The 106,444-nt window shown below is 45.7% G+C and overlaps 4 protein-coding genes and 1 long non-coding RNA gene across 10 annotated transcripts; 3 read left to right on the top strand and 2 right to left on the bottom strand.

Annotated features, from left to right (window-relative positions):
- Nucleotides 1–2,938: 2,938 nt before the first annotated feature.
- On the top strand, nucleotides 2,939–8,964 carry ANAPC15 (anaphase promoting complex subunit 15). Of its 3 annotated transcripts, none has more exons than XM_063127904.1 (5): nucleotides 2,939–3,009; nucleotides 4,737–4,858; nucleotides 5,082–5,141; nucleotides 6,312–6,452; nucleotides 8,582–8,964. In XM_063127904.1, the coding sequence occupies exons 2-5, from the start codon at nucleotides 4,739–4,741 to the stop codon at nucleotides 8,627–8,629; spliced, it is 369 nt and encodes a 122-aa protein (XP_062983974.1). In that variant the 5' UTR covers nucleotides 2,939–3,009; nucleotides 4,737–4,738; the 3' UTR covers nucleotides 8,630–8,964. The 3 variants fall into 3 exon arrangements, with proteins under 3 accessions (XP_062983974.1, XP_062983975.1, XP_062983973.1); XM_063127905.1 differs by having other exon boundaries at nucleotides 4,733–4,858; nucleotides 6,315–6,452; XM_063127903.1 differs by having other exon boundaries at nucleotides 4,733–4,858.
- Nucleotides 8,965–14,642: 5,678 nt separating this feature from the next.
- LOC134399351 (transmembrane O-methyltransferase homolog) lies at nucleotides 14,643–18,688 on the bottom strand. Its single transcript, XM_063127373.1, has 3 exons — nucleotides 18,412–18,688; nucleotides 15,881–16,077; nucleotides 14,643–15,048 (listed from the first exon to the last, which is right to left on the bottom strand). Exons 1-3 carry the CDS (start codon nucleotides 18,671–18,673, stop codon nucleotides 14,728–14,730), a joined length of 780 nt encoding a protein of 259 aa, XP_062983443.1. The 5' UTR covers nucleotides 18,674–18,688; the 3' UTR covers nucleotides 14,643–14,727.
- A 3,721-nt stretch (nucleotides 18,689–22,409) lies between these two features.
- ERCC6 (ERCC excision repair 6, chromatin remodeling factor) lies at nucleotides 22,410–72,282 on the top strand. Of its 3 annotated transcripts, XM_063127358.1 has the most exons (22): nucleotides 22,415–22,470; nucleotides 23,763–23,862; nucleotides 26,057–26,490; nucleotides 29,036–29,156; nucleotides 31,017–31,122; nucleotides 33,385–34,096; nucleotides 35,433–35,561; nucleotides 38,317–38,475; nucleotides 40,194–40,329; nucleotides 43,609–43,779; nucleotides 45,383–45,559; nucleotides 46,768–46,884; nucleotides 49,612–49,707; nucleotides 50,955–51,173; nucleotides 52,471–52,581; nucleotides 57,365–57,484; nucleotides 58,873–58,967; nucleotides 60,615–60,760; nucleotides 60,844–61,509; nucleotides 65,675–65,876; nucleotides 67,390–67,468; nucleotides 69,536–72,282. In XM_063127358.1, exons 2-22 carry the CDS (start codon nucleotides 23,833–23,835, stop codon nucleotides 69,962–69,964), a joined length of 4,455 nt encoding a protein of 1,484 aa, XP_062983428.1. In that variant the 5' UTR covers nucleotides 22,415–22,470; nucleotides 23,763–23,832; the 3' UTR covers nucleotides 69,965–72,282. The 3 variants fall into 3 exon arrangements, with proteins under 3 accessions (XP_062983429.1, XP_062983428.1, XP_062983430.1); XM_063127359.1 differs by lacking the exon at nucleotides 23,763–23,862 and having other exon boundaries at nucleotides 22,410–22,470; nucleotides 26,054–26,490; XM_063127360.1 differs by lacking the exon at nucleotides 23,763–23,862 and having other exon boundaries at nucleotides 22,420–22,470.
- A 6,578-nt stretch (nucleotides 72,283–78,860) lies between these two features.
- Nucleotides 78,861–96,995, bottom strand: LOC134399798 (secreted frizzled-related protein 2-like). Of its 2 annotated transcripts, none has more exons than XM_063127901.1 (4): nucleotides 96,933–96,995; nucleotides 80,854–81,356; nucleotides 79,926–80,003; nucleotides 78,861–79,672 (listed from the first exon to the last, which is right to left on the bottom strand). In XM_063127901.1, exons 2-4 carry the CDS (start codon nucleotides 81,347–81,349, stop codon nucleotides 79,365–79,367), a joined length of 882 nt encoding a protein of 293 aa, XP_062983971.1. In that variant the 5' UTR covers nucleotides 81,350–81,356; nucleotides 96,933–96,995; the 3' UTR covers nucleotides 78,861–79,364. The 2 variants fall into 2 exon arrangements, with proteins under 2 accessions (XP_062983971.1, XP_062983970.1); XM_063127900.1 differs by lacking the exon at nucleotides 96,933–96,995 and adding an exon at nucleotides 86,019–86,116.
- Nucleotides 96,996–98,099: 1,104 nt separating this feature from the next.
- LOC134399799 (uncharacterized) lies at nucleotides 98,100–101,241 on the top strand. Its single transcript, XR_010025513.1, has 3 exons — nucleotides 98,100–98,486; nucleotides 100,195–100,297; nucleotides 100,858–101,241. It is a non-coding gene; the product is annotated as an uncharacterized LOC134399799 (long non-coding RNA).
- The last annotated feature ends 5,203 nt before the right edge of the window (nucleotides 101,242–106,444 follow it).

Genomic DNA, 106,444 nt, shown 5'->3' with positions numbered 1-106,444 from the left:
GAGCCCACAACCTCCCTAGGTAACTGATTCCATTGTCGTACTGCTCTAACAGTCAGGAAGTTTTTCCTGATGTCCAGCTGGAATCTGGCTTCCTTTAACTTGAGCCCGTTATTCCGTGTCCTGCACTCTGGGAGGATCGAGAAGAGATCCTGGCCCTCCTCTGTGTGACAACCTTCAAGTATTTGAAGAGTGCTATCAAGTCCCCCCTCAATCGTCTCTTCTCCAGGCTAAACATGCCCAGTTTTTTCAGTCTCTCTTCATAGGCCTTTGTTTCCAGACCCCTCATCATCCTGGTCGTCCTCCTCTGAGCACGCTCCAGCTTGTCTGCGTCCTTTCTTCACAGAGTTTAATGGGATTTACTCCCTAGGATGTATCCACAGTGGTGGCATCAAGGCAGGACTTTGGGGCAAAAGTCCAAGGCACCACTTAGGATAGTGAGCAAGATGGCTCCCAATTGCATCAGGGACCTCTTATCAATTTTAAAGTAAGTACACTTTATCATCTAACGAATCACATCCATAATAACATTGAGTCTAAAGTCTGGACTTAATAACACTGAGACTAAAGTTATCTAACTGTACCACTGGGATTGCAGCCTGAATAAGACAAGAGTCAAACTGTAGCACTGTAATTTCAAAAGGCTGGACACAGGACAGAGTCCAAACCCCGTATCCACGGTTGGCTCCAGAAAGACAAGTGACAATCTGCGAGACAAAAAAATACAGAAGCCATTTCAAAGGCTTATTACATACAAATAAATATATAAAATGTCGTTTACAAACTGAGAGGATACAAATGTTGATTGCACAATTGCCGGTGTGGATTCTGTGTTAGGAAAGATACCGCAGGGATCCCATTGTGTGCAGAATGTGGTCATTGGTGCTGAAGCTTTAGAACAGAGGTTCCCAGACTTTTTCAGGTAACTGCACCCTTTGCGATTGACGGGCTCCATTTTTACTATGTGTTTATTTGTTTTTAATTGATCTTTTAAGTATCTGTCTGACTATATAAATTCAAATGATAGCAAAAACCCACTTAAATGAAAGAGTGTCACAATGCTGTATCACCATAATGCTCTGATGGGAAATCAACATTACTGAAGTTCTTAATAGTTTAACAGGAAATATTTCCTAAACATTTCTTGTCATCAAAGACTTTCAAGTCTTTAAAAGTCTAAAACTTTCACCAGTGTTCATCTGTTGTGACTAAAGCATCTTAACAGGCTAAATCAGCCAGGCTTCCCTTCCCCACCTGAGGTCTCCAGAAGCTGACTACAACTCCCACCATCTCCAGCCAGCCTTGTAGAGACAAGTGGTCCAAGACACCCATCCGTAGGGCACCAGGTGCAGGGAGGCAGGCAGGAGCTCTGCCGGGTCAGCTAGGACTACAGCGCCCTCCAGGAATGCCTGCTTTTTCTTTTGTAAGCCGCCTTTCTGCCAAGAAACGGCCCCCAAGGTGGGTCAAAGCAGTCAGTCTGGCTGTGGATGATGGGGACTGCAGTCCAACCACCTGTTGGGTGCCAGGTAGGGGGAGGCTGGCTGGGCTAGGCTAACTGCATTCGCCCTTCATAGAATCATAGAATAGTAGAGTTGGAAGGAGCCTATAAGGTCATTGAGTCCAAACCCTGCTCAATGCAGGAATCCACCCTAAAGTATCCCTGACAGATGGTTGTCCAGCTGCCTCTTTAAGGCCTCTAGTGTGGGAGAGCCCACAACGTCCCTAGGTAACTTGTTCCATTGTCGTACTGCTCTAACAGTCAGGAAGTTTTTCCTGATGTCGAGCCGGAATCTGGCTTCCTTTAACTTGAGCGCATTATTCCATGTCCTGCACTCTGGGAGGATCGAGAAGAGAATGAGTTCTGTTCAGTGTGACAACCTTTTAAGTATTTGAAGAGTGCTATCATGTCTTCCCTCAATCTTCTCTTCTCCGGGCTAAACGTGCCCAGTTCTTTCAGTCTCTCTTCATAGGGCTTTGTTGCCAGACCCCTGATCATCCTGGTTGCCCTCCTCTGAACACGCTCCAGATTGTCTGCATCCTTCTTGAATTGTGGAGCCCAGAACTGGATGCAATACTCTAGATGAGGCCTAACCTGGGCCGAATAGAGAGGAACCAGGACCTCACGTGATTTGGAAGCTATACTTCTAATAATGCAGCCCAAAATAGCATTTGCCTTTCTTGCAGCCATATCGCACTGTTGGCTCCTATTCAACTTGTGATCTACAACATTTCCAAGGTTCTTCTCGTTTGTAGTATTGCTGAGCCAAATATCCCCCATCTTGCAACTGTGCCTTTGGTTTCTATTCCCTAAATGTAGAACTTGGCATTTCTCCCTATTAAATTTCATTCTGTTGTTTTCAGCCCAGCACTCCAGCCTATCAAGATCACTTTGAAGTTTGTTTCTGTCTTCCAGGGTATTCGCTATCCCACCCAATTTGGTGTCATCTGCAAATCTGATCAGCGTTCCCTGCACCTCCTCGTCCAAATCATTCATAAAAATGTTGCCACAAAGACTCTTACTGAAGACAAACATCAGCATTTCTGCTCCTTGCATGTTCTCCCTCCTCTTTCCCCTCGCCCGCACTGCGCAAGCGCAGCAGGTTCCACCCGCGAGGGCTCAGAAAGCGGGGAGGAAACGCCGCTGCCGAAGTTCCTCATCACGCATGCGCGCTGAGCACTTCGCGAGGCTAGAGATAGTAAAAGGATAGAATGACACAACTTCCGGTAGGCGCTGCAATCCATGATGGGCGTCCAGCCGCTCTAGAGTTATAGTCTCTGTGGTGTAATGGATTAATGGGAAACCTGATTAATGGGGAGCAAACAGAAGTGTCTCTTCTCCTCCCCCCCCCAGTATACTTGGGAGCCGAACTGAGCCTCCGAACCTAAGTCTAAGGGACGGGGGGGAGATAACTTCCGGAGCATCGGCACACGTGACGAGTAGCACTTCCGGGGCATCGAAAGATTCGAACCGGGCTCGGCTTTTCCCGCCCCTCCAGGCTTCGCCGGTGGCAGGTGGGGGCCGCGGGGGCCACGCCGGGGCTGGAGTGGCGGTGAGGGGGAGGGAGAGAAGGATTCGGCCGAGGCCGTGGTTCACTGCCCCGGAAGCTATTGGTCACGTGACTCGTCAGTTCAGCCCCCCTTTGTCCCTGAGCTTGGGGTCATGACCCTTGGCTGTTGAGAGAGGAGCCCCCCCCCCCTCTGCTGCTGCCAGTCAGGGCCTGCTCCAGGGTGACACCTTCTGCTCCACGGCAGCTGCCCAGATCCCTGGTCAGGTCACCTCCCCGCTCTGACTGGCAGCTGCTACTGCTGCTGCCAGTCAGTGCCGACAACCCTGAGCTGGATGGACCGAGGGTTGTCGGCACTGACTGGCAGCAGCAGCAGCATCTCCCCAGGGTGCCAGGCAAAGGTCTGCCCCGAGTCCCGCCTGTAGTTGTTGTCAGAGTTTGAACCCGGGACCTTCTGCCTGCAAAAGGCAGGATACAAATAAATATCACTGTCTATCTTCAATTCTAAGACACACTTTTTCCTCCATGTAAACATCTTTAAAAACGCGGTGCGTCTTAGAATCGCGGGTGTGTCTTAGGGTTGTTGTTTTTTCCCTGTTGGTAGTACTGAAATTAGTGTGCGTCTTACAATCGATGGCGTCTTGCAATCGAAGAAATACGGTACTTATTACTAATCTTTCTAAGCTGTTCCATGAGGATTGCGGAGGAGAAATCATTAAAGACATGCATACAATAAATGCACACACCAATAATTTTGTGAGGCCCAGTATTGGGCAAAAGGTGGGATACAAATGAATATAATAATAATAATAATGCAGGGGCTCCGCCACTATGCCAGGGCCCTTCACCCTGTGTGGCTTATGTACTGCTGCCTTCCTTATGCACCACCTCGGGGCTCATGAAAGCCTCCAAGAGTCACTCTCCTGGATTCACGTGAGCCCAAGGAGAGAGGAGCAAGAGATCATAGAATAGCAGAGCTGGAAGGGGCCTACAAGGCCATCGAGTCCAACCCCCTGCTCAATGCAGGAATCCACCCTAAAGCATCCCTGACAGAGGGTTGTCCAGGGCAGGATGGTCTCTTCTGGTTGGCAGCGGCTCATCGGATCTCAGGCAGCCTTTCTCTGGACCTGCTGCCCCATCCTTTCACCAGGAGGCGCGGGGGATCAAACCCAAGACCTCTTGCGGGCAGAGCAGGGGCGTCTACCGCTGAGCCACGGCCTCTCGGCTGCCTTCATCCTGCCAGCAACATCCCCGTAGGGATTTAGGCTGTTGCATTTTCTTTGCTCTCACGCGGATTCCGTTTGGACCCCTGGACTCAGTCCTCCAGAATGGGCGGATCATCACATCCCAAAGAATGCAAAAATTATTTATTCATTATAGCCGAAGCTCTCTGGGCAGTTAGTTCACAGAAACTCTTGTCAGTTCCCTGACTTGCCTGGAGACATTTTGTTCAGATCCCCCTTTTTTTCTAGAACCGAGGGTTTGATGGCTGCTTGTTCAAGACCATCTCTTGCATGTTATCTGTGGAAACCTTGGCACCAAATGCCGCTTCTTTCCTGCCTGTGTTGTGCAGGATTATGTACATTCATCAGGGCTGCGAGGCTGACGTGTGGAGCATCTTTCCTTGGAGACAGGGCTTGATGTCCCGTGATTAACTTCAACGCACTTCCACCCTTTCCCCCCGAAATACGGCTCTCACCTCCCACCAGCCCTTCCTCTCTCGTCCTCAGAAAGACATGTCCACGCTCTTTCCATCCCTCTTCCCACGAGTCACCGAGGCACTGTGGTTTAACCTGGACCGGCCCTGTGTGGATGAAAATGAACTGCAGCAGCAGGAACAGCAGCACCAAGCCTGGGTGAGGAGCGCAGAGAGCAGAGGCCGCTTTGGGACCGGAGGGGAGGGCTTCAGGGTGGCAGACCGATCGGGTGGAGAAAGAGCTTCCCCCGCAAGGGTGACCCTGTACGTTCCTGCTTCCGCAGCTAGCTTCACAAGAAACAGGTTCACCCTGGCCAAACTTGATCCTGTCCTTGATGACCTCTCTGTACTCATTTCTGTCTTCTCTTTCTCTCTCATCACAGCTGCAGAGCATAGCCGAAAAGGATAATAACTTGGTCCCAATTGGGAAGCCTGCTTCCGAGGTACTAACTACCTGGCCCCTTTGGCACACTTGGGGGGACGGGGTTGTATGTTGATGAGGAAGGGGAAGGGCAGTGGATGGGTGAGGAAAGGAAGAGCTAACTTGAGCCTCATTAGCTAAGCATCATCAAAGCTTACAGAACCTTCTCCTGCTCCCCCAAATCCCTGTCACAGGGCAGCATTTGAACTCCCTGGGCACTGTGAAGTTGGACTAAGAAGCTCAGGTGTCATGAGTTTCCAGGTTTATCACCCATTATAGCTGGAGAGAAGGGCTGTTTCATTCATTCATTCATTGCATTTTTATACCGCCCAATAGCCGAAGCCCTCGCTGGCCACTCGCTTTCAATGCACGCAGAGATTTGACTTTTCCCCTTCAGCCCTTTCCTATCTCTCTTTTAAAGGGTGCTGATTTCATAGAATCATAGAATAGCAGAGTTGGAAGGGGGCCATCGAGTCCAACCCGCAGCTCAATGCAGGAATCCACCCTAAAGCATCCCCGACAGATGCTAGTCCAGCTGCCTCTTCAATGCCTCTAGTGTGGGAGAGCCCACAACCTCCCTAGGTCACTGGTTCCATGGTCATACTGCTCTAACAGTCAGGAAGTTTTTCCTGAGTCCAGCTGGAATCTGGCTTCCTTTAATTTGGAGAGGAAGAGAAATTCTGGACTATGGAAAAGATCATAACATCTTTATAAGAGGGAAAAAGGAACAGAGAAGGATGTTTACACAATTTAACTTATGAGACTTTGGGCTAGATGCGTTTCCAATTAAAGCACATTTTTTAAAACCTGTATTCCTTCATGAATCCTTAGGATAGGATGAGATGTAAATAAAATGTAATATTGTACCCCTGTAAGTCCCTGGTACTGCCATGAAGGCTTCCAAGTATATTCAATAAGACAAAGGTGGAATGGGGGACACTGTGGGGGGGGGAGGGATGGGGACACTCAGTGACTGATGCTGGCAGGTAGGGAGGGGATCCACTGTTAAGGGTAGATCAGGTGAGGCAAGGCTTCTTGGCTGAAGGAGCGCCTGCTGATCTGGGAGGGACTGGAAGCAGAAAGGGAGGAGGAGAATCCCAAACCCTGGACAAGGACTCAGTGGGGTTCAGGAACGGGGGCAGACAAGCAGGAATGGCAAGGAAGTGACAGCTGCGCCTTTGCTTTGCCTTAGCAGACTTATGACGAGGAGGAAGAGGAAGATGACGAAGATGACGAGGACAGTGAGGAAGACTCCGAAGATGACGAGGACATGCAAGACATGGATGAGATGAACGACTACAATGAGTCCCCAGACGACGGGGAGATCAATGAGGTTTGTGGGGGAGGGCTCCTCGTTGGGCTCCTTTCCTTGCTGTCACCTTTATTTATTTATCTATTACATTTCTATACCGCCCAATAGCCGGAGCTCTCTGGGCGGTTTACAAAAATTAAAACCATAATAAAACAACCAACAGGTTAAAAACACAATTACAAAATACAGTATAAAAAGCACAACCAGGATAAAACCACGCAGAAAAATTGATAGAAGATTAAAATACAGAGTTAGAACAGTAAAATTTAAATTTAAGTTAAAATTAAGTGTTAGAATACTGAGAGGATAAAAAGATCTTCAGCTGGCGACGAAAAGAGTGTAGGCGCCAGGCGGACCTCTCTGGGGAGCTCATTCCACAGCCGGGGTGCCACAGCGGAGAAAGCCCTCCTCCTGATAGCCACCTGCCTCACTTCCTTTGGCAGGGGCTCACAGAGAAGGACCCCTGTAGATGAGATCCGAACAGAGCCCTGGGCTTCTCTGGGGGACGGGAGATGGGGGGATTCTCCTGTGCAATCAGCAACAAAGCGGAGGGAGGTGGCACAGGAACTTTGGGCTGCTTCACCAGGGCTCAGGTGGCCCACAAGAGAGCAGCACCTGTGGATCTTGGTAGCATTCTCCAGCTTGAAAGTCACCAGGTGCTACTAAAAGCAGCCCTTTGGTTTAGGACATCAGAAGAGCCCTGGGGCTGGATCAGACCAAAGGTGAATCTAGTCCAGCCCTCTGTTCACACAGTGGCCCACCAGCTGTCGACCAGGGACCAACAATGCAGGGCACAAATGCAACAGCACCCTCCCACCCATGCTCCCCAGCAAGTGGCGTTCATGGAGGCTTATTTCCTCTGATACTGGAGGCTCCACTTAGCCATGAGGAATAGTAGCCTTTGATAGCCTTCTTCTCCAGGAATTTATCCAACCCCCTTTTAAAGCCATCCAAATGGGTGGCCATCACCACATCTTGTGGTAGTGAGTTCCATAGTTAAACTCTGCGCTGTGTGAAGAAGTCCTTCCTTTTATCTGTCCTCAATCTCCCACCGATCAACTTCATGGGGTGACCCCACTGGGTTCTAGTATGATGAGAGAGGTTTCAGGTGTCAGCATCCCTCCTGGACAGCGGCAGCTGGGTTTTCCTAGTCTTGAGTGTTTCCTTTGAGAGGAAAGAATGGCTGATAAATTCACAGTCTGAGGGAGTCTAAAGCTGCAGCTCTGTGCACATTTACCTGGGAGTAGATCCCATTGTGTTCAGTGGAACTTGCATCTGAGTAACCACGCTTAGGATCACCGTACGTGTTCTGTTTCTGCCTTCACAAGCTGTAGAGGAAAACTCTGTATATTGCACGACCACAGGGCCTAACAAAACCAGTATTGTACCTCACTGTACCTTTCTGTTTTAACTCTTAAACTGGTTTCTAGTGCTTCAGGCCGAAGCATGCGACAACTTTCTTGTTCTTGCAACATGAAACTTCAGGAGGAATTGAGGGAGACTGAACAGGACTCCTCATTCTTTTCTCGATCCTCCCAGAGTGCAGGACACGGAATAACAGGCTCAAGTGACAGGAAGCCAAATTCCAGCTGGACATCAGGAAAAACTTCCTGACTGTTAGAGCAGTGCGACAATGGAATCAGTTGCCTGGGGAGGTTGTGGGCTCTCCCACCCTAGAGGCCTTCAAGAGGCAGCTGGACAACCATCTGTCAGGGATGCTTTAGGGTGGATTCCTGCATTGAGCAGAGGGTTGGACTCGATGGCCTTGTAGGCCCCTTCCAACTCGGCTATTCTATGATTCTATGATTCTATGATCAGGAAAAACTTCCTGACTGTTAGAGCAGTGCGACAGTGGAATCAGTTACCTAGGGAGATTGTGGCCTCTCCCACACTAGAGGCCTTCAAGAGGCAGCTGGACAACCATCTGTCAGGGATGCTTTAGGGTGGATTCCTGCATGGAGCAGGGGGTTGGACTCGATGGCCTTGTAGGCCCCTTCCAACTCAGCTATTCTATGATTTTCCCAGGGCAGAACTGGTAGTTTATTTAGTTAAATTTTAGCTCATATCCTCTCGAGAGTCCTTCTTTTCACAGAGGCGGTTCCGTTCAGCTTTGCGTCTGACCCCCCTTTTCTCCTCTCCCCCCATCCCAGGTGGATATGGAAGGAGCTGAGCAAGATCAAGACCAGTGGATGATCTAGACTTTGGAGTAAAAGGAACTAAAGACTTGCCCACAGAGCAAGGAAATGGGGAACGTCTCTCCAGGCCAGCAAGCCGATGTAGGTGTTCCAGATCTGGGCTGGCTCTGGGCTGGCAATCCGGTTGCATGCCTGACACCATCCCCACCGTGTAAGCACTGCCCCAGCGGGCTCTCTTGTTTTGCTGAACAGTTATGGACCACCTGAAAACTCAAGAGAGAGGAAAGGATTTTGGTTCAGCACCTGCTGTTTTGCAGCAAAGGCAGCTTGGGCGTGTGTGGTGCATGTGTGTTCTGTCAGTAGAAAGTGTTCTGTCAATAAACCTGTCTGGGATCTGACCTGTGTATTTATCTTACTCTCCTTCCGGTGTGGCCTGAGGTCCGATCACTGTGGCTATGGGGGTCTGCCACGCACCTTGTTGCTCCCTTCCCTGGCCAGGGGTTTGAGCTTGCTAACCTGGATCAATGGAGAAGAGAAGAGCTTCACAGGGGGCAGCTGACCCAATCGGAGGCCTTGCGGTAGGGTAGGAGTGGAATCGCAGTCCGAATGCCACGGGGCGCCATAGAATGCCCTATGAAGAGAGACTGAACGAACTGGGCCTGTTTAGCCTGGAGAAGAGAAGATTGAGGGGAGACATGATAGCACTCTCCAAATACTTCAAAGGTTGTCCCACAGAGGAGGGCCAGGATCTCTTCTCGATCCTCCCAGAGTGCAGGACACGGAACAACGGGCTCAAGTTACAGGAAGCCAGATTCCGGCTGGACATCAGGAAAAACTTCCTGACTGTTAGAGAAGTACGACAATGGAATCAGTTACCTAGGGAGGTTGTGGGCTCTCCCACACTGGAGGCCTTCAAGAGGCGGCTGGACAACCATCTGTCAGGAATGCTTTAGGGTGGATTCCTGCATTGAGCAGAGGGTTGGACTCGATGGCCTTGCAGGCCCCTTCCAACTCTGCTATTCTATGATAATGGTGGATGGAATCTCATTTCTCACAAGAGGGTTGGGATGAGACGCCGCTGCGCTTGGAGGGATCCAGAAGTGAAGGAAACAACCCACGAGTGGGCCTCTTAGGTTGGCTGCTGTTTTTAATTAGTTTTACTTTTGGGGAGGAAACTGTAATAGTTATGTTTTTATTGTATTTTAATGTATTGTTTTATTTTAATCTATTTTAATTGTGCCTGTAAGCCACCTTGAGTGCCGTTTTTTGGTAGAAAGGCGAGGTACAAATCAAATAAACAAATGAAGCCGTGTTCCACCATGTTTGGACATGTAAGATGCGTTTTCTTGCTTTGTGTGGCTTGTCCCACCCGTGTCTTAAGCGTTTAGAATTTTACCTGGGTCTGACTATGAGGCACAAAATGAAACCGGGCCTGTCTCCTTCCACCAGATCCGAGGGTGCAGACGTGTCACCAAAGCCACCTCTGTCTTCACACACCTCCCAGGCCAGACGTCTGTCTGTCACTCCTTTGAAAACGGGGGACGCACTTCAGTCGAACTCCTTCCGTGCTTCCTTTTATTCAATGGCTGGACTTCAACTATTTTCTTTCTTTATTTGTTGTACTTTTAAACCACCCAATAACTAACTTCTCTGGGCGGCGTACAATACATTAAAAACATAAAATACAAACATTAAACAATAGCCTAGGATAAAACTAAGCTACAACAAACAGCAAACAATAAAACCATCTCAGCACATAAAACCAAACTAAAACCAGCAGGAAAATAAATTATTAAAAGCGCTAAAAATAGTTCTTAAAATGCCTGGGAGCACTCCTGAAGGAAATCCCCGCAGGCAAGGAGCTCTCACACCCATAAATAATCGCTGGATAGGGGAAGTTTGCTACAGCAAGAGGAAGGATCTCTCCTCCTCCTCTGTGTGGCTCAACTTGTGCAGGGTTCTGGGCCACAGTTAGTTCTGCTAGTTGCCAGAATGTTCTTGCAAGCACAAGAGCTTGAATAATGCTTTGTAAAAATGCTCAGTATTATTATTATTATATTTATTTATTTATTTATTTATATAGCACCATCAATGTACATGGTGCTGTACAGATAATACACAGTAACTAGCAAGACCCTGCCGCATAGGCTTACAATCTAATAAAGTTGTAGTAAACAATAAGGAGGGAAAGAGAATGCAAACAGGCACAGGGAAGTGTAAACAGGCACTGGGTAGGGTGAAGCTAACAGTATAGAGTCAGAACAAACTCAATATTTAAAAGCTATAGGGAAAAGAAAAGTTTTTAGCTGAGCTTTAAAAGCTGTGATTGAGTTTGTAGTTCTCAAGTGTTCTGGAAGAGCATTCCAGGCGTAAGGGGCAGCAGAAGTAAATGGAGGAAGCCGAGTAAGGGAAGTGGAGGTCCTTGGGCAGGTGAGAAACATGGCATCAGAGGAGCAGAGAGCACGCACTGGTGGGAAACCAGGCATCCCCGAAGCTCAGAGGGTTGTGTCCAGTGGTGGCTTTGCCTTAGCGGAAAGAGCTTATCCTTGTGGAGGTCAGAAAGCACCATTTTTGCCAATTAAACTTCCCCTGCTGTACCCAAAAGCTGCTCCAGAGGTTTTGGGGATTGAGGACTGCAGCAGATCAGGGGATTAGCAAATGCCAGGGGACCCAACTTGCAAAAGTACTTTCCACTAAGGCAAAGTGGATATAACCGGAAGCGTTTTCAGGCTGGCAAACCAAATCTTGATTTCAGTTAATGAATTTCTTCAGCCTGCATTGCAGCGGTGTGTAAAAGGGAGAGAGTCCAAAGCCTGTAGGATTCCCATGTGAAACTCTTTCGAAACGTCATTCGTTCATCGTGTTTTTGCTGTCGCCTGTTTTGTACTTTAATTGTCTGCTCCTGAACTTGTAAGAAATAGTGTGAGTTGGGAGAGGAAAAGATTCTCCAATCCTGTACTAACAATCTTTAATCACGGATCCCAATATTGTTGTTTGTAGAAAGTACTTTTGCCAGAACCAGCGGGGAAGGAGGCAAGAGCTGTGAGCTCACGGTCCTAAGATTTTAAAAGAACTTCATAAATTACTGCTCTATGAACTATACGCCCTGGTTGCTGAGGAAGCAATAACTTGGTGGGGACAGAGGAGTACGGAGAAACACAAGGGTGACCTGACTGCACAATCCGTGCAAGTTATGCTGACGGTATTTTAGACACATTACTGAAATATCTCATTAGCTGAGAGTTGTTCTCCAGTCTGCATGGAGGCTAAGCAGAGAGCTACTAGAGAGAGGCCCCCTTTTTTTGGTGTGCATGTCCCTACATTTATTTTATTTATTTATTTATTTACATTTATATACCGCCCCATAGCTGAAGCTCTCTGGGCGGTTTACAGAAGTTAAAAACAGTGAACATTAAAAACAAGTATACAAAATTTAAAACCATCAAGAACATAAAAACAACAATATCCTTTTAAAACTATTCTGGGGTTAATTAAAAAAATAACTCAGCATATGTTGTTAACTGCCTGGGAGAAGAGAAAAAGTCTTGACCTGGCACCGAAAAGATAACAGTGTTGGTACCAGGAGATCCTTGTCGGGGAGATCATTCCATAATTGGGGGGCTGTCACTGAAAAGGCCCTCTCCCTTGTTGCCCTTGCGGGAACCCCTCCCTAAACATGTGCACTTAGTACCTTTATCTAGGGCAGCCTTCCTCAACCTGGGGCGCTCCAGATGTGTTGGACTACAACTCCCAGAATGCCCCAGCCAGCTGGCTGGGGCATTCTGGGAGTTGTAGTCCAACACATCTGGAGCGCCCCAGGTTGAGGAAGGCTGATCTAGGGTGACCCTATGAAAAGGAGGACAGTAATGTAGGAAAGGGAATTTCAGCAGGTGTCAATTGAAGTGGGTGAAATTCCCTCTTCATCACAGCAGTTAAAGCTACACTAGCTATAGTAGACTGGCCAGATACAAAAGAGGGCAGGGCTTCTGCAGCTTTAACTGTTGTGATGAAGAGGGAATTTCACCCACTTCAATTGACACCTGCTGAAATTCCCTTTTCTACATTACTGTTAAAGATACAGGAGCCCTGTCCTCCTTTTCATAGGGTCACCCTACCTTTATCCCCTTTTAGGCACAAGGTTAAATGTGTTCTGGTCTCCTGTGCCTTTCATGGATTGTAATCATTTTTGAGGCCGTTTTAAATCACCTTCAGTCATTTAATGGCCTAGTTCCCCTACTCCCGCTTCTGTTTAATATAGAGCGGGTGATTTTTTGTGTGTGCGTTTTTAAAAAATCCTGTTGTTTTAAAGCTGCTTTAGTACCATGAGTGACTGACTGCATAGTAGAAATTGAATTTAATTCACATTGCAAAGATTTTGGAGAGTTCATCTCTTGGCTCTTAGGGAGGTACAATGTTTTGGATCAGTCTCGGTGTGCCAAATTCTCTAATGCTCTGAGCAAAGCCCATCCAAAATTTCCAATCTCTGCCTTCTTCCCCTAACCACGAGGTCCCTTTTGCCCCCAGTATTTCGCCCGCAGTGAAAGAACCATGAGAAAATCAGGGCAGATACTTTTAATGACTGCTCTCATTTAGATCCTATTTCTAAATGCAGTTTCAAAGCAAAACCATTTAAGCTTTCCTCTTGCCTTATTTTGTTGTTATTATTATTATTATTATTATTATTATTATTATTATTATTATTATTATTATTTATTTATTTATATAGCACCATCAATGTACATGGTGCTGTACAGATAACACAGTACATAGCAAGACCCTGCCGCATAGGCTTACAATCTAATAAGTTGTAGTAAACAATAAAGAGGGAAGGAGAATGCAAACAGGCACAGGGAAGTGTAAACAGGCACCGGGTAGGGAGAAGCTAAACAGTATAGAGTCAGAACAAACTCAATATTTAAAAGCTATAGGGAAAAGAAAAGTTTTTAGCTGAGTTTTAAAAGCTGTGATTGAGTTTGTAGTTCTCAAGTGTTCTGGAAGAGCGTTCCAGGCATAAGGGGCAGCAGAAGAAAAAGGACGAAGCCGAGTAAGGGAAGTGGAGGTCCTTGGGCAGGCGAGAAACATGGCATCAGAGGAGTGGAGAGCACGAGCGGGGTAATAGTGTGAGATGAGAGAGGAGAGCTAGGCAGGAGCTAGGCAGTGAAGAGCTTTGAAGGTCAGTAGGAGAAGTTTATATTGGATTCTGAAGTGAATTGGAAGCCAATGAAGAGATTTCAGAAGTGGAGTGACATGGTCAGAGCGGCGAGCCAAGAAGATGATCTTAGCGGCAGAGTGGTGGACAGAGACCAGCGGACTGATGTGAGACGAAGGAAGGCCAGAGAGAAGAAGGTTGCAGTAGTCCAACCGAGAAATAACCAGTGCGTGAACGAGAGTCTTGGCAGAAGAGACAGACAAAAATGGTCGAATCCTGGCAATATTATACAGGAAGAAACGACAGGATTTCGCTACTGCCTCGATATGAGGAATAAAGGAGAGCGAGGAATCAAATATAAAGCCAAGACTACGAGCTTCCTTGACCGGAGTAAGCGTGACATCGTTGACAGTAAGAGAGAATGAGAGGTGAGGAGCAGGTTTAGGAGGAAATTTTGAAACTGAACTTGACCTTGACCTAAGGTCTTTATTTTATACTCACAATTTCTATTCTAGAAACCTTGGCCGAGAAGAAACCGCTAACTAATTGCTGTATTGCTCAGTCCTGAAGCCTGGCAAGACCAGCCTTCAGGGCCTTAGATCTGCATTATCCAGCCATTCCAGCTTAGTAAAGTTCTCAGAGCGAGAGCTAAGGAGATCAGCTTTAAAAATTTAGCACCATTTCTTTGATGAAAGGCAGGGTATCAATAAATTAGAGTCGGAAAGGGGAGGAGGCCGACCTGCGCTGTGCCTTTTCCCTGTGTTTCAGGAGAGCTACAAAAACTGGGAATCTGCCCTAACATGAAATCATCAGAGCTGCCAACTTGTTTTCCACCCTGTACAGTGAAATTGTACTTGTGCCCTTCTCTGGGTCGTTTACAGTTTTGGGCAAACCAGGCTGTGGTCTCTTCCCACCTCAGTCCTCCTCCTAGCAAGATGGGAAGCCTTTCCGCTTCGTGGCTGCGTCTCCGGCTCTCACAGAAGCAGGCCGCCCTCTCTAACGGGGCTTCTTGTCACTGCAGACCGGTGTAGGTGAGCTGGGCCATGCCGTCGGGAATGGCCCGGAAGTACTGCAGGCTGGTCCTGTGGATGCGCCACTTGTACTTGCCGCTGGCCTTGACGTACTGGAGGAACTGGGGTGCCCCGGGGAAGATGACGTTGTCAGCCAAGATGGTGGCCCCCTCGGGTAGGAGGTCGTGAGCCTCCAGCAGCTGCAGGTCCCGGAGGTAGCAGCGCTTCCAGTGGCCCATGAAGACCAGGTCCGCCTGGAACAGCCCAAACTTCTCTTTGAGCTGGGGGATGACTTCCTCCGAGCGCCCCACTATGAGCTCCACCTGCGTGGAGGAGAGGAGACAAGGTCAAGGGAGAGGCCCCCGGGCTGCCCAGAATCACCAGCCAGGCTGACTCCGTCGAAGGAGCCGTCTAGTGCGACGTGCTTTCCCTGTTAGAGCCGCCTGGAAGCTCCCAAGCCAGCCTCATTCCTACTGTTTGTCCGTCCCCTCCGGCCGATAACTATGGATTTGCTAATTCAGCCTTCCCCAACCTAGAGCCCTCCGCTCGCTCTCTGGGCAGTCCACGAAACAAAACTTAAAACCATAACGATAGCAAAACAAAATATGAGAACCTTTAAATATAAAAACCTTTAAACAATGAAACCAACATTAAAAAACCAAGGTAAAAACCTGCAGCGGTGCAAAGGAGGAAAAACACGTTAACACAATTTATAAAGCCGAAGGACTCAAAAGCCCAGGAGAATCAGAAGGTGCCCCAAAGACCAGCATGTCACAAGTGCCTCTTTGGGGAGGGCGTTCCACAACAGGGGTGCCAGCACTGAAAAGGCCCTCTCCTTACTAGCCCCCTGGCTCGCGTCATTTGGCAGGGGCACCCAGAGGACTAATTTCCTGTCCAGGCAGGGATATATATGGAAAGAGACCTGGCCACAAGGCATTCAGAGCTTCGTAGGTTAATACCACGCTGGGAATTGTAATCCAACACATCTAGGGGCTGTGTGTGAAACTAGGGCCGGGGGGGCCCACGCCCTGCTGCCTTCTCTTGTGAATGCAGAAGCTTTCACTGGATAGCTCTGCTTGAAATCGCTCTAGAACCTCCCAGGACCCAGGCAGCAGCCGTTGGGCATGGGGTGTGGCGGAATCTAAAGCCGCTCACCGTGTCGTCATCAAACCCAGCGAGCCGGATGATCTTCTCTGCCACGGATGCTTTGTGCGCGTCCATCTCCACGGTGTACAGCCGGGCGCCCAGTGGCAGCGACTGGGCGATGAGGATGGTGGCATAAGCACAGTACGTGCCCAGCTCTAAGACGGTGAGGGGGGCCTTCTCGTAGATCAGCCGCTCCAGGATCTTTGCTAGAAGCACCAGAGAAATATCACATGGGATGGGGGTGGGAGAGAGAAAGGAAGGGTCACATAGAATCATATAATAGCAGAGTTGGAAGGGGCCTCGAAGGCCATCCAGTCCAACCCCCTGCTCAATGCAGGAATCCACCCTTAAAGCATCCCTGACAGATGGTTGTCCAGCTGCCTCTTGAAGGCCTCTAGGGTGGGGGAGCCCACGGCTAGCCAGCGACTCCGGTCCCCTCCTCATTTCTTAGTTTAGAACCAAACTGAAATCACACGTATATTTTAATCTCAGTTGAACTTTAGAACAGTGGTTCCCAATTGGTGGTCCGTGGACCCCAGGGGGTCTGCGTAATACACCCAGGGGGTCCGTGGCACTATTCACATATTCACCATTCATTTCTGGAGTCCACTGATGATGAATTCCTACCAGAAGTAAAATATAACATCACTGAGCACCTGCGTGATTTAGCGACTAGCTTCAGATTACTTCCCTGCACCTAATCCTGAAAACTCACGGAGAAGGAATCCTTTTCAATGTTGTGATGTACAACTAACAACTCTCTCTGTGGAAGAGCGAGACGCACTTGTTGAAGTGACTTGTGATGGTTCATTGAAATCATTTTTCAAAGAATATAGACTGGACCAATTCTGGGTGAAGGTTTTTCCTGATGATAAGAAGTTAGGTGAAAAAGCTTTGAAACGTCGAGTTCCCTTTTGTTCCACATATCTTTGTGAACAAACATTTTTGACATTTTGTCGAAATTTTCGACATGTTCGGGACAAAAAGTGGCACGATTTCTCCCATCACATTTAGGTTTAGTAGCTGCTACACATGTCATAATTTGTTCAATTGTAAACTAAGCCCCTTCCAACTCTGCTATTCTATGATTCTATGATCCTCCCAGAGTGCAGGACACGGAATAAGGGGCTCAAGTTAAAGGAAGCCAGACTCCAGCTGGACATCAGGAAAAACTTCCTGACTTTTAGAGCAGTACGACAATGGAATCAGTTACCTAGGGAGGTGGTGGGCTCTCCCACACTAGAGGCCTTCAAGAGGAAGCTGAATAACCACCTGTCAGGGATGCTTTAGGGTGGATTCCTGCATTGAGCAGGGGGTTGGACTCAATGGCCTTGTAGGCCCCTTCCAACTCTGCTATTCTATGATTCTAAGTTGACAAGTCTCAAAGCAACTATCTTTATACAGAGGTCACTAGCAAAAACAGATTTCTTCTGTATTGTGAGGAATGACATGGGCGGCCTAGCTTCTCTTATATAAGGATACAGTGGTGTAAGGCTTATTACTCGACATCTGCCAGACCCATTTTGCTCAGTTTGGTTTTAAACAAAACCTTGAGCAGTGTAGACATGCAGAATTTTTTTAAAGTTTTTAAAAGTTCAAAGCTTGAGCTTTAATAGCCAAACGGTACATTTCCACGCTCTGGCTAGAAGCCCGAGATGGTTGGGGAACTACAACTCCCACGTAGCTCCACACAGCACAGGTGTGCAGGGAGAAAAGCACAAAGGTGGAGACAGATGGCTTAATGAGCGGCGTAATGTTCCGTAATGGAATGGCAGAGCCATCAATTAGACACAGTCTGAAGCAGTTTCATTAGACAGAAAGAATGGCGTCGTCCGGGAGGGGGATGTATCTGGAATGAGATGAAATCGGAGGCTGCAGAAATTGCTCTCTTGGAACCTGATACAGGATTAGTAGCTCTGCTGCTTGCTTTAGGAGCTTCATGGCTTCCACAATGCTCTGCTTGTAAACTAGGCTGACCATATGAAAAGGAGGACAGGGCTCCTGCATGTTTAACAGTTGTATAAAAAAGGGAATTTCAGCAGGTGTCATTTGTACGCATGTTGCACCTGGTGAAATTTCCTCTACAGCACAACAGTTAAAGGTGTAGGAGCTATACTAGAGTGACCAGATTTAAAAGAGGGCAGGGCACCTGCAGCTTTCACTGGTGTGATGAAGAGGAAATTTCACCAGGTTCCCCATATATACAAATGACACCTGCTGAAATTCCCTTTTCCATACAACTGTTAAAGATACAGGAGCCCTATCCTTCTTTTCATAGGGTCACCCTATGTAAACTTGGAAATAGATGCGGTTAATAAAAAGACACAGAGTGTCCAAGGCTCTCTCTATCTTTTCAAAGAAACAGACCCTGTAAAGAGGCATCTCTGGAACCTTTATAGGAAGAAAGAACCAAAGAGAGAGAGAGAGAGAGAGAGAGAGAGAGAGACCTGCAGGATTCTTTGCCTGGTGTCCATGTTTATTTATTTACCTATTTCCTTTCTATCCCGCCCAATAGCCGAAGCTCCGTTCCCAATCCACACCTTTTTGGGGTCCTAAATTGCTGAGGTACTCGCAGTGATGGCTCCACTGGTCAAAGGTCTCCAGGATGTGCAGTGGGTCGCCAGGGATGGAGTGGGTCAAGACGTACTGGAAGGCCCTGTCCTGCTTGGGGATGCCGGTCAAGCAGTCCCGCAGCCGTCGGGCCAGCACCGCTCGGTAAAAGAGCAGGAAGTAGTGGCGGTAGCGGATGAGCAGAGTGACCACGAAGGGGATGAAAGCCAGAGCGATGGCTGGGGAGACCATTGCCGACCACGAAGTAGCAGCGGGCTGCTCTTCTCAGACCTGGGGGAGACACAGGCCGGCCGGCCTCTGGGTTAGGCTGCAGTCCTATAGCTGCTTACCCAGGTGGAAGCCCCTTGGGACCCAATGGAACTTGTTTCTGTGTAGATTTATTTATTTATTTATTGCATTTTTATGCCGCCCAATAGCCGAAGCTCTCTGGGCGGTTTACAAAAAGTAAAACCATAGAAACCATTCAAAATATAAAACAAACAGTATAAAAACATAATATAAAATACAATATAAAAACCACAGCCAGGATAAAATCAAGCAGCAATGCAGAAATTAATACCTATTTTAAATACAAATTTAAAACAGCAAATTTAAAATTAATTTGATAGACTGTTAAAATGCTGAGAAAATAAAAAGGGTATAGTGTAGGTGCCAGGCGAACCTCCTTAGGGAGCTCATTCCACAGCCAGGGTGCCACAGCAGAGAAGGCCCTCCTGGTAGCCACCTGCCTCACTTCCTTTGGCAGGGGCTCACGGAGAAGGACCCCGAGGATGACCTTAGGGTCCGGGCAGGTACATATGGGAGGAGGTGTTCCTTCTGATAGCCTGGCCCCAAGCCATTTGTGATAGGTTTACAGTTAATCTACCCTACTTATTACATTATCATAGAATCATAGGCCTTAGCTAGACCTAAGGTTTATTCCGGGATCGTCCCTGCCTGCTCCCGGGATATCCTGTGTGTCATTTACATAGAATCATAGAATAGCAGAGTTGGAAGGGGCCTACAAGGCCATCGAGTCCAACCCCCTGCTCAATGCAGGAATCCACCCTAAAGCATCCCTGACAGATGGTTGTCCAGCTGCCTCTTGAAGGCCTCTAGTGTGGGAGAGCCCACAACCTCCCTAGGTAACTGACATGAACAGAGATGACCCCGGGACAATCCTGGGATAAACCTTAGGTCTAGCTAAGGCCATAGAATAGTAGAGTTGGAAGGGGCCTACAAGGCCATCCAGTCCAACCCCCTGCTCAGTGCAGGAATCCACCCTAAAGCATCCCTGACAGATGGTTGTCCAGCTGCCTCTTGTGGCTGTCCAAAATCTGATGAATATGAAGCAGTGCTGGCTCCAGGTTTTGCCCCTCATGCTCTTTCTTGGCATTGCAAGGCAGAGAGCCAGGGAGCAAGTGGGCCTTGGGACCTCCTTCTTACCACCACCACCACCACCACCACCAGGCAGGTAAAGAAGCAGCTTGCCATGGTGGAAAGGAGTAGCAATTCCAGTGGGTTCGTGTAAGTGTGCCTCTACTAGGGGCTCGGACCTTGGCAGGTGCTCAGCCATACCTGTCCTTGATGCTGGTACTGATGTCAACCACGTGGGAACACTGAAAACAGATCTATTCCAAGCATGTATCAGTGGATCTTGACAATAATATTTGGGTGGGTCACAATTATTATTTTTATTGCATTTATATTTCCCCTTTCTTCCAAGGAACCCGTGTGGTGAAAGGGTCTCTTGCCATTTTATCCTCACAACAACCCTGTGAGGTAGATTTAACTGAGAGTGCCTAAGAATACCCAGTGAGCTCCATGGCTGAATGGGCATCTGAATCTCTCTCCCTCAACCCTAGTTGAACATTCTGCCCACACTGGTGGGTCTGAGATTTTGGACCTGGGTTAAGGCTGCTGGCTGTACAATGTTTATTGCTTTCAATCAGCCTCCCATATATATATATATATATATATATATATATATATATATATATATATATGTCTTTAATTTGGTACCCACGAGCTGCCACCATGTGGATAATCATAAGATTTCGACTTTATCCAAACAGCTTGGGAGCAGGGAGAGGGTTTGCATTTGCGGAATGAGAAGGAAAAATGGGCTAGCCAAGAAAACCAAGGGGATACTTGAGGAAATTGGGAACTTCATGGCTTTGGGCATTACTTTCCCCCCCACCCCTCTGTGTCTCACCTGAATCAGTAAAGACAGCGCAGGCCCAAGGGGGCATGTGTCACTCTTGTCAGGATGCAAGGATAGGAAAGCAGCTCTTACCTGCCTGGAGCTGCCGCTCAGTTCCTCCCTGGAAGCTGAACTGCAGAGCCCCACTAGGCTTACCCAGGCATCAGGGCGAGAGGCCAACTCACCTGGCAGCCCATCCATATAAATGATTGATCATGTCACCAAAGCTGCCTCTTGGGTTACCTGCTTGCACCTGTCATCTTGGAGCCACTAACCAGGAAGAGTGAGCTCCCTTTCCAGAAGCATGGCAAAGTCCTCTCCAGCCTCAGGCGCTCTATAAAATTATTCTTAATCTACGTCCCTCTTGCTGCAAACTTCGGCAGGTTCATTGGAGCAAGAAATACAGGGACATATTCATCTCAGATAAAAAAAAACCCTTCACAGTTGCTGCTAACAAATTTTGTGTATTGGTTTTTAAATGTTCCATGTTTTTAATTTTTGTAAACCGCCCAGAGAGCTTTGGCTATGGGGCAGTATATAAATGTAATAAATAAATTAAATAACAAATACACTTCCCAAGGCTGAGACATCTTAGCACTTTCCTTTTCTGGGGTTTGATGAAGAAAAGAGACATATTAACCCAGCATTCTTTCCGCACTGTGGCCAACCACAGTTCCCCAACAGGAAGTCCACCAGAAGGACAGGAGTGCAACAGAAGTGTACTGGGGATAATACCGATCCATCTTGACCAGGGCCAGCCCAAAATGTTTTTCTGCCTGAGGCAAAGAACAAGATGGCACCCCCTCTGGTGTCATGTACAAAAGGCTTTCTTCAAGACTGAACATCTTTCTTCAACAGGACAGCATCCTCTGGCACACCTGAAGGCAGCCAGCTAGCTTAAGTGGCATAGGGGAGGCGACTTGGCACATCATTTTCTTCTCCATCACCTTGCTGCCACCTCCCACAAGTAGTTGCTGGCTGAGGCAACTGCCTCATTTTGCCTAATGGTAGGGCTGGACCTGGACTTGGCTGGTAGCCATTGATAGCTTTCTCCTCCTCCAGGAATTTGTTGTCCTCAGGGGCCCTTCTCCATGAGCCCCAAAGGAAGTGAGGCAGGTGGCTACCAGGAGCAGGGCCTTCTCTGCTGTGGCACCCCGGCTGTGGAATGAGCTCCCTAAGGAGGTTCGCTTGGCACCTACATTATATGCTTTTAGACGCCAGGTGAAGACCTTTTTATTCTCCCAGCATTTTAACAGTCTATAACTAAATTTTAACTTGGTGTTTTAAATTTGTAATTTTGCATTGCTGCTGTTTTTATCTGGTTGAGCTTTTATATTGTATTATATATTATGGTGTTGTTTTAAACTTGTTTTTTTAATTTTTGTGACCCGCCCAGAGAGCGGCCCGCCCTTGGGGCATGTGGACACGGGTCCGCTTAAACTGAACACGTGTCGCTGAATTTGGGCACAACCACCCTAATAAAGGTGGTTAACGAACAAAAGCACTGCGGTGAAAAGTTATTCCTCCTCCCGCCCGCTTGTGTTTTGTGGCGCCTTCCAGATGTCTTGGACTCCCATCCCATCATGGCTGGGGATGATGGGAGTAGTAGCCCACCCGGGGGAGGCTGACGTAGCCGCCCATTCTACTCCACCCCCACTTAGGGCTCAGCAGAGTCCCGGATGGAGGCCTGGCTTCGCGCAGGCGCCCTGAGCAGCCCCGCCGCCCGCGGCCCAAAATGGAGGCCTCTGGAGAAACCGGAAACTAGGAGCCGGCGCATGCGCGGAGGGAACGCGAGGAGAGAGGGTTTCCCACGTCGTTCAGCTGCTGGAGAAGGGGGGAAACGCGGGTGAGGAGGGGGCGGCCTTGAGTGGGGGGGGGAGAGAAGCCTCATTCGGGTTTTGTAGGAAGGGGGGCTTCGGGGGGGACCCCAAAGAGTGGGGGGGGAGTGAAGCCTCTTCCTTGGGGCGCTCTCCCTGCCTTGTCTTTATTCTGGCAGAAGCTCCGGTGGGGGGTGGGGGTGGGAGTGGGGCTGCTGCCCACGGGCGCCCCCGCCAGAGTTCCCCGTGGGGGGCTCTGAGGCGCCCCAGCTCCCCCCCCACCGGTGGGCTTCCTCGGGGTCATCCACAGCCCTGGAAGAAGGCGCTGGGCCCAGCCTCAGTCCCCTGAAGAGGGGGCGGGTGGTCGGGCAGGTGTGAAGCCCACGGAGTCAGCCTAGGAAGACACGCGTCACTGTCCTCCCTTGAAGGCAGAGAAGAAGGGAGTGAGGAGGGGGAGGGTTTTTCCCCCCTCAGGAGACCCCAAAGGGGACCACCACAACCCCACACACGAAACCGCTCCCCTCTCCTCCTCCTCCTCCTCATTATTATTATTATTATTATTATTATTATTATTATTATTATTATTATTATTATATTACCTGCCTGGTAAATATTATTATTATATTACCTGCCTGGTAAATTATATTATTATTTACCTGCCCGGTTTATTATTATTTACCTGCCTGGCCCCTAAGGTCATCCTCAGGGGCCCTTCTCCGCAAGCCCCTGCCAAAGGAAGTGAGGCAGGGGGCTACCAGGAGGAACAGGGCCTTCTCTGCTGTGGCACCCCGGTTGTGGAATGAGCTCCCTAAGGAGGTTCGCTTGGCACCTACACTATACTCTTTCAGATGCCAAATGAAGACCTTTTTATTCTCCCAGCATTTTAACAGTCTATAACTAAATTTTAACTTGGTGTTTTAAATTTGTAATTTTGCATTGCTGCTGTTTTTATCCGGTTGAGCTTTTATATTGTATTTTATAGTATGGTTTTATACTGTTGTTTTATACTTTGAATGTTTTTAATTTTTGTGAACCGCCCAGAGAGCTCCGGCTATTGGGCGGTATAGAAATGTAATAAATAAATAAATTAAATATTGCATTTTTATACCACCCAATAGCCGAAGCTCCCTGGGCAGTTCACAAAAACTAAAACAATTCAAAGTATAAAACAAACCGTATAAAAACATGATATAAAATACACATTAAAACTGATTAAAACATACCATATACATCCTTCTGCTGCCTTCTCCACCACCCCGATATGTGGGCGGGTGGGCGAGGGAGTTTCCTCAGCATGTGTGCTCATTGCCCATCATTTCAGGTTCGGCTTTGGATTCGACGTCTTCGATGCCAGGACTTTGGACCTGTGGCAGCAGCCATCTGTCGAAGTGATGTGCTTTGGGGACGACGACGACGACATGGTGGGCAACCATCCATTTCATCGGGGTCCCAGGCAGTTTGCATTTGAAGGAGTATTTGCTCACTGTGTTTCTAGATATTGGGGAGACAGATGATCTGGTAGGGAAGGAAAGACTCTTGTACAGATTATATTGGCTAGGGGAGTAGGATCTTCTGGTGGAATTCTGTGTTTTGATGAGGTTGATCTATTTGTGTTTGGGTAGGATCAATTGTATCTGAATCTTGTTCAGTGATGAATGGCATTCCTCAAGGGGAAGTGTGGTGAGTCCTCCTCCTTTTAATGTCATTATTAATGAATTGTCAACACTTATTCCATCAGATGCAGAAGATGAGTTTATATGCTGATGATTGTGCCATGCGGATGCATGGTGCAAGTATTAAGTTGGTGGGAAAGAAATTGAATGAAGCTTTTTGTGAAAGTTAGAAAAGCGGCTTAGAGTCTTTGCAGAGAAAGCTATTTGAATTTTTATGGAAGACAGATTCAATTTCTTTCAAAATTGATGCTCTGAGCTGTAGTCTTTGATAAGCTAACTTGTCAGCATATTTTATACGCTGACTCCATTATTTTATTCAAGCTCGGTAAATCATAGAATCATAGAATAGCAGAGTTGGAAGGGGCCTCTAAGGCCATTGAGTCCAACCCCCTGCTCAATGCAGGAATCCACCCTACAGCATCCCTGACAGATGGCTGTCCAGCTGCCTCTTGAATGACTCTAGTGTGGGAGAGCCCACCACCTCCCTAGGTAATTGGTTCCGTTGTCGTACTGCTCTAATAGTTAGGAAGTTTTTCCTGATGTCCAGCTGGAATCTGTCTTCCTTTAACTTCAGCCTGTTATTCCGTGTTGAATCATTTTGTTTACTGCTTTGGGGGCAGATAAAAGATTGTTATTAATGTTTTATTGGCACTATTGGATCTATTCTGGACTATGAGTGTCAAGCTTATGCTTCTGCCTTAGGGATGTTGTCACTGAAAGTGGATTCCATTCAGATTGTTTGTGGAGCTTTTATTATGGCTCCTTGCAATGTTTTTTTTTTCAAAATAGGGTTGCTTATAGATATTTTGCTTGTCCCTTCTCAACAGGGTTTGTACTACCCCAGCGATAGATCAGAGTTGTGGAACAAACAGGTCTATGAGTGTGGGAAACATAGAGATTAAAAACAGAGTTATTGAGCATCTTTTGTCTAATTGGAAGTTCTTATTGTAAGATGTGTACTGAGGGCTGTGAGACCATGCAAGTTGCTAAGGTAGCTATAGTGTTTTGTCTCTGGGCTTGGAGTACAGAAAAAGTTCAGGTTGTCTGACTGGATTTGATGGCAGAACTGATGGCTCTGGTGCTGGCATTGGAATGGGTTCAAGACGTTAGGCCAAAAAGTGTGGGGGTTCCATTTTAATGGATGAGGCAAGGTTGGCATCACATCTTTCTTGTCTTTCCCTGGAAATGGTGATTGCAGGCAGGCTCTGCTGACGGTTAGGCAAGGCCTGTAGCTCCGTGAAGAGGCGTGGGGAAGGTTCCAAATTAAATTCCTAGCAATTCCAGTTAAACTGGATCTCAGGACCATTGCATTGCACTTTAGAGAAGTTGCCACCAGCCAGAGTGGTGTTCAGCAAAGGTGTTCATGTGTTCAGTTAGGTCCAAGGGATTCAGTGGCATTTACACCCAAGGAAGCATGATTTAAGATTAAATTGATATGATTTTTATCCCTTTTTTCTATAGCTGCAGGGTTCAACCTGTAAGTTATATCTTGTTATTTAAAATTCTTTATATAAAACTCCCAAATAAACAAACACGTTCAATTCAGTTAATATCTAGTCTACTGTTTCAAGGCATCACATCGTTTGCCACCTTCTTAGCAATCCTGTGAGAGCAAGAGAGATCCCTGTACAGCTTTCTTTGACTCGGGGAATGAAGGCTGGGAAATTGTGTTTTCCCAAAACCACTCAGTGAGTCTGCTGTGATTGAACAGGGGCTTTTGAGTCTCAGATGCTCAAATAACAAAAAGTGGCTTTTAATGAGAATTAAAGGTTTTAAAGGTATGTAAACAGGTCCTCTTATCGTAGCCCCTTGAGCTGTATCTAATCCAGGGGAATGGGAATAATTAGAGATCCTGCATGATGATGAAATTGTACTGGTGTTTTTAGTGAAAGTCTGAAAAGTTAAAACCACTGATCTGTAACTCTTTCTTGTGTTTCAGCAGAGGATGTCTGCTGAGAAACCTCAGCCAGAAGGTAGCATTCAAGGACAGAATCATGGTACCAGTGGGAGTAATTCAGGTGATGCAGAAGTAACAGAAGCCAAGCACGGAGGCGAATCGCCCACCAGTGAGACTCACATGGGACACATTGAGGAAGCACTTGTCTTCGAGAACAAGTTATCCGCCTCAGCGGCAGATGCTTCTTCTGGAGCATTAAGAAAGGGGCCGCTGCTGCTCATTGACAGGCAGCAAATACAGTCCGTGGCGCCTGGGGCCCAGGCAGATGAGCTCAAAGGCCTGAATGTTGATGTGTATGACCAGGATGTATTGGAACAAGGAGTCCTTCAGCAAGTAGACAATGCGATACATGAAGCAAATAAGGCAGTGCAAATTGCTGATGCAAAAAAAGAACAGCAGTCTGTATTGGACGACCTGAGGTAAGCTAGTTGACATCTTCCTTTTGAATTAGACGTTAAGTGTATAAGCATTGTGGGAATTACGAAACAATATGTATCAGATTTGGAGGTGAGATAGGACACCTTTCAACTGCTGAATTAGAAGTCTTATGCTATCCTTCAGCGAAAGTTGATCTCATTCCATCAAATCATAGAATCATAGAATAGCAGAGTTGGAAGGGGCCTACAAGGCCATCGAGTCCAACCTCCCGCTCAATGCAGGAATCCACCCTAAAGCATCCCTGACAGAGGGTTGTCCAGCTGCCTCTTGTGTGGGAGAGCCCACAACCTCCCTAGGTCACTGGTTCCATTGTCGTACTGCTCTAACAGGAAGTTTTTCTTATAATGTCTTCCTTATTTAAGTTTCATGTACATCGCCCTGAAATCCTTTTTGAGATGAAGGGTGGTTTATACATTTTTCAAATATATAAGCAGATGCTCAGAACCCCGGTCAGTTGATCCAGCACTCAAAATATTAAGGTAAAATCCACTGATCGCTTACTCTGGGTAAGTCTCATTGAAGCCAGTGGGACTACACCCAGGTGATTCCGAAGTAGTTTGTGGATTGGTGCCTGCAGGAGGACACCTGGCTCCACTGATCAGAGCCCCATTGCTGGCATTATAAACCATTGCTGGACGTCACAGCTCCACATAAAGGAAGAGGTGTCTTGTCTTTGTCATAGTTGCCTTCATGGCCCCGCCAGTGGGGGGCCATGAAAGCGACTGTAATTTTTGGCTGCCATCCTGTTTCATTAATTTCAGTGGAAGTTTTCCCATGAATTTCTGCAAGAGTAGGCTTGTATTCATAATTACCTCCTTTTATATAAAAAGCCATGAGGCTTGGCATATGGGGGCCTGTCAGTAATCTGATGGAACACCTCTCCCGACATGAACCTACCCGTACACTGCGCTCAACATCTAAGGTTTTCCTAGCCTGGAGAAGAGAAGATGGAGGGGAGACATGATAGCACTCTTCAAATACTTGAAAGGTTGTCACACAGAGGAGGGCCAGGATCTCTTCTTGATCCTCCCAGAGTGCAGGACATGGAATAATGGGCTCAAGTTAAAGGAAGCCAGATTCCAGCTGGACATCAGGAAAAACTTCCTGACTGTTAGAGCAGTACGACAATGGAATCAGTTACCTAGGGAGGTTGTGGGCTCTCCCACACTCAAGGCCTTCAAGAGGCAGCTGGACAACCCTCTGCCAGGGATGCTTTAGGGTGGATTCCTGCATTGAGCAGGGGGTTGGACTCGATGGCCTTGTAGGCCCCTTCCAACTCTGCTATTCTATGATTCCAAGTGCCTAGCTCGGTGGATGGAAACACTAGCTCGGTGGATGGCAACAAGGGAGAGGGCCTTCTCAGTGGTGGCCCCCCAATTATGGAATAATCTCCCCAACTAGGCTCGCCTGACGCCAACTTTGTTATCTTTTCGGCACCAGGTGAAGACTTTTCTTTTCTCCCAGGCAGTTAACTGTGTATGTTGAGTCTTTTAACTGACCCCAGAATAACTGTTTTAAATGTATATTGCTGTTTTTATGCTTTTAAAATTTTGTATATTTGTTTTTAATGTTCATTGTTTTTAACTTTTGTAAACCGCCCAGAGAGCTTTGGCTTTGGGGAGGTATATAAATGTAATAAATAAATAAATAAATAAATAAATAAATCTGAATTACACTCTCTTCTCCCATCAGGGTAGTGGGGGATAGCCCAGTGAAGTGGGGTTTCATATAGCCTTTGATGACCTTAACATTGCACTAACCCTGTGGGTACACCTCTACTGTTGTGATGGCACAGATGTCCCCTGTTGCACCAAATTATTTATTTATTACATTTATATACCATCCTATAGCCGAGGCTCTCTGGGCGGTTTACAAATAATCATAGAATAGTAGAGTTGAAAGGGGCCTACAAGGCCATCGAGTCCAACGCCCCTGATAAAGACAGATAGTTACCAGGGAAATATCTGCAAACAAATTTTGTGGAGTGGGTGGGTTGCACATTTAAAGCGATTTTCGGATTACTTTGTGGATGTACACTGTCGCAGCAGATACCTGTGGGCTTTTTCAATCAAACATCTACTTGTGTTCAAAATAACCTACTTACTGGCCTTAGCACAGATAAGAAAAACGTTATTCACCGTAACAACTTACTTGATAATTTACCCTAAATAATTCCCAGAGTGACCACAGAGTATAAAATATTGAATATAAAGTAACATCTAAATAAATTCTAGTTGAGATTTAAGCAAGAATTCATTAACTAAGATTTTCTTTTCTTTCTTTCTTTTTCTTTTTTGCTTGCAGAATAGAAATGCTTTAGTTACAATTTTGTCATGTCTGCAAACTTGGAAGGTTTTATGAACTGCTGTTTTTCATGCATTTGAAAATCGACTATTACTTTAGAGAAACAATATTGGGTTTTCGGGTTTAGACATTGCCCTGTATTTAAGCTGAAGATGAATCTTGTTTGCCAGCATTTAAATCTTCTCGTTGAAGCTTAGTCAATGATTGAGTTTGTGTTTTTAGGTCATGTACAGCGTCCCTGAAACAAATCACTGCCATTATTGAACAATTTACTCCTCAAGCTGCCTCTAACAAAGATATCAAAAGAAAACTAGATTCCGTGAAGCGGCAAAAATACAACAAGGTAACGAGAAGTCACTAATTGTGCGTAGTGTGTGAGACTCCCTTTATGTCTTAAGTTTTGATGTTAGGATGAACTCTGTGCTATCTCCAGTATTCGAGGCAATAAGCCTGTGTGCACCAGTTGCTGGGGAACATGGGTGTTAGGGTGCTGTTGCACCATGTCCTGCTTGTTCATCCCTGGCCGATGGCTGGTGGCCCACTGTGTGAGCAGAGTGCTGGACTAGATGGACCCTTGGTCTGATCCAGCCTCAGGGCCCTTCTGACGTTCTGCATAACCCTCCTTAAGAACATAACACGAGCCCAGCTAGATCAGGCTATGTTAGATCCGTCTAGTCCGGCACTCTGTTCACACAGTGACCATCCAGCTGTCCCACCAGCAGGACACGGTACAACAGCACCTCCTCCCACCCCTGTTCCCAGCAATTGGTTTATGTAAGCTTACTGCCTCTGATACTGGTGGTAGCCCATAGCCATCAGGACTAGTAGCCCTTGAGAGCCTTCTCCTCCAAGAATTTATCCAACCCCCTTTTACATGTACTATTTGCAAGCCAGGTTTCCTCCGTCCTATATTTATGCATTTGATTTTTGTACCTAAATGCAAGGTTTTACATTCTCTGCTGATTTTCATCTTGTTAGCTTTGGGCCAAAACTATCAAGATCCTTTTGATCTTGATTCTGTCTTCCATGGTGTTGGCTGTCATCCTAGCTTTGTGTCCCTTGCAGATTTGATAAGTCACCCTTATCCAGCAGTATTTGGACACATATGAAATGCATTTTTATATTTGTTTTTACATTTATACACCTAGAAAAACAAATAGGTAATATTTATTTATTTATTTATTACATTTATTATTATTATTATTATTATTATTATTATTTATTTATATAGCACCATCAATGTACATGGTGCTGTACAGAGTAAAACAATAAATAGCAAGACCCTGCCGCATAGGCTTACATTCTAATAAAATCATAATAAAGCAATAAGGAGGGGAAGAGAATGCACCAAACAGGCAGTATAAAAGTCAGAACAAAATCAAGTTTTAAAAGCTTTAGGAAAAAGAAAAGTTTTTAGCTGAGCTTTAAAAGCTGCGATTGAACTTGTAGTTCTCAACTGCTCTGGAAGAGCGTTCCAGGTGTAAGGGGCAGCCGAAGAAAATGGACGAAGCCGAGCAAGGGAAGTGGAGACCCTTGAGCAAGTGAGAAACATGACATCTTGTGATTGCTTGATTGATTCATCATCATCATCATCATCATCTCTATATGGCCCAAAAGCCAAAGCTCTCTTCCCAAAACGCTTCACAAAATAAAATACAATATAGCTTATCAGAAGAATACAACAAATGCATTTTTAACAAACCACAGTGCCTAGTATAATCTAGCAAAAAGTAAGCCTAAAATACAACAAAGAGGTATATCTTTAAAACAAGCCACATAGGGTGTGAGGCATTTGCCCAATATGTCAGCGACATTGACATTCCCGAAATGATTGAAGAGGAGGAGGCGGGGTGCTTATCATGTCTGTTTTGATTTATGAAAGTAATAAAAGGAGGGCAAGGAGAATGTCAGGTAGAGATACAAGGCCAGCCTCATACCTAGTGGTCAGATTCACTAGGATCTCCCGACTCCCAGTCCAACACTCTCGCCACTACACTACACTGGTCTCTATTAATACTTAAATTCAACATAAAAGTTGTGGAGGTTTTTTTTGGACCCAATACAATTTAAAGTGACCTTCAGGACCTGTGCATAAAAAGCAGCTAGTTTTCTCATTGTGTCCTGCCTTATTTTTTGTGTGTGGTTTTTTTGTTTCAAAAATGCGCTGCTCCTTTTTTAATGCTCTATTCTCTCTTTATGTCAGGAGCAACAGTTGAAAAAAATTAAAGCAAAGCAAAAGCACCTTCAAGTAATTCTTGGTGAAGAGGTTCTTGATGGAATAAGTGATGCTGCATTTGAAGAAGATGGAGGTGAGGAATGAAATGGTGGGTTTGGGGTGTCATTTTCATGTTCCCGCACTTTTCAGCATTCATTGGAAAGGAACCTCTCGTGCAAGCACTGAGTCATTACTGACTCTTGGAGGGACGCCAGCTTTTGCTGACGTTTTCTTGGCAGGCCTTATAGCAGGGTGGTTTGCCTTTGCCTTCCCCGGCCATGATTACCTTTCCCCCAGCTAGCTGGGTACTCATTTTACCGACCTCGGGAGGATGGAAGGCTGAGTCGACCCAAGCCAACTGCCTGAAACCAGCTTCCGCTGGGATCGAGTTTCAGCTGCAGAATAATAAGCATGGATTAATGCATTTCACTGGTGTTTTTTAAGAGAGATTTAGCACTGTTTTGATTTTGACAATCACTGATTGAATTAAATCTTCACCTGCAATCCTATCAACATGCACAGTTGTTAACATCTTAAAAACTGATGGGTTTTCGTTACGTGTGAACATGTTGCTAGACAGTAAAGGGTATATGGCAGCCTTCCTGAACCTGGTGTCCTCCAGATGTGTTGGACTGCGAAGCCCATAATTCCCAGCCAGCATTGGCCATGATGACTCCCAAATCTGTCTGCTCCCACTTTTTCCTTCTGCATCTGGAGGAGCCATCCTTCTGTGCCTACATTCTCTCCATTCACTCGATCTCTGCTCCTTTCTCGGTTCTCTCTCTATTGGTTCTCTGCCATTTTTCCACTTTCACCCTGTGTTCCTTCTGAGTAGAGATGTAAAATTTCTGGAAATTTTGAAGCCATGGAAAAAACCCGTTTTGTTCCCGTTTTTTGGGGGGAGAAATGGAAATTTTCTGAAAAATTGAAATAATGCAATATTAGCACTTTTTATAGATTGAAAGTCACTTTGTTACTTTAGGAACATAAAATGTAATTATGTCCAAGTTGGTTTGGCATAAAATTATTACATTTGGTATATTAAAAGTAGCGTATTCAAACAATTATTATAAATTTAATTTACTTTTTAAACTTTTTTTTTGGTAGCAAATGGAGCTACAAGCTCCTGAACTGTTAGGGACACCTGAACTGTAAGGAACCTCTTTGGTTCTGCCAGTTTATGAGGAGCAGGCAAAAAACAATTTTAAAGAATAACTGAAGAAACCACCAACATTAGTAACAAAGAAAATTATTTATGTCTCCACTACTCCTCCAGTGTCAAGACATAAAGCCCCCATTCCCATAAAAAGAACTGAGAAAAATGGGGGGGACACACCAAGATTGAATGAATATGCATGACATTTAATCAGACACATTTCCTGAGCTATAGCTATCAGTATTAGTTTCAGTCTCTGCTTCAATAGCAGTGCTGCCCCCTAGAGGCAGAAATGTATCTTGCTCTTGCATTTGAGAGTTGTAGTCTCAGTTTGCAACCTAGGACTTGCTTGTCCTTGGTGCACAGACATTGTAATAATCTGATACTGTACAGTTTTTAGAAATCATTTGGAGAAGAAAATATCTGAACACCTTGTCTTAAACATTTTATTCATCATGCTAAAATAAAACATTCCGTAATGCATTTTTCCTTCTTATGAGTATAGCAGAAGGTTAAAACCACAAGGTTCATTCAAACTCCAGGGAACTCCCTGGAATAAACAATTTGTCCTGAGGATTGCTTTATGAAGAGCTCTATGAAGAGAGACTGAAAGAACTGGGCATGTTTAGCCTGGAGAAGAGAAGATTGAGGGGAGACATGATAGCACTCTTCAAATATTTTAAAAGTTGTCACACAGAGGAGGGCCAGGATCTCTTCTCGATCCTCCCAGAGTGCAGGACACAGAATAACTTAAGTTATTTTTTGTGAACCGCCCAGAGAGCTTTGGCTATTGGGCGGTATAAAAATGTAATAAATAAATAAATTAAAGGAAGCCAGATTCCAGCTGGACATCAGGAAAAACTTCCTGACTGTTAGAGCAGTATGACAATGGAATCAGTGACCTAGGGAGGTTGTGGGCTCTCCCACACTAGAGGCCTTCAAGAGGCAGCTGGACAACCCTCTGTCAGGGATGCTTTAGGGTGGATTCCTGCATTGAGCAGGGGGTTGGACTTGATGGCCTTGTGGACCCCTTCCAACTCTGATATGATTCTATGATTCCCATGCCACACTTCTACATGGATGAATGGGTGAACCAATTTTTACAGTGATTTGGAAGATAATTATATATAGATCCTTTAAGAAAAAGATTGATTTTTAAATTATTATTATTACTACTACTACTACTATTATTATTTGTAGACCCTGGTCCCTCATCCCTTGGCAGTATGCTTATGCCAGTTCAGGAAACTGAATGGGAGAACCTTATCCGAACTGGTCAGATGACTCCATTTGGAACAAAAATACCCCAGAATCAAGGGAGGAAACCTCGCCAGATAATGCTAAATGAGGCGTCCGGTTTTGAAAAATATTTGGCAGATCAAGCAAAGCTCTCATTTGAAAGGAAGAAGCCCTCTGTTCGAAAGGGGACCAAGCAGAAAGCATCTCCGGAGAAGAATCGGTCCAAAGCTCCAGTAATTCCCGCAAAAACCAAGTGCGACAAGAGGAAAGGCCTATTAAAAACAGACAGCCGCCTGAAGAAACGCATGAGGAAGCTTCAGAATCATGTTCTTCAGATCCGGGCAAAGGCCAGACTCCCCAAGGTCAGGGAAGTGGAGGGAGAGGAGCAACAGGAGGGCAGTGAAGAGTCTGAGTACGGGCCTGATGAAGCTCTCAGCAGTCTAGAGGAGGAAGAGGCTTTTTTCCAAGACAGTGATGGTGATGATTATAAAGTGAAACCTTTCCCAAAGAGGAAGAAATATTCATTAACCGAGGAATTCCAAGAAGAAGAAATGGGTGATTCTGACTTTTTCCCAAGCTCTGAGGAAGAAGAAGCAGAGGATATTGTTGGAAAACGGAGAATAAAGAAATCCAGAGATGATGGCAATGAAGATTTCTATAAGCAAAGGTTAAGGTTAGTATAAAGAAAATCTTTATATGTTGGGTGTTTCAGATTACGAACTGGATCCAGGCAAAGTTAGTTGCACTTGATTCCCATTGAAATCAATGGGGCAAAGTAGTTACATGCCATTAATTTCAGTGGGACCGAAGTTCAAATAACTTAGTCTGGATCCAACCCTGATAGCAATATATACAATCAATTTTGGGGCAGGTATGAATGGTGGGAGGAGCAAAAGGTGTCATCGTGAAGTGTTGGATTTCGTACATGACAGTCATTGGATAAACCGTTAATCAATGAGCCAGTTACCTAGAGCTGTGGATGCATTGGGAAGAGGGTGAGCTTCCATCATCAAGTTTCCTATTCAAGACAGCATTGATTTTGTAAAGTGACATTGACTTTGGTTCGGAGTATTTTTGTTCCAAATGGAGTCATCTGACCAGTTCGGATAAGGTTCCTGAATTGGTATAAGCATACTGCCAAGGGACGAGGGACCAGGGTCTACAAATAATAATAGTAGTAGTAGTAGTAATAATAATAATAATAATAATAACAACAACAACAACTCTGCTATTCTATGTGGCCACCGTGGTTAGGAATGGTTCGTTCACACGACATGCTAAGTCGTGGTTCACATGACACGCAAAGCCATAATGTTTAGCTCAAAATGCTTAACCACCATGGCTTAGCATGTTGACTGAACAGGGTCAGATTTGCAGCATTGTTCAGGAAATAAATGAAACTTACTTTAAAACAGCGATTACAACTTACCATTTTTCTTGCTGATGTAAATCATTGATTTAACTTGCCTTGATTTTGAATCAATTCACCATGCCAGAGAGTATATGTCTAAGTTAGAATTCAAGCCCAGATTTCTTATGTCAAAATTCAGCACATTGTCTGCTGGATCACAATGGCTCTTTTCAGATTAACTGTTTCTTTTCTAGACGCTGCCTAATAATAATAACAATAATAATAATAATAATAATAATTCTTACCTGCTTCTCCATTTTGATCGAGGCGGGGAACCAACAGTAAACAGTAAAATACATAAAACTAAATTAAAACATAATATATATTGTTAAAAACATCCTAAAAAACATTCTAAAAGCATCCTAAAATTCCACTGGATAGGCCTGCCGGAAGAGTTCAGTCTTTATAGCTTTCTTGAATGCTAGTAGACTGTCAAGTTGACGAACCTCCTCCGGCAGGCCATTCCACAGTCTGGGAGCAGCAGAAGAGAAGGTCCTCTGGGTAACAGTTGTTAATCTAGCTTTTGCTAGCTGCCTACACTGTACAGTGTGTCAAATCTGCTAATACTGCTAAATGGTGTTTCTTACTATAATTTCAGGAGGTGGCACAAACAACAACTAAAAGACAGAAAGGCGCGGCAGATAGCGGGAGAAGATTCTGATGAAAGTGATGCCGAATTTCTTGAGGGTTTTAGAGTTCCAGGTTTTCTCTTCAAGAAGCTTTTCAAGTATGTATGTTAACGTAGCTTCTTGTGGGGGGATTATCCTAAATGGTTTAATAACATACTGATAAGGACTGAAAATCTTAAAGTTAGACAAATGGTTAAAATTCTGTCATGACATTCTGCAGCTGACTAAAGAGCTTAGCTTCTCCATGTGTTTATAAGCTCTCTTTCTTTTGGTTTAGTTGCATAAGGGATTTGTTCGTCCTACACAAGTACGATCAGAGTGTTCAGCAGAGGGATCGTTTTGCCCCATTCACATGTCTTTCCATTCGAGCAGTTTTAGCAAGGGATTCAAACAGAGTAACTTGTAAGCTACCACATTACAACACTTGTTTGAGCATGGTGCTTTGGACAGTCTTTAATGCATTCCTAGAACTCCCAGCTTGGTTATCATGTCCCTCGTCAACTTGCTGTGTGGGTGTAATAGTATGTTATGCGGCTGAGACCATCGTTCTACCAATGTATCTATGATCAGGCATCTCCAAAGGGAATTCAACCAAGAAAGGCAACTGAAAATGAGTCTTAGCAAGATAAAGCCTCTCTAATGAACTGTGTCTTCATGGAAGCATGGGTCAGCTGGCAAAACAGCCTGGGTGGTTAAGAAAGATCAATTGAATGGAGCAACTTGTCTGACACTCTAAGTAAAAGCTGAGATTCCCCTGCTCAGCAGGAATGGCAGCTGGCAATCCTTAAGCATTAGAGCTTGTGTTGACCACACTGGAGCACAAAGATGCAATCAGAGGAATCAAATTAAGATGATCAGTTTCAAATGAGTTTGTTCCTATCTCTTAATTTTACTTAGCAGATCGTCTGAAATCTATTATTGTAATGCTGTTATATTTATTGAGGATGCATGAGAGCAAAAGTGGCCCATAGGTTATTCTAAAAATCCTGAAATGCTCAGCTTTCTTCTTTAAAGGGAAAAAAACCCTGTTTCTGTCTTCTGCAAATATAGTTTTGGAAAAATGCTGAAGGGCTGGAAATAGGGACAAGTAGGAAACAGGTCAGGCATTCCCCACCCCCACCCCCGAGCTTTCAGGAGTTATTTGTACATATCAAGAATAAATATAATGGGTTGGATCCAGATTTAGTCATATTTAGAGTAGACCCCTTGAAATGAGACTTAAGTCACTCATTCCTAAGTTAAGTCTCAGTGATTTCAATGGGTCTATTCGAAGTATGACTAAATTTAGGTCCAACACAATAGATGCACTAAATGTGATTTAATGTGTGCTGTTTCGCTGAGAATTATGTTAAGTTGCATGCAGCACATTGTCAAACATTGTAGAGAGGCACAAGACACCATGGGGAGGGACCAAGACATGGGATGCAACTCTGGTAGTTCCAGTTAGCCCATCCATTTTCAGAGAACGCAGCCCATTCACTTTTAGACTTTTCTCTGTATCCATTAGGATGAGAATTTTTCTCTTTTTGCTCCAGTGAAGACATTGGACCTTGTGGTTCACCTTCAGTTGCCAAATTCTGCATTCACGCAGGTTCTAAACCCCTTGGCTTCACACTAGGAATAGTAGAAGTTATATGTGGGCAGTGCAGAATGTTTGTTTACAGGTATGGCAAAAAATCAGTGAATGGTTGTGTACATGGCCATGGAAAAGAATGTAATTCTGATGTTTAACTTGCTTTGATTCATGATGAGTAACTTGAGAGCTACTTCAGATAATGACTTCTAAATTAATGAGATCTACACTGAGAAGTGCTGTTTCAGTGTCAGGTCTAGAATCCATGTGGGTCAAATGACATGTGATGCTAAATGAAACTTGTCACTGGAAACTGCTCAGGTCTCCTTTTAATACTGGGTGAGGAACACCCAATTTCCATTGAGGCCTCCATATGTGGAGAGGAAGTTTTGGCCTTCAACTCCGTTCAGCCCTAACTAGTAGAGCCTGTGGTGAAGGATGATGGAAGCTACAGGCTGAAACATCATTGAGGGGAAAAGAGAAAAGAAGACTGAGGGGAGGCATGATAGCATGCTTCAAATTCTTGAAAGAGGAGGGCCAGGATCTCTTCCTGATCTTCCCAGAGTGCAGGGCACGGTATCATGGGTTTGTTACAGGAAGCCAGATTCCGGCTGGACATCAGGAAAAACTTCCTGACTGTTAGAGTGGTACGACAATGGAACCCATGACCTAGGGAGGTGGTGGGCTCTCCCACCATAGAAACATTCAAGAGGCGGCTGGACAGCCATCTGTCAGGGATGCTTTAAGGTGGATTCCTGCATGGAGCAGGGGGTTGGACTCGAAGGCCTTAGAGGCCCCTTTCAACTCAACTATTCTATGAATCTATGATCTGGAGGGCCACAAGTTGCCTGCCTCTGTTCCAGTGGGTTAATGTTTTTTCTTAGGAAAATAAAGCTAAAAGTGATGTAATGCTCTTTCAGTAGTTGTTTTTTTTAGGCCTTCTCAGTTGTATTGGCAGAAAATTATGGCCTGTTCGGGTTTTTTAAAATTGGATTTTAAAACAAAACTAAAAACAAATCTTCAGAGTCCTCATTTCGAAGCTGATCTGTTAGTATCTTGGTAATGCCTTCATTTAATGATAAACTACTTTCATTGTTGCATGAACAATTGGTTTATCATAACTAATATCTAAGGAAATGAAAAAAAAAGCAGCATGGCACTGTAAACATGGCCCTCATGTAAAACACATGCAGCATGTTACCGTAACCAGCTTTAGAACCTTATGAATGACTCCTTCATGCATTCTTACTTGCCATCCTATTTTGCTTCCTTATTTGTAGGTATCAGCAGACAGGAGTTCGGTGGCTTTGGGAACTGCACTGCCAGCAGGTGGGAGGAATTCTGGGAGACGAGATGGGATTGGGCAAGACCATCCAGGTTATTGCTTTCTTGGCAGGTCTGAGCTACAGCAAAATCAGGACTTGTGGTTCAAATTACAGGCAAGCGCTCTTCCACCGACGGCCAGTCTATAAAGCTCAATTAATATTTCATTGGTTGCATTGCTGTAAAGGAGGGCCCTGTGAATTATTAATGGCACTTCAATTTCAATATTCCTTTAATTCTTTTAGTTGTGGGGACTTCAAAAGAATTTTATTTATGAGATCCTGGATCTGGAGGGCAGGAAGAATTAAACATATCTAACACTCTTAATGAATTCCAAGCATTGGGATAAAATCTCAACAGATATTTTTGGTCAGTACTCTGCCTAAGGTTAGGTGGATTGTGCAAATGGACCGTTTACAAACCCAAATAGGTTAATATTGGTAGTTTAGATAGTTTGGAATTTTCAAAGATGTAATACCTTTAGGTCATTTTATTATATTCTACATTTAAAAATGGTTCTGCCAAGATACCAGGCAACTCTTTTATAGGAAATCATAATCCTGTTGTGATAGAAGTGAGATTCAAGAATAATCAAGGAAACTTCTTTGCAAAATCCTTTCCCAGGTCAGCATTGACACCAGATGTTCAAGAATGAGGAATTAGCTTTTCTGCTATAATGTATTCCATATGTAGCTATTGAACATTCATAATAACCAGGAAAAATGTCTTGAAACTCCTGGAAGACCAAATGGGCAACCACAAATAGAGCTGTAAAATTTCTTGAAATTTTGTAGACATGAAAAAGCAAATTTGGGGCAACATCAAAATTTATTGATTTGTTATTTACTTTTAAACTGCCCAATAACTGAAGTTTTCTGACTGATGTACAATGCATACAACACAAACATTAAAACAAAAATGTATTTTACTGCTTAAACAACAAAAATGCATCATTTATAACTTTACACATAAAATTGTACTATGTTTACTCAGAAAACCCAATCTGTTCAGTGGAGTTTAATCTCAGGTAAGCACACACAAGGTGGTAGCTTCAAAGGTATAAATGCCTTAATTTGTACAAGCAGAATTCTGAATATATCTAATACTAAAGATAGATGCAAATTGCTGCACCCTATAGTACCTAAGTACATGTAACTTAGTTTTCCACCACATGACAAGTAGGAAAAAGTAAGTTTTGAAACCACAAATTTTGGAATGAACAAAAGTATATTATTTGGACGGAAAGTCTCATACAGTCACACTGTTATCAGCATATTTGGATATCGGATTAAACTATATAGCAACATTGAATATATATTAGCATTGTATATGTCTACTGTATACACAGGAATTACTATTTCCCCTCTTCAAAGTCCCTCCTTTTATTTATTTTATTTATTTATGAAATTGATCAAAAGTTTTTCATTATAAAATAATCCCAAAGCCCTGTACAACTAATAAAACAATAAAAGCATACAACATCGACCTCAAGGCATCTTCTATCTGTCTATCTAATAAGCAATAATAAAATAAATCCTTTGAACACCAAAGAAACTCAGCAGTTGAAATCCACGGCCCTCTCTAGCTAGCCCCCTTCAAAGGCCTTCTGGAATACAAAGGTCTTAAACAATCTCTTAAAAGGCCATGATTTTGTATGTGCCCCCCCCGTATTGAATGGAAATAATTCTGTAACAATACTCTTTTCTGACTTGAATAAAACGTTTTTCAAGGAGCTAGTAGTTTATTTCGGTGTATGATTGGCAAGTTATTCTGACTGCTCATAAAAAGTCTGCTATTGATCTCCCATGGTGTTGCTGTCATATAATTCCGATAGGTTCCAAGGACTTGGTCCAACCGTGATTGTGTGTCCAACCACAGTAATGCATCAGTGGGTGAAAGAATTCCATACTTGGTGGCCTCCATTTAGAGTTGCAGTTCTGCATGAGACAGGCTCTTATGCCAGCAAAAAGGTACGTGTTCATTCAAAACTCTTATCAAGTCAGACCTTTACGCTTTCTCTGAAGTTCACTAATTCTCAGTATACGGACAGTTTGTACGTTAACCAAAGGTTGTTAAAGCTGCAGCCCTTTAATCTGGAGATAGCACCTGCTTTATCTATGTTGCTTTTGTACCATAGATAAAGCATACATCTAAGGTCCTCCTCCGAGTGCCTACTCCGAGGGAAGCTTGGAGGATGGGAACAAGGGAGAGGGCCTTTTTGGCGGTGGCCCCCCCGACTGTGGAATGATCTCCCCTATGAGGCTCGCCTGGCACCAACACTGTTATCTTTTAGGCGCCAGGTCAAGACTTTCCTCTTCTCCCAGGCATTTAACACCATTTAACAACACTAAGTTTGTTTTTTAAGGACCCCCAGAACTGTTGTTTTTAAATGGATACTGTTGTTTTTATACTGTTGTTCTTATGTTTAAAATTGTGTATACTTTTAATGTTTACTGTTTTTAACTTTTGTAAACCTCCCAGAGAGCTTCGGCTATGGGGCGGTATATAAAAGTAACAAATAAATAAATAAATAAATATTTTCCACCCTTTTTATTTGAAGTTGCCTGAGATGATTTGTCCTAGGTTGCCGATACTGATATATCTATAGTGCTGTGCAGGAGACCATTGCTAGGAAGTAAAGATGCAATAAATGCACGTTGGGGAGAAAACAAATGCATTACTGCCCTGGAACTGTGGTTTCTTTTGTGCGGTCTGTGTAAGCTCAATGTCACATTTTGATATAGGGGGAAGAGAGCTCATTTATTTCTTGATCGTTGACACTGATGAGAAATTCTTTCACGCATTTTAGAAACTTCACCAAAGTTGAAATTAAGCCTCTTACCTCAAGGCAGTCTGCACTGTATGGATGGAGCACATGTCAGAATCGAAGGAAGCAGGAGGTGTTGAGATTTCATTTTATTGTTACCTGCGTCAAGGTAGCATACAGGGATATCTTCACAGCAAACCTGCAAAGTAGGCTGTGTTAAGAGAACGACTGCCCCCAAGGCCACCCAGGCAAATTCATGACTGATGGAAGATTTGAACTTGGTTCTTTCCAGTGCTTTTATATAACCCAGTTCACATGTAACGAACTGGTTGTATAAAAGGGCTACACCACAGAGAGCCAGTGTGGTGTAGTGACTAAAGTGTCGGACTGGGAGTCGGGAGATCCAGGTTCTAGTCCCCACTCGGCCATGGAAGCCCACTGGGTGACTTTGGGCCAGTCACAGACTCTCAGTCCAGCCTACCTCACAGAGTGGTCGTTTTTTTGAGGATAAAATGGAGAGGAGGAGGATTATGTATGACACCTTGGGTGCCTTAAGGAGGAAAAATGGCAGGATGTAAATGTAATTCATTAAATAAATAAAGGTGGTGGATCATGAGTTAATTAGCCTGCAATTTCCCAGGCTGCGTGCTGGCATGAGCTGCTTCCACTTTGTACAAGCAACCTTGATCAACATGTGAACCAGGACCCAGTGTTTTACCCAATAACAATAATAAACCATGGATTAACCACTGGGTTGTTTAGCTACTAAGCAGCCCAGCAGTCCAGGTTCACACGTTATAGTCACAACCTCTGATCGGAGTTTTTTTATGCAACGCGGGAGCTGCTCACGCTTTGCACGCAAGGACTTCCTGCCGTTCCGTTCAATTTGGCTCTGTCATTCTAACCGTTACGGCACAGTAGCTGAGATTCACATGTTGCAGATATGTGGGTGGTTTTGCATATTACTATGGGGGTAAAGTCTTACGCTGCAGTTTAGCTTATTAACAGGAAGCACAGAAAAGTGCTAGTTTTTAATAATCCCTGGGTTCCATGATCTGTTGATTCCTGAGGAGGAGGTGGTAAGAACAGAGCAGCCACCCAAGTAGCTAGAGCACTTGAGCTTCCAATTGGCTGCTACGCTGCTACAGTGAGCCCAAAGTGTGTTCTCAGCCTTTTGTGCCTCTCTGATACGTCTCTCTCACCCATATTTATTTATTTCATTTCATTTCATTTCATTTCATTTCTATACCGCCCAAGAGCCGAAGCTCTCTGGGTGGTTCACAAAATATGTCTGAGTTTGTACTGTGTCTTTACTGCTTTCGTGGTGCAGAAACTGAAGCAGGGGCCTTAACTCGAAATCTCCACGCTTATGGAGGGCGTGAGTGAATTTGTGAGCCCTGTAAGTCATAGCTTTAAACTGAAGGGGTTTTTTGTTCCTAAAGCTTCCTTTTCAAGTCTTGGCATTTTTCTTATGGTTTTGGAATTAAGGGAGCAATCCTATGTCCCCTAGACAGTGCCTGAGGGGGCCTAGGATATTTCCATTTATTTATTTATTTATTTATTTATTTATTACACTTATATACCGCCCCCATAGCCAGGGCTCTCTGGGCGGTTTACAGAAATTCTAAAATTAAGATAAAAACGGGTATACAAAATTTAAAATTCTAAAACACAGAACATACACACATAAAGCATTAAAAACCGTTTTTTAAAAAACTAAACATGTGGGTGATTAAGATGTGCCGCCATATGCCTGGGCAAAGAGGAAAGTCTTAACCTGGCGCCGGAAAGATAGCAGCGTTGGTGCCAGGCGAGCCTCGTCAGGGAGATCGTTCCACAGTCTGGGGGCCACCACCGAAAAGGCCCTGTCCCTTGTTGCCACACTCCGAGCCTCTCTCGGAGTAGGCACCTGTAGGAGGACTTTAGATGTTGAACGTAGTGACCGGGTATATTCACGTCGGGAGAGGCGTTCCATCAGGTATTGTGGTATTTCTTGGCTCTAAGCTCGTGGAGAGGGCCCTGGGCTGGGAGGCAGGAAACCTCACCCGCCCGCCCCCCAAATGTAGCCAGCAGAGAGAGAACTGCAGCAGCTACTGCTCCGTGCTCGCAGAATTGAGCACCGAATTGGGGAAAAGGAGGTGTTCCCGGGGGTGGGGTGGGGAGACTGGGGACGTGGGGCTATGAGCTACCCCCAGCCTCCTTCCCTTTCCCCCACCAGAGCCTCCACTAGATGGGCAAAATCGCGCAAGGCGCCTCCCACTCTGCACTGGGTACTCATAAACCTCCCGAGTTCGGAGGCTTATGAGTAGCCCAGGGAACTTCCCGTAGGATTGTGTCCTAAATGATTTTTTAAAAAAATGCATGTTTGCCTTCTTTAGCAAGCCCTGCTATGTCACTGCAGTGGTGACATTAGTTATGTAGAGTGTGTCCTTTATTGGACTTCTCACTGTCCTAATAATTGGCAACGTATCATTCTTTGCAGGTGAAACTGATTCGGGAAATTGCCGCATGTAATGGTATTTTGATAACCTCCTATTCATATATTCGCTTGCTGCAAGATAACATCCACGGCTACAATTGGCATTATGTGATTCTAGATGAGGGACATAAGATACGGAATCCAAACGCTGCAGTTACAGTTGCTTGCAAACAGGTATGATCCTAAAAATTAAGTTTGTAAATGAATGCTAAACTTGGTCTTGATTGGGCCATCATTTCATGCCCCCAAACACACTAAATTCTGTCCAGAGAAAACCCAAATACTACGGCATATTATGCAAGGTAATATTTGCCACGACACAGGCTCTGAACACCAGGCCTCCTGTCTGCCACCACTTCTTGTGGGGCGACACAGGCTCTGAACACCAGGCCCGGCCGAGGCTACTCCCTGCTCAAGCCAAGCACCACCGCTTGACATGCCTGAGGCAAGGGATAAGAACCACCTTCCTCCAAACTATGTGGAGAAAGGGGTTTAAATGGAGAAGGATTTTAATATATATATAATAATGCGCTGTGAGTTATATCTGCTTAGGTGAATGATTGTCAGAGTGGGTATTAAATGTGTAAACTTAAGATGATAAACGCCAAACAGACACGTGGGATTTTTGTGGTAGTTTTAAAACAAACAATCAAAATTTATTTTTAAAAGTTCATAAGCTTTGTTTCAAATAACAACATTTAAAAACCTTTTTGAAACCTTCCATACAATCCGGTCACTCTCACATTCGCGCTTTCCTTTTTCTCACACAATCACTCTTGAACTTTCTTTATTATCAGTATTGATTAATATACTTCCACTACGTGCACACCACACCCTGAAGACACCACTCACTACACTGACTCTCAAATTTCCCAGATCTTAAGTACCATAAATACAGAGAGCACTACAGACTCTAAGAGTACCTAACATCTGTCACCTAACCCTCTGTCAGGGATGCTTTAGGGTGGATTCCTGCATTGAGCAGGGGGTTGGACTAGATGGCCTTGTAGGCCCCTTCCAACTCTGCTATTCTATGATTCTATGAACAAGTCTCCCTGAAAAGTTTTCTCAATCCCCTCCGTCCTTCCCTTATATATATCACTCCTCCCCGCTCCCAAGACATTCTAACTCCGCCCACTCAGGGCCACATTCTAAAAAACACAGACTTACAAACTGCAGACATACATTTGGAATTGACTTGTGGGGTGTAACGCCACAACATTAACCTACAGATTTTCTTCCAATGTTTTTCTCTGCTCCGCTGAGATTTTTGGTGTAAACTTAATAATTGGGGTTTTTTTCCCCCTAATTGCATTTATTTTGAACATTGGTTGTCATTTTGCAAAGTGCTCAGCAAGTTATGAGAATATATAATTCTTAGGAATGTGTGTATTGTTTACCCACATGCCACTTGGACGTGGCACTTTATAAAGGAAGTCAAGGACGCATGCGAACGTCTTAGTTAATTTTTTGAACATACCCAGTGGGGGATTTCTTTACCTTTATTCTTTGCACCATGGCCCTTTCCCTCCTCTTCCTCTAGATCAGCCTTCCTCAACCTGGGGCGCGCCAGATGTGTTGGACTACACCTCCCAGAATGCCCCAGCCAGCTGGCTGGGGCATTCTGGGAGGTGTAGTCCAACACATCTGGAGTGCCCCAGGTTGAGGAAGGCTGATTTAGATGCTTCTGGAAGTCTTCTCAGTTTCCATTGGCAGAATTTACACTTTCTCTGTATCTCATCTTAACCTGAAAATTCTTGCTTGTTTCCTGTTGCAGTTCTGTACTCCTCATCGGATCATTTTGTCTGGATCGCCTATGCAAAATAACCTGAAGGAGCTGTGGTCCCTCTTTGATTTTGTATTTCCAGGAAAACTGGGGACGCTGCCTGTCTTCATGGAGCAATTTTCTGTTCCAATAACCATGGGTGGATATTCCAATGCCTCCCCAGTTCAGGTAAAGGAAAGAAGCGCACCGTGGCTGTGGTTTGAGCAAGTCCCATTGAAAGCTCAGTCGTAGATCGAATGTGCACACTTCAGCACAGTCACTAAACAAATCCTAGTTAGCATTTGTCCATTCACCAGGGGGAAAACCCATACTGGGGGAGAGTCTTAGAAGCCTTAGTTAGATTCCGGCTGGACATCAGGAAAAACTTCCTGACTGTTAGAGCAGTACGACAATGGAACCAATGTCCTAGGGAGGTGGTGGGCTCTCCCACACCAGAGGCCTTCAAGAGGCAGCTGGACAACCATCTGTCAGGGATGCTTTAGGGTGGATTTCTGCATTGAGCAGGGGGTTGGACTCGATGGCCTTGTAGGCCGCTTCCAACTCTGCTATTCTATGATTCTAAGAGGCAGCTGGACAGCACTCTGTCATGGATGCTTTAAGGTGGATTCCTGCATTGAGCAGGGGGTTGGACTCGATGGCCTTGTAGGCCCCTTCCAACTTTACTATTCTATGATGCTATGAATTACAAAATTAACTAATTACTGCATGAGACCTGGGGAAATGGAATAAAAATAACTAGATCTGGCCTATGCAGCCCTTGACCAAGGGAAATGGCCTGCCCTTTCTCTGAATCAAAGAAACTCCACCAAATAATTGCAAGGTGAATTGTGGTTCTGAGGGGTGCTGTTACTTTAAATGTAACTTGTGGTCAATGTGAGTTCCCTTAACTTTGAGTAAAATCCAATATAAGTCCTACTTGCAAGTATACCCATTGAAATGAATGGGTATCTTCTAATTAAGACTTAAGTTAGATTTTACTCAAAGTTAAGGGAACTCACATTGACCACAACTTACATTTAAAGTAACAGCACTTTGACTTTAAGTGTAAATAAAAACAAACATCCATAGAAAATATCAGCATTGTAAATTATTTGAGGTTTTCTCTATCTACTGAAGAAGCATCCCTCCCCAGGGTATGTATTAAAAGTCCAGTGTAGCATATTCATTTGAGTATTGGGGAAGCCAGGGTAAAAATCCCTGATCAGTCAGAAAGCGTTCTGGCCAACCAGTAAGTCACTCAGCCTAAGCTCCGTTACAAGGTTGGGGTTTTTTATGAGAAAAAAATACACATCACCCCAAGCTCTTTGTAGGAGCATGGGATAATAAGTGAAGAAATAATATCATAAGTCAACTAGCATTGTTTTCTTCTTCAAAAGGTGAAAACGGCGTACAAGTGTGCTTGTATTTTACGGGACACCATTAACCCCTATTTGCTGCGGAGAATGAAGGCAGATGTCAAAATGAGCCTCTCGCTACCGGATAAAAACGAGCAGGTACTGTTCAGTTGTGCCGTCTGTCTGTTTGGCATCTTGATACCGCTGGGAAAGGCTTTGCATTGGAGGAGGTGCTTTGGGCATCTCCCTCTGGGGCGAGAGGCCTTTAGTGCATTATCCCCCCACAGGCAGAGAAAGGAGGGGGCCCAACTCATTTGAACTTGCTGTAGCCTTGCTTTCTCATGACACGTGAGGCCAGACTTGATTTAATGAAAAGCTTTCATAGCAGTAGATAGTATGATTTTAAAACCTCAAAAAGGACAAAGGTTTTGAATGGTTTTCCTCAAAGCAACGTCATGGGGTGGCTGGGGATGAATTGAGGTCATTGCCTCCTTAGACAACCATCCTTAGACAACATCCTTAGACAACCCTCTGTCAGGGATGCTTTAGGGTGGATTCCTGCATTGAGCAGGGGGTTGGACTCAATGGCCTTGTAGGCCCCTTCCCACTCTGCTATTCTATGATTCTATGACAGAGAGCAAGAGGTCAAAAAGGCTGTGATACTGGAAATAATTTTCCAAAAGTTCTCATAGTCCAGTCAGATACATGAAGCCTTACGTGTTTCAGCAGGCACCTTTTTAGCTTTGAGATTCATAGCTGAGATGCAGGGAAGGAAATTTAGTTTGAGGGGACCACTTTTCTAGTCTTTGGCCACAGGTGCTGTCTTTCAAATGTTGCTATCTCTGTCTCTGTGAGCTTTTAAACAGCTTTAAATGGGCATTTCAATAAGTTACAAGATTTTGACGAGCAGTGCCTTCTCTTTTGGATCCGTCAGCCTTTCAGTGCAAAGTAACGTTGTAACCTCCTTTTAAGGCACAACAGATGGCATATAAGCATATCCACTCTTAATGTTTTTGCAGTCTTACCATTTTGTCACTTCTTTCAATTTTTGAAAACTATGTCGTGAAGCAGGAAACCTGCAGAAGACCCAGGTCTCACGTAATGTTGTCAAGCACGCTTCACGTGCTGCTGCCTGCCTTTCGTTTGCTCTTTCTGTTTTGCATCCAATTTCCAGAACAACCCAGAAATGGGTTAAAACTCGGTGTTGTTTTCCTCTCAACAACCCATAGTTCCGGGTTCACATGTCAGGGCGAGTGGAAACTGGATGTAAAATGGAAGTGGCTAAGGGGCTGGGAGGCATCGCGCTCACTCACGTGTGGCCCTGGCGAACTCTGATGTATGAGCTTGATCAAAGGTTAATATGGTACCTGCAGCCTCAAAGCAAATACAGCATTAGAGACGTGATTGATTAGTGCCAGGCAATTGCTTTCCTGAAGAACATTCCGGTGATCGGACTCAAAGAGTACTTATCAATGGAACCTTCTCAAACTGGGGAGAGGCAACGAGTGGGGTGCCGCAGGGCTCAGTCCTGGGCCCAGTGCTCTTCAACATTTTTATTAATGATTTGGACGAGGAGGTGCAGGGAACGCTGATCAAATTTGCAGATGACACCAAATTGGGTGGGATAGCTATTACCCTGGAAGACAGAAACAAACTTCAAAGTGATCTTGATAGGCTGGAGTGCTGGGCTGAAAACAACAGGATGAAATTTAATAGGGATAAATGCCAAGTTCTACATTTAGGAAATAGAAACCAAAGGCACAGTTACAAGATGGGGGATACTTGGCTCAGCAATACTACAAATGAGAAGGATCTTGGAATTGTTGTAGATCGCAAGCTGAATATGAGCCAACAGTGCGATATGGCTGCAAGAAAGGCAAATGCTATTTTGGGCTGCATTCATAGAAGTATAGCTTCCAAGTCACGTGAGGTACTGGTTCCTCTCTATTCGGCTCTGGTTAGGCCTCATCTAGAGTATTGCGTCCAGTTCTGGGCTCCACAATTCAAGAAGGACGCAGACAAGTTGGAGCGTGTTCAGAGGAGAGCAACCAGGATGATCAGGGGTCTGGAAACAAAGCTCTATGAAGAGAGACTGAAAGAACTGGGCATGTTTAGCCTGGAGAAGAGAAGATTGAGGGGAGACATGATAGCACTCTTCAAATACTTCAAAGGTTGTCACACAGAGGAGGGCCAGGATCTCTTCTTGATCCTCCCAGAGTGCAGGACATGGAATAATGGGCTCAAGTTAAAGGAAGCCAGATTCCAGCTGGACATCAGGAAAAACTTCCTGACTGTTAGAGCAGTACGACAATGGAATCAGTGACCTAGGGAGGTTGTGGGCTCTCCCACACTCAAGGCCTTCAAGAGGCAGCTGGACAACCCTCTGTCAGGGATTCTTTAGGGTGGATTCCTGCATTGAGCAGGGGGTTGGACTCGATGGCCTTGTAGGCCCCTTCCAACTCTGCTATTCTATGATTCTGTTGGTTGAAGATGGAGTCTTATATGGATCTATTTGTGCTGTGTTTGCACAATGCTATTTATTTATTTATTTATTTATTTATTACATTTTTATACCGCCCAATAGCCGAAGCTCTCTGGGCGGTTCACAAAAATCAAAACCACAGCAAAACACTATGCTAGCTCTGACTTCATTGATGTAACCATGAAATATCTGTTAGAGGACATGTCATCAGGTTTGGCAGATAGTAAGAGGCCAGGGGGCATGAGATGCTAATCCTTGTGTAATAAAAGCTACATCTATACCTACTCATACTTTGTAAGCTCTTTGAGGAAGGACCCATGCTTGCCATTGCTGTGTGTAGTTCCACGTTCACTCATGGTGTTTAACCGTGTGGTGTAACAGCTGCTGCGGTATCTCTCTTTTAGGTACTGTTTTGCCGTTTGACGGATGAGCAGCACCAAGTTTACAAAAATTTTATTGATTCCAAAGAAGTTTATCAGATTCTCAATGGAGACATGCAGGTCAGTGCAAATAAAGAAATTGATTGCCAGTTTACGTGAAAGACGTGAGAGTAGTTAAAGAACCCCAGGGATGCTCCATTCCTCGGTTGTTTAATGATGACCAAACGAGGAACTCTTGTCTTGTCTGTGTTGAAAGAAGCCAGAGTTCCAGGTTGGAAGGTCAGGCCCTGCATGAGCGAGGTTTTCCCCATTGACTTTGACTGTGGGTACTTCCTCATTATGTGAGTGAAATTTTGATGAGCAAGCCCGGAGCTTCATCTTGGAGTGAATAATCATCAACAAATTAGTAACGATTGCATTCAGCGACACCGTTTATAATTTGATTTACGTACTACCTACCTGTCACTTTTTTTTTTTTTGCATTATTTATGTATTCAATTTCTTTGAACCTCCCATTAGTAGTTCTAATAAATGCAGAAATAATTGTGGGATTACCCAACTACGTTTGAGCTTCTTACGTTCATTTCACGAAGGCTTCTGCAGAGGAACTCAGTGAATTGTGCCTGCCGTGCCTCAGACAGTACAAGACAAGGTCTTGGCTTTGACAGTTATGTCACCATTGTAATAGCGTTGCAGATGTCTGCTGCTGTTGAATACTGAGACACACACACAAACACATCCTGAAAAAATAGCTGCTTGCTTTCATTTTGGTCTGTTATGCTGATTCATTGATTGATTGATTGATTGATTGCATTTATATACCGTCCCATAGCCAGAGTTCACTGGGCGGTTTACAAAAGTTAAAAGCAGTAAGCATTAAAAACAAATACACAAAGTTTAAAAACATGAAAAGCATAAAAACAACAGTATCCTTATAAAAACAGCTCTTCTGGGGTCTGTTAAAACAAACAAACTCCGCATATGTTAAATGCTGTTAAATGCCTGGGAGAAGAGAAAGGTCTTGACCAGGCGCTGAAAAGATAACAATGTTGGTGCCAGGCGAGCCTCATTGGGGAGATCATTCCATAATTGGGTGGCCAGCACTGAAAAGGCCTTCTCCGTTGTTGCCATCCTCCGAGCTTCCCTCGGAGTAGGCACTCGGAGGAGGACCTTAGATGTAGAGCACAGTGACTGGGTAGGTTCACATCGGGAGAGGCGTTCCATCAGGTATTGTGGTCCCAAGCCGTGTAAGGCTTTATAGGTCAAAACCAGCACCTTGAATTGGGCTTGGAAATGTACAGGCAGCCAATGCAGGTGAAGGATGGGATCATTTTGAGGATGAGTGTTTGGCTCTGTCTTCTGTGTAGATTTTCTCTGGACTGATAGCCCTGAGGAAGATCTGCAACCATCCCGACATCTTTACTGGCGGCCCTAAGATTCTGAAGGGCGTACCTGACGAAGAATTAAACGAAGAGGATCATTTTGGATTCTGGAAACGTTCTGGGAAAATGATAGTTGTGGAGTCTCTGCTGAAAATATGGCACAAGCAGGGGCATAGAGTCCTTCTCTTTTCTCAGTCTAGGCAGGTAAGTGCAGGTAAGATACATGTTTGTTATCTGCTGTGACCTGTTTCTGTAAATGAGAAACTGGTTTGCAGAATGTCTCAAAGAATGCAGTGTTTAAAACCATCCAAGTGGGAAGGTTGCCCTTCCTTGCTATGTAGTTCTGATCAGCATGTCTGTGTGTGTTTGTGCTTGTATGCACACGCACACACGCACACTCTCTTAATCAAATTTTGCTACTCTAGTAGCAAAATTTGCAGTAATTACCCTGTTCAGTCAGATGACACGCTAAGCCACAGTGGTTAAGCATTTTGAGCTAAACATTATGGCTTAACATGTCGTGTGAACTATTCCTAACCATGGTGGCTACATAACCAAGGCTTAAACACACTCACTAACCATTTGCTGCAAAAAGGTTAACAGCCTAACCATGGCTTAGTGTGTTGTCTGAACAAGGTCAATACTATCTCCGGGGGACTTGGGTTGTGTACTTTTATTCTTCCACAGTAAAGCTAGTGGAACATTTCAGTTGCTGCAGATGTATGCTGAGCATCTCTCACATTACGCTTGGAAGGACTCTTTTTTTTCTTTCAATGCACTTGTTGTGCAAGGTGACGTTAAAGATGTAGGCTCAAAGTGTTTGGAGTTTTTGGGTGGGGGAAGATTCCCTTTTCAAGCAACATGTATTGATTGATTGATTGATTGATTGATTTAAAGCACTTGTTATTCATTCATCACCCAAAGTTTTTAGAGCATAGTATAACAATTCCAATTTTACAAATTGGTTGCACCAGTAGAGCAGACCAAAATACCAGCATTAAGCCACTTCTGTACACCAAAGCAGCTTTAAAAAGAAATAGAAAAACTATAGCCTGGACTGTAGCCCTTCAGACTATAGGTGGTGAGTGCACATGATTAAAGACACACTATAACATATATTCCCTGCACGTTGCTAACTGGCATGCCACATCTGCCAGGGATGCTTTAGGGTGGATTCCTGCATTGAGCAGGGGGTTGGACTCAGTGGCCTTGTAGGCCCCTTCCAACTCTGCTATTCAATGATTCTCTCCAAGACAAGTGTGTGTAAAATTTAAATCGAATCATAGAATAGTAGAGTTGGAAGGGCCCTACAAGGCCATCAAGTCCAACCCCCTGCTCAATGCAGGAAAAATGCAGCTCTATGTAGGCATAGAGCTGCATTTTTCTAGAGCAGCAGGCAAAGCAGCCCTTACAGCCTCTGCCAGGAGGTCTTGTGATATTAGATAGCTATTTTACTTTTGATGCCCTGTTCAGCAAAACCCCTTTTCTCTCAATGCTGCAGTTGCTGCACATCCTTGAAGCTTTCCTGGAGCAGAGAAGTTATTCCTACCTCAAAATGGACGGCAACACAACGGTTGCATCAAGGCAGCCACTAATTGCAAAATACAATGAGGTGAGAAACTCCTGGTCAGACAGTCAGTTCCTGGTCCTTATTCAAGAAGCATGAGTTTCAACGTTCGGTTTGGTAACGGTTAAAAGCAAGAGGACACTATCTGGATGTAAAAATTAGTAGCAAACTCCTGGAGATGTTATAAATATTTTTTAGGTGCAACATTCCAAATGTATTTCAAACGGGAGTTCTTAAGGGTGGGTGGGGGGATATACTCAAAATTAAAAAAATACTGGCCCAGTTCAGACGATACTCAAGCCAGATTCCAGATGGACATCAGGAAAAACTTCCGGACTGTTAGAGCAGTACGACAATGGAACCAGTGACCTAGGGAGGTTGTGGGCTCTCCCACCCTAGAGGCCTTCAAGAGTCAGCTGGACAACCCTCTGTCAGGGATGCTTTAGGGTGGATTCCTGCATTGAGCAGGGGGTTGGACTCGATGGCCTTGTAGGCCCCTTCCAACTCTGCTATTCTATGATTTTCTAAGTGCTGTACAGCGATTGAAAGATAAGGCAGTTCCTGCCCACGAGATCAAAATTTAATAGACATAATACAAAAAGGGAAAAGGAATGGAGAGAGCATAAGAGGAGCCCTGAGGCTGGATGAGACTGAGGGTCCATCTAGTCCAGGATTCTGTTCACATAGGAGCCAACCAGCTATCGACAGGGACCCACAAGCAGGACATGAGTGCAACAGCATCCTCCAGCCTATGTTCCCCAGCAACTGTTGTAGTTATAAGCTCTGGAGCAGAGTATTCTTTCTGGCAAGGAGGAAGGAAGGAAGGTCTGCGTCCAATGAATGGGGTCAGGCTGGCCGATCTCTTCTCTGCACCTGTGTTTGGGGGGGGGGGGGCGGGGAAGTGAACGTGCCCTTCCCTTCCCACCCATCTGATGCACCTGCCCTGCCTCTGAGACATCCACTCATAGATGGGGATTAGGACGTATGTGAATACACACTATTTTAATGTTACGGACAAACATGGATTCCAGTGGAACGATGCAATCCTGCTATCCGCCCCCCACTACACGTAGGAAGAAGACTGGGGCAGAGGGCAGGTGGGAATCATGGTGCTTCCAGCTGAGTCTTTTGTGCCTCATGCACAGAATTTTACAGGAGTCCAGACAAATCTTGTCTTCCGTGCATTCCCGCCCATGTTTTCCCACTGCTTCTCCCGTCTTTTCTCCTACGGTGGATAATCTGTTAAAAAAGAGGGAATACCTGTAAAAATGCCTTCTTGTAGGTAGCGCTGGGAACCTCCGAATGGAAGCACCGTTCGTTCTGTTCTGGAATTTCAGGCTGGTAGAATTTAAATCTGATTTCACATTTTATGTGGAACAGTGAATGACTGAATCTCCCCCATCTGCGTTGTGGTGGTCAGTTGTTTACTGAACAAAATTCTAGCCCTGAGCCATCAGGAAAAACCTCCTTTAGAGAACTGGCAACTGTCAGGCTATTTTGAAGTGTGATGTACTGGTTCCTCTCTATTCGGCCCTGGTTAGGCCTCATCTAGAGTATTGCGTCCAGTTCTGGGCTCTACAATTCAAGAAGGATACAGACAAGCTGGAGCGTGTTCAAAGGAGGGCAACCAGGATGATCAGGGGGTCTGGAAACAAAGCCCTATGAAGAGAGACTGAAAGAACTGGGCATGTTAGCCTGGAGAAGAGAAGATTGAGGGGAGACATGAGAGCACTCTTCAAATCCTTCAAAGGTTGTCACACAGAGGAGGGCCAGGATCTCTTCTCGATCCTCCCAGTGTGCAGGACACGGAATAACGGGCTCAAGTTAAAGGAAGCCAGATTCCAGCTGGACATCAGGAAAAACTTCCTAACTGTTAGAGCAGTATGACAATGGAATCAGTTCCCTAGGGAGGTTGTGGGCTCTCCCACACTAGAGGCCATCAAGAGGCAGCTGGACAACCATCTGTCAGGGATGCTTTATGGTGGATTCCTGCATTGAGCAGGGGGTTGGACTCGATGGCCTTGTAGGCCCCTTCCAACTCTGCTATTCTATGATTCTATGAACTGGCAACTGTCAGGCTATTTTGAAGCGTGATGTCATTTGATTGCCTTTTGAATGAAGTTAATGCTTTCTTTTGGCCTGGATGCACGGTCCAAAAAAGATTATCCCACTGCAGAGGCATGGGATATCTGATCAGGTTGTACATCGCCAGCAGAAGGCAGCCAGGCTGTTGAACAGCTCTACCCTTCGTCACTGGAGTTTGCTGTATCAGGAAATCTCCGTGTTCAGTTTCTGCCAATAGCTCCACAAATTTGTGAAGTTGAGTAGCAAAGTTTTCCTGAAAACTGGCTTCTCTTTGTTTGAATTGATGATGCAGGGAGAAAGTGTACTTTGGAAAACTAAACTGAATATTGAATATATTTTATTACAGTCATTGACCAATACCAACAGTACATTTAACAAACACTCTATACAAAATACGTTGACACATTAAATCTACCAACATCTAGAAAGTCAAGAGTTCATAACAGTTATATCAACAAATCCGTCTAAAATCACAGAGTACACTCAGGGGCTAAAAAGGTACGGCATGTTATTGCAATTGCACAAAATGTAGCTACTTCATTGGTAATATAAGGAATCTTATCCGAGAGTAATAAGGAAATATAAAATTTTGCAGTTCTACCCAGATATTTATATAAAAGAGTTAGAATAAGATCATTCCGAAGATCCCGATAAAAAGAACAGTATAAAAGCACATGACTCACCATTTCAACATCCCAGTTATAACAGGGGCATAGACGGTCTTGGAATGGTATTCCCTGGAATTGCCCCTCCAAAAACTTGGAGGGCAGAACATCGAATCTGGCCGAAGTAAAAACTTTTCTGTAATTAGGGAAAGCCAGATAAGCACTTGACTCAAAGGTCTTATTTCTTAAGGGACTGGCATAAGACAATGAGCTGACATGCTCTTGCAGAGCAATATCCCAGATTTATTTATTTATTTATTTATTTATTACATTTTTATACCGCCCAATAGCCGAAGCTCTCTGGGCGGTTCTCTGTTTGACAGCTCCCTTGGCATTTGAGTAGCCTGAAAACTAAATTGGATTTTTCTGCCTTGCCCCAACCTATGCAAGCAAAAAAATTCCAAATTGTGGGACTCATTACATTTTGTACGTGGCTTGATGGAGAGAGCATAGCAAGTGTATGCAAATATTTTTCTCTGCAACCCCTCCGTAAGTTTCACTCTTTTGTGCAGCAGTTTCCCTGTGATGGTTATAATATCTGATTCTGTTTCCATATTCAGTTATGCGTAATTATCTTCGTTTTTGTCTGCACACCAAAACATAATTTCCATGGTGCTCCAGTTCTTTTTATGAACTTACAATCATTTTAAACACTGGAATCTTGTAAATGTTTGGCCGTGTGCTTTCTAAATGTTACATTAGTGGATCTTTTGATTTATTCTCAAATCTTGATTAACTTTAGAATCAATTTTCCTAAACATGCTGACTCAGGAGTGAGGTCCCCAATGATTTCAATGGGACTTGCTCCCAAGTACAAATGCTTAGGACTGCACTGCCTTCGGGTGTTATATAGGCGCAGTTTGCGAGTGGATGAATACGTGGGTATCTGGTCTGCTTTTCTTGAAATCCATGTATAACTGCATGTTCAGTTCATTCATAGGGCATGTCTACACTAGTCAATATCCCGGGGATCGTCCCAGGATCATCCCTGTGCGTCCACATGATGCACAGGGGATCCCGGGAGCAGGAAGGAATGATCCCTCCGTTTCTCCGGGATATCAGCAGGCCCTTTCTTCCCAGCTTTTCTCGCGGTCACGGGACGATCCCAAGGACCACAGGTGGTGTGGCCGCCCGTGCTGGCTTCTTCCCTCTTCCTCTTATCCGAATAGTAAAAGCAGAGTGCGTAGCACGCAACGCAAGTTTGGCCTGCAAAGTCCTAGCACTTTTCCTTGAGAGGCTCGTTGAGGGGATAAATAATACTCACAGTCCTTATTCATCAGTAAAGTTCTTTTACTGAGGTTTTCTCATCAGGTTTAGTATAAACTTTCATTTACACGCATGGTCATCATAATCACGTTACCTCAGCACGGATCTCCCAATACCTAACAAGATGCCATTAAACACTGTGCATCTTAAAGACATATCACCACTAGTATTGCACCATACTAAACTGTCCAGTGAACCAATTCTCCTCTGTCCATGTCTGGCATGTAGCCCACGTCTTCCACGCTCCGGTTGCAATCTTGCCAAGTCCAGAAACATGATTACAAAGCTTTTAACCCCTTACAGCCATTTAACCCTCTGTGTGTAAAATTTCTACTCAACACATCAGAGGGAGAGATGGGATGGGAAGAGTTCAGGGCCATTGGGGGTGGGTGGGGAGTGGGGTCAGGGCTTTTTATTTTTTGAAAAACGTACTTTTTCACTGGAGCGCATGTATTATTATTATTATTTATTTATTTATTTATTTATATAGCACCATCAATGTACATGGTGCTGTACAGAGTAAACAGTAAGTAGCACGACCCTGCCGCATAGGCTTACATTCTAATAAAATCATAGTAAACAATAAGGAGGGGAAGAGAATGCAAACAGGCACAGGGTAGGGTAGACAGGCACTGGGTAGGGTAAACTAGACATTGCACACCGCGTGTGAACCCAGGGGGAGGATCTCGCCATCATGAGAGATCCTCCCCCTACCCTCCCCTGGTGTAAACATGCCCATAGTCTTATCAAGACCTAACACATGCAGTTTTAAAACTTTCCCTAAAAGTGCCTTGTGCTGTCTGTCTTTACAGGATACATCCATATTTGTATTCCTTCTTACTACTCGTGTTGGTGGGCTTGGTATTAACCTGACAGGTGCAGACAGAGTGATTATCTATGACCCTGACTGGAATCCCAGTACAGACACCCAGGTAGGTTTTGTGGAAGAAAACCCTAAATCTGTGATGGACTTAATAAGTAATGCAGTGCAGCCGTCTTCCTTCGAGCCATGAGATCTGAAGTATATGTGGTGGGTAAATGTCTAGCTTTCTTTGAAGAAGAGGAGAATGAAATGAAAACATTCAACAGCCTGCAGCATTCAGGAGGTTTAATTCCTATGGAAAGACTTCCCTGGCATATGAAGTTACTTGTTAAGGGTCAAACTTTTGTAAACTTTTGAAAATGAGGTCATCCGAGGGCCTGCTCCTGGTGGTTCCACCTAGATCCATCCTCCGATTGGAGTCCACCAGGGGAAGAGCCTTCAGCGTGGTGGCGCCCCTCCTGTGGAATTCCCTGCCTCTGGAGGTCAGGCAGGCACCAACCTTGTATTCCTTTTAGCGCCTCCTGAAAACATCTTTATTCCAAGAAGCCTTTCCTTAGTATGCAGCCTTAAATCTGGTTTTGCTTCTTTTAAATTTTGTTTTAACTGTTTTGTTCTGTTTTTATTTTCATTTTATCTTGTACACCGCTCCAAAAATTTTCAATGGGGAGCGGTATATAAGTATTCTAAATAAATAAATAAATAAATAAACCACCCAGAGAGCTTCAGCTACTGGGCAGTATAAAAATGCAATAAAAAAAACACTTCACATTATTTCAAAAGTGTTATAAACTCAAGTGCTATAGAAATTTTGTGCCCTAATTAATTCCCCATATTTTTATTAATCACTCTCCAGTATTTTGGGGTGTTTTTTTTGCCAAAGAACATCCCCTCCATAAATGATAGAAATCTCTTGTTGTTTCTGACACTTTTTAAACACTGGAAATCATCCCCTGAGGCTGCTGCAAAGATAAATAGCAGGCTTGAGAGATGATTTTCAGCAAGAAAACAGGATTGTGAGTGTACGTGAAAGGTTAACCCTATCTGGATTGAGAGGCCTATGTCTGGTTTTTCTAAAGAAAGAGTTGTGGCCGGTTCTATATATCATTACATAGATAAATAGAACCGCCCAGAGAGCTCCAGCTATTGGGCGGTATAGAAATGTAATAAATAAATAAATACATTTATATCCTGCCTTTTTTTCCTCCAAGGAACCCAAGGTGGCTTCCATGGTCATCTTCCTCTCCTGTGAAGTAGATTAGGGTGAGAGTCAGTGGCTGGGCCAAAATCACCCCAGGGAGCTTCTGGCTGAACGGGGATTAGAACCTGTACCTGCGGAGTCCTAGTCCAACACTCAAACCACTACATCACGCTGGCTCTCAGTGCTTTTAATGCAGCAATGTTTTAATGTAACACTTTAGTTCAGCCTTAAGACAGCCCCCCCCCCCCCCGCATTTTGTGTCTGAAAACGTCATTGCAAAACACAGCTTTGTGTTCTAGGCTCGAGAACGTGCGTGGCGAATAGGCCAAACGAAAGAGGTGACAGTGTACAGACTTCTTACTGCGGGTACTATTGAAGAAAAGATTTACCACAGGTCAGTGGGTCCATATTAGCACATTAACTTTTGTTATACCAGATGCAGCTCTAAGGAGCATCTGAACACCACCAGCTGAATATGAGCCAACAGTGTGATATGGCTGCAAGAAAGGCCAATGCTATTTGGGGCTGCATTAATAGAAGTATAGCTTCCAAATCACGTGAGGTCCTGGTTCCACTGTGTTCAGCCCTGGTTAGGCCTCATCTAGAGTATTGCGTCCAGTTCTGGGCTCCACAATTCAAGAAGGACGCAGACAAGCTGGAGCGTGTTCAGAGGAGGGCGACCAGGATGATCAGGGGTCTAGAAACAAAGCCCTATGAAGAGAGACTGAAAGAACTGGGCATGTTTAGCCTGGAGAAGAGAAGATTGAGGGGAGACATGAGAGCACTCTTCAAATACTTCAAAGGTTGTCACACAGAGGAGGGGCAGGATCTCTTCTCGATCCTCCCAGAGTGCAGGACATGGAATAACAGGCTCAAGTTAAAGGAAGCTAGTTTCCAGCTGGACATCAGGAAAGACTTCCTGACTGTTAGAGCAGTACGACAATGGAATCAGTGACCTAGGGAGGTAGTGGGCTCTCCCACACTAGAGGCCTTCAAGAGGCAGCTGGTCAACCATCTGTCAGGGATGCTTTATGGTGGATTTGTTTCCAGACCCCTGATCATCCTGGTTGCCCTCCTCTGAACACGCTCCAGCTTGTCTGCGTCCTTCTTGAATTGTGGAGCCCAGAACTGGACGCAATACTCTAGATGAGGCCTAACCAGGGCCGAATAGAGAGGAACCAGGACCTCACGTGATTTGGAAGCTATACAAATGTATATTCATTACATTTGTATTCTACCTTGTCTCTGTTATGGAAATTGGGATTCTTACCCAGGCACTGACTGGACTCAGACCTACATAGCCTCAGCCAGCTGGCCTTAGAATGTGCTTGCAGACTACGCCCTGAGCATGTTAAAGTTCCCTACATGGTCTTGAAAGGAAAGTTGGGCTGATGTCCTTTCATTTAGTTGCTTTGCACACTTTGGGGAGGGGAAAGCCCAAAACAAAAGGGGGCAATGGAGCGGGGGGCGGGGGAGAGAGAAGTATTCGTGCTGTTTCAAGCAGGGAGGGGGGAAACTGGCTGGAATTTAATGTTAAAATTAAATGGCTCACTTAGTTTCATGTTCTCATTCCCACCTCTTCCCCCTCCCCCTTTTAATCTTCTCGCCTTCAGCAACTGTATTCCGTCCATTGTGGCTTGTCGATTCGGAGTTCTCTGCCAACTTCTTGCTGCATTTTAGCATTTGTTTTTTTCTTCCTTTCCATCCCTCTTCTTTTACTGGGATTTTTCCTTTCTTTGTAAAACAAAATGTAGAGTTTTCAGTTGCTTGCATGTTCTCCTAGCGGTAAACCGAGTCTCATAGGATGTTTCTTTGGTATGCTGTGGGATTTTCAAATGCAGTAAATGCATGCATAGCAGTTGGTGAATTGCTTAAAACTTACAAAGTAAATCCGAGCATCTGCGTGAAACAATAGCTTTGTTGCACTGTGTAATTGTTCTCTCAGGTAAAATTCATACCGTTACTTTTCTCTTGTGCCTCATGTTCAGTGCTTTGAATGGAGAACTACAACTATCTTACTACAAAATATTATCTTTTCCAGACAAATCTTCAAACAGTTTCTAACAAACAGAGTGTTGAAAGATCCTAAGCAAAGGCGCTTTTTTAAATCCAACGATCTCTATGAACTCTTCACCCTGAGCAGCCCAGATGGGGCTCAGGGGACAGAAACCAGCGCTATCTTTGCAGGTACGTAAAGGGGAAGGAGTGGTAACATCTGCGCCACAAGACTGGAGCAAGCAGCTAATGACTTTCTGTTTAATGCCTTCCAGGCACCGGTTCTGATGTTCCAACGCCAAAGTCGCAATTAAAAGGTAAAGTGGCAAACCTCTCTGATGTTCCTACAAGGTGTAATCGTCTTGCAGAGCGTACTTCACCCACGTGCACCAAACTGTCAGATTCCTCCTCAGCAAGGCAACGTGTTAATTCACCGACTGCATCAATAGAGTCAGCTGGAAATATCCAGAGAAACGCGGAAAGGTCTCCATCTTGTCTTCCTAAATATGATGCTCAGCTGACCGCTGCTGAGATAGATGCGTTCACTGGCATGGAAGAGAAACATTTAGAATCAGCTGAGGGACCACTGCCCAGAGCAGAGCTGGAGAAGGAAGGGGCTTCTGAAGACATGGGATTGTTGGACTCCTTGCCAACAGGTGAATCCGGTGAGAAGCGGCGTCCTCTGGTAGAGGAGAAAAACAGTCCTCGCAGGGACCAGGGTGGGAACGTGCAGCCGCGTAAGACTCATAAGCACACTTCAAAAACAAAACACCATGAGGGCCAGCCAAAGAAGCCCAAACGGTCCCGAGGGGCCAGGTTCGAGGGTGAGCGGATTCCTCACCTGGTCAAGCAGAGAAAGTACCGGAAGGAGGACAATGAGGACGAGAAAGATCCGAAGAAAATCGATGACTATGTTTTGGAGAAACTTTTCAAAAAGTCAGGTAACCCTTCTCTTCTGCATCACCTGTGTTAAAGAGTATGAATATGTGACAATTTCCTTACTTTGCATATTTTGTTCAGGTGTTTTTTGAAAAATTGAAAAGCTCGTTGCCTGTTTCTGTTGCCTGTTTCTCTTAGGTCAGGCATGCTAAACAAACTGAACCTGCTTTTTTATCCACCCTCACTTAAAGCCTGTTTTTTATCACCCCAAGATGTAGTTGCCCCATTTAAAGGCATAAAATGCTTCCTAACTAAAACCTTTCTGTTAATGCATACAAGCTTACTGAGTTTAGTTACATAGATATTTATTTATGACTAGCTGTACCCTGCCACGCGTTGCTGTGGCTCAGTCTGGTTAAATTGAAAAGAAAGAAAAGACAAAGCGGATGTTTCTAATATGTTTAATTTCACAATGCTTGTGGATATACAATATTTTTAGTTGTTCCATTGTCTGTGTAGATATAGAGATTGTCTGGTTTGCCAACTCTAGAACACGCAACATATAATTGTCCATGTGAGAAGCAATCTGTGTCTAGATCTAAACCGCACAATTCTAAAGATTGGCCCTGAGCTTTGTTGATGGTGATTGCAAACGCCAATCGAATGGGGAATTGCAATCTCTTAAATTGAAATGGCATATCTGTTGGAATCATAGGAATGCGAGGAATGAGGACATCTTCACCTTTGAAAGGTCCTGTCAAGATTGTTCCTTCTATGACGTTGCTCAGTAATTTTTGCCGTTGCAAAGTTTTGGCTGGCTGATATTTCGCAACATGATAATTGGCAGGCCGATTTTCAATTGCAGTACGTGCGGTGGCATCCCTGGCAGATCGAGTGAATTCAAAAATTCTGTTGGATAATTAACCGCTTCATCTGCTTCCACAACAGTGTCGATGGACTTGTATGTGACTGCCTCGCTTTGAATGTTAGATTGAATAATATTGTTAAGTTCGTGATGATAGATAGGAAAGGCTTTGATTCTGCGGTATATCCGGCAAGCAAAGTTTGTAATAGCTCTGGTGGTTCTCCAAGTTGAGGCAGTTTAATTTTTCCAGCAGCGCAACACATTCCTTTTTTTTCTCCATTAAATTTAAGAGCCTTGCAATAAGGACACACTTCAGTCATAGTGCCGATGAGAACATGCCGCCTCAAACTATAATCATCAGCCGGGTTGTACCGGAATGCAAGGCGATTGTAATCGTGTGATTGTTTACCACGGAGTCATGTTTGACGCTGATGTGCTGTTTCTCGTTGACGTCTTTCAGCCACTCTCAGCCTGTTGCGTTCCTTCTTTTGAGAACAAAGCAGATCTGAAGCTGTAGAACGCGATTGCCGTGCTCCTCACCGTAAAAACATCCTTTTTTAAAAACCAAACAATCTGCTTTACTTCATCCAAATAATGCCTTGCAGAAGATCACACTTAGGTCGTCGTACTCGCAGAGCGGAAGCACTGCGACGAGAAATTGCAAATCAGACTCAGGAAGAACGGGCATCAGCAAACGAGAAAAAAAGAAAAAGAATGCCTCAAATACGTGCCAAGGAACCAGCCAAGCAACGTTCAGCCAGACTTGAGGATGCACGGTTGCGAGCACGGCAATCGCGTTCTACAGCTTCAGATCTGCTTTGTTCTCAACAGAATGAACGCGACAGGCTGAGAGTGGCTGAAAGACGTCAACGAGAAACAGCACATCAGCGTCAAACACGACTCCGTGGTAAACAATCACACGATTACAATCGCCTTGCATTCCGGTACAACCCGGCTGATGATTATAGTTTGAGGTGGCATGTTCTCATCGGCACTATGACTGAAGTGTGACGTATTGCAAGGCTCTTAAATTTAATGGAGAAACAAAAGGAATGTGTTGCGCTGCTGGAAAAATTAAACTGCCTCAACTTGGAGAACCACCAGAGCCATTACAAACTTTGCTTGCCGGATATACCGCAGAATCAAAGCATTTCCTATCTAACATCAGGAAATACAACTCATGCTTCCAAATGACGTCATTCAGCGCAGAAATCATCACAGCTCCATTTATGCCAACTTTCAAAGTCAAAGGACAAATTTATCATAAAGCCGGTTCCTTCCTTCCGTTTCAAGATAGTCAACATAAATTCCTACAAATGTATTTCATTGGTGATGGCAATGATGAATTGAATGCATGCTGCGGAATTTATACCGGCATAAATAGGTCCATCGTTTCAAAACTGCAACAGCTACTTCACGAAAAAAACAATTTAGTACATTTGTTCAAAACAGCAATTGACATGATGCCATCTGATACACACAAGATTGTTATTCATGCTGACAAAACGCCTGCTGGAGAACATGTGCGAAGATTCAATGCTCCAACTATAGACGAAGTGGCAATTGTTATAGTCGGAGATCAATTATGCGTGTCCAGCTGCAAAACGATCGATCAGCTGAGATATTCTCACGTCAATTGCTGGAAATTGGGAACGGAAAGGTGCCGGTTGATCTGACCTCAGGACGAATTTTATTACCTCATAACTTCTGTAATTTAGTGACGTCAAAAGAAGAATTGGTTGAAAAAGTATTTCCAAATATTCAAACCAATTATAAGAATCACGATTGGCTGAGTGAACGAGCTATTCTTGCGGCCAAGAACAAAAACGTCTACAAACTTAACAATATTATTCAATCTAACATTCAAAGCGAGGCAGTCACATACAAGTCCTTTCGGAGATATAACGTCTGTTTCGAACGGACATTTACATTTTTATTTATTTAGATTATTTGATTTATATACAATACTTATATACCGCTCCCCATTGAAAATTCCGGAGTGGGGTACAGGATAAACTAAACTAAAAACAGAATAAAACACTTTAAAAATATATTTTAAAAGATGCGACATGTACACATAAAACAGTAAATTTGGGGTTACTTTTGATATTTACTTCTTGATCACTTAGAACAGTAGACATGGGATTAAACTGTTGCAGGGTTCAGCAAATGAAAATTCTCTCATACAAAAACTCTTAGAGTATTGAAAAGCATCTAGCTTTCGTTATCCAGTGCACACAGTTCAACGTACTCTGAGCTTTATTCCCCTGAGGCTGAGGCAAGGAAGGAAGCGCCTGCTCAGCCGGGCTGGCCACCCCCTACCCCCAGACTAGGTCATCCCTCTCTCTGTATTTTCTCTCTGTAGTTGTGTTTCAAATCTTTGCACTGCTGCTAGGTTTTATTTTGGTTTTATCTTACAGTGTAGTCTTAAACTTTTATATTGTATTTTATCATGTTGTATTTTACGGTTTTAATTGTTGTGAACTGCCCAGAGAGCTTCAGCTATTGGGTGGTACAGAAATGTAATCAAGGCAATAAACCCCAGGCCTTGAGGGGGATGGGCCCTTGTCCTGACCCAAAGGGTAGAACCCTTTTACTACACTGTACTCCTTTCGGCACCTCCTGAAAACATCATTATTCCAGGAAGCCTTTCCTTAATGTCCAGCCGTGAGTCACTGTTTTTGCTTCTTTTTAAAATCTGTTTTAAGTGTTTTATTCTGTTTTTATTTTCATTTTATCATGTACACCACTCCGAAATTTTCAATGGGGAGCAGTATATAAATATTGTAGATAAATAAATAAATAAATCTTAGCCCAAAGGCCAAGAAGCGGTCTGGATGCCAGGGTGATCTGACTGTGACATTGTCGTGACATTGATCTCCAGGGTTGATTCAGGCAACCCCCTTTGTCTCTCCCCCAGGCTTCACAATACACTCCCCACTTCTGGAAGGGCTACCGTGCATCCAGATGTTCCTCAGACTCCTGGGGTGGCTGACAAACTCTCTGCTGGTTCTCCTCCTCCTCCTCCTCCTCTCACCTTTGCTCTCTCCGCAGATGCACAGATGGCAAAAGCTTCCCCCAGGCAGATGTTGACTTTCCCTCCAAACAGAGAGTGTAGCTTTCCATGGGTGTAACATTCCACATGTATTGTGGCTGTGCTGATCTCTGCAGTTTTGTTAAATGTAGGATTGTAGAATAGTACAAGAAGTCCTTAGAGTTTGGACTTATCCCCTGTCCTTTTTTAATGGGGAACTGTTGCAAGAGTTGTTGTAAACACTTAAGTTTCTTCATTAATACCAAGGCATGTAATTTTAGATGGTTTAAAAAGCAAGCTGTGTTCCTCCTCTTCCCCCTCCTGCCAGGAATTCATAGCGTCATGAAGCACGACACCATCATGGAAGCCTCCAGCCCAGACTACGTGCTGGTGGAAGCAGAAGCCAGCCGTGTTGCTCAGGATGCCCTCAGAGCCCTCAAGATCTCTCGGCAACGATGCCGGGCCGCTGCTTCTGGTGTTCCCACGTGGACCGGCACCAGCGGCCTGCCTGGCTTGCCAGCAAGAGTAAAGTAAGGCCTGTGACCTCTCTTCCAGATTCATTAGCTTGCAGTAGTTTACATAGCTGGGGTGTGGTTCTGGTATGCCTTTCCGCAAAGCAGGGTGAAGAGGGAGGTGAATGGCCAAGCAGGTTGCAACGTGCCACACGTCTTCCTGACCCCTGCCGCTTCATAGAACCATGGAATTGCAGAGTTGGAAGGGGCCTACAAGGCCATCGAGTCCAACCCCCTGCTCAGTGCAGGAATCCACCCTAAAGCATCCCTGACAGACGGTTGTCCAGCTGCCTCTTGAAGGCCTCGAGTGTGGGAGAGCCCACCACCTCCCTGGGCAACTGGTTCCATTGTCGTACTGCTCTAACAGTCAGGAAGTTTTTCCTGATGTCCAGCTGGAATCTGGCTTCCTTTAACTTGAGCCCGTTATTCCGTGTCCTGCACTCTGGGTGGATCGAGAAGAGATCCTGGCCCTCCTCTATGTGACAACCTTTCAAGTCCTTGAAGAGTGCTCTCATGTCTCCCCTCCATCCTCTCTTCTCCAGGCTAAACAGGCCCAGTTCTTTCAGTCTCTCTTCATAGGGCTTTGTTTCCAGACCCCTGATCATCCTGGCTGCCCTCCTCTGAACACTTCCCCACTTCTGCCCTTAACAGCCCCCCACAGAGCAGCACTTCACGGGCCCAGTGCCTAAATGGAGCATTCCCCAAGTATGCTGACGCTGTCTTGAACTGCTGAAGGAGACAAAGGACGCGTGCTTTGGTGCCCTTTGGCTGTTCGGTTTTTCTGATTTTTAGTCAATTCTGAAACTCAGGCCTGATAAGAAAACGTCATCTCATTTATCTCCACGCTTCCTAGTGAGATAGTTAACCATGGTTCCCATTTCCCAGATTGGAAAACCAAGCTTGACGCACTGATTTGTCCCAGTGTAATTGCTGCCCTGGCCTAAGTCCGATGGCGTATACGTCTGCTGTTCAGGAATGGCCCTAGGGCTGGGCTCCCTCCATCCTTCCTCTGCGTCACTGACAAAATCTTCAGCCTTAATAATAATAACAATAATATACTTATTTATTACCCACCTCTCCCTCTGGATCGAGGCAGCGAACAACACTAAATACAATATAATACATAAAATTAGTTAAAAGAGCATATAAAACCAATAAAGTATTAAGATAACAATCACGGCTTCTTAAAATTCTTAGGTTAATATTTCCAGTGAGGTCTTGGCAGCTTGACGGAAGCCGTTAAATGCAGGGTCAGGGAACCTCTGACCCACCGCCTCCCCTCCTTGACCTCACCCCTCATGTGGCAATTGAGCAGAGAGAGAAAAGGTCCCATTAGCATGAACGGAGCTGCTTCTTTAAGACTGCAGTGTGGGCAGCAGTTGAATGAATTTGTAAATGGATGTCTGGCTTTAGCCCCGCCCACTGCTGGCATCCAGTGCTTGAACTGGAAAACCCTTGTGTGAATGTATCTGGCTAGTATTACGGTCCAAGTTTGAAAAGAATGGGTCTCTAATTCTCTGGTATGTTTCAGAAGCAGGTTTGGTCAGAAGAGGAACCCGAATTTGGCGATACCACCTTCTTCCGCTCCATCTCCGGGAAAGAAATGCAAGGTGAAACATGAGCACATTATAGCTACCATCAACGTGTGGCAATTGTAGAACTGAGAACTTCAAAGAGGAGGCATCACTGACTTGTTAATTGTTTAGTCATTCTAACTCAGTAAAATAGAACAGTAGCATTATCCCTTTATTGCAAATGGGGATTTGGGACTTGCCTAAAAGTCCAGTAAAAATGGGGTTTCACATCAAACGAAGTGCAAAAGAAACTAAAATAAACCTGTCTTAATTAATCCCCTCAAATCCTACTTCGAACATATAGAAATATATGTTTAAGGGGAATATTTCCAGAAGGCAATTTTAAAATGACTTGCAACTTTAATATGACATAATGTGTTATATTGGTCAAAGTTCTGTGCTATCACATGCACTAAGAAAACAAAGTTTGCTTTGATTTCCACTAATCTTAGATTTCTGCTGATACATAGAATATGTAACTTGGTTAATAACTTCCAGAAAGATGATAAGAAGTGCTTAAAATGCTAGAAATAGTTCTGTTTAGAAGAAAATTGTTATCTCTATCTCATTTATTATAAAACCTATAATAATGATATATGTAGAAATAGCAATGCTTTTGAATTCCCCCCCCCCCCAAAAAAACATCAGAATGGTTATCAAAAGTGGTATGACGTTCTTCATCTTTTGTGAGGAGACCAGGCAAGATATTGAACATCCCTTGTGCTTAAATTAAAATTGATGCTACCGTCTCTCTCTCTCAATAAATCAGCCTGAGAAAGGGCTGCTGAATTGGAACAGCTCACCCACTTGCTCAGTATTGTATTTAGTACATGTGTCAATGGTGGTACTTGGGCAGCAGCTGCAGTTAGTGGACGTGTGTGAAACGCTACCCCCAAATTTTCTCACGAAAGCGTCACTGGCGCTGTGGGTCCAGGCTCTCGCTGCGTTAATCAAGATCCAGGTTTGCTGTTGCCTTCTTGCTGCCCGCTCTGCCGTTTTGGAAATGTTCCCTTACATGCATTATTCTAGATATTTGATGTGTTAAATGCATAACTTGAATGGATAGAACAGAGCCCTTCTTTTCATCTAGAGCAGCCTTCCTCAACCTGGGGCGCTCCAGATGTGTTGGACTGCATCTCCCAGAATGCCCCAGCCAGCTGGGGCATTCTGGGAGTTGTAGTCCAACACATCTGGAGCGCCTCAGGTTGAGGAAGGCTGCTCTAAGAGTGTAAGAAAAGGAATTGAGAATAAAACAGCCAGTATCAGACTGCCTTTATACAAATCTATGGTGCGACCACATTTAGAAGACTCTGTCTAGTTCTGGTCACCACACCTAAAAGAGGATATCATAGAGTTGGGAAAAGTGCAGAAAAGGGCAACTGAAACGATTACGGGGCTGGGGCATCTCCCCTACCAGGGAAGGTTACAACAGCTGGGATTGTTTAGCTCAGAAAAAAGGAGGCTGAGGGGAGACGTGATAGAGGTGTACAAAATCATGCATGGTGTGGAGAATGTGGACAGGGAGACATTTTTCTTCCTCTCTCAAAACACTAGAACCCAACGGGGTCATCCCATGGAGCTGATGGGTGGGAGATGCAGGACAAATAAAAGGAAGTTCTTCTTCACACAGCGCATAGTTAAATTATGGAACTCACTACCACAGGATGTAGTGACGGCCACCCATTTGGATGGCTTCAAAAGGGGGTTGGATAAATTCCTGGAGGCGAAGGCTATCAGTGGCTACTAGCCCTGATGGCTGTGTGCTACCTCCAGTATTCGAGGCAGTAAGCCTGTGTGCCCCAGTTGCTGGGGAACATGGGTGGAAGGGTGCTGTTGCACCATGTCCTGCTTGTGGGTCCCTGGCCAATGGCTGTTTGACCCCTGTGTGAACAGAGTGCTGGACTGGATGGAGCCCCGGTCTGATCCAGCATCAGGACTCTTCTTATGTTCTCAATATCACTTCGTGAGTTCATGGCTGAGGCAAGATTGCATTGGGGACTTTGGGCCGTAGCCCTCAGCAGCTCTCCTTTTTGTGGATGTTGTTGGTCAAACCATCCGTAAATGTGAGAGCTCCACCCAAGACTTTTCCATGTCTCTTTGCAGGACACAGAGAGCGGCAGAGAGGAGAATAAAAACAAAAACATTTCTCCTGTTCTCTTCGATGGAAGAGTGGAAGCCGGAGAGTCCTCTTCAGGTGCGCTGAATTCCTCATCGTTGCTGGCTAAAATGAGGGAAAGAAATCACCTGACCGTGCCCCAGCGAACAGAGAGCCAGGCTGAGGAGAGTCTCCAGCAGCCGGATGCCCCGGTCACCACAGAGCATGACGAATTGCTGGTGGATGTCCGGAACTTCTTGGCCTTCCAGGCCCACGTGCCAGGTCAAGCGAGCACGCGGGAAATCCTGCAGGAGTTTGAGTCGAAGCTGACCGTGGAGCAGTCCTGTGTCTTCCGAGAGCTGCTGAGGAATCTCTGCACTTTCCATCGGCAGTCAAGTGGGGAAGGACTCTGGCGGCTGAAGCCGGGGTTCTCCTGACAGCTGTTTCGGGGTGCAGAGTTCGCATCCCTCCCCCCCGGTTCACGTGGTTTTAATCCTCTTTTGGAATTATGCTTCACGAACTGGTGCACGTCACTACGCTTCTGTACGGTGTTTTACGGGAGCAATGCCTTCTACCTCATCATGCAGCAATAGAAACTGAGCGGACCTTTTCTTAAAAAAGGGGGGGGGGCAGAAGAACCTTGTGGTGGCTGGGACTCAAAATGGATTTCTCTTAAGCTTTCTGATGAATTAGGGCCATACATCCGGACTCCACGAGTGGCTGATTTAGGGGTGTGTTGCACATTAGGACACCTCAATCAAATGGTTGAACGCAGTACTTAACTCCGTCAGTGGAGAAGAATTGTTTCCAGTGCAGCGTGGGTTCTTTCAGTGCTGCTCATTCTTAGGATCTGTAGCCTGTAGGAGAGAAATTCTGGCACTAGGAAAACCTCTTCGGGTGTTGGAAATTGAGATGGAGCCGGTTTCTATTTCAGTACTTCGAGGCTCACCTGCTGGGAGTGGCTGAGTGAGAGCACAGGCCTGGTCTTGCCAGGTCCTCTCCTGCTGTGGGCAGGCTGGGGTGTTGTTTTCTCTGGTTACCACTCAACGTGATGCCGCCAAGCCTGTAGATTCCTGGCAGCAAAACCTTGCCAGGTCTCCTGCCCACTGATGCCTCTCTTGGACCCCTTTCATAGGCTTTGATCATCTGTGCTGCATAGCAGTGGAGGTGGTAGAGCGCAGGTGGGCAAACCCCCCCCTCCCAGACCCTACCTTCTCTTTCTCCCCGTGTCGGTAAGAGATGAGCTGATCAGCAGAGGAGGGATGGGAGCGTGGCCAGGACAAGCTGCCCGTGTTTCTCTTTCTCCATAGCTGGACTCCTGTGCTGCGCACCACACAGCACGGAAGCTCAACAAGGTGAGTGTAGGGTGGGTGACTGTCAGGCATGAGAGAAAAGGGTGGGGGGCTTTGGCAGATGAATGAGGGAGGTGGGGGAGGCTTATTTAGATATTCAGATAGAGCCTAGGCAATAGGGATGTGTAAGAAAAGAGAGATTCATTTCATTACTTCATTCATTTTCTTTCTTAAACCCATAACTTTTATTTTTGTTCAGTTTGTGTTACGTTCCCTTTGTGATCAATTTCACACATTTTGGCCATTCTCATTTTTTTTTTGAATGGGAGACTCTCTGGTGCTTTCCCAGCGCCCGTTAACTAGAGGCTTCCAGTTCAGCATGAAATTCTCAAGCATTCTGCCAAATTTCAGACAGGTGGGTAACTGGGCTCCTGTTTATAGGCAGTTAAAGAGACAGATACAAATCCTATGCATGCTTGTTTACGCAGAAGTAAATCCTACTGAGTTCAATGATGCATGGATATAGAATTGTAGCCCAAATGTGAACCGCCCAGAGAGCTTCGGCTTTGGGGCGGTATAAAAATGTACTAAATAAATAAATATTTAAAATTTCATCTATTTTTAGACCACATCCTGGTCAGTAAATGCAACAAAACTCCAAAACAGTTTTCTAAGTCTTAGGGCCTAGGGAGCTCAAACCCAGGGACGCTCCTGAGCCTTGCAGGGAAAGAAGGGGAGCAAATCCAGAGCTTGTTGAAGCAAGGTCTGAGAGAGCTGAAGCCAGCCTGAGTGAAGAAGTGAACTCTTCACCGCTTTAGGTGATGGTGAGACAGCGAAGCCCCAAACACTTCCCCCCCTGCATGCCTGGGCAAATGTTGCTCGTGACCTTAAGAAGTCTGGGAAATATATGAACAGGTGGTCTATCGGAATCCTAACTGCCTGCCAGCCAGCACTGCTCACGGTAGATGGGAACCTTTCAGGGTCACTCCAGACATGGCTTTTTCCGCTGGTGGCAATGCAAATGTTTCGTCTGGCCTGTGCGCTCAGCGATCCTATGAGAAGGGCAGGAGAAGAAGGAAACCCTGAAACATCTCTAGAGAGAACAGCCAAGAGTTCGTTTTGTTGGATGGAGCCTGTGATTTTTGTAACTTGCATTGAATGGGGTTGATCAGCAAAGCTCCTCAAATTAGGGTTGCTGCTTTCTCGGGACACGGGCTGGTGGTACTCCGTTCAATGGAATACTTCCTGTATTTATTCCCCAGCAAGAAATTGTCTAATGTGTCAAGAATTCACTAACATTAAAACAGTTTGTAATAATCATCACTTCTACAATCTAATCTGTGATCAATTACTAACTTTGCTCACTGTGAACGAGGTTTGTGTTACAGGTCATTCATCTAAAGCAACCTTCCCCAACCTGGTGCCCTCCAGATGTGTTGGGCTATCCACGGCGCCGTTATTTATTTATTATTTACGATATTTCCATACTGCTCCCCATTCAAAATTTCAGAGCGGTGAACAGATAAAATAGAATAAAACAGAATAAAAACACATTCAAAATAGATTTTTAAAAGGAATGGAAGTGCGAAATAAACTGTGGCTGGTCATTACGGGGAGGCTTCCTGGAACAATGACATTTTCTGGAGGTGCAGGTAGGAATACAAAATTGGCACCTGCCTGACCTCTGGAGACAGGGAATTCCGTTACTGATCTCGGGGCCTCTTAGCTTCCAATTTCCTGACTTTGTGGAACTTGAGCCAACATAACGAAGCCTTCACTCTGGTTCTAAATTTTTTGATCATAGGATTTCCTGCGTTTTTGAGAACTTCGTCTTCACATAGCCTCTCACCAATGTATTTGAACCTGCTTTCCTGCAAGCTGACCTATGCGATTATAAATACTTATAATACCAGGATCTCTTCTCGATCCTCCCAGAGTGCAGGACACGGAATAACAGGCTCAAGTTAAAGGAAACCAGGTTACGCCTGGACATCAGGAAAAACTTCCTGACTGTTAGAGTAGTACGACAATGGAATCCGTTCCCTAGGGAGGTTGTGGGCTCTCCCACACTAGAGGCCTTCAAGAGGCAGCTGGACAGCCACCTGTCAGGGATGCTTTAGGGTGGATTCCTGCACTGAGCAGGGGGTTGGACTCGATGGCCTTGTAGGCCCTTTCCAACTCTGCTATTCTATGATACCGGTAACTAAAGGTAGTCTATTTCATTTCGAGGTGCACACAACAAACGCAGATACCTTTGTTTCTAATTAGAAAAAAATCAAAATAATGACAGAAGGGTGTTTTAATTCGAAATAACCAAATGGGATAATCTAGGGAGCCATCTTCTGAGATATCCAGAAAGCTTCTTTATGTTAAAATATTGTTTTATGGCATGAGGGTGTGGAGCTGTTGATTGGAACCCACTTCGTGCAGTTAATGATGAAGGGTGTAGATTGCAAATGGAGGCTGGGGTTCTTCTTCTTCTTATTATTATTATTATTATTTATTTATTTATTTATTTATTTATTTATATAGCACCATCAATGTACATGGTGCTGTACAGAGTAAAACAGTAAATAGCAAGACCCTGCCGCATAGGCTTACATTCTAATAAAACCATGATAAAACAATAAGGAGGGGAAGAGAATGCACCAAACAGGCACTGGGTAGGGTAAAACTAACAGTATAAAGTCAGAGCAAAATCAAGTTTTAAAAGTTTTAGGAAAAAGAAAGGTTTTTAGCTGAGCTTTAAAAGCTGCGATTGAACTTGTAGTTCGCAAATGTGAGGTGAGAAACATGGCATCAGAGGAGCGAAGAGCACGAGCGGGGCAATAGCGTGAGATGAGAGAGGAAAGATAGGAAGGAGCTAGACAGTGAAAAGCTTTGTAGGTCAACAGGAGAAGTTTATATTGGATTCTGAAGTGAATTGGAAGCCAATGAAGAGATTTCAGAAGTGGAGTAACATGGTCAGAGCAGCGAGCTAAGAAGATGATCTTAGCAGCAGAGTGGTGAACAGAAACCAAGGGACTGATGTGAGAAGAAGGAAGGCCAGTGAGAAGAAGGTTGCAGTAGTCCAACCGAGAAATAACCAATGCATGAACATGAGTCTTGGCAGAAGAGACAGACAAAAATGATTGAATCCTGGCAATATTATACAGGAAAAAACGACAGGATTTAGCTACTGTCTCAATATGAGGAATAAAGGAGAGCGAGGAATCAAATATAAAGCCAAGACAATGAGCTTCCTTGACTGGAATAAGCGTAACATTTTTGACAGTAAGAGAGAATGAAAGATGGGGAGAAGGTTTAGGAGGGAAAACAAGCAATTCAGTCTTTGCCAAATTAAGTTTCAAACGACGATGAAGCAACCAAGCTGAGATATCTGAAAGACTCTGTCAGGGATGCTTTAGGGTGGATTCCTGCATTGAGCAGGGGGTTGGTCTTGTAGCCCCCTTCCAACTCTGCGATTCTATGATTCTATGACTTTTCACGTCTTAGCACCGCCACTGTACCCATACAACAGCCCTGCAGTGTTGCCAGTTTGCGGGATGATTCTGAAAGACTCGCAAGTCATTAGCTGGGTGCATGTGTGTAAATGGAAGGATCGATGTGTCTTTGATCAGAAGAGGGTTACTTCTGGGTAAATGAGACACAAGGGGACTCAACCACAAGAGGTCTGGGTAAGTTTTTCTTACTTCTGGGTAAGCCTGCACAGGATAGGAACCTAGGGAGCTGCCTTACCTTGAGTCCATTGGCTCATCTAACCCAGTATTGTCGACACTGACTGGCAGCAATGGTTCTCCAGGGTTTCAGGTGGGATTCCTTTGCTTGCCCTACCTGGGGGAGCCGGGCATCGAACCTGCGACCTTCTGCATGCAGAGCATTTGCTCTTATCTCACTGAGCTATGGAACCTCACGTCAGGATTCCAGCAGCATACCTTTTTCACTCCACTCTTCACCAATGCTGGATCTGCCAGACTTAAAATTATCTTACACGTCTCTCAGTTGAACATTTCCTACTACACCGAGAATGCTGACAGGAGAACTCACGGCATTAGGGATTCTTGATTTATGTGATGAGAAGATCCCATTGACTTGAATGGATTGGGCCACTTAACAGCTAATTAAAAAACCCACTGAGCTAATCTCTCTGAAATTTAGCCTATTTACAGGCTATTCATAAAATTCAAATTATCCAACCATTCTTAGCTCTCCCAACTGGACCTCAAAGGCTCAATATTTAGAATGGGAAAACTCCGGTGCCAGTATAATTATTATAATTGCTTGTTATAATTGCTCTAGATAATTATTATAATTATTATTATATAATTATTATAATTGCTCTAGATCCATTTCAATCGGGTTTCAGGCCTGGTTTTGGAACGGAAACTGCCTTGGTCGCCCTGTGGGATGACCTGTGTCGGGAGAGAGACAGGGGGAGTGCGACCCTGTTGGTTCTCCTGGACCTCTCAGCGGCCTTCGATACCATCGACCATGGTATCCTTCTGGATAGGTTGTCTGAGCTGGGAGTTGGAGGTACTGCGCTGCAGTGGTTCCGCTCCTACTTGGATGGCCGATTCCAGAAGGTGGTGCTGGGGGATTATTGCTCTGTGCCGTGGCTCCTAAGCCATGGGGTTCCGCAGGGCTCTATCTTATCCCCTATGCTGTTTAACATATACATGAAGCCGCTGGGGGAGGTTATCCGGAGAGGTGGACTGAGGTGTCATCAATATGCGGATGACACCCAGCTCTACCTTTCCTTTTCATCAAATCCAGGTGAGGCAGTGACTGTTCTGAACCAGTGCCTGGGCACGGTAATGGACTGGATGAGGGCTAACAAACTGAGACTCAATCCAGACAAGATGGAGGTACTGTTAGCGGGTGGTTCATCTGTCCGGCGAGGTGATGTTTGCCCTGTCCTGGACGGGGTTGCACTCTCCCTAAAGGATCGGGTCCGTAGTTTGGGGGTGCTCTTGGATCCAGAACTGTCACTTGAGGCACAGGTGAACTCAGTGGCAAAGAGCACCTTTTATCAGCTTAGGTTGATATACCAACTACGCCCTTATCTGGACAGAGATAGCCTAGCTACAGTTATCCATGCTCTGATAACCTCTCGCTTGGATTACTGCAATGCGTTATACATGGGGCTGCCTTTGAAAACGGTCCGGAAGTTTCAGCTGGTACAAAATAGGGCAGCAAGGTTACTAACAGGGACCGGACAATGAGGCCACATCACGCCAGTCCTTTTCCAGCTTCATTGGCTGCCAGTCCAGATTCAAAGTGCTGGTATTGACATTTAAAGCCTTAAACGGTTTGGGGCCAGGTTATCTGAAGGAACGCCTCCTCCCATATGTACCTACCCGGACCTTAAGATCATCTACAGGGGCCCTTCTCCGTGAGCCCCTGCCAAAGGAAGTGAGGCAGGTGGCTACTAGGAGGAGGGCTTTCTCCGCTGTGGCACCCCGGTTGTGGAACGAGCTCCCCAGAGAGGTCCGTCTGGCGCCTACACTGTACTCCTTTCGTCGCCAGCTGAAGACCTTTTTATTCACTCAGTATTTTAACACTTAATTTTAACTTAAATTTAAATTTTACTCTTCTAACTCTGTATTTTAATCTTATAATCAACTTTGCTGTGTGGTTTTATCCTGGTTGCGCTTTTTATACTGTATTTCGTAATTGTGTTTTTAACCTGTTGGATGTTTTTTGTGGTTTTAATTTTTGTGAACTGCCCAGAGAGCTTCGGCTAGTGGGCAGTATAAAAATGTAATAAATAAATAAATAATAAATAAATAAAATTGTTTTTAAATGTGAGTAGTAGGCAGCAAACTGAACCAAGCATTTGCTGCCTCTCTGTTTTGTACGATTGTTCAAAAGGCCAAAGAAGGAAGCTAGCAAGTCAACAGGCACAGGGAGCTGCCCGTATTGTTACATACAAAAGTTTTGAAGTTTTCTAGCTCCTTGCTGAAACACTTGAGGAATTGTGCTGGGCATACATATAGAATCATAGAATAGCAGAGGTGGAAGGGACCCACAAGGCCATTGAGTCCAACCCACTGTTCAGTGCAGGAATCCACCCTAAAGCACACCTGACAGGTGGTTGTCCAGCTGCCTCTTGAAGGCCTCTAGTGTGGGAGAGGCCACAACCTCCCTAGGTAACTGGTCCCATTGTCGTACTGCTCTAACAGGAAGTTTTTCCTGATGTCCAGCTGGAATCTGGCTTCCTTTAACTTGAGCCCGTTATTCCGTGTCCTGCACTCTGGGAGGATCGAGAAGAGATCCTGGCCCTCCTCTGTGTGACAACCTTTTAAGTATTTGAAGAGTGCTATCATGTCTCCCCTCCGTCTTCTCTTCTCCAGGCTAAACATGCCCAGTCCTTTCAGTCTCTCTTCATAGGGCTTTGTTTCCAGACCCCTGATCATCCTGGTTGCCCTCCTCTGAACACACTCCGGATTGTCTGCATCCTTCTTGAATTGTGGAGCCCAGAACTGGGTGCAATACTCTAACAAAGCAAGAGAATAATGAACAAATAACTATAAGGAGAGAATGGAAACAAATATGCCAGGTTCCACACAAAAAGTTCCTTTTAATTCTTTTATTATATTTTTATCCCACTGTTTCTCCTCTAAGAAACCCCTCAGGGCAGGTTACATAATTCTCATCCTCTTCCTGTTTATCTTCACAACAATCCAGTGGTGTAGAAGAGGCTAAGAGGAAAAGGGAGATTCACAGGACTAAAAAAGATGGTGCCCCAGGCATCCCGCTACACTTTACACCAATACATAAAAGAGGTGTTCATACATTACACTGATCTCCTGTTACATTCAGACTATGTACACACGTTCAGATATTGGTGGAATTTCTACACGCTTTCATATCTTATTTGCACACAGGTGCTAGAAACTTTCTTAATCCAGGGTACAAAATACACGTATAGCTATACCTGGGCTGAATGCAGACACCTATATTTATGGAAATTGATGAATAGATGTTAGTTTTATGTAACCATTTGAAGTGTAGCCCAGTGCATTGAATGTAATGTCTCAACATAGAATCATAGAATCGCGGAGTTGGAAGGGGCCTGTTTCAAAGATAGGTTTGTTGCAAATGAGGAATGCAGTATTATATAAAAATAAAACTTTTATTGCCTCAAACAAACATAGCTTCTAACTAACTTCTCTCCAGCCCTGACTGACTCCTGAGAGTGCCGAGTCACTGACTGCTGTGTCACCTCCTGATTGGGCGATTATTCCTTCAATCAAAGTCTGTGTCCCTGACTTCCTCTTCCATCTAACTTCCTGTGTGTCTCACTTAGTTATACCTATTGATACAGGGCCCACAAGGCCATCGAGTCCAACCCCCTGCTCAGTGCAGGAATCCACCCTAAAGCATCCCTGACAGATGGTTGTCCAGCTGCCTCTTGAAGGCCTCTAGTGTGGGAGAGCCCACAACCTCACCAGGCAACTGATTCCATTGTTGCACTGCTCTAACAGTCAGGAAGGTTTTTCTGATGTCCCTTAAAGTGACAATTCACAAGTGTATGCATGCTCACAATTCAACCCAAGTTCAACACTAACCATCTTCTGTACACCGTGTTCAGTCGGGTTCTAATTCCTGTTTACAAATCAGATATGAGTGCATGTAGACTGGTGTTTACAAATCTTAAACATGGAGTGGAGAAGGGGATGTACATTTCAATAATAGAATTTTCAGGCTTGTATTGACAGATGCTTTTCTTGTGACTTGCCGTCCCCCTTCAATTCTACACAAGATGAAGACCGTAGGAACTCAATATAGACTAGGGTGACCCTATGGAAAGGAGGACAGGGCTCCTGTATCTTTAACAGTTGCATAGAAAAGGGGATTTCAGCAGGTGTCGTTTGGATGCATGCAGCACCTGGTGAAATTCCTTCTTCATCACAAAGTGAAAGCTGCAGGAGACCTACCTTCTTTTGTACCTGGTCAAGAGGGCAGGGCTCCTGCAGCTTTCACTGTTGTGATGAAAAGGGAATTTCACCAGGTGCTGCATGCACACAAATGACACCTGCTGAAATTCCCTTTTCTATGCAACTGTTAAAGATACAGGAGCCCTGTCCTCCTTTCCATAAGGTCACCCTAATATAGACACTCAGCCAAGACCTAACTGGCAAATGCAGTTAGGGTGCCTACACGCACACAAGCAATGAAAATTAAGGAGCTAATGGAATTTAAGACAGAGAAACAGAAATACAACGGGAAGAACTAACGGGAAACTTGGACTGGAAACCAATTAAAGGAAAACAATTAAAAAAACCAACGTGCTATAATATAATGGCAACGAAAATACCTGGGTGGCTGCCAAGAGCCAGACAAAACTTACAGGCATTATTTGGTAGTCTGGCATCAAGGCTCGGCATAGGTGGGCCCCTGCTGAGGGCCCACCTCCCAACAGGGCCCCCCGGGCTCTTTGCCCATCAAGGGCCCGCAAAAACCTGGAGCAGTCTCTGGCTTGAGCCACGAAGATCCACGTGTGGGTGGTGGGCAGGAGGGGCCGCGTAGCCAGGCTTTGCCGCTAACACTGCAGCTTCCGCACAACCCTGGAGAACTTCTTCAGCTCCTTCTCCCCCCTCCGCCACCTCCTGACCCAAGAGATGACCAGCTGGCCAGCAACCCTGTGCCCCATGGCCAGGACCACGGATCCCGGAGCCCCCGCCAGCTCCTGGCAGGAGCAGGCCTCTCCGTTGGTCAGCCACAGGACCGGCTTTTTCAGCTCTTCTTCCGACCAGCCGTCCTGTTTGTACAGGGTGCGGCCGCGGAGCTCCGGAACCACTTTCAGGTCCCCTTCGACGCCGGACACAGATTTGATGCTCATTTTTATAGCTGTGGGAGAAGAAGGCAAGAAGAAAGAGACCGGCTGAATGTCAACGCTGGGGCTGCGATAGGCAGCTTGCTAGTTCTCGGCCATTTTGGCTCTCCCCGTCCCGTTGCCCCTGGAATTTCTCCCATCTCCCTCATAGCCTCTGGAGAGCACCCCAGTCCCAAGCGGCTTATGAAACGGTGGGCAGCTGGGACCGGCGCGCCTGCTGCCCCCATCATCCCCAGCAGCACGGAGGGGACAGGACAGTAGACTCACCAAAATCCCGGCTGCAGGCATTTTCCAGGAATTCCTTCTCGCTATGGCCAGTATCAAGACAGGCTGTGCACACCCCATCTGGAAGAGCAAAGGAAGACAGAGTGAGAGGAACAGTGGGAAAACGGAGGCTGGCGGCTGAGCTGGAGCTGCTGAGGGAGCCGAATCATAGAATCATAGAAGAGCAGAGTTGGAAGGGGCCTACAAGGCCATCGAGTCCAACCCCCTGCTCAATGCAGGAATCCACCCTCTAGATAGTTGGGGCTGCTGCTCCCTCTTGGGAGAGAAAACCACAGGGGCAGGATCTGTGCAGAACCACCGTTCCCAGGGTCCCTGGGGCAGATGTTGTGATGCAAACCAGTTTGGACTGGTGTCGTGATTGTTAGTACCTCGTAAAAGGGATCAGCAGCCTCCCTTCTGTGCGTTTGGACAAACATTTCACAACGCCTCCCATTCCAGCCCTGATCCCATCATCCCCCCTCCACAATCGAACCCTTTCTCTCCTTAATCTTTTTTTATTTTACATTAGCTCATCAGCCGGTGCTATCAACTCCGCCCTCTCTCTTTCTCCCCAGGCGTTGCTCCACACCTTTAATCCTCGTTATCCTAAGGCCGAGAAACGTCTTTGTTTATGGCAATGCAGTTTCTGAGGATGCTGGACTCTGGGGCTAATATTACGCTGCATGCATGCTCCCCGACCCCCCCCCCCCTCCAACGGAATTGATGCAGACGCACTGCTTTGGTGCTGATATGGGGGTGCACAGCTGGCTGTGCACGTAGGCACAGAGCTGAAGCAACGAAGGGAAAAGCCGGGCCAGAGCTTGGAGCCGGCCACGGTTCCCTCCCCCTGCTCCTGCCTCCGCTGGTGTGGTGCTCCCCTTCCCCCTCAGGGCTTCTGTGGGGGCTTTCCCAGACGTGCCCCCTCCCTCACCTTCTCGGAGGACTGGCAGCCGGTCCAGCCGGTCATCCTGGCCCAGGGGCGGGATGCAGAGCTCGTTGCCCTGAGGGAAGCGGCTGCAGTTGAGCATCTCCGGCCAGGGGAAGCCGAAGGCGGCCATGACGGGGGTGCAGCCGTCCCGGACGGCCTCGCAGAGGGAGCGGCAGGGGAAGATGGGCTCGTCCAGCTCGTTGATGCAGACGGGGGCGAAGAGGGAGCAGAGGAACTTCTTGGTGTCGCGGTGACACTGCTTGGTCAGCAGGGGCACCCAGGACGCGGTCTGCTGCAGCGCCTCCTTCATGGTGTCGTGGCCCAGCAGGTTGGGCAGCCGCATCTCGCTGTAGCCCACGCCATGGCACAGGCTCATGCTGCTGGGCACGGGCTTGCAGCTGCTGCGCCGCGAGCTCAGCTGGGCCAGGTGGTGGGGGAAGGCGGAGGCGGAGGAGCTCCAGGCGGCCAGCAGGAGAGCCAAAAGCCCCCGGATGTCCATGAGGAGCCTGCAGGATCATAGAATCATAGAATAGCAGAGTTGGAAGGGGCCTACAAGGCCATCCAGTCCAACCCCCTGCTCAGTGCAGGAATCCACCCTAAAGCATCACTGACAGAGGGTTGCCCAGCGGCCTCTTGAAGGCCTCGAGTGTGGGAGAGAAGGACACACATGGGGGTGGGTGAGGTGTGTTAAGTATATGAAAAGAAATACTTGCTTAGTCATTAAAATTGTGTGTGTATGGCTATCTCAGGGTTAAACAGAGAAATTCTATCTGTGGGCAATTACCTTGAGATAGAGGCTGTTCTGGGAACCTTGCCAAGATTCTAAGTTAGCCTCATCACAGCTGTATGTAATGTAGATAAGAATTGTGTAAGATGTGTATATAGTTTCTCACTTTGTAAAATGGAACTGATCACTGCTTACTGATCACTGCTCTATGATCACTGCTCTCTGTGTATGCCTCAGTGTGCTGATCTGAACTGATCTGAATTGAACTGCACAGAAGCCTGAAGGAAATAAACCAGCTCTGCTGTGTAAGACCTGCGTGATGTGTGTTTGTTTCTGAGCACAAACAGAGTTCCAGAGAGAGAAAAGTTCTGGCACAATAACCCAACAAAGGTTATGGGCCCAGTCCAGTCCAGGAAGCCTACGCCAGCTTAACCCAGGCAGAAGAACCAGAACTTGATGGGAACAGTGCAGTATCAGAACCAGGAGTCTGCTAAAACAGAAAACTGTTAATGAAGGAAGACATCAAGCTAAAGCCAGTGCTGCAAAGTGAGGAAAAATCTCAGTCGGCTGACTCTGAGGAGGACTCTGAGCAGGAGGACGGTGAGATACCAATTCCTAAAGCAGAGGAAATGGCAGGAGCTAATATGTCTGGTTTGCATCAATTGTTGGAAAAGCTGAATGACTCTAACTATGCATTATGGTCTTACAAAATGCAAATGTATCTGATTCAGGCTGAACTGTGGTATGTAGTCACAGAGGATCCACCAGATAGAGCAGATCCACAGAATGCTAAATGGTTTAAGGACGATGCAAAAGCAATGGCAGTTATTGCATTAGCTGTGGAAGACTCTCAAATTTCCTTCATTCAGTTTTTGAATACATCAAAAGAGTGCTGGAATGCGCTACAAGCTGTATATCAAAGAGAAACAGCGGGCAGTAAAATAATTCTAACCCGGAAGCTGTATGGAATGAAGCTGAAACTAGGGGAGTCTATGTCAAACCATTTGAAAAGCATGAGAGAAATCTTCAATCAACTCAGGGCACGAGGGATGGAGTTTACAACTATACACCAAGTCTATGTGATTTTGTCAAGTCTTGATTCATCGTACGACGCGGTTGTCACCATGATGGAAAGTCAAGAGGAGAAAAATTTAACTCTCGAGTATGTAGCTGGAAAACTACTGGAAACCTATGAAAGAAGACAAGCTTCAAAACAACAGAGCTTTAAACTTCCTGTGGCTGAATTTCAACAAAGCCATAAATCTTCTGACGTGGTGGCTGCATTAAAGGCAAGGAAATGCTTTAACTGTGGTTCCACAGGACACTTAAGGTGGGATTGCAACAACAAGAAGAAAAAGCAGTCAACAGCAAAGTGGAGAGAAGAAAACAACATGAATGAAGCTGAATCAACAAAGAAGTGTCTTCTAGCAAGAGTCAAAGAGACAATGAATCCTTGGTTTTTGGACTCTGGGGCTTCAATAAGTATGGCAAAAGACAAACTTTCATTTGTAACCTTGGAAACTTCTACTTCAGAGCAAAAGTGTGTTACCCTTGCAAATGGAACAAAAATCCAGATTTGTGGTGTGGGTAATGTATATTTTGATTGTCTGGGAGTTGAACTACAAAGTGTTTTATATGTACCAAAATTGGAAACAAACCTTCTAAGTGTGTTTCAGTTAACAGAAATGGGGTATGAGGTTTGTTTTACTGAAGAAAATTGTACTATAAAACAGGGAAACAAGGTGTGTGTGCAGGGAATAATGAAAGAATCTTTGTATGTGATTAATACTTGTACAAAAAATGAAGTTGTAGCCAGCAAAGTCACAACAAAAACAATAGCCAATTGCAAACCACACCAAGAGTGTATCCATTTAACTCATAAAAGGTTTGGTCATGCTAACTATAAAATAATTTCTAAGATTCCAGAATTGTGTGAAGGGGTGAAAATCAAACCATGTTCTAACTATGTAGAATGTAATGTATGCAGTGAAACCAAGTGTCATAAGTCAAACATTCCAAAACATAGTGAGAGAACAACAAAAAGAATTTTTGAATTAATACATGCAGATCTTGCAGGTCCTTTTGAGACAAGTCAAGGAGGAAACAGATTTTTCTTGTCTATTGTTGATGATTACAGTAGATTTGGATTTGTGTATGTGTTAAAACAGAAGAGTGAAACTTTTGGAAAGTTTAAAGCCTTTGTTAAGTGGAGTAAAAATAGATTTAAAGAACCTATAGCTAATCTAAGAACGGACCGGGGAGGTGAATTTCTTAGCAACCAATTTAAAAAATTCCTCAGTGATGAGGGTATACAACATAACCTTACTGCTCCATATTCACCATTTCAAAATGGAGTTGCAGAAAGGAAAAACAGAACCTTGCAGAACATGTTAAGAGCTCTATTGAAAGAGTCAGGATTGTCTAATCTGTTCTGGGCAGAAGCTTTGTCCACCTCAAATTATTTGTTAAACAGGCTTTACCACTCTGTACATGAAAAAACCCCATATGAAATGTTTTACAAAAGAAAACCTAGAGTGTCACATATAAGGGTTTTTGGAAGTAAATGTTTTGCTCATATTCAGAAAGAAAACAGACCAGGAAAGCTAGCTCAAAGAGGTTTGGAATGTAAACTGTTGGGATATGATACACAAACAAAAGGCTATCGTTTGTGGTCTCCATATCACAAAAGTGTAATTGTGAGCAGAGATGTAGTTTTTCATGAACAAATGCAGGAAACAAAACAGTATGTAAGTTTGCCTGTAGAACAGAAAGCTGTAGAAACAGAAGAAATTCCTGAACAATCTCAGCAAGAGAGGGAGGGGGAAGAAACTGTAGAGGAGGAAACTATGCCTGTAACTATGCCAAGACGATCAGAAAGGGAACGCAAAGCTCCAATTCGTTACTCAGATGAATACCAAAGCAAACAGGTTTCTCATAGAGCTTTACTAATAGCCTATGAACCTACTTCATTTGAGGAAATTCAGGAAATGGAACCTACAGAAGCTCAGGGCTGGCATGAAGCAATGTCAGAGGAAATCAGAGCAATGGAAAAAAATGAAACGTGGGAGCTAGTACCTTTACCTGAAGGTCGTAAAGCCATTACCTGTAAATGGGTATTCAAAGTAAAACAAAATGAGGAAGGACAGGTGGAACGTTCAATGGTAAAACACAAAGAGATGCTTTTAAAGCTGGGTCTCAGATTGTAACACAATTTAAACAACATGCGCAAGAGGAGGACTGTTAAGTATATGAAAAGAAATACTTGCTTAGTCATTAAAATTGTGTGTGTATGGCTATCTCAGGGTTAAACAGAGAAATTCTATCTGTGGGCAATTACCTTGAGATAGAGGCTGTTCTGGGAACCTTGCCAAGATTCTAAGTTAGCCTCATCACAGCTGTATGTAATGTAGATAAGAATTGTGTAAGATGTGTATATAGTTTCTCACTTTGTAAAATGGAACTGATCACTGCTTACTGATCACTGCTCTATGATCACTGCTCTCTGTGTATGCCTCAGTGTGCTGATCTGAACTGATCTGAATTGAACTGCACAGAAGCCTGAAGGAAATAAACCAGCTCTGCTGTGTAAGACCTGCGTGATGTGTGTTTGTTTCTGAGCACAAACAGAGTTCCAGAGAGAGAAAAGTTCTGGCACAATAACCCAACAAGGTGGGGGTGGAGGAATGAAGCGGCGCACCTGGGGCGGGGGCAACCTTTCTCAGCCGGAGGGCCGGGCTGAGCCGGGTTGCAATTAAACCTCAAAAAAACCAAGATTATGGCAACCAGCTTGATTGATAACTGGAAAATAGAGGGAGAAAACGTGGAGGCAGTGACAGACTTTGTATTTCTGGGCGCAAAGATTACTGCAGACGCTGACTGCAGACAGGAAATCAGAAGACGTTTACTTCTTGGGAGGAGAGCAATGACAAATCTTGATAAAATAGTTAAGAGCAGAGACACCACACTGACAACAAAGGTCCGCATAGTTAAAGCAATGGTATTCCCCGTAGTAACCTATGGCTGCGAGAGCTGGACCATAAGGAAGGCTGAGCGAAGGAAGAGAGATGCTTTTGAACTGTGGTGTTGGAGGAAAATGCTGAGAGTGCCGTGGACTGCAAGAAGATCCAACCAGTCCATACTCCAGGAAATAAAGCCAGACTGCTCACTTGAGGGAATGGTATTAAAGGCAAAACTGAAGTACTTTGGCCACATAATGAGAAGACAGGACACCCTGGAGAAGAGGCTGATGCTAGGAAAAGCGGAAGGCAAAAGGAAGAGGGGCCGACCAAGGGCAAGATGGATGGACGATATTCTGGAGGTGACGGACTCGACCTTGGGGAAGCTGGGGGTGGCGACAGCCGACAGAAAGCTCTGGCGTGGGCTGGTCCACGAAGTCACGAAGAGTTGGAAACGACTGAACGAATAAACAACAACAATTGACCTTAAAACCATTTTGTTTTATTTGGCTTGTGGCTGTTCACTGAACCCCACATGAGGCCTCTTCATTCTGGCTCCGCACCCTTCTGCGGGCGGCTTTGGCTTCCCTCCGCCTTCTCTGCCTCCTCTGCAGCCGGCACAGGTGACGCTGGATCTTCTCCCTCGGTAATTCGGAGTCTCCCTGCTGGGGCAGCACGCTCTGCTGTTGCTTCTGGGGGAGGAGGAGGAGGAGATGGGAGCAGGAGAACGGCGCCGTGACCTTCCTCCTCGCCGTTTTAATGGCGCAAGGGGGCAGGGATGCGCTGTTCCCCCCCCCCAAAAAGCTCCATCAATAACCTCGAGGGGAGGGCTCTCTGCAGGCCCGCTCCAAGTTTCCATGAAATGCCAAAAGCCTGGCGCCCTTGAGATGCGGACAACTGCAACTCCCATCATCCCCAACAGCCCGCTTGTGTGAGTACAAGGAACTGCAGTGGGTGACTCCATGGCGCTGTGAAAAGCAACCGGGTGTGTGTGCGCTCCGGGCTCCAAGACGGGAGGTTGAGATCCAGCTGGAGACCCGGAGCGTGTGTTGCTTGCACTGGAAGCGACACCTGGACCACGGGAGCAGGGCCTCTGAGCACCCCCACCCCACCCCCAGCTGCCCAGAGTCCGGGGGGGGGGCTGTTTGTAACTAAGTAAGCAGCCCTTCACGGCCCCAATTTTAAAAGTGACGGCTGTGCAGGTTAAACCACACACACACCCATTTCCTTTGTGCACTGGCTGGCAGTCGAGGGACAGCAGGCCTAATGAAAACGCCACCCCCTGCCAATCCGCAGAGGGCCGTGGCTGTGGGCCCTGCCACACTCACCTGCGCGTCGCCAAATTCCTGTATGAGGAAGCCGGCCAACACGATCAATATGCCGATCGTGATCCAGTCGTAGTACCACGGCTGGTCCAGGGTCAAGAGGACGTCCCACTGCCACTGCCACTGCCACTGGGGCTGATCCTGCTGCATCTCACGGGGGTCCAACAGCCCCACATAGGCCCAGGCAGGGCGCTGTGGGCAACAATTGCCCCAGAGGCTGCTGCTCAGCACGACCACCACGGCCCACACAGCCTCCCGCCCCATACCTCTTCTGGGAGGTGCGTTCCAGAACCCACCCCCGGTTGCTGGGCTGTGAGGGAGCCACATCACAAGAGGTGGGAGGGGCTGGCAGGGGAGAGCAAGGGCAGCCCTGTGCTGGTGCCTGGTCCTTTAAGGCGGAGCCCTGCATGGAGCAGGGGGTTGGACTGGATGGCCTTATAGACCCTTCCGACTCTGCTATTCTATGACTGGAACATAGCAATTGAAGGATATAACTTGTTCAAAAAGAACAGAAGAAATAGAAAGGGAGGCGGAGTTGCACTATATGTTAAAAATACCTATCCCTGCACAGAAATACAGGCGGATGAGACTGGGAGCCCCGTCGAGAGCGTCTGGATTAAAATAAATGGGGCTAGGAATAAAAAGAATATGATCATCGGAGTCTACTACCGACCACCCAATCAAGGAGAAGACGAGGACGAAACTTTTGAGAAACAAATTGCCAGTGTTTCAAGGAAGTGTGATGTAGTAGTGATGGGGGACTTCAATTACCCTGATATCTGTTGGGAGACAAATACTGCCAAAAGCGGCCCTTCCAAGAAATTCCTGACATGTGTGGGTGATAACTTTCTCCTACAGAAAGTGGTGGAAGGAACTAGAGGATCGGCAATCCTTGACTTGTTATTGACCAATAGGGATGACTTAGTGGATAAAGTGGCAGTTACGGGAACTCTGGGGGAAAGTGACCACGTCATACTTGAATTCTTGATTATGAAGGAGACAAAAGTCGAGCATAGCCATACATGTACTCTGGATTTTAGGAAAGCTGATTTTAATAAACTCAGAACTATAATAAGTAAGGTCCCGTGGCAAGGGAGCCTAATGAGAAAAGGAGTGCAGGATGGGTGGGAGTATTTAAAAAATGAAATTTTAAAGGCACAGTTACAAACAATTCCAACAAGGAGAAAAGATAGAAGACAACAGAGGAAACCAATGTGGCTCCACAAAAAGCTTAGAGATGACCTGAAAACAAAAAGGGATACATATAGGAAGTGGAAGGAAGGCCAGGCTACAAAAGAAGAGTACAGACAAGTGGCGCAGAAGTGCCGAAATGGCGTCAGGAAGGCTAAAGCTGTGAATGAGCTGAGATTAGCGAGGGATGCTAAAAGCAATAAAAAGGCTTTCTTCAGATACGTGAGTAGTAAAAGACAGAGGAAAGAAATGGTGGTTCAACTGCTTAATGAGGATGGCAAATTGATAACAGACGACAAACAAAAGGCTGAAGTGCTCAATTCCTACTTTGCCTCGGTCTTCTCCCAAAAGCGGGTCTATGACCCCCCTGGAAAAAGTGAAGCAGAAGTTGAGGGGGCAGGATTGCAGTTTGAGATTGATAAACAAATGGTCAAAGAACACCTAATTTCCTTGAATGAGTTTAAATCTCCAGGGCCCGATGAACTGCATCCAAGAGTAATGAAGGAGCTAGCAGAAGAACTCTCAGAACCTTTGTCTATTATCTTTGCAAAATCATGGAAGACGGGTGAGGTGCCGGATGACTGGAGGAGGGCTAACGTGACGTCGTCCCTATCTTCAAAAAGGGCAGAAAGGAGGAACCTGGGAACTACAGTCCATTCCTGGGAAAATTCTGGAGCAGATTATAAAGAAATCAATCTGTAAACACCTTGAAATCAATGTGGTGATCACTAGAAGCCAACATGGATTTGTCAGGAACAAGTCCTGTCAGACTAATTTGATCTCATTTTTTCATCGGGTAACCTCCCTTGTGGACTGTGGGGATGCTGTGCACGTCAAATATCTTGACTTCAGCAAAGCTTTTGACAAAGTGCCCCATGATATTCTGATTAACAAACTAGCTAAAAGTGGGCTAGATGGAACAACTATTAGGTGGATCCACAGTTGGCTACAGAATCGGACTCAAAGAGTACTTATCAATGGAACCTTCTCAAACTGGGGAGAGGCAACGAGTGGGGTACCGCAGGGCTCAGTCCTGGGCCCAGTGCTCTTCAACATTTTTATTAATGATTTGGACGAGGCGGTGCAGGGAGCGCTGATCAAATTTGCAGATGACACCAAATTGGGTGGGATAGTAATACCCTGGAAGACAGAAACAAACTTCAAAGTGATCTTGATAGGCTGGAGTGCTGGGCTGAAAACAACAGAATGAAATTTAATAGGGATAAATGCCAAGTTCTACATCTAGGAAAAAGAAACCAAATGCAGAGTTACAAGATGGGGGATACTTGGCTCAGCAATATTACAAATGAGAAGGATCTTGGAATTGTTGTAGATCGCAAGCTGAACTTAGAATCATAGAATCATAGAATAGCAGAGTTGGGAGGGGCCTACAAGGCCATCGAGTCCAACCCCCTGCTCAATGCAGGAATCCACCCTAAAGCATCCCTGACAGATGACTACCCACAACCTCCCTAGGTAACTGATTCCACTGTCGCACTGCTCTAACAGTTAGGAAGTTTTTCCTGATGTCCAGCCGGAATCTGTCTTCCTTTAACTTGAGCCCGTTATTCCGTGTCCTGCACTCTGGGAGGATCAAGAAGAGATCCCGGCCCTCCTCTGTGTGACAACCTTTTAAGTATTTGAAGAGTGCTCTCATGTCTCCCCTCAATCTTCTCTTCTCCAGGCTAAACATGCCCAGTTCTTTCAGCCTCTCTTCATAGGGCTTTGTTTCCAGAACCCTGATCATCCTGGTTGCCCTCCTCTGAACACGCTCCAGCTTGTCTGCGTCCTTCTTGAATTGTGGAGCCCAGAACTGGACACAATACTATAGATGTGGCCTAACCAGGGCTGAATAGAGAGGAACCAGTACCTCACGTGATTTGGAAGCTATACTTCTATGAATGCAGCCCAAAATAGCATTTGCCTTTCTTGCAGCCATATCGCACTGTTGGCTCATATTCAGCTTGTGATCTACAACAATTCCAAGATCTTTCTCGTTTGTAGTATTGCTGAGCCAAGTGTCCCCTATCTTGTAACTGTGCATTTGGTTTCTATTCCCTAAATGTAGAACTTGGCATTTATCCCTATTAAATTTCATTCTGTTGTTTTCTGCCCAGCACTCCAGCCTATCAAGATCACTTTGAAGTTTGTTTCTGTCTTCCAGGGTATTAGCTATCCCACCCAATTTTGTGTCATCTGCAAATTTGATCAGCGTTCCCGGCACCTCCTCGTCCAACTTCCTGACTGTTAGAGCAGTGCGACAATGGAACCAGTTCCCTAGGGAGGTGGTGGGCTCTCCCACCCTAGAGGCCTTCAAGAGGCAGCTGGACAGCCATCTGTCAGGGATGCTTTAGGGTGGATTCCTGCATCGAGTAGGGGGTTGGACTCGTTGGCCTTGTAGGCCCCTTCCAACTCTGCTATTCTATGATTCTATGAGTGGTGGCAGGCCTGGCGTCTTCAGGGCTGCTGGGGATGGCTTCATGATGAGGCACTCTGCACATGGCTCAGGGCTATGCTGCTCTTTATTTCAGCATCACACATTCCAGAGCTAAAATACACACTAGTGAGGGAGGGGCTGTGATCCCCCCTCCGAAAGTAATGTCCGTGCTCTAGCCAAATGCCTTCTCCCCTCCAAGCGCCCATCACCTGCCCTTCCCCGTCTGGAGGGAGAGAAGGATTTCCCCCTCAGTGGCCACCAGAGGGCAGCCTGGCATTGGTGGTTGGATCCACGTGGACTTGAGTGGCACAGCCCAAGCAGGGCCCAGTCATGGGGGTGGGGGTGGGGGACTTTACCCCAGAGATTCAGGGACCCCCAAAGCCAGGCTGCTGTTCCTGCTCAAGGATATTTTACCTCTGCAAAGGATGGGTGAAGGGAACTGGGGCTGGCCTGTCTTTTAACGTGTTAATTTTATTGTTATGGTTCATAGGAAAAGGGAGAGAAGCGGCCCAGCTGCATGGGGGAGAATGGTGAAGCCAGGAACCGCTTGGGGCATGTCCGCCCGGCCTTGAGAGACATTAACATCTCAGGCGCAGGTGTGAAAGATCCACGTAGGAAAAGCCAAGGGGAGGGGGGAGGGAGTTGGGGAAAAGGAACTATCAAGCATACTTTGTGGGGGGAGTTGAGTGCGGCTGGCTGACTCCAAGGTTGGGTGATGTATGAACTGTAGTTTTAGTTTCCTGGCTTGCTTTTTCTGGCTTCTTATATATATGCATGTTTTAATAGTTTTTAGTATGCTAATCCCATGTAACCTACCCGTTTCCTGAAATAAATGGTCTTAAACCTCCAAATTGTGAGCTGTGAGCGTTTGTTCTGGGGATCTGTGCTAAATCCAGTCCAAGGGCCGGCTTTTGCTGGAGCATGCTTCCTTTACAACCTCCATGTATTTATATTATCCTGGTATTGTGAGATTGGCTGGAGCCGATCAGAGAAGCGCTCCTAGCACAGGACAGGACAGGACACATTTGGGATTTTGGGGGTGTCGTGAGTGCTGTCAAAAAATGGCTGCCATGGGGGTGGAGGGGGTCGGCAAATGCCCCATCATGAAACACTCACTTCCCAGGAAGCAAACTGGTGGTGAGCTTTGAGAACCGGAACTTGCCCAAGGCAGGGACGAGGGAAGGACGGCAAAGCTGCTGTGGTGAACCTGAATAATGACGATGGCGCTGGAAGGCGGACCTTTGCCTCGCAGGGTCTGATTTCTTTTCTCGTTAAATATTCTGAGAACGAAAATGGAACCTGGTAGGGGCTTGAGGGAGACCACGAGGCCTCCATAGGGCCCTTTTTGCCCCCAGCCCCTACAGTGGAGAACCGCCACCCCCGGTGACCGGTGTAGGCCGCTGGGGGAGGCTGCAGGAGTGGACGGAGACCAGGGCGGGGCGGATCTGCTCCTCGGGCCCAAGGCTGTGCGCTGTTGCGAGAAGAGAGCCCCCCCCTCTTGCAGGTGTCAGGATCCAGGGCTGTCCATCCCTGTCTTCCAGGGCTTTCTCCGCTGTGGCACCCCGGTTGTGGAACTCTGCTATTCTATGATTCTATGATTCTTGGGGCTCCCCAGCTGCCAAATGCCTCCCTCCCTCATCTCTGAATGGCCAGCCCCATGGAATACAGACCCCCCCCCCAGTTCCATGAAGCCCCAGTGAAAGAGAACTGGACGTACCTTGAGAGCATCTAGTCCATCCCTGCGCTCAACTACGGGGTGGGTGGGTGCAGCCCTGAAAAGCGGCTCAAGCACCTCTAGCTCCTTATTTTTTACTACAACTTTATTAGATTGTAAGCCTATGCGGCAGGGTCTTGCTATTTACTATGTGGTCTGTGCAGCACCATGTACATCGATGGTGCTATATAAATAAATAAAATAATAATAATAATAATAATAATAATAATAAACTTTAGGTTTCAGGGAGGAAAAATGTAAATAACTGTACAATGTGTTGTTTAATCATGTGTAAACATAAGAAGGGGTGTTGGAATCCTGGAATAGGATCCTGGTTATGTTTCCATTGATTTGTTAATTGCTGAGAAGCTGGAAGAAACAGAAGACTCAGCAGAAAACTTAAAGGTCAACTCTGCACCTGGACATTGATGTCATAATTGAATAATTGGTAAACTGATTGTCTTCAATTAAGGGTTGCAAGAAGTTGCATCATTGTACAGATAGTCTATAAAAGTAAATGTATTTTCATGTACATGTATCAGAAACGATCAGAAATGATCAGAATCACTAAGAGATGTATCAGAGCTGTATTGACTGACCGTTTGTAAGTATTTGTTATCTGTGATTGCCATAACTAAATTATATTTTTATATGCCAGTAAAGGTTTGTTTAAACCAATACAAATCTCAGTCTTAATCTGTGTCTTTGCTGACTCTGCTGGAAACCGCTGTAAATACTCTGCTACAAAAGTTATTGGCCAGAAGCCCAGTCTGTGCAATAACTAATAAGGTGGTAAAACCCCATAACTCAACAGTCCCTGCCTCCACGGAGCTTCCAAAGCAGGTCGGGGGCAGGAAACAGGTGGGCAGAAGGACCTGAAGGAGGATGGGGGAGAGCGAGAGCGGGGGGGGGGGGGAGAGGGGCTCTTCCAGGCACAGGGAGCAGCAGCAACAGGGCAGAAGCCATCAGCCGCAGGGGGGGGGAGAGGAGGCGGGGGGGGGACTAGAGCAAGGGAGGGGGCAGCTGCTCCTGCCGCCTCTCCCTGCCTTGAGACAGCCACGCGCGCAGGTGCCCAGCCGAGGAACATCGGAAGCTGCCTTAGCCCATCTCGCCCAGTATTGTCAGCACTGGCTGGCAGCGGCAGCAGCTCCCCCGGGCGCCACCAGGCGGGATTTCCGCGCTCCCTGCTGGAGATGCCGCCGCCGCCGGGGATCGAACCCAGGACCTTCCGCAGGTGAGGCGGGGGCTGCTGCTGCTGCTCCGCCACAGAGCGGGGGCTCCAGCGCGGCCCCCTCCCTCCCTCCCTGCAGCGAGCGCCTCTTGCCCTGCTCCCAGTTTGGGGGTCCCTCCTCACCTGCCGGGCACAGGCGTGCGCAGCACATTTCATTAGGTGGTTCGACCAGGGAAATTTTTTTTAAGGTAAACATTTTTTAAGGTGAACATTTAAGGTAAACATTGATTGAATATACAGTAATAAAGGACTTTTTTTCATTCATCAAACAAACAAGATAAACGAAAACTGAAGTAAACTGTATTTTTTTAATTAACAAGTAATCTGTACTTTAAAAATACACATTTTAAAACGGAGACTCTGAATACTACTTTTTGGCTGAAGTGATAAACAGGCACATATAAAGACAGCAATAGGGCCTGCAATCCCAAAGTGTTAACGTAAACATAATTAGAAACACAAAACCGGATCATTGACAGAGAAGGGGGGAAGTTGTTAAGAGGGGGAGGTTTCTACAACTGTGGAGCACGTTGTCAGTCACACACAAGATGAACATAGTTTGCAAGTCTTCAAGGTGCCACAGGACACTTGATGGCTTTTGAACACAAAAGAACCAGGTGTGCCTCTGCTTCTTCACATCTGTTCGCATTACTTTAGCAAGTGCAAACCCCTTCTGTCAAGGAGGACTATGCACTCACCAGAGCCTGGCCTCATGGATCATGCAACTAGCAGGTGCACTCCAGAAAGATGCTGTTAGAACCGAGGAGACCCAGACACACTCAAACAAGCCAAGCCAAGCTACACTATGCACTCACATATTACCTTGCCCTCTAGTCCAAACATCAGTGCTCAAATCCCTTTTGGGCAGCAAAACCTGAGCTAGCTTGGAAGAAGCAACAGGTGAGGAAGGCCATCTGGCACTCTATTGAACATGTCAGCAGCCAGGGTACCTGCTCACCCCTTGCAAGCAGCCTCACTGCCTACAATGGCAAAATGCAGTGTTTGACTGGTGGGCACCTCTCTGCCCTGATAGGCACCAGCTTACAATGGTATTGTTAAGCAATTTTGGATGCTGGATGTAATGGTCTTACAGTCCCTTTTATATCTTAAAATGCATCATTTCACTTCCACATTGCACAGCTGCTACATTTCTGATGCTACAGCAATAATAATATAATAATAATGGCAACCCTGTTCATTTTTTCATGTTTCCATATATGTGCAGAGTTTCCCATTCTAAACTCACTCAAGGTAAATCCTATGCATGTTTAGACAGAAAAAAAGCCCTAAAACTCCCAGTATTCTCTAGCCAGCTATGCTAGGGGATTCTGGGAGTTGTGGGACTTTTTCTCGTCTAAATATGCAGAAGATTGTGCCTTTAACTTATCACACCGGCATGACTACAGGAATAAAATGTGATTTTCTCCTAAACATTGCAAACTTGCCAAAATGTCCCTCCAAACAACCCAGAAAGGAATTAAAGCAAGAAGAGAGATGGGATCATGAAAAGAAAATATCTGTCCAGTTTTCAGTATTTTTTTTCCTAAAGAGCTCCAATTAGAAAGTTTCTGTTACAAGAAAAAATTACTGTAGCATCCTAGAAAATTAATTTACACCTGACCACAGCATTCTCTGTTCCTAAGAGATAACCTATAACCTCCTTAGAATTCAAGAGCAAGTATTACCATTTATTGTGAACTGCCAGAATTAACTCCTGGTGCGTGGAGGGTAGGGAATGTTTCACAGTAGAAATTTGGAAGCTACAACAGATTAAGACAGTTACTCCTCTGGAAAGGATCACGCACCCTACAGGAAAGTTCCTAGGGCAGTTTACAATGAAACATAAAAACACTGAAACTGAAAATCAATCAAGCACATGACAGCAACAAATGTACTATTGCAACCTTCCACTAACTGTGGCCTTCAAAACCTGTTGGACTACAACTCCCATCATGGGAGTTGGAATCCAACAAATCCAACCAGGTTGGGGAAAGACTGTATCATGGATTATGTCATAATATAAAATGTTTCATTCATGAGTTCTACCATCTGACAGCCTAGAAAGACTATTTTTATTATTATTTATTACATTTATATACCACCTTCTTTCTTCTGAGGAACCCAAGGTGGCATGCATAATACTCCTCTCCACTTTATCCTCACAACAACAACCCTGTGAGGTAGGTTGGGCTGAGAGTCTGTGACTGGCCCAAAGTCACCCAGTGAGTTTCCATGGCTGAGTGGGGACTAGAACCCGGATCTCCCGATTCCCAGTCCAACACTTCAGCCACTGCACCACACTGACTATTAACTTACATGCATTTTAAACAAAAATGAAATGAAATGAAACTGCAAATGCAACAGATTTTTTTAATGAACCAACATCAATGGATAGATGAAAGAAAGCAAAAGGATTCCTTACAACGTTTGTTAACTCTTCGTTCCTCTTAGTTAAATTTAAAAAGGACTCCTATTGAACTGAAACATTAAAATAAAATGTTCACATCCCTGCCCTTCATTGATCATTCTTTATTTCTTCTAAATCAGTGGTTCTCAACCTGGGGCACTCCAGATGTGTTGGACTGCATCTCCCAGAATGCCCCAGCCAGCTGGCTGGGGCATTCTGGGAGTTGTAGTCCAACACATCTGGAGCGCCCCAGGTTGAGAACCACTGTTCTAAATGATGCAACACAAAATATCAAGCTATAAAAATGGAAAGTATATTGGAATTCATTAACAAATTGAGAGAAGCTAAATCATGAACAGGTTTCAGAGGATTATTAATTTTAAAAAATCACTAATATTACATGTTTGCTACAGGATAGTAAAAAAAATGTAAAATAAAGGCAGATGGTTTTATCCTTGCTTCTCCTGGTCAAGTTATTGGCATTTGTGGAGAGAAGGAAAGAAGGGCGGAAACACAAATACTTCTCCTCTGATTCAGGAATTAACATTCAAGTCGGGGCGGGGTCTCCAGAGACACGCCCTTCCCACCCGCCCATCTCACGTGCTGATCCAGGCCTTTGCACGGCCGGCGCCATTTTGCTGCCCAAGGAGAGAGAAGCCTCTAGGAGCCCAGGGAGAGCCTGGGGAGGCCTGTCTAGGCACTGCTGCTCAGTGATTCAGGCCCCTCCTGGGTCATCGCTATAGCGACGACCCAGAAGAAGTGCAGACAAGCCCTGGAAGTGCCTAGAGAGGCCCTCATTTCTGGGCTTCCTGAAATGGCCTTTGCAGGGCAAACATGGCGGCGGCGGCGGATTAGGAGGTTCAGCTGCACGCCAATGCTGCCGGGGGGGGGGTCTCTCACGCCCGCCCCCACGCCCGCCCCCGCCTCTCTTGCTTTCTCCCCTTCCTCCCCCTCCCTCTCTCCCCCGGGCCTCCCTCTGCACGCCCCCCCTCTTTATTTCTTTAATTGCATTTCTATACCGCCCCGCAGCCGAAGCTCTCTGGGCGGCTTGCCATCACTTTGATAGGGGACCCCCTCCCCAAGTCCGGCTTTACCTGGGCGCTGCCTGGGCTGGGGCTCTGGCGGGTCCGGGCTGGGCCAGCAGCAGCAGCGCTGGAGGGCGGCGGGCAGGCGGGGACCCGTTTGGTCCTTTGCCTGAGCCAGCCCATCAATTTAAGGGCAGGAAATCCAGGGAGGCGGGTGGGGGTGGGACGGGGGGCGGGGGGGAGCGACCCTGTCATGGAAGCCCCGCCGGTCCTCCCAGAACTATGAAGGCAGGCCATGAAGAAGGCTGCCTGCCGGTGGGCCTCTGGGCACCCCGCCCCCTCTGGCTTTGGCTAGGGGCCGTCAGGCTGGGCTCTGCCTTCAAAACACCCCCCACCCCCACCCCCCACCCACTATCACTCCCAGCCATCAGAAAAGGAGATTGGAAACTCGCAGGGAAGGAAGAGATGCAGACTCCCCCCCCCATCCCCATCCCCATCCACCCCCCCCCCCCGACAGCCGAGGCCTGTCCCTCCCCCTCGGGAAGCAGGAATGAGTTACTCAAGGGGCATTTTCCGGCATGGGGCCCAATCCTGGAAGCTCCCCCCCTCACGTCTCCAGTGGGCCTTTCGCCTTGGCCGAGCAAGGGGGTCGAGGCCCCCACCCACCCTTTTCTCCGTTCCCTGGCTCTGTGGTGGAGGCTCCATGGGGTGCCATCCAGCAGGGCTGCTTCAGCGCATTCCTGCCAATGTGGCTTGTGCAGGAGAAGGGCCTCTGGATCAGGCCCAGCCATGTAGCAACTCCTGCTTTTCTTGCACCCGCGGCGAAGGGCCTCCACGAAAGACACGGCCCAGGCCAGCCTTCCCCAACCCAGAGGTGTTGCACTACAACACCCATCAGCCCCAGCCAGCTGTGCTGGGAACATTGGGGCCCATGGATAAAGTGGGAACCAGACTCCTCTGGCCCCTCCCCCTGCCTCCGCTCCCTAATTCACTGGGGCAGGACGTTTGAGGATCGTGGCTGGGAATCCAGAGGGCACCGGGTTGGGGAAGGGGCATCACTGCTGCATGGTGAACACTGAGCATCCCCAAGTGCTCGGCGTGAGCTGGCATCCTTAGAACTGTCCTGCCAGGTTGGCCAAAGGGCAGATGGGGGGCTGAGGGGGTGAGCTCCTGGGACCACTGAAGCCTTTAGGCCAGGGCTGGGGGGGGGGCCTCTCCTCCGTAGGTGCACTAGCACTGTTGCTGAAACCGGCTCTCTATCAGAGGTTAGGCTGAGCACACGCATGACAACCCTCAACCCAGCCACGCTCAGGCTTTGGACAGCACTTGCAGGTGTCAAGAGGGCTTTCACACATGTCATCTAATTGTAATCCTTACAACAACCCTGCCTTATTATCCCCCATTTTACAGATGGAGAGACTGAGGCTGAGAGGGAGTGGCTTGCCTAAGGCCACTTCACGACTTCATGGCAGAGACGAGATTCAAACCAGGGACTTCTTGATTCACAGCTCAGTCTCTTAGCCATGGCGCTGTGCCAGCATAGGGAGGGGACAGACCCGGTGGCCTTCCTCCTGCCCTCCACTTCCATGTTCAGTGCCAGCTCTTTGTTGAATAAAGTAAAAGGTATCTGAAAATGAAGTTTGGCTGGAGAGTCTGGGTTTCTTCTGCAAAAGATCCTAGTGAAATGGAGCGTATGTTGAAAAAGCCTCATCTCGTAATTTAGAGGAAATATAAGAAGTTTAGAAAGGGGTGAACCATTTTAATCCCTGTAACCCCCCTCCCAGCGTTGCGTGCCCTCTTTAATGAGCGTAGAGGGGATGTGAGGAATCCTTTGGTCTGGACCAGCTGTCCCTGGCGCTGGCGCCCAGGTCCAAGGTGCGCCATCACTCCTGTGGTTTCCCAAATGGCACGTTGGGGCAAAAAGCCCCAACTTCAAGTAAAACCTGATGGCATCTGAGCTGGAAGTGACCGAACAAGAAAGAGATCTTGGGGTTGTGGTGGACAGATGGATGAAAATGTCCACCCAGTGTGCAGCCACTGTAAAGAAGGGAGACTCCATGTTAGGCATGATAAGAAAAGGGATTGAGAATAAAACGGCCCGTATCGTACTGCCCTTAGACAAATCGATGGTGCGACCACACTTAGAATACTGTGTGCAGTTTTGGTCACCACACCTAAAAAAGGATATTATGGAGCTGGAAAAAGTGCAGAAAAGGGCAACTGAAATAAGGGGCTGGCTGGAGCATCTCCCCTATGAAGGAAGGTTACAACAGCTGGGATTGTTTAGCTTGGAGAAAAAGAGGCTGGGGTGAGACATGATAGAGGTGTGCAAAATCATGCCTGGTGTGGAGAATGTGAACAGGGAGACATTTTTCTCCCTCTCTCAAAATACTAGAACCCAATGAGGTTATCCCCTGAAGTTGATTGGTGGAGACCCAGGACAATTAAAAGAAAGTTTTTCTTCATAGAATCATAGAATGGCAGGGTTGGAAGGGGCCTAAAAGGCCATCGAGTCCAACTCCCTGCTCCATGCAGGAATCCACCCTAAAGCATCCCTGACAGATGCTTGTCCAGCTGCCTCTTGAATGACTCTAGTGTGGGAGAGCCCACAACCTCCCTAGGTAACTGATTCCATTGTCGTACTGCTCTAACAGTCAGGAAGTTTTTCCTGATGTCCAGCTGGAATCTGGCTTCCTGTAACTTGAGCCCGTTATTCCGTGTCCTGCACTCTGGAAGGATCGAGAAGAGATCCTGGCCCTCCTCTGTGGGACACCCTTTTAAGTATTTGAAGAGTGCTATCACACAGCATATAGTCAAACTATGGAACTCAACTAGCACAAGATGTGGTGATGGCCACCAATTTGGATGGCTTTAAAAGGGAGCTAACATAAGAGCATAATATAACGTAGCAACGCATAACAATGTAAGAACGTAAGAAGTGCCCTGATGCTGGATCAGACCAAAGGTCCACCTAGTCCAGCACTCTGTTCACACTGCTAGTAGCCATTGATAGCCTTCTCCTCCAGGAATTTATCCATGTTACATTATGTTCTCATGATCTCCAGAAGATGCTCCAGATGCCCTCCGAAAAAGCTCCAGCTGCAGCGTCAAGAGCCCGGCTTCCCTGAAAGGCGGAGCGTGTTCGCCACAACTTCCAGCTGTAGGGGAGTGCTGGGTGTCTTCTCATCCAGGAGCCCCCCCCCCCCAGTTCATGTTGAGCAATAATAACGGGATATTATTATGGTTTATGGTTTAATTTGTTTTTAACTGTATATTTATTGTTTTAGGACTAAAATCCATCATTCCATTTTTTTGTTTATTTATTTCGTAGAGAAATCCCGCCTTTTCCCCTCCTTAAGGAACCCAAGGCGGCGTACATAACCCTCCTCCTCCTCCTCTCCATGTTATCCTCACAACAACAACAACCCTGTGAGGTAGGTTGGGCTGAGAGTCTGTGGCTGGCCCAAAGCCAATTAAAAGGGGATTCGCCAAATTCGTGGAAGAGGAGGTCCGTCCAGACCAATGAGTGAGGGCAGCTAAATAGAGCGTCTGTGCTCAGAGGCAGAATATCCCAGAATCCTGGCCTGGGGGAGCCACGGGAGCAGAGGGCAGTTGCTGGTGGCCTCCTTGGAAGCGCCTCAGGGTTGGTCATTGTTGGTAGCCGTGAGCAGCCTGAGCAGCAGCAGCAGCAGCAGCCGTGAGAGGTTGTTGCAGCAGAAACAGCAAGAGGGGTCTTGCGGCGCTACGAGACCAAGCAGCTTGTTATGGCCCGAAGGATGCATCCTTTGAGGGCAGGGCTCCTGCAGCTCTTACGGTGGTGATGAAGAGGGGATTCCACCAGGCGCTGCATGCATACAAAAGACACCTGCTGAAATTCCCTTCTCTATACAACTGTTGAAGTTAGAGGAACCCAGTCCTCCTTTCCATAGGGTCACCCTATTCCAACCAGGCTGCCATCACATTCTTATCCCAGTCTTCCTTCTATTTCATATAGTGGAAGACCAGCTGGGATAAGTCTGGCAGGAGTCCGGAGGACGAATTACCGTCTGGGAATGTAAACCAGCTTAAACTGGAGCTTAATTGAACCAGTTTATTGGGGGACGGAAATTGAATCCAGTTCCAGTTCCATGGGTATCTGTCGAGAAGGCGGCTGATCTGATCGCAGGAGCCTCTCTGATAAGATCTATGCCGCGAGTGGAGTCTCAACCGCAAAGAGGTCTTGGCGGAACCATTACCGTTCCCTCCGGAAACGCCGCCCATCCGGAGCTTGGCTGCCATCCCAGAAGACGAGGGAGGGCAGGGCTGCGAGGAAGTGTGGCCTGCCTCACTTCTCCAGCCTGAAGGTGGAGGTCTGAGCAGACGAGAGAGGAAGGCCGGGAGGCGAAGGCCGCCTGCGAAGGGCCGTGGTGGAACTCTGCCCTTTGCTTGGGGGTGGGTAGGTGGCAGCGTAGCCCAGTGGGTAGAGCCCCTGCTTTGCATGCAGGAAGCGCCCAATTCAATCCCAGCAGCATCTCTAGCTAGGGCTGGGAAAGAATCCTGCCTGCGACCCCTGGAGAGCCGTGGCCACCAGTCATAGAATAGAGTTGGAAGGGGCCCACAAGGCCATCAAGTCCAACCCCCTGCTCACTGCAGGAATCATAGAATCATAGAATAGCAGAGTTGGAAGGGGCCTACAAGGCCATGGAGTCCAACCCCCTGCTCAATGCAGGAATCCACCCTAAAGCATCTCTGACAGATGGCTGTCCAGCTGCCTCTTGAAGGCCTCTAGTGTGGGAGAGCCCACAACCTCCCTAGGTCACTGGTTCCATTGTCGTACTGCTCTAACAGTCAGGAAGTTTTTCCTGATGTCCAGCTGGAATCCACCTTAAAGCATCCCTGACAGATGGCTGTCAGTGTGGACCATACTGGGCAAGATGGAGCAATGACCTAGGGAGGTGGTGGGCTCTCCCAACTTAGAGGCCTTCAAGAGGCAGCTGGACAGCCCTCTGTCAGGGACGCTTTAACGTGGATTCCTGCATGGAGCAGGGGGGTTATTTATTTATATTTATTTGTTAAATTTATATACTGCCCCATAGCCGAAGCTCTCTGGGCAGTTTACAAAAGTTAAAAACAGTGAACATTTAAAAAGTATACAAAATTTAAAAGCATCAAAAATATTAAAACAACAGTATAAAACAGTATCCATTTTAAACAACTAGATGGACTAGATGGTCTTATAGGCCCCTTCCAACTCTATGATTCTAGGGGTGTCTGACTAAGGGTAAGGCAGCTGCCTCTGCCCCAGTGCATGAAACCGTTCTTGGCCGGGGACGGCCACAACAGAACAGGATGGCTGTTCTGGAACACCTACCACAAATTGGTGTACAGGGAGAAACAGATCGCAAGATGTAAATATGGACGCACAACTAATCTTAGATCTGTAATGTATTATATAAGATATTCTATATCAGTATCTGATATGTCAAGGCCCTCCAGTTATGTCTTATTCAGCAAAAAATATTGCTTTGGGTCTGTTTAATAAAGGTTTTTCCAAATTGGCTAATTGTTGAACAGTCATGCAGCTAATGGTTCTTTTGTTCATATGTTCTGGGAATGCCCAATAGTTGCCTCCTTTGGGGAGGAAATTATCAGACGCATAAATATTGTATTAGAAAGCTCTTCAGTATTTTCTGATGTGCATGTCATTTTAAATTATGTTCCTACTTCTTGGAAAGTAACATACAGTCAGCGTAAATTGATTTTTCGCACCCTCTTGACTGCTAAAAGATTGATACTAAAACATTGGAAAGATAAAAGCTCACTGCCTATAATTAAATATATTGAAGAATTAACAACACTAGCAACATTTGAAAGAGTGGCGTTCAGGCGCCATTTACAAAATGGACTTATAATTTGGGCATTTGGCTGGTCCTCATAGAAGTTTATGTGTAATTTATGCTAATTTCCCTCTCTTCTCCCCCCCCCCCCATTTAGAACATTGTGATATTTGAAACTGAGGCTTTTGAAGTATGTGGTTGCATATGTTCAGACTGGAAAAAAGGAGGCTACGGGGAGACATGATAGAGGTGTACAAAATCATGCATGGTGTGGAAAATGTGGACAGGGAAATGTTTTTCTCCCTCTTTCATGAACATTTGAGAACTACAAGTTCAATCGCAGCTTTTAAAGCTCAACTAAAAACTTTTCTTTTTCCTAAAGCTTTTAAAACTTGATGTTGTGCGGACTTTATACTGTTAGTTTTACCCTACCCTGTGCCTGCTTACCCTACCCTGTGCCTGTTGGCATTCTCTTCCCCTCCTTATTGTTTTACTATGATTTTATTAGATTGTAAGCCTATGCGGCAGGGTCTCGCTATTTACTGTTTTACTCTGTACAGCACCATGTACATTGATGGTGCTATATAAATAAATAAATAATAATAATAATAATAATAATAATACTAGAACCCAATGGGGTCATTATCCCATGAAGCTGATGGGTGGGAGATTCTGGACGAATAAGAGGAAGAAATTCTTCACACAGTGCAGAGTTAAACTATGGCACTCCCTACCACAAGATGTAGTGATGGCCACCAGTTTGGATGGCTTTAAAAGGGATAAATCCCTGGAGAAGGCTATCAAGGGCTACTAGCCATCATCGTTGTGTGCTGCTTCCAGTATTCAAGGGAGTAAGCCTGTGTACCCCAGTTGCTGGGGAACATGGGTGGGAGGGTGCTGTTGCACCATGTCCTGCCTTGTTGGTCCCTGGTTGACAGCTGGTGGGCCACTGTGTTGTGAACAGAATCATAGAATAGCAGAGTTGGAAGGGGCCTACAAGGCCATTGAGTCCAACCCCCTGCTCAATGCGGGAATCCACCCTAAAGCATCCCTGACAGATGCTTGTCCAGCTGCCTCTTGAAGGCCTCTAGTGTGGGAGAAGAGCCCACCACCTCCCTAGGTCACTGATTCCATTGTCGTACTGCTCTAACAGTCAGGAAGTTTTCCCTGATGTCCAGCTGGAATCTGGCTTCCTTTAACTTGAGCCCGTTATTCTGTGTCCTGCACTCTGGGAGGATCAAGAAGAGATTGCAGGACACTGAATAACGGGCTCAAGTTAAAGGAAGCCAGATTCCAGCTGGACATCAAGAAAAACTTCCTGACTATTAGAGCAGTATGACAATGGAATCAGTTACCTGGGGAGGTCCTGGGCATTTCTCCCACACTAGAGGCCTTCAAGAGGCAGCTGGACAACCATCTGAGTGCTGGACTAGATAGACCCTTAGTCTGATCCAGCTTCTGGGTTCTTCTGATGTTCTTATGTCCCTGTTTTATTGTTTTATTTTGTTAAAACTCACAATATAAAGTTGATATAGTATTGAGCTGGCACATGTGTATCCCTCCTTTCCTCCAAGGAGCTCAGGGAGGCATCACACAGTTCCCTTCCCCAACAGATCTACACCAAGCAGAATATGACATTTTGAAATGGTTTGGAGACTGCATGTGGAGCTCTGTGTCCTGAGCCCCAACAGTTGTTCCTACTGTCATAAACCATTTTAAAGCAGTCGTGTAGATCCTGCCCCAGTGAACTAGGATAAGCTGAGAGTGAACTAGGATAAGCTGAGAGACTTATCCAGTGAACTAGGATAAGCTGAGAGACTCATGGTCTCCCCCTGAGCTTCACGGCCAAGGGATGCTGATGATTCTGCCCACTCCGGCACTCCAACCACTAGGCCAGGCTACGAGTTCGAGTTCTCCCCTCTCTCCTTTGCCCCGTGGATGCTTTTGGATTATATTTATTTATTTATTTATTACATTTCTATACCACCCAATAGCCGAAGCTCTCTGGGCAGTTCACAAAAATTAAAACCATAGTAAGACAACTGTTAGAAACACGATTTTGAAATGAAATTGCTTGGACAAAGTGGTGAAAGTTTAAACACTCTGTTTTATTGAGCAAACTTGCAAGTTTGGGTGTCTAGGCAGGTAGGCACACCCACCAGTTAGTGCATAGTCTTTTTATCCCTTAGCCTGGCCGAAGCGGTCCCTCCCCAGTCTCTCCATTGGTCAGAGACTAAAGGGGTTACAGCCTATCCCGGTACGCCTTGTAACTCCTCCCTTGTTTACTTGCTTTTTCATTTCATTTGATATTTCACCTACTATTATTTACTTATGTCCATATTTAGGTTTTATTCTTTCTGGGCACACCTTTCTTTATTCCTCTTCATCACGTCCCCCCCCATAAGGTCATGAGTTCAAACAACAGATTTGTTTCTCTTCCCCTATCTTAACCTCAAAAACATAAATTTTAAGGGGCTCCAGTAAGTCTAACACACAAGTCCGTTGCTCTGTTATTTTTGTTATAAAAATATGACCTTCCCTCTGCTAGGTCATATACCCCTGCACCTCACCGTCTTCACTGTTCCTAGCTGAAAAGACCAACATTCTTTTTAGCTGACCCATTTCAGAAACTCTTATAAAATTGTTTTGATAATACTTTTGCCATTATATTTCCCTTATAACATCTATATAATCCATTGGTTATATCTCTTTACAACATACTCATAACCTTGAAAAAGCAACATTTTTCTATATCTAACACAACCAACAGGTTAAAAGCACAAATACAAAATACAATATAAAAAGCACAACCAGAATAAAAACCACACAGCAAAATTGATATAAAATTAAAATAGTTAAAACAGTACAATTTAAATTTGAGTTAAAATTAGTTGTTAAAATACTGAGAGAATAAAAAGGTCTTCAGCTGGCGACGAAAGGAGTACAGTGTAGGCGCCAGGCGGACCTCTCTGGGGAGCTCATTCCACAACCAGGGTGCCACAGCAGAGAAGGCCCTGCTCCTGGTAGCCACCTGCCTCACTTCCTTTGGCAGGGGCTCATGGAGAAGGGGCCCTGTGGATGACCTTAAGGTCCGGGCAGGTACATATGGGAGGAGGCGTTCCTTCAGATAACCTGGCCCCAAACTGTTTAGGGCTTTTAATGTTAGTACCAGCACTTTGAATCAGGCCCGGACCTGGACTGGCAGCCAGTGAAGTTGTAAAAGGACTGGCGTGATGTGGTCTCATACATGATTTATGTATTTATCATAGAATCACAGAATAGCAGAGTTGGAAGGGGCCTACAAGGCCATCTAGTCCAACCCCCTGCTCAATGCAGGAATCCACCCTAAAGCACCCCTGACAGGTGGTGGCCCAGCTGCCTCTTGAATGTATGTATGTATTTACTTATGTATTGACCAAACAAGGCAGAAACGTCAATATCAAAACAGACGCCTGTGATACAAGGGAATTGCAGGCTCCTTGGGGCAGAGACCTGCCGGCGTTTGCGAGCCTGCAACTCCGCGCGTGACAGGAGTCGCGGCTCTTGGCTTCTCACCTGGGCAGGTGAGAAGCCGAGAGCCGCGACTCGTGTCTCGGCCGGCCATATAGAATTACTCGACGCGGCGCTTGAAAAGCGGCCTCCATTGAGGGGAGGGGGAGAGAGAAATGCGCCAGCTGCACAGAGCATGCGCAGTAGATACCGCCCCGAAGGTCCTCCTGTCGGGTGTGGGGAAGGGGAAGAAACGGAAAATTCCTCTCCCCCCCA

The sequence above is a fragment of the Elgaria multicarinata genome, chromosome 5 (assembly GCF_023053635.1).
Source record: "Elgaria multicarinata webbii isolate HBS135686 ecotype San Diego chromosome 5, rElgMul1.1.pri, whole genome shotgun sequence".
Taxonomy (NCBI): Eukaryota; Metazoa; Chordata; class Lepidosauria; order Squamata; family Anguidae; genus Elgaria; species Elgaria multicarinata.
The sequence above is the reverse complement of the archived record's forward strand: the minus strand, read 5'-3'. Positions and strand labels throughout refer to the sequence as shown.

Bases quoted from the DNA above. Each gene is read 5' to 3' on its own strand.
- ANAPC15 (XM_063127904.1), top strand. From the start codon at position 4,739: ATGTCCACGCTCTTTCCATCCCTCTTCCCACGAGTCACCGAGGCACTG. The intron at 4,859-5,081 runs GTGAGGAGCGCA...CTCTCATCACAG, and splicing joins AACAGCAGCACCAAGCCTGG to CTGCAGAGCATAGCCGAAAA. The intron at 5,142-6,311 runs GTACTAACTACC...GCTTTGCCTTAG, and splicing joins TTGGGAAGCCTGCTTCCGAG to CAGACTTATGACGAGGAGGA.
- LOC134399351 (XM_063127373.1), bottom strand. From the start codon at position 18,673: ATGGTCTCCCCAGCCATCGCTCTGGCTTTCATCCCCTTCGTGGTCACT. The intron at 16,078-18,411 runs GTGTGGATTGGG...TGGTGCTTCTAG, and splicing joins CAATTTAGGACCCCAAAAAG to CAAAGATCCTGGAGCGGCTG. The intron at 15,049-15,880 runs GTGAGCGGCTTT...TCCTCCACGCAG, and splicing joins CTGGGTTTGATGACGACACG to GTGGAGCTCATAGTGGGGCG.
- ERCC6 (XM_063127358.1), top strand. From the start codon at position 23,833: ATGTGCTTTGGGGACGACGACGACGACATG. The intron at 46,885-49,611 runs GTACTGTTCAGT...TCTCTCTTTTAG, and splicing joins TACCGGATAAAAACGAGCAG to GTACTGTTTTGCCGTTTGAC. The intron at 58,968-60,614 runs GTCAGTGGGTCC...TATCTTTTCCAG, and splicing joins GAAGAAAAGATTTACCACAG to ACAAATCTTCAAACAGTTTC.
- LOC134399798 (XM_063127900.1), bottom strand. The intron at 80,004-80,853 runs GTGAGGGAGGGG...TTGCTCTTCCAG, and splicing joins GCTGCCAGTCCTCCGAGAAG to ATGGGGTGTGCACAGCCTGT. The intron at 79,673-79,925 runs GTGAGTCTACTG...CTTCTCCCACAG, and splicing joins TGCCTGCAGCCGGGATTTTG to CTATAAAAATGAGCATCAAA.